Raw genomic sequence first — 139,373 nt, 5'->3', positions numbered from 1 at the left:
TAATTAATATTCCAGCTTTTATATTTACAGAAAGCATAGGACTTCATGGGATATTTACAGCATCTATGGTCTTGTGTATTATATAAAAGCATGCATATTTTTCCCTTTGCAATCAATTCTTTTGGCAAGCGTTTTTGTGGAAATTTCTGTATTACATCTACTGCTAGCAAAATCCTCTCTAAATGAGAGTGATTGATTTGCTAATTGTTTCAAATTTGCTCTAGGTACGGCGTTCTATCCTTTACAGAGCTGCATGAATCACTCCTGCTGCCCAAATGCGCACGCCTTCAAAAGAGACGAGGTGTGTTTAAGATCGAAGTTTAGCTCTCAAAGCCACACTTCATCTACCCCGACCATGTGCATCACTCTTTATGCAAGTGGTTGTGTTTGCTTTTCCACAAATAGCCACACTTCATCTACCCCGACCATGTGCATCACTCTTTATGCAAGTGGTTGTGTTTGCTTTTCCACAAATACGAGTGTATCTGTTTTCATTTTTCTGTGATTGCAGGACAGAGATGGCCAGGCAGCAATCATCACCCTGAAACCAATTCGAAAGGGAGAAGAGGTGATTCATTTTATTCATTACATTCAGTTTGCCATCAAAAGAAAACGCGCTTTTACTTATGGATGTTGAGCAGAAAATGTTGTGACTGTTATTTTCAGGTTACCGTTTCATACATAGACGAGGACCTTCCATTTGAAGACAGACAGGCATTGCTAGCAGATTATGGATTCAAATGCAGGTGCAACGCTTGCTTAGAGCAAGATCCCAACAAAAAGTAGAAGACACAACAAAATTAAGAATGCCTTATAGTCAGCTGGGCAGGAAATTATTCTGCGAAAAAAAAAAAAACCCTCAGCAAATTCTTATTGTTTTCTTCTCTTACAAAATTTGTGGTTTGGGTGCATCCACAAGATCGTGGATTGATCAACTAGGTCATGTTTGACCGGGTTAACTTTCAGAATTTTTCTTAAAAGAAAACATTATTTGGGCAAGGTTTCAAGAAATTGGAATGATTTGTAGAGTGAGCTGGGTTTAATAATACGCATGAAAATCATTTTCAAAACCGATACTAAAAGTTTCCTTGCTCACCAATCAATCCTCCATAGTAAGGAGGTGCTATGCCAAGAGATAAACAAAACCCTTCACAGCAAACATTATGGTATTAGACAATCTCCTCCTTCAGGCCCCGAACATCTACATGCTCATCTGCAAGTCCAGGGCAAATCACATAAATGTTAATCCAAGGATAATTCATAGTTGATCATATACACATTGTATTTTTTCACAAGAAAAAAATATGAATCATTATCTGGGTACTCTAGTTTTATGTTGTGCCAATGACACTAAGTGCTTATAGTCTACCACAAGAACAAGACCATCAAACCAACCTTTGAATAGGAATTTGGCGGGATTGGAGGAGTTCGGGGAAGTGGAAATGTTAAGCTTCTGGCCTCGTTGAAGCTCCCCCTTTAAGAATTCCTAGAAAAATATTTTCAACCACTTGAACATTCTCCTCCATTTCAATTTCAACTAGTTCATCAGTTGCATGAGCAGCCATGGTAGCTGATGGTACATGAAGCACTGAGCTGGATAACATAATATCCATGAGAGGAAGAGGAGGCAAGGGGGGCGCAATCCCTTGAACAAAGCTTTAGTGATGATAATTTGCTAGTTGATAGCAGTCAAGACCCGCCTCCGATGATGGTGGCGCATCGTGAAAACTGCCATGCAATGTGAATACCTATAAGAAAAATAATAATATTTACAACATAAATTATAATATTTTTTATATAAATATCTTGAATTATTGTATATTTTTAATAATATTACGTTGCGGGTTTATTTTTTATTTTTATAAAAAAATATCATAAAAATTTATAATATAAATAATAATATGTTTTCAATATTAATAGTAATATTTTTTAAAAAAATTTATTAATTATTTTATTAATAATATTAATTATAATAAAAATAATAATATTTAGAATCCTAAGACCTAGAAATCTTGGGTTTTGATGGAGTATCCATTATAATTGAGTCCTTCCGCAAGACCTACTGATCTTGGGTCTTGACGCCGAACCCATTCCTTTTAGATTCAGCGCTATGACCCATGCGCTAGGTATCCCTAAATGGGGCACGGACATGACTCACTCTTAGCGCCACGTATGTGCTAGGGTGTGCCCAGCCCCTAGGCAGGCATTCCAAGCGCCAAGCGTGTGCAATGGTGTGCCTAGCATTGGAGTAGTAGCCCAAGCGCCACGTGCGTGATTTATTTGCCATTACACAGACAGGTAGCCCAAGCACCACGTGTGCGCTATGAGTGTCTAGCCCCGAGACAGTTAGCTTAAGCGCCACGTGTGAGCAGCCCCAGGGAGCGCACCTCTAGCCTCGCGCTTGGAGCCTGCTGCTGCAGCCTCACACATGTCCCTATCTAACAGTGCAATCCACAGTGAAAGTACTCACAATCTAAATTACTTGCGCTGCAGTGCAGAACAGTACAATTTACAATGAATTCACTTATAATAAATATTATTTTACGCTACAGTGAAATATTGATTAATTTTAGTTATAGTTAATAAAATGGTATCCAAGCGCTTCAAAAATTATAAAAATAACTTTATCTACTTATAATTTTATTTATAATTTCCTTTCTTTTTTTAACTTGATTATCATATAATTTCTCGATATTAAGTTGGTGACGAAAAAAAATCTTATTCCCTCTCAACGCGGAGAAAGGGGACTAGTATGGTAATAATAATTAAAAAAGGTAAAGTTAAAACTTCCCTCCTTTTAACCATCCAATCAAATGCTGCCACGTACAACCTGACCCACCAAAGCCTTGAAAAAATTGCAACAACCACGTCACGTCAATCCAAACCACCGCGTCAGCGTCCCTATAAAATAAAATCCGCCACCACCATTGAACCTGATTTATAAAGAATAGCTTGACTCGCTCACTTCTAACTCCTCTCAACTCACCCGAGTCACACCGATTTTTAACCACCACCGCAAAGTCCCCTCTCCAGCACCACCAACTACCCTCACTCTCTCTCACTCCATCTACACACCCCCAAAATTCCCCTGAATCATCACCTTTGCCACCAAATTAGCAATCCGATAACCCCCGACCCGAACCCGAGTACGATGGATCCGAACCCTTCTAATGAGGAATTTGTTCACATCGAAAACCCTAGCGATAATGATAATCATTTAAGCGAAAGCATAGTTGACGTTGCTAATGAGCTTAGCGAAGATGATAATAAAAACGACGACGTGGTGGAGAGGAAGGAGCTCCCAGAGGAACTTTCTAGAAGCGTGATGGTCCTCACGTGCGAGTCGAAAGCTGAAGGTGGCACGTGTGTCGTGCATTTAGTTGGTACTGCTCATGTTTGTCAGGTGAAAATTGAAATTCTGTGTATTTCTCTTTTGTGTTTGGTTATTGAGAAAGTGAAGGAAAATTTGAGAAATTGGGAAAGTTTGGAACCTTTTGTCTTCTGTGTAGAATGGCCAACTTGTAAGTTTTTGGCTGAAATAAAGTAGGACTGGAAATGTGAATTATTTGATTTAATTTGTGTTTTTCTGTTTGGCTGCTGAGAAAGTGAAGGAAAACTGGAGTATGGAATAGTTTAGATCGATAAAGAGGAATAAAATTCTGTTCTTAAGCGAGTACTACTATCTTCTAACAAAATTAAAAAATGTAAAGTGTTTGGTTTTGATTTAATTCTGTTTGGTTGCTGAGAAAGTGAAGGGAAAATAAAGAGATTGTTGAAGTTGGAAACTATTTTTTGTGTGCGTGTTTGCTGGGTTTTGACTTTTGAATGCTTGAGAAAGAGAGATTCTTTGTTTGAGGAAGCCTAAAAAGGCTACTTTTGTAATTTCTGCAAGTTTAAATTTTGGTTTTTATTTTATTTTTCTTTTCTATTGACGAGAAAGTGAAGGAAAAAGCTTAAATTTTTAAATTGTGAAACCCTCTGTTGTTTAGGGATGCTTGACAAAAGGAAATTCTTTGCATAAGTGAGTATAAAATGGATAATTTTGTAAATGTTAGAAAAATCACGATAAAATTGAAAAATATTTAAACTGTTTATGTTTTTTGTTGGGTTGTGAATTGTAGGAATCATGCAGGGAAGTACAAGCTGTAATCAGTTACTTGAAACCGCAGGTGCTTTTTCCTTTTTTGTGAAACTTCGATAGCATATTGATTCCAAACATTCACGAAAAGGTCATTTTTTAGCAGGTTAGCTGCCTGTATTTGTTGATTACAGGTTGTATTTCTGGAATTATGTGCGAGTAGAGTGGCTATGCTTTCTCCTCAGAATTTAAAGGTCTCTCCCGGAGTTTCTTGCTTTCATTATTCCATTTATGTTCTTTACCCTTTAAGTTTTCATTTTGTGATGTGTTCATTTTTGGTTTTTCAGGTGCCAACAATGGGGGAAATGATAAAGAAGTGGAAGAAAAATCATAGCACCTTTGGAATTCTTTATAGCTGGTTTCTTGCCAAGGTAAGCATTTAAGATGAATTTCATATTCATGCTTTTTGTGGAGGACTAGAATACTCTACATCAAGATTGTTGTAAGTTATTTTTTGCATCAAGCTTATTTGGTCAACTTTTATTTTTCTTTTTGTGTAAGGTTGCTGATAAGCTCGAAGTTTTTCCTGGTTCTGAGTTCCGGGTAGCATTTGAAGAAGCAAGAAAGTACGAGGGCAAGGTAGTGCTTGGTGATCGTCCTGTACAGGTAAGATTCATTTGCTGTATAGTTTGTTGGAAGTGCTTTTGTTTCTTCTGAAATTGATATGCTGGATTATCTATTAAGTACGAGGGCAAGGGAGTTGGGTGGAATAAGGTTTTTTACTGCAAGAGAAATTCCTTCTGTGTTTATGAATATATTAGTATTCATATGATTCCATTCACATCTAGTTTTTTCATAAGAGAAATTTCGTGGTATACCCTCCTCCAGGCTGATTTTGAGATTGTGGGAAAAAAAATTGTAGTAACCTCCTTTAAGGTCAATTAGGAGGTTTAATTTTGGTTGCCTATTAGATACTTGGTTGCTACAGGTGCCCTAGTTTCTATATCATAAGATTTGCATTTTTTAGTCCAAAATCTAAATCTAGTGCCAATATCCCTATACCCAAGTGCTTATCTTTATTGCAATCATGTTTCAAGTATTTTATTACATGTGAAAAACTTGATGGCATAATCACTCTGAAGGCTGACTGTGAATTTGATACCATGGGATGCATGTTAGGTATTTTTGTGCTTGGAACTGGCTTTTCCCTGCTCTGGCTATCATTTCTAAGTGTTAATCTTGGGCCAAAAATTCCCCATCAAGACATGTTGCCATTCATCTAAAGTATCTATTTCTCTGACTTCTGGACTGAGACATCTATTGTGTTTAGTGGGCTTGCCAAATGTTTATTCTGGATGCTTCTTCAACTGTATATTCATGAATATGGACTGTGTAAAAACAATAAACTCACCATTTGATTTTGATCGACTATTGTCCACCTAAGCTTGTTGCCTCAGCCTCAGCTTTGGTCAGCAAAGCTTAGTAATAGGGGTCCGATCTCTGGAAACTGGAGAACCATAATTGGGTCTGTGAGCTCTTTAGGGCGCCCTCAATATATGTTTTCAAATACTGCTATACAATTTCAACCCGTCATAGCTTAATAAGCTTCTTTAATCTTCCTCACATCTCTTTTGATGCTACTCTGTTTTGTTCTTCTTACTGCTGTTACAAACTACTCTGACTTTGATGGCATCAACTGAAACAGATTACATTACGGAGGACATGGGGTAAAATGCCAGTTTGGCATAAAGTAAAATTTCTGTACTCGTTACTTTTTCATGCATTATTTTTACCAAGCTCTGAGGATCTTGAGAAAATGGTAAAATCCCTCAACCCCCTTTCCCTTTACTCATTATTCGAGATTACTAAATGTGGTTGACAGTCAATTTGTTTGCTTATTTCCAGCTAAAAGAAATGGATGATGTTGACATGCTGACTCTAGTCATTCAAGAAATGAGCAAGCAGTTCCCCACCCTTATGGAAACCCTTGTGCAAGAGCGAGATCAGTTAGTAGTCTTTTGCCTTCATTTGTTTCTGTAATTTGATGCTTTTTTTAGTTGGGAAGACATGATAGTTCCTGCCTTTGTTGCTGGTTTTCATAAAAAGGAAGGAGAAGAGTCTATTGGGAAACAGTTCTTTGTTTCTTTCTGCTTGATGTTGATTGCATCCGAGTTTATAAAGGGAATTGAGTTGCTAAAATATTTTTCAACTTCCTATGCCCGTGTCTCTTTGGAGTTGTGTGTTTATAGTTTGATTTCTGATGATCTGCTGGTTTAAGAAAATGTTTTGGAAAAACCTACCTTGAAGTCATGTTCCCTTTGTATCTATCAGTGAATAGCCGTGTGAAAGTTTAGGGGTATGAGCACTCTGCAAAAAAAACTTCCTATTTTGAATGAATTTATTGATATCACAAACTTTCAGGTACATGTCATCAACCCTTCTAAGAATTGCGAAAGAACATAATTCAGTCGTTGCAGTTGTTGGAAAGGGGCATTTGCAAGGGATTAAGAGGCATTGGGAGCAGCACATTGAGGTTTGTTTAGAACATATTTTGAGTTATGTTCTTGTTAGAAATACAGAATCCCAAACTTTCTAGTTAGTCCATTAACAAGTATGTGACTCATTATGCAGTTAGTTTTTATCAATGGAACCTTAAAAATAACCAGATTAGCATCCTCCTTGTCTGCCCATCTTTTAGATTTTCTTAAATCTTTACCAGCTCTACCTTCCTGTTGTTGCAGTTGAAGGATCTTATGGAACTTCCTTCAAAGAAATCAGCTGTTTCAGCTTGGAAGGTTCTTGCATCGCTAGGTGTTGCAGTTGTTGGTGTGGCCATTGTTTCAGGCATTTATCTTTCACGCAAGAAATAGCTAACAAGAGCTTCAATTTGCATCATGTATCATTTACGATACACAATTTCTTAGTCACAATTCACAAAGTATTCTTTCAAAGCTTGTTTGATTGGCCACATAACAAATAAGGACATAACAAATAGTCCTACTAGGGTTCCTGTATACATACGTGTAGCTGCTTGAAAGTTGCTTTTATACAGTCGTCTTATGGGAGTTCATCCTTGCTAAAATTTCTTAATGAATAACAAGCCAAGATGGCCTTGATTCAATAGCCGAACAATCCTACAGGCAAACAACAACGGCACAGAGGGCAAGAAGTACCTGTGACTAGCCACTTAACGATGCAATGAGAATGATACAGATGAGAGCATGTTGTGCAAGCAGCTTCAGATCCGATGAGAAGATGTTCCAAACAAACTGGACAGAATAAACCTTCCTCGGAACCCAGATTGTGGTCAACTTTAGTTTTCTGTAAGCATGGAATTGGCGGTTTGCAAGCTTGTAGCACGAGATCAAAAGGTTCCTTAAATGAATCCCAAGAGGTTGCTTTATCATCATCTACATGAATCCCAGTCGGAAGTTTAAACTTGATGATCCCTCCGCTCTCATCGTCGTCGGTTTCGCACGCCTCAGAGGCCACAGTGCACGCTGCACACTAACAAGTGATCGCTTTCAAGAGGCATTTTCGTAAGCATGGAAACATAACATATTATCTCAAGTAAGTCTTCTTTGTCTTCTAAAGATAATGGGATGCCTAAGTCGTCCAATATCAGTTCAGTGCTTCGGATTTCTTTGAAGAAAAACAATACATTGTCCATACATGGTGCCTGAAATTTGACTCTAGCCTTAGGTTCCACGCCATGTTTTGTTTCTTTGACACGAAAACTCTTTAGAGCATAGCCATTATTCCCCATAATTATTTTTCTTATTTTAAGGGAAGATAAGTGTGCCGTAGATGATTAAGAGTAGTTATATTGGGTAGTCCCAAGGGTTGAAGGAATTCTTGTACTTGTTGGATACAAATTCAAACGTGGAAATCTAATGCAAATTTACAATCCAACAATTCAGGAACTTTTTTTTTATTTTGGCCGGGCAGCTAGGTTAACTCGTGGATTATTATTAGGACGATTTAAATCAATTATTTTTATTAAATTAATATTGTTTATTTAAAAAATAAATAAAAATTCATTGACCCTTCATCAGGACCTAAGATCTGCTCAATCTTCAAAAACTGCCCAAAACAATTCAAAAATTTATAAAACACGCTTAGTATTGCATGATATATAAACTGTTGGCCTGGAGGACTGGAGATAATAGTGATTACAGGGAGTTTAAGGAAATCCTTGTCCCTTTTCTATTCGGATTGGACATGATAGCTTCAAAGAATAGCCTATTATAAAAAGAACTAAATGGAATGGGTTTTCACTGTAGATTTTGACAGAAATTACTGTAGATTATGATTAAGATTGTCAAAAATAATTTTTTGACACGACATGAAAAATATAATATAAGCTCAGATCATAAATTAATTATATATTAATAATTTTAGCTAAGAAATTAAATTATATTAAAATTTGATAAAGAGAGTCAACAATATTATAAGTAATGAGTGATTTAAATAAAACAAAAGAGACAGATAATATAAATCAATAAATTAATGACATGGAAAAATAAAAAGCATCATAACAAAACTTCTTAATGCAAGGGAATCACTGAATGGTAGGAAATATACATGAATATGGTGACAACTTGATTGTTCTCATCACAATAAGTTCTAATGTATCATTTTTGGGTTGCAAGCTAATAAGTCTAAACTAGTAATTAACTAACATAAATTCAATAATGAAATAAACCCCTAAACAATGTCTGATGTGCTAGAAAAAAAATTAAATTAAAAATAATTAGTCAAAATAAATAAATAAATAAATAAAATAGAATAAAAAAAAGTGTTCATGTTAAAATTCCTCAATATAACCCGAATCTCAAATTTTTGTATATTCTTGGCAGATTTGAGTCCTCATTTCAAACATGTCGTTCTCTTTCATCTGAATGAATTACTAGGCCTACAATATATGATTGAAAAGCTTCATATGTCTAGTTTTCAGCCCAACTTTAATCACAGAAAAATTCCACTAGTATATTTAGATATATCCTAAACAGTACATACAGGTTTAGTTTGACATATTTGACAAGATTCATCTACTGACTTTGACTCTCTGAAATATTATGTTTTCGAACTCCATTTGACCTGAAAATTTACCGCAATATATTTTCATGTGTCTAATATTTCCCTTTAAAATTTCAGCTTTATCCAATATACGGTTTGAAAGATATATTCAATCTTGTAAAACTAGTCAGTAGATATTTTAAGGCCAAATTTGGACCTGACCTGACCATATCACAAATTTAGTAAACTCGTAAAATCGAATCGAGTTTACCGATTTTTTACGATTTAAGTTCGATTTTACTAGTTTTCAAGTTTTAGTCTGATTTTACAGGTTAGATGCACGTTGTCTCGTAAAATCATATGATTTATATGATTTTACGAGTTAACTCATGATTTTAACAACAATGATTGCGACAGTGAAATTTACTTAGGTATAGTGTGTAGTTAAGAGGATCACAAAGGGTATTTTAGTATTTTCACGTTATTTTTTCTATTTTTTATTCGAAAAGATGCTAACACGTGTACCACACGCACCATTAAGGAGGCGCTTAAGACACCTCTCGATGGTCAAATTTAGCCATACGCCATCTAGATAGATGCTTAGACATGCTCACTTTCACATTGTGTGATGTGTCTAGAGATATCATGGTTGGATTCTCGTCGTGATTGGTTGTTTATGTTTTTTTCTTTCTGTCATGACAACTAAAGTGCACAATTATTCTCTGTTTGTTTGTTGTTTGACAACCATGTTTGATGTCAGACTTGGGTGCAGGATATCAGCTATGTTTGGTACTAGACCCAGGCATGGGTCTGGTATGGCTATAGACCTCAAGTTTGTTGGGTTTGGTATGGTTGCTACAGCTAGACCCAAGACTCTTTAGTCTTGCATTGCTGTTAGACTCAAGTCGTTTGAGTTTGATATAACTATCAGACTAGAATGTTTAAAACATTATATACTTTTTATAAAAAAAAATATTGACCCTCTGCAAATCACATCAATATACTAGTGGATTCTAGGTTTTGTTTTTCTCTACAACAAGAATTTTTTTTCACCCCAATTGATTAATTGAATCAGGAATTAAAAAAAAAAAGAATTGAAAGACAAAATCATTTACCGTTAAATAAGGAGGCTATTTGAAAGCGTATTAAAAGTTGAGAGCATATTAAAATAATAATTTTTTATTTTTTAAAATTATTTTAATATCATTATATTAAAATAAAAAAACATAAAAAATAATTAATTTTTTTAAATCAAACTTTGTTCAAACTCCTGTGCAAATGCAGCCCAAACAACAATTAAGAATTAAATGTATTGGGATCCTAACAAATCCAAGGATCATTAGTTTTGAACCTATTATCATTTTTGCTAGAGAATTAATACCTCAACGCTCAATATAATTAGATTCCAACATTTTACCAATCACCAATAAGAGGTTGAGAGATTATTGTAAAAGATGTGCGTCAAAATTAACCATTAATTAGGCTAGGGTATAATTTATTTGGCACTCGAGCCTGCATACCTCGAGAAACTAACAATTTGATCTTTTCGGTTGTTAAACTAATTCAATCAAACATTATTGTCATAAAAAATTCAAGATTCAAAGTGATTTGGTTCAGATTCTTAATTGAATTAGATAAGATATTAATTGAATGAAATCCAATCAACCAAACTTTGATCTAACCATAATCTAATCACAATTAACTCCTTAATACACAATTGACACAGTTCGACAACAGCATGGCACTGTTCCTTAATACAAGGAAAGAAAAGACATTAAAGACGACAAATCTTAGTCCTTGAATCAACCAACTGGCAGCTTAGTGCGACACATAGGGCAAGAAGTACTCTTGGATAGCCACTTGACAATGCAATGGCAATGAAACAGGTGAGAGCATCTAGTAGTAGCAGCTTCAGACCCATCAGGAAAATCTTGCAAGCAAATTGCACAGCATAACTCTTCATTCATGGAACCCGGAGTTTGTTGCTCAATCTTTACTTTCTTCAAGCATGGAATCGGTGGCTTGCAAGCTGGTAATACAGGATTTTCAGGGTTTTCGACAACATCCCACGAGACCGCCTTATCCTCATCAACATGAATTCCAGTCATGATATTGAACCTCGGGTGCAGAACGCAGACAAATATGTGGTCAATTTCACCGTGGAGTTTACGTGCTTGATCAGAGATGGCGAAGTGCAGAGTATCTTTCATGGCTGAAGATAAACTGATGTCTGTGTTGGTAAACATTTGCTTGTATCTATGATTTCTCAACACCAACTCCCACAGTCTCAACATGAATTGTTGTCTACTAACTTGTAAGCCAGCTTGCGATTCCTTGACAATAATGAACTCTACAGTAACCTTTTTGGCAAGAAACTGAGTTGAGTAGACAGAAGATGACGATGGCTCCATGCTTTCGCTTGAAATACTTGCTTGGAGCTGGAAGAAAACCGATTAGCAGAGAAAGTGTGAAATTGTTTCCCTAACGAAGTCTTTTTATAGAAAGGAAATGCAAGGGTTTCCATGTCTGTTCCGGATTCCGAATGGAAATTGGTACAAAGCTGTACAAAAAATAGCCGTTGGGCACATAAAAAAGGAAATGCAAGGGTTTCCATGTCTGTTCCGGAAACCGTCAGTTCTCTGACTCCAGGTTTCATATTTTTTACTTGATTAGACTTTTAATTCTAGAAAACCCTAAAGTTATCAGGTTCAATCAACCCAACAGCCTCACTTTTGATTATAAGCAAGGGTTTTTTAGACAAGAAAATGTATGTGGTGTTTCCAGGATTAGATGGCACTGATATCAGCCATTAATCAGGATAGGCCACAAACTGGATATAGCACCCGAGCCATTATGCCAAGAGGAACCGATAATCCCCCAGAATTGGTAATGGGTGCAGCATTTCACATAATTAGCCCACAATGACTTAACACATAATTAACAATGAAAACAAAATTAAACCTAAGACAAATGTACTTAAAATGGGATTAGAAGCTCAGTGGAAGGAGAAGTCGTTATTAAAGAAAGCTCACGGCAAGTACTCAAGTACCTGTCCACTGCCCTTCAACACATTTCAAGTGCTTAACCTCTTCATAGCAACAAATCCCTTTTGATAAAAAATCCATTAAAGCCAAAAAATTCAAAATTAAAAACATCGATCACGAAATGGATTTTAATTAGAAGGGCTTCAGTGTGTGTAACAATCAGATAATTGACTTAATAATCTCACTGAAATCCGCTAAGATAATTTTGTTATCATCATAAGCCCAATTGTCAAGGGAAAACTTTTTCTGAAGAACACCAAATTTATCCCACAAAAACAAACCCAAAAAAATCAAAACCAAGAGAAAACGAAGTGGGATACAAAAGGAATGAGAGAAAAAAGAAGGGTGCTCAGACAGCCAAGGGTTAGTAATCAAGTTCCGGGAGAAGAAGCCCAGATCAGAAACTCTAATCCACAAACAATTTGCTTCATCACAGCACTCTTTTCTTGAATACAAGCAGCCTCTTGTGTACCAAAACACCATATTGACTTAGAGTGGGACGTGGGCTTCGGAGTTTTGAACCTTAGCATATTGACTAATCAATAACCATACTTTTAAATTTTTTAAAAATTTTAAATTTTAAATTAATTTTTTTGCTATTTTTAAATTGTTTTAATATAATAATTTAAAAAATAAATTTTAATTAATAAATAAAATATTATTTTAATATATTTTCATATAAAAAACACTTTAAAAAATAATATTTATTATATTTTAAAATAGGTCTACAAGCTATTTTAGCTATAGTTATTAAACCCGGACCGGCCTGGCGGGTCGATCTAGAACCCGGTTGACTCGGTTGCTGTACTGGTCTGGGTTTGTCAAAAAACCAGCCTGTGCAACGACCCGCCCAAACCCGAGTGAGACCTGATATTTTTTTCTTTCAAATGTGATTTTTCTCCTATACTTTTTTTTTATATATATTTTTAATTGGTTATTAATATTTTTTAAAATTCACTATATAAATATTAGAAACGTGTTCTATTTTTTCAATTTAGGATTTGAAACCCTTTAGCATATATACTATATGTTTAGAAGAAAAAAATTATTTTTTCAATATGGGATTTGAAATCCTTTTGTATATATACTTTATTGTCACAAGAAAAAAGTTATGTTTTTTTAATGTGAGATTTGAAACTTTTTAGTATATATACTCTATGTTTTCAATAAAAAAGTTATTGTTTCAATATGGAATTTAAAGCCATTTCGTATATATATTCTATATTCACAAGAAAAAAGTTATGTTTTGCAATGTGGGATAAAAAACTTTTTAATTTAAATACTTCAACTTAAAAAGATAACATAATATATTTTCATTGAGGGATTTGAAACCCTTTAGTATATATACTCTATATTCACAAGAAAAAAAGTTATGTTTTTTCAACGTGGGATAAAAAGTTTTTTGGTTTAAATATTTCAATTTAAAAGCATAACATAGTATCTTTTCAATATGGAATAAAAAACTTTTTAAAATATTCTTTTAAATTTCATTATTTACAACATGTATAGTTTATAATCATATGAATTTTTTTTAATTTTTTTATATAAAATATTAAAAATTTAAATATATTTTTTTAAATTTTTTCGGATTGACCCATGAAATCCGGGAGTCAGCCCCTTGACTAGGTCAACTCTCGAGCCGGTTTTGATAATTATGATTTTAGCGATTGCATAACTACTTCTTTTGTTTGGATTAAAGGAAGGTACTTATTAGCCATATTTTTCTTTTATTTTCATTTAATTATTTTTTTCATTGCAGATAATAGATTTTTTAATTTTACATCATTACACTAATATGCTTTATTATATAGAACATCTATTTTGGGACTCACATTTTGTTATTGTCTTAAAAAATATAGATAAAAAGGATATATTTTTTATATATTCATTTTTAAAATGATATAAATCCAATCTAAAAATACTACAGAGAAAATTTTTTTTTATTTTTTTATATTTTATTTTTATTTCTCCAATCAAATATGATTTATGTTTTTTCTATATCTATCATTTCTATCATAAAACATTAATAAAATACAATAAATTCTAAAGATTCTAAATATTTTTTAAATCAAGTTTTAAGATAGATTGGTTATTCATATCTAAATTAATATATTAAAAAAATCAAAGACTATAAAATTTTGTAGCTTTATATTCGTAGTATAAGATTTGTGTTACTGGCCAAGACAATAATATTTAATTATTAACAATTAACAAAAAAAAACTAAAAAATAAGGTGTTTTTACTTACTTCTCCTCACAAAATACTATTAATTGTAATAATGTTTTTTTCATTTGTTTTTTTTACAGTCTACTTTTTTGTTTTCAATTTCAATTATATCCTTTAACATTATATTTACTGGGGGTTAGACTTTGTAATTTTTCTTAATTTATTTTCATGAAGTTATTTATTCTTATAACTTGAATCGTAAGTTTGACAGATTAACTTGATGGACTCAATTTTATTTTCTTTTCCTAATTGTTTTTCTTTGTAATTTCACCATAAAAACATTGTGTTGATTGAGAATTATGCTTCATGATTTATTTTAGTTTGTTTCCTATGATATTATCTTCATCTTATGACTCTGGTCACGAGTTTGATGGATTAACTCGGGTTAACTTGAGTCGGTTTTTGTGTTTTTTTAAATTTATTTTTTTATTTCATCTTTCAACATTGGATTAATTGAGAATTGAACTTCATAATTTATTTCAATTTTCTTTCTATTGAGTTATCTTGGTTTTCATGATTTATTTTAGTTTGTTTCCTATGATATTATGATTCTGGTCACGAGTTTGATGGATTAACTCGGGTTAACTTGAGTCGGTTTTTGTGTTTTTTTAATTTATTTTTTTATTTCATCTTTCAACATTGGATTAATTGAGAATTGAACTTCATAATTTATTTCAATTTTCTTTTTATTGAGTTATCTTGGTTTCATGATTTGAGATGCGGATTTGACAAGTTAACACGAGTTATTTTTTTCAATTTCATCTTTCAACGTTGAGTTTATTGGAAATTAGATTTTATAATTTATTTTGATTTGTTTTTTTTTATGAGATTGTCATAGTCTTATGGCTCAACATGACATATTAACCTGGGTTGACATGAATCAATCCAATATATTGTCGCTTTAATATTTATAAAAAAATATCATCTTGGATATTTATTTTGAGTCAAACTACGGTTTTATTAGTTGTTCGGGCTGTCTTTGAACTCGCCAAGTTGACCGAGTCAATCCTTACATAATTTATTTTTTTCTACTAGAAAAAAATATTAAAAAGTCTATATAAATTTTTTATGTTAAAAAACTTTTGATCCGACCTACGAGCAATGCAGTCTAGTACTCAAATGAACACTATTCAATGAAATAGTATTTTGACAAACTTGGCCCTTTCTCAAAAAACTATTAAGCTAGAATTTGGAGGTAGAATAGTCTTTTTACCATGATTCAATGTCATTTTTAATTTTTTATGGGGTAGATTAGTGTTTTTCAATTTTTTAGAGCAATTAAATTACTAAAATACTTTGAAAAAAAAAGGGGACAACTTCAACCCTAGAGCATTTACTTAATTTTTTCATTTTGTTTTATTTAAATTAAATTACTTAATCAACTTTGGGTTCAAAATTAGCAAAATTATCATCCAGGAGTATTTAAGAGTATTTGAGTTTTTTTCATGATGGTTTCTTTTGTCAATGTTAAGTTTTTCTCGGGGTATTCTTGTATTTTTAAAAATATTTAATATTTTTTTAAAGAAAACTTGTTTGGTGCGTGCCACGCATGTGTCATAGGTGGACACCCCTGCATCCTATATGCAGTGCTTATCAGGATGTTTGGTCACCAAATATTGTGTTTCCAGAAGGCATTCGAAAGGTTTCGATGCCCCATCCGCGATGGGGTGGTGAATGTGCCAAGTGCACCTCTAGTTTGGTGTTGGTAGCCATTTTTATTTTTATCATTATTCTCTCTATCCATCTTGAATTTAATGCCAACCTCTTCAAAATTTCAAACTAGCCCCTTCAACATTTTTCTTTAACTTCCGGTCTTTGTCATTTCGATTATTATTTTTTTTATGTCATTTTGATTACTATTTTTTATTTATTTTGAATAGTTTTTGTCCTTTGGATTACTATTTTTTTTATATGTCATTTTGATTAGTATTTTTTATTTATTTTGAATAATATATAAAAATATTATTCCTTTTTAATTTCACCCCATTTAATTTTTTTAATCTTTCAAAATTCATTCATATTCTTTTTGATTAATATTTGTTTTGATTGAGATCATTTTCTAAATTGTTTTATTTTTGTTTTTACAATTTCATCTCGCTTTAGTTTTTTTTCCTATCAAATTTGATCTTTATTCTTTAGATTATTTTTTTTTTACTCTGACAAGTTTCTAAAATTAATATTTTTTTCATGATTTTATTTTTCAACATTAAATTGGTTAAAAATTAAGTTTCTTGATTGCACCAGGATCTAGAATATCACGGGTTATGAGTTTTATAGATTAGACTAGGTTTATGAGGTTTGCGTCAGGTTTTCTTGGTTTTTATTTTCCTTTGTTTAAACTAATTTTTTTTTTATCATTCAGTATTTATTTAATTGGAGGTTGGGTTCCATTCTTTTTATTTATTTATTTATTTTATATAGAATTTTTTGTTGTTTTTGAAAATGACCCCAATTATCTTGAATATTTTTATTTGTCATTCTTTGTTGGGTACTTTTATCTAATTCTTTAAATTAATATTTTTTTTCAATTCTTTCCTTTAATATTTGGAATAATTTTTTAAAATAATTTATAAAATTATTATTTTTTCAATTTCACCCCCTTTAATTTTTTTTTAATATTTTAAATTTAGTCCTTATTTTTTGAATGCTATTTGTTTTATTTGAGATATTTTTTTTTAAAAAAATTTCATTATTCTCAAGTTTTTTTTCCTATCAAATTTGATCCCTGTTATTTTTATTACTATTTTTTAAACCTTAGATCAAGTTTAGAAGGTTCACTTGGATTTGCTTGATTTTTTTTAAAACTCATATTTTTTTAATTTTATTATTTAATATTTATATCATTAGCAATTAAGCTCTGTTTTTTTCTATGTCTTTTATATAACTTTTTTTTTTAATTTTCAAAAGAACCTAGGTTATTCTAGAGATTTTTTTCCCGGATTCTCCATTCTTTTTATATCCCAAGTTTTATTTTTAAAAAAATACTTGCATCATCTAAAATATTTCTTTTATTAATAAAAAAAATGTTTTGATCCGCGATCCATGATGCAACGCAGACCCACAAATCCAGTTAGTTGTATAGAGTCAGGAGAATGAGAGGTGCAGAGGAATGATTTGACTCCTCAATTTTTTCTAGGTTTCGAGTATGAAAAGGCGAGGCTGTGCGCCCCCAAACTGTAGACTTGATGCTTGAACAATCGACAAATTGACGACATCATGATGGGCTTTCACTATTAGCCAATCATTTTTTACTAGGAGCACATCTTTTGTCTCTCCTTTTCCCAGGAGAAATTGCTTCCAACAAGGTTAGAATAAAGAGTTTTTGCACTTCAAGTTACGTAACATCTGCAAGCCATTGTTACTTTGAAGTTAGAACTTGCATTCCATGAAATCTCAAGGCATTGCTAAGGTATCCAAATCAGCCTGGAAATCTCCTTAGGACTCGTAGTTGCCAAGTATTTGTGATGGCAAATGTTTGGTTTAGCTTCTAGATTTTGTTTATCACAAGGGAGTTCACACTATTCCTAATGAAATAACATGAAAGTAACAGTACAATATTTCACACCAAAAATAAAATCTTCGAGAATAAATTATGTATATCATCGAAATCTTTTAGGTAACGTTTGGTTATACGGGTATTATTTCTTGTATTTTGTTGTTTTTAAAAGACAAAAAATCACTTAAAATTGTTTTTAATACATATTTATTTTATATTTCTAACTTCTTTTTTTTCTCCAAACAAACACACTTTAAAGAATACTAATCAAACACAATCTATGAATGGTTTATTCTCTCTTCAATAAAATAAATAAATAAAAAAAAACAACACACTAAGCCTTAGCTATTAACCAAAGCACATTGCCTTCTAATCTCACCATTCGAGCCAGTTTTAACACGAATTCTGCCCATTTTCTCCATGGATTTGGAAAATTCAGAACGGAAATCTATTGAACCCTGTAGTATTTGGCGGATCATAGACAATGTATTAGAGTTTGTGGTCAAGGCAGCATCTGATTGAAATAGACCTCTTCTCTTTAGCAAGAGTTTATAGTAGCTGAGATCAAATGTCTTTCTGCTTCCAGGGTCCATCTCAACTATAGTAGTGTTATCGCTAATACTTTTGCACTTTCTAGCCTTCAAATTCGCAGCATATTCGCTATCTAGAGCTGGGTCTTCATCTCCAATCCCAGTGAAATTGTATAGCCGGTTCGAAAACGATTGACAATGAGCAATGCCAATGGTATGAGCACCTGGGAAAATCAATTTGATTAGATGATCCATGATTCAGCGCTGTAAGAATGCGTCACGCAGTGAAAATGTCAAATGGGACGTACCAGAAAGCAAGACCAGGTCTTTCAAATCAAGACCTTGGTTAGCAAACAGTGTTTGTAGAGTGGTGAAGTTGATCATGGGAGATGGGACGTTGGACAAGGCCTCTGAGGACCTGGAGATCAAACCGTCTCGCCGGCCAGTCGGAACTCTCCAGAATGGACCTCCCTGTCAACATTGGAAAGAAAATTTATTTTTGTTTCTCGAGTAATGAATAGTATTAGAGCATTGATATTTTTGTTTTGTTTTGGAGTTACATACTGTGGCTACTATACTGTCCCTAGCGACCAAGGTGAGGATATCAGCACAAGACACAATTCCAGGACATTCAGCTTCAACTAGGCGTTTCACTCTGTCGATGAAGTCAAAGCCTCTGAGTGTTAGATTTGGAGTTGCTGCCTTTTCAGGTTGTTCGCCGGAAGTTGAGTTCAACAGCACAGATGCATCGCAACCCTGACAAAAAAGTTTCCTCTCGTGTTATCTCACAATCTGAAAAATCAACACATGCAACATTCTGCAGTAAATATGCAAATACATACCCTGACAAAGCAATCATGGAAATGCATTCTGATTAAGGTTGCAGCCAATGATGGAGCGTTGTGGATGTGCTGGTTTACAAAGCCTTGCACAATCTTCTCAGCTTTCGGGCAGCTTGTATTATAAAAACCCATCTTTAGTTGAGCTTCGGTTGAGCCCATAAATGCTAAAAGACCAAAGATTAGCATCCCGAAATACCCAATCCTTCCCATCTTGATCGTTTCTAGTTTTTTTTCCTCTTTCAATCTTGCCCTTTAATACTGCAAATGTAGGATCCTAGTAGTCCATTCAATGAAGCAACATCAGATGTACACTCAATGCCTTCTTGGGAAAGACTTGTAGGCATCTGTGCTACAAGATGAGAAGCAAGATGATAAAAACAGCACGTCTAGCAAAACTATGATAAGTACAGTACATCTACCGAACAAACATGTGTCATCTCGTATTATTTAGGCATATTTTGATCTAAAGTAGGCCATTAAGGACATGATTAGTCAGGCTTGTCTCTCCTAGAGTAAGCAAAGCAAGGCTACTGTGACACCCCCCACACATCATCAAGGCCTTTTCCTTTTACTGCATTGATCTTTCGTTTTTTTATTGATTTGGCAGGTAGCATTTTTCTTGCAATGGCATGCTAAAGTATTAAGAGGCGAAAACAAGATTGACAGAAGGATAAATACAACTTGTTCACCTGCTCTATGGTGGCTGTGTTATCATAATTCTGAACTGCATTTTCCTTTTACCATGTACGGATAACTGCTGCCATCCATGATCCCAGTAGAATAATAAAGAATATACTTTGTCAAGAAAAGAATCTGACATCTGAAGAACTGGGAATATGTAAGCATGAATCCACATAAAAAGCAGCAGACAAAGTGACAGAAGATTATATTGGAAAGATTGATGACAACAGGATATCCAGAATGATCTAGATCTGATCTTCTCTGTTTCGTCTTCTACTAAGAGGATTCTTCAGGGGGTCAATATTGAAATCTAGGATCAAGAGAAAGTTTGGCACATGATTTCTCAGGCTGGAAGCAGTTGGCTTGATCTGTGTTAGCCTGCTCGGTATTGATCCTGTGCATGTATTGGGATTCTGTTCTGTATACTTGACATCCTGTGGACGCTTGGTCTGATCTAGCTCCTATTAATGGAATGATGAAATCAATCATATCTTTCATTTACATTTTGCAGCAGTTAAATACACAAAGAATAACAAATATTTGTTTTGAAATCCTAACTATAGAACAGTTCAAAACTACTTCCTAGCTTTAAGGGCTGTTGCAATCTGTGCAACTTATTTGAATAATTCAAAACAGAGAAACTACAGGGCTGTTACAATCTGTTGCAATCCATTGAGGGGTGATATGCCCCCTTAAGAAGGAGCTCGAGATAGAAGTCCAATCTTGGATTTGAGATCTAGAAAATGGATACGATGAAGAGGCTTGGTCAGTGCATCAGCAAGTTGATCTGCTGAGGATACATGGGCAACACGAAGGACACCATTTTGTACTTGGTCCCTGATAAAGTGATAATCGATGGCAACATGTTTCATTTTTGAGTGAAAAACAGGATTGGAGCAGAGTTGGGTAGCTCCAACATTGTCACAGTATAAGACTGGACAACACGGAAGTTGAACATCTAGATCAGACAGAAGATAGCAAAGCCAGTTGAGCTCAGTTGCTGCATTTGCTACTGACCTGTATTCCGCTTCAGTTGAAGATCTTGCAATAGTTTTCTGTTTCTTAGAACTCCATGAAATGGGATTGCGACCAAGATATATGACATAGGCACTGGTAGATGAGAAATCATCTTTGTCACCCGCCCAATCTGCGTCTGAATAGGCATGTAGATTTAATGGAGACCTGCGATGTATTTGGAGGCCATCATTAATAGTTCCACATAGATAACGTAAGAGGCGTTTAACAAAGCTCCAATGATCAGTTGTTGGAGTGTGCATGTACTGAGAGAGCTTGTTAACCGCAAATGCAAGATCTGGTCTGGTAATCAAGAGATATTGAAGGCTGCCGACAATTGTTCTGTACTCAGAGGGATCAGGCAAGGCAGTGCCTGATTTTAACAAAGGTGGACTAGTTGGAAGAGGAGTGAACAAAGGTTTGGCATCTGCCATATGAGTGCGAGCTAGAATATCCAAAATATAACGCCTTTGAGATAACAAAATTCCATGTTGATTGTGAACTACCTCAACGCCTAAAAAACACGATAACTGTCCAAGATCTTTAATGGAAAACTGATGAGCAAGAACAACCACAAAGGAGTCGATCATGGTAGTATGGTCACCAGTAATTATTAAGTCATCCACATAAACCAGGATATACATTTTCTTTCCAGCAGTATTGAGAACAAATAATCATGTATCCGTAGGAGAATTTCTAAAACCTGAGTGAAGAAGGAAAGTGCGAAGTTCATGATACCATGCTCTAGGTGCTTGTTTGAGGCCATAGATTGCCTTTCGAAGTTTGCAGACATAGGATGGATGATCTTGATCAACAAAACCTTGTGGTTGTTGCATGTGTACAGTCTCAGAGAGATGGCCTTGAAGGAAAACGTTGTTGACATCAAGTTGGCGTAAAGTCCAACCCCGAGATACAGCAAGGCTGAGGACCACACGCACTGTTGTTGGTTTTACTACAGGGCTGAATGTGTCAAGATAGTCAACACCAGGTCTTTGGTGAAATCCCTTTGCGACTAAACATGCTTTGAACCTGTCAATAGAACCATCAGTGTTACGTTTAATCCGAAATATCCACTTACATCCAACTATATTCTGTGTAGAATCAGGTGGAACAAGTTCCCACGTTCCATTTCTGACTAAGGCATCACATTCATCAGACATAGCTTGACGCCACCTGGGATCAAGAAGGGCTTTAGTCACGGTGGTTGGTTCAAAATCACTGGAGGTGGAGAGTCGGGTATGAAGATTCAGCTTAGTGATGGGTTTATGAATGTTGTTTTTAGCTCGGGTGGTCATGGAATGAGTGGGAAGGGTCGGAGTTTCAGGTGGGGAGTGGAGGGTTGAGGTTGTACCTGTTGAGGATGTTATGGAAGGGGAGGTTGTATGGGTGGCAATGGTGGTCAGAAGCTGAATGGGGTTGGATGGTGGAGCTGTACTTTGAGGTTGCTGAGTATTGAAGACTTCAGATGGCATAGTGAGTGGTGGTTGTGAAGTGGGTGAAATAACTTTAATTGGTGCAGGAATCCAAGTGGTGATGGGATTGGAAAGTGAAGTAGAGGACGAACCTGATAGTGAAGAGAAGGGAAACTGTGACTCAATAAATTTGACATGTCTTGAGACGTAGATTCTGGAGGTGGAAGGATCAAGGCAGTAGTATGCACTTTGAGTAAGAGAATACCCAAGGAAAACACATGGCTTGGACCGTGATTCAAGTTTGTGTGAGGTGTAAGGGCGGAGCCAAGGGTAGCATAGGCAGCCGAAGATGCGTAACTTGGAGTAGTTTGGGGCTGTGAGAAATATTTTGTGGTAGGGTGAGGACAAGTTTAAAGTAGGAGTGGGCAATCTATTAATGAGATAGACAGCTGTGGCAAAGGCATAAGTCCAGTAGGCATGGGCTAAAGAGGCATGTGTGAGTAGGGCTAGACCAGTTTCAACTATGTGAAGATGTCGTCTTTCAGAGTAACCATTATGTTCAGGCGTGTGAGGGGGGGTTGTGAGATGAGAGATACCATTGGTGGAAAGAAAATTAGCTAGAGAGATATACTCACCACCATTGTCAGAGTAGAGTGTTTTAATGGTGGAATTAAAGTGTTTTTCGACAATGGCTCTGAATCGAATGAAAACGTCTTTGACATCTGATTTGTTTTTGAGTGGGTAAAACCAGATATATTTAGTGAAATGATCAATAAATATAGCATAATATTTAAAGCCATTTTGAGAGAAAATTGGCGAGGTCCACACATTAGAGAAGATAATTTCAAGCGGTTTGGTGGAGACAATTATAGAGTTGGAGAAAGGAAGCTTGTGGCTTTTATTGCAAAGACACGCATTACATGAGTAATTGGAAGATAAGGAGGAAGACAAGCTTAAATGATTGCTAGAGACAACATGTCTTAGAATTGAAAAGGCTGGATGGCCTAGGCGATGATGCCAGTCGAAGGACGTAGGCTTTATTGTTGAGAAAGCAATGAAAGGAGAGGAAGAGGGCCATTCATAGACACCATCTTTAGTTTGCCCCTGTAGCAGGTTGTCCCGGTATGAAGTTCCTTAACAAGAAAAGTGGATTGTAAGAATTCTATGGAAACATTGTTAGAAGTGCAGAATTGTGAAATAGAGATGAGGTTCTTTTCCATAGAGGGAACACAAAGAACATTGTGTAATTGAAATGTATGGAGAGGAGTTGTGAGAGAGGTGGAACCAGTGTGAGTGATGGGAAGAGTGGATCCATCTCCGATCATGATGTCATCAGTACCGCTATATGGAGCATGCAGGGAGAGGTTGCTTAGATCTGAGGTGACATGGTGTGAAGCACCACTGTCTAAAAGCCAGGATGGTGTGGTGGAGGGATGGGTGGCAAGGTGAGCTTGTGGTTGCCAGGGTGTTCCTTGTTGAGGAGTGCTGGAAGAGGGTAAAGGATGAACTGGTACAAGGCGAAAGGAAAGGCACCGATTGGCAGTGTGACCCTGAATCCTGCAAATTTGGCAGTGACCAAGGTATGGTTTGTGAGGAGTGTTGCTACCCAATTTTTGACCCATGTTTTAATAATTTTTTAGAAAAAATCCAAAAATAGTGAAAAGCATTGAAAACCCAAAAAAATACATTTTTAATACATTTGCATCGTTTTTAGCATTGGCAGCGTCGTCTAAAAAGAATTTAAATTTTCAAAGGTCTTTCGAACGCGTTCAATTTTTAACGCGTTAATTTTAAAATCATTGATTTTCCTCATTGAGTTGACGTTGATATTTGCTCGCTTTCAAAAATACAAAAAAATAAGAAAAATCAAAATTTACAAAAAAAAAAGAGGAAAAGAGAAGGAAAGGAAAAGTTGAGGGACTAATTTGAAAACCTAGCAAAACTTTTCCTATAAATACCATGCTAAAACTGAATTTTCAGAGGGGGTATTTTTGACAAAAAAAAAAAAGGAAGAGCAAACCCTAAAAAACCTAACCCTACAAAACTTGTTCTTCTTCTTCTCCAAGAGCAGCCGCCGCCCCCCACCCGGTGGTTTCCATTTTTCCTCTTCCCTCTCTGTCTTTTCCCTCCTGCTCAGCCGTCCCAGCTCTCCCTCTCGGCCAGCACCCTCTCTTTTGCCAAAGACAAACCGAACTGACCCCCATTTTGGCTCCGGCTATCTTCCCTTTGGTTACTCTCACTCTCGGCCAAACAGACTGCCCCCCCCCCCCTGCACATTTCTTCTCCTCTCCTTTGGCCAAAAACATAACTAGCCGATTCTCCTCATCTCCCCTCTTCCAACTGCACACAAGGCTCTCCCTCACACAGCCTTCATTTCCTCTCTTCACCTTCAGCCAGCCATTTCCCTCTCTTCACAGCTCCTGAACCGAACCCCCCCTTCACCTAAGCCTTCTCCTCAGCGGCGTCTTCTTCTCCTCCGATCTCCAGCAACGCCGGCTCCACAAGGTCACACAGCAGCAGGGCTCGTTCAGCCTTCCACTGCAGCGGAGACACTGCAGAACCGCATGCAGACCGGACAGAAACCCCAAAAGCCAGCAGCCCCACTATCTTTCCTTCTCCCTCCGGTGGCGCCTGCAGGTCCAGCTCCATCTCCTCCACCAAGAGCAGCGGCAGCAGCACTCAGCAACAAGGCCAACCACCGCTGCTAACAACAGGAGCAAACACCACCGACGCGCCACCAGCCTCGACAGCTTCTCCTCCAACAGCAGCAACCCACAGGCCAGCGAACCCAGCTCACCGCCTCCAGCAGCGCCGTCCTTCCCTCTCTCGGCCGACCCAGCCGTTCCTCAGCTCCGCCACTAGATCTGCCACCGGCAGAAGGAGCAGCCACCAGAATCGGAAGGAACCGACCCTAGAGAAGCAGATCTTGAAAAAAAAACAGAACAAAAAAACGAAAAATAAAAGGCTAAAATAAACTGGAAACTTGCTTGTGATTTGGGTGTTTTTACAGGTCAAGGTGTTACTGCCGGCGTTGCAGAAGAGAAGCGGAGAAGAGGCCAGTTTCGGCCTGCTGTTTTCCCGGCCGCGCGTGGACCCACGCGCCGCCAGTGGCGGTGCGCGTTGGAACACGCGCCGCCAGCTGCTCCTGCCTCCAATTCCTGTGCAGAAGGGTCCCCCTGTAATTTCTGGAGTTTTAGGGACTGTTTTGTAATTTTTAGATTATGTTATTGTAATATTTTTGTTTAGTTTGTTTAGAAATTGTATTTTGTATTGTGGATGGAAAAAAAAGAAAAAAGAAAAGAAAAGAAAGAAAATAATAATAGAAAAAGAAATGTGTGTATTTGTGTTTTTTTTTATGTATGTTATTGAATAAAAAAAAATGAATTTAATATTTTTAATTTATAGGCACAAATATCTAAAGGACAGATAAAAATCATGTTGTATTTCCCATAAAAATGTAGAACATGTATCTACATATATTTGGGAACCAATAACTGATTTATCAAAGCCTTAGAATTGGGCTAAAATTTTATTTTTAAAAACACATCAAGTCCACGAAGCAGCTTACCTCAGGTAGGGTGCGTTAGGGGTGCTAATACCTTCCCTAACCACAACTAGTCCCTTTCCTGTGAATCTCTGACAAGACCAGTACATCAGGTTTCCTAGTAGCCCTCAATAAATTACTAGGTGGCGACTCCGACGAATCAATCAAATCAAACAACAAACGAAAAATCGCCAGCCGACGCCGCGCGCTGATTTTTTTTTGACGTGCGACAGAATGGCGACTCCACTGGGGAAGGTACTGTTTCTGACAATATTGGACTAAGCTTTGTGTATTTGATGTGTTTAAGTTTTTGTATTTTTGTCTTGTTTTATTTTTTCCATGCATTTTTAGAATTGTTTCATGCATCACTTGTATTTATTTTTGAAAGCACACACAAGCTTCAGGTTAGGAGGGGGACTAGCAGCTTACCTTACGACTTTTAGTCAAGGTTTAAGTTTGTGTAAACCCCAACTCTTCGTTGAGTGCTTAGACTGGTAATAGTTGGACACGTGCCATCTCATTGCCTACAAGCCCCTATATTGCCTTCAAGAGGGGTGATCACTGGGACAACAAGAGATCCTTTTTAGAGACCAAGTAGTAAACCTACCTTTTGTCTCACTTAAAAAGATTAGAACCTGCCTTTAGAAAGTGTGCTCCGTATATATTGTTTTGCATCAGGGCAAACCCTTCTTGAAGCATCTTGAACTCAAGACTTTTGGGTGACCCAATGGCCGTCACTCAGAAAATTTTCATTGTAGAGTTTGGGGCAAGAATCAAGATTCTTGTTTCATCATACAAGAGTTACGACCATATGTCACCCCTCGAAGGGCGAGTTCATCATATAGTTTTACATGTTCATACATATATCATGCATGTACCGGGTTGAAAGATAGGTTTCCCCCACACAAGTTGTGCTACACGTGAATGAAGAAAGATGATAGAAATGAAGAAAGTTGTCGGGGAGAGGCTCATTGTCAAAAGAAAGTTGAGAGTATCAGAGGTGAAGTAGCTAGAATCAGATCTGCTTGAACAAGTGTAGAGCATCAAAGGGAAATGGAATATCTACACAGTCTTCTGTGGGAACACTACTTGTCCATGTCCCATTGAAGTTACACCTCCTCTTTTCAGTCCTGAATAATTGCAACAATGCCTTTAGTCATCAGCTAATGACAACCTTTGTTCTTGTTCAGTTGCACTGATAATTATTCATCGCCTCCATATCTGCTAATGGAACCAAATAACTACTAGCTTCTGTACATGGTGCATTAGCCTTCTTTGAAGTTACCCCAACTGTGAGCTCAATTCCAGTTCAGCAGCACAAGAAAAAAAAAAACCAAAAAAAAAAAAAACCAAGATTAGACACTGAACTTCTACGTTGCAGAGCTCTCTCTGTGGAGATTTGTTTTTGGATCTGCCAGTGGGGAATGCAAGAGGGGGTGTAGTAGTTTCATATGCTTTGAAACTTTCTCCCACCAGTGGCACCAACAAAACATTGTAGCGGGCAGAAGAGTCAGACCTGGTCTGAAAATATTAGCAGTCGTCAAGCTTCAATGTGGCAGAGCTCCCTCTACAAAAATCTGTTTATGGCTCTGCAAGTTGGGAATGCAAGAGGTGATTTATTAGTTGCATATGCTATAAAAATCTCTCATCAGTTTCAGCCCAAAGACACTGTGGCAGGTTGAAGAGTCAAACTTGATAAAAAAAAAAAAAAAAAAAAACATGAGTAGACATCAAATTTCTATGTGGCAGAGCTCTCTCTGTAGAGATTTGTTTGTGGATCTGTCAGTGGGGCATGCAAGAGGGGATGCAGTACTTCCACACGCTACAAAACTTTGTCTCATCAGTTTCAGCACCGAAACACTGTAGTAGGCCGAAGAGTCAGACCTAGTCTGAAAATATGAGCAGTCATCGAACTTTGACGTGGCAGAGCTCTCTCTATAAAAACCCGTTTGTGGCTCTGCAAGTGGGGAATTCAAGAGGGGATGTAGTAGTTTCAGACAATGTGAAAATTTATGCCACCAGTTTCAGCACTGAAACACTGTAGTAGGCAGAAAAGCCAGACCTGAGCTAGAAAACAGGGGCAAATATAGAACTTCACCGTGGCAGAGCTCTCTCTGCAGAAATCTGTTTGTAGCTCTGCAAGTGGGGAATCCAAGAAGGAATGAAGCAGTTTCAGATCATTTATAATTTTCTCCTACCAGTGTCAACATGAAAACACAGAAGTATAGAGAAGAGACATGCCTAGACTGAAAAAACATGAAGAAGACTGAAACTTCCACAGAGCAGAACTCCCTCTACAGGTCTCTGTTTGCTGCACCGTCAGGGAGGGATCGAAGAGGAGACAAAGGAGTTTAGATTCATCAGGCTCTCTTCCAGTTTTGACAATGTGTGATTCCACACGTTGGTAATGGCGATGCCGCATGTTTCTAGGCACGACCAAGATTACCAAGCTGTTGAAAGGTTTCCGACAACCAACCACAACAACATTGGAATATTGACATGAAGTTGTGAGGATTGCCAAAAGAATTAAGCGAGCCATGAAGAAGTGAAAGATTGAAGGTTCTGCCATGAATTCCAGAACAATGAAGAGAGATGAATAAGAAGATAACTCTGAAGGTGGAAAACCTTATTCATGTGGTTTAGCCAGGTCTCACTGTAGCATCAACTGCTTAAATGTTTTTGCCAAGATTGACATAAAGAATTAAGCGAGCCATGAAGAAGTGAAAGATTGAAGGTTCTGCCATGAATTCCAGAACAATGAAGAGAGATGAATAAGAAGATAACTCTGAAGGTGGAAAACCTTATTCATGTGGTTTAGCCAGGTCTCACTGTAGCATCAACTGCTTAAATGTTTTTGCCAAGATTGACATAAAGAATTAAGCGAGCCATGAAGAAGTGAAAGATTGAAGGTTCTGCCATGAATTCCAGAACAATGAAGAGAGATGAATAAGAAGATAACTCTGAAGGTGGAAAACCTTATTCATGTGGTTTAGCCAGGTCTCACTGTAGCATCAACTGCTTAAATGTTTTTGCCAAGATTGACATCCCACTGCCACTCAAGTTGGCCTACCACCACCTGTCAGGTTCCAGACTTTTTGCCTGACTCCGACAAATCCCATGCAACCACCATTTTCTAGGTGGTATAATCCAGACAAGAGATGGGATGTCATGGTGGGGTCCTCGGCCATTTCAGTTGAACAAATACAAGAGTTTCAAGAATCGAACTCAGTTTGTGAAAGATGATGTCATCGATCATTTTGTCACCAGATCATCCTCAGAATGACGAGTGATCAGAATTGCTAGGCAAAACACAGATATTGCCAAAGAAGCTGATCTAAGAAGGGGTTAAACTGTCAATCATTTTTGTTTTGGATTTTTGCCCTTCTGCATTTTGTTTTGGGGTCACATCTCACCCTTCAACGAAACATGTCTTCTCTTTGTCTTCTTGTTGTTTTGAAATCAAGCGATGTTTCTTTCAAAGGCTATTTTGAAAAAATATTTTGATCAAACTCCAACATGCAAAGTTTAATCCGGAACATTAAAAGTATTTTGATTGCAAAAATGACTCGATGCCTGAAAATGACATGAGGTGACCAAACAATTTTGAACTCATACCTCTTGAAACTGAGCCACGCACCATATAGCTAAGTTTAGTAGTATGCATAATGACATGTAGTGGATTCAGTAGTTATGGACTCGTGAATCATGATTCTTACAAGTCCAAATCATTACACTGGACGAGGTCAAAATTTATCGGTTCTAACCGACCTTGCTTGAAATGAGAAAAGGCCATTTTTGATATCCCTTCACTTTCTAAAGATTATATCCCTTGTAGTCCCATTTTAAGCCTGGTAAGATATTTTCTTTCAAAAAGAAACCCTGACTAGGATCACACCCCACACTTGGGGCAATGAGAGATATGTCATTGGGAAGGATGAAGACACTGATAGAATCAATGATAAAAGAAAGGCTTAGAATAAAAGCCCAATGATTGAGAAAGGGAGAACAAGAAAAGCCATAGATTGAGGGACATCCAAGAAAACTTTGAGGAAGGTTATGAAAAAGCAAAAAAAAGTGGAAATGAAGGAGAATGCCTATCAATTCTAAGAGGGGCAAAAGAGGTTTCAATGGAAGAAAGACACAACAAATGCCAAAAGTCAACACCAAAAAAATCAAGTTTCATGTCTTTTGGTGTGTCTAGGATAAAGCCTTTAGTGTCTTTAAAATTTTTTAGATTCATTATTCATCAGAGATAAAGTTAGATTAGCATTATGACCTATGTTAAGAGAATTCTGAATTTGATATTAACAAGGTTATATGTCACTTTCTCTACAATGACAATAAGAAAAAAGTTGATGAATAGTTGATATTGATCCTAGGTCTTTGAAACCCTTAAACACCTTTTGAGCCTGTGAATTCCCTTTCTTTCATAGCCATGAACCATAGCCTGCATTACGTGCTTTTGAAAGCCCTTTTCGATCAAGTAAGCAATCTGAACCGATAAATGGCGCTCTCAAAACTTGAAAAGTTTTTCCATAAGGGTCGTGACTTCATGAATTAAGCTACTTGTTATTATGCATGCTAATAAAATTATTGCTAAAAAAAAGAAAACAATCTTTCTTGATGAATCCTCAAGTTTCGACTTTGAGCCTTTTGTTTTCCTTAAAATTAACAGAAGGTCACCTCATCGCAGACCATTAAAAGATATACCCAAGATCAAAGATTAAAACTGATACAAAGAACCATGAAAAAAGTCATTTTAATCTTACAATGGGTCATTTCTGTTTTCAAAATACAAGACAATCAAAGGATTGTATATTTCGAATAACGTGTGTTGGATCTTTGACCGAAGAAACTTGATTTTCAGAAACTGACATCTCTCTGATTTCATTTCAACAACTAGACATTGAATAGACATGATCTTTGAAGTATGAGAGTTGATTCCAGAATAGAAAGATTGTCAAACAAGAAGAATATCGATCGAGTTTGCAAAATCCTACAAGAATGACATCACTTCTTGACACTCCTTGAAAAGTTGACCACCTGGGGGCAATACAGTGGACCCTGAGAAGGAAAACAAAAGGCATTCAGACCAGATGGGGGCAATTAAAGATGATCAAATGATGAATCAATCCACTGAGGACAATGGTGTTTAAAGAAAGCTAATCAGCAGAAGAAGCATTCAGATCATTACCGGGGGCAATGTTGTTCAAAGACAGTCAGTGATTTAGTGAACTTCAGCAGCAATTGATGAGCAATGCTGCACTTGAAGAGCATTTTATTATCGTTAACTTGGGTTACCCTCTAAACATGGCCATGACTCCTGACAGATGTTATCAAGTGAGTGCATTTGAATGAACATCTAACATATGCACACCACCAAGACTGACCGTGGGACCATTTGTTTTGAAGCTCAAATGTGCACTTCACCGCATGAATATGGGTGATGAACATCATTGATGATGCCAACACATTTCCTTTCATGATCTGATTTGACAAGCTGAGAGGAATCCATGGAGAAGAAACATTGAGCTTACAACGATGAGCCTTTTACTGCGAGGTATGAGATCCATGTTTAGATGACCTGACAGTTCCATGAAGACTGATGATAACATATACTTGAAGAGTATTGTTTCAACTGGGGGCAAGTTCATGACTGATTAACAATCTTGATGGGTGTTGGCATGATGCACACAACCAATCGGAGGATAATTCTCAGAAGAATCCAAAGGAGATAAAATCCTTCATGATGAATCAAGCAACACTGCACTTGGGGGCAGAGTCAAGCTTGATAAACAGCGAGAGCAGTAATCGTCGTGGACAACCTATGGTTGGCACTGCACTTACAGCTGAGTGGATGGCTAGCACATGAATGAGCCAATGCATCGAAAGAACAAAGAAAGCTTGGGAATGCAAACAAAGGCACCCTGTGATGATGGAACATTGAAGAGGGGGGACCTATATTTCAAATCAGGAAAAATCCTCAATATAGTTTAGCAAGATTGGGGACCAAAAAAAAAAAAAGAGGAAAAATGGAGAATCATTGAGTTGATAATAACAGAGAATCATGGTTGTGACCTTGGAACGGGAAGAAGATGAGATAAACCTTACTGTTAGGAAAATCTCAAAGAAATGAAAAGATCAACCTTGCAATCACGAAGCATTGAGATTTCAAACCCTGCGATCAGGAATTATCAAGAAGCACCAAGTTTTTCGGCCCTTCTTGATCATCCTTTCAGGACTTCGCTAGGTAAGTCCCATTTTTCACACTTGTCACATCATTTTTCTTGGGTTAGTCACCCATACAATGAGACCATCATTTTTCTTGGGTTTGTCACCCATACAATGAGACCATCATTTTTCTTGGGTTAGTCACCCATACAATGAGACCATCATTTTTCTTGGGTTCGTCACCCATACAATGAGACCATCATTTTTCTTGGGTTCGTCACCCATACAATGAGACCATCATTTTTTTTTGGGTTCGTCACCCATACAATGAGACCATCATTTTTCTTGGGTTAGTCACCCATACAATGAGACCATCATTTTTCTTGGGTTCGTCACCCATACAATGAGACCATCATTTTTCTTGGGTTTGTCACCCATACAATGAGACCATCATTTTTCTTGGGTTTGTCACCCATACAATGAGACCATCATTTTTTTACCTGGGTAGGTTACCCATTATAATGAGGCCATTCTTCCCCCTGGGTAGGTCACCCATTACAATGAGACCACTTTTTGCACAGTTTTTTAGTTTTGATTGAATGAGGTCGCCAGATGGGATCTCATGTAGCTTTGGTTAAAGGGAATCGCCAGATGGGATTTCAGGTTGACCGAGCTACCACACAGTTTTTAGTTCCACTTCAATGAGGTCGCCAGATGGGATCTCATGTAGCTTTGGTTAAAGGGAATCGCCAGATGGGATTTCAGGTTGACCGAGCTACACATATTTTTTTAGTTTTGGTTTAATGAGGTCGCCAGATGGGATCTCATGATAGTTTTGATTTAATGAGGTCGCCAGATGGGATCTCATGTTGGTTCTGGTTAAAGGGGATCGCCAGATAGGATCTCAGGTTAGCCCAACCACACACAGGATTTTTGGTTCTGGTTAAAGGGGATCGCCGGACGGGATCTCAGGTTAGCCCAACCACGCAGATTTTGGTTTTGGTTCAAGGAGGTCGCCAGATGGGATCTCAGGTTAACGAAAAAAAAAAAAAAAAAAAAAGAGAGAGAAAGAAAGAAAGAAAGAAGAGGAAGAAAGGAAAAAAAAAAAGAAGAAGAAACATTTAGAGTTTTTCTTTACAAAGCTTACTATGCGAAACATTGAGGAGTTTTGCTTCGTAAGCATTGTAAAGAGGGGGCATCTGTTGCTACCCAATTTTTGACCCATGTTTTAATAATTTTTTAGAAAAAATCCAAAAATAGTGAAAAGCATTGAAAACCCAAAAAAATACATTTTTAATACATTTGCATCGTTTTTAGCATTGGCAGCGTCGTCTAAAAAGAATTTAAATTTTCAAAGGTCTTTCGAACGCGTTCAATTTTTAACGCGTTAATTTTAAAATCATTGATTTTCCTCATTGAGTTGACGTTGATATTTGCTCGCTTTCAAAAATACAAAAAAATAAGAAAAATCAAAATTTACAAAAAAAAAAGAGGAAAAGAGAAGGAAAGGAAAAGTTGAGGGACTAATTTGAAAACCTAGCAAAACTTTTCCTATAAATACCATGCTAAAACTGAATTTTCAGAGGGGGTATTTTTGACAAAAAAAAAAAGGAAGAGCAAACCCTAAAAAACCTAACCCTACAAAACTTGTTCTTCTTCTTCTCCAAGAGCAGCCGCCGCCCCCCACCCGGTGGTTTCCATTTTTCCTCTTCCCTCTCTGTCTTTTCCCTCCTGCTCAGCCGTCCCAGCTCTCCCTCTCGGCCAGCACCCTCTCTTTTGCCAAAGACAAACCGAACTGACCCCCATTTTGGCTCCGGCTATCTTCCCTTTGGTTACTCTCACTCTCGGCCAAACAGACTGCCCCCCCCCTGCACATTTCTTCTCCTCTCCTTTGGCCAAAAACATAACTAGCCGATTCTCCTCATCTCCCCTCTTCCAGCTGCACACAAGGCTCTCCCTCACACAGCCTTCATTTCCTCTCTTCACCTTCAGCCAGCCATTTCCCTCTCTTCACAGCTCCTGAACCGAACCCCCCCTTCACCTAAGCCTTCTCCTCAGCGGCGTCTTCTTCTCCTCCGATCTCCAGCAACGCCGGCTCCACAAGGTCACACAGCAGCAGGGCTCGTTCAGCCTTCCACTGCAGCGGAGACACTGCAGAACCGCATGCAGACCGGACAGAAACCCCAAAAGCCAGCAGCCCCACTATCTTTCCTTCTCCCTCCGGTGGCGCCTGCAGGTCCAGCTCCATCTCCTCCACCAAGAGCAGCGGCAGCAGCACTCAGCAACAAGGCCAACCACCGCTGCTAACAACAGGAGCAAACACCACCGACGCGCCACCAGCCTCGACAGCTTCTCCTCCAACAGCAGCAACCCACAGGCCAGCGAACCCAGCTCACCGCCTCCAGCAGCGCCGTCCTTCCCTCTCTCGGCCGACCCAGCCGTTCCTCAGCTCCGCCACTAGATCTGCCACCGGCAGAAGGAGCAGCCACCAGAATCGGAAGGAACCGACCCTAGAGAAGCAGATCTTGAAAAAAAAACAGAACAAAAAAACGAAAAATAAAAGGCTAAAATAAACTGGAAACTTGCTTGTGATTTGGGTGTTTTTACAGGTCAAGGTGTTACTGCCGGCGTTGCAGAAGAGAAGCGGAGAAGAGGCCAGTTTCGGCCTGCTGTTTTCCCGGCCGCGCGTGGACCCACGCGCCGCCAGTGGCGGTGCGCGTTGGAACACGCGCCGCCAGCTGCTCCTGCCTCCAATTCCTGTGCAGAAGGGTCCCCCTGTAATTTCTGGAGTTTTAGGGACTGTTTTGTAATTTTTAGATTATGTTATTGTAATATTTTTGTTTAGTTTGTTTAGAAATTGTATTTTGTATTGTGGATGGAAAAAAAGAAAAAAGAAAAGAAAAGAAAGAAAATAATAATAGAAAAAGAAATGTGTGTATTTGTGTTTTTTTTTATGTATGTTATTGAATAAAAAAAAATGAATTTAATATTTTTAATTTATAGGCACAAATATCTAAAGGACAGATAAAAATCATGTTGTATTTCCCATAAAAATGTAGAACATGTATCTACATATATTTGGGAACCAATAACTGATTTATCAAAGCCTTAGAATTGGGCTAAAATTTTATTTTTAAAAACACATCAAGTCCACGAAGCAGCTTACCTCAGGTAGGGTGCGTTAGGGGTGCTAATACCTTCCCTAACCACAACTAGTCCCTTTCCTGTGAATCTCTGACAAGACCAGTACATCAGGTTTCCTAGTAGCCCTCAATAAATTACTAGGTGGCGACTCCGACGAATCAATCAAATCAAACAACAAACGAAAAATCGCCAGCCGACGCCGCGCGCTGATTTTTTTTTGACGTGCGACAAGGAGGACGAGAGGCCGGTGATGAAATGGGTCTTGTAATGGGTACAATAGGTGAGCGGTTGGAAAAGTTGTAGGATGGGCGCCAATAGTTTGTAGGATTGCTACGAGGTGGAGAAGGACGCCAATTTTTGGTGTTGGTTCGATATGTGGGATTGGCAGTAGCTGGAAAATGGTGTGGCTCAGATGGGAGATGTTGAAAGGAGGCCTCAAAATTGAGAAGTTTTTCGTGAAGTTCGTCAAATGTGATGGAGGTATCTCTGGCCTGGACAGCACAAACTAATTCCTTGTAATCATCACCGAGACCATCAAGTATTTTGTCCGTGATTTCTTCTGCATCAAGGGAGGCGCCAAGAAGAGCAAGATCATCTGCTCGTGTTTTGATAGTTTGCATAAATTCGGTGATGCTAAGGGAGCCTTTGGTGGTGTTTTTGAGTTGGTTTTTGATTTGTTTAATGCGACCACGAGAGGGTTTAGCATAGGTATTTGCTAGAATTGTCCAGGCTTGGCTAGAGGTGGTGGCTTGAGCAATGAAAGGTATAATGGTGGGTGAAATGGAGCCAATAACAACGTTGAGAATCAGTTGATCCTGGCGGATCCATAGAGTGTAATTGGGATTGGAAATGGTGGTATTGGCTTGAGTCAAGGTAGCAGGCGGGCATGGTTTGGAGCCATCAATATAGCCAAGAAGATCATAGCCAATGAATAAGGTTTGGAACTGAAGTTTCCAAGAGAGGTAATTGGTAGAGTTGAGTTTGAGAGGGGCTTGAGCAGCAACATTGATGCTAATGAGAGTATGGTGTGATTCATTGGTGTTGAGAATGGTTGCAGGATTAGATTCTGTAGCCATGAGTGGTAATGAACAGGGGAAGGAGAAAAAAAAAGGAGATAAAAATAAAATAAAGTGGATCGGTTTAGTGCTTTGATACCATAATGGAATGATGAAATCCATCATATCTTTCATTTACATTTTGCAGCAGTTAAATACACATACAGGATAACAAACATTTGTTTTGAAATCCTAACAATAGAGCAGTTCAAAACTACTTCCTAACTTCAAGGGCTATTGCAATCTGTGCAACTTATTTGAATAATTCAAAACAAAGAAACTACAGGGCTGTTACAATCTGTTGCAATCCATTGAAGTGTGATACCTATTGTGTATATATATATAATTCCACTGTGATTAAGATTATGATGTTCACAAACAAGAAACTTTTTTTTTTCTTTTTTTTTTTAAATGTGGATGTTCAGATGATTTTATATATATCTCGAACAATCTCTTAAAATTTAAAGACTATATAACCATCCAATTATCCTGCTGGTGATATCTGAAAAACAACTCAATCACCATCAGTTAAACTACACTCCAGCTAAGACAAGAAACTTCATATCACTCTCTTTCGAAGATGGAAAGTGTCATAACTTTAACTTCTAACTACAAAGAGTTCATGCCCACAAACCTTTCTTTCAAACTGTTAATTGAGACGTGGTTAAACCTGTTTTTTATAAGATTTTTAATTTTTTTTGTTTTAAAATATATTTTTGAGTGAACGAACACATTAAAAAACAATCAAAACTTCCCGAAATGCATTTAAACCTTCTTACAAGTGCACTGACGATACATGGCATGGAAAGGAATAGTTCATTGTTTCCCATCGACCTACCATCCATTAATTCTTCTGTACTATGGCGTCTCAACGCCAAAAAGCACTGAGTTAGAGGCAATTATCACTGAGTTGGAGGCAATTATCACTGAGTTAGAGGCCCATAGTTGAACCTAAAGGAGAGTTGCGAGACCATCTTTGTTCCCCCTCTGTGGATAGTGCTATCTCCTTGAAAAAGGACGAAATGGAAGAAGGTTAGGTTGGTGCAGCCATTGAATGGAGTATCTGCTACAGCTAGTGAAGTTAATATCACTTATTACCTTATTTTTCAAACCATTAAATTGTGTCTAGTCATATTGCTCTGGATTCGCATGCATCAAAATTGCTTTTGTCAGGAATGTTTGTTTTTAATGTTTTAAAAGAGTTTTTAAAAAATAAAAAAATATTTTAATATATTTTAAAAAACAATTATCGTTACCTCCCACAGCACTAAGAGCACCATCTTTTGATGAATTGATTTTAAACTATACAGGATATAATTACTATATATTTTTTACAAACAGTCAAAAAAGTTGAATAGCATCAAATTCGAGAAATTAAAGAAAAAGTATTTGCATGATTCCTGCATCATAGGGCAAGTCTAGTATTTGTTAGGCTATCGATATCGTTGCTTTATCATCATCATTCCTCTATTTGATAGCTGGACCTTCATGCATATTCATGCTAATTTAGACTATATATGCCAAAAACCAAATCACAATGTTGTCGGTGCTTACTGTAACAAAAACCCAAGAGAGTGTTTTACTGTTCATTTAAATAGTAAAATGAGTGTTTTACTGTTCATTTAAATAGTAAAATGATGGTCATGGTGTTTGCACTCCCGAAGAAGGGTTATTATGATTTTTTTCCCCAGGATTCATTGTTCATTATGAAATTCATGAGAGAGCTATTTAAAAAAAAAAAACATTTTCATAGTATAATTATTTGATTACTCTTAAAAGTAAAATATTATTTAACTGAAATTTAGAGTTTTTTTTTAAATTTTAATTTTTAAACTACGATAAAATAATTATTGCTATTCAAATCTAAATTTTTTATTTATAAAAAAAAAAGTTACTGGAAGCGTGCGTTATCAGCTAGTAACCCAATGCATTGTTTTCAAGCTGTGCGTTTAAGGCAACTAAAAATGACATTTCTTGATGTTTTTTATTCATCATAGTGTTTTATTAATTAATTATCGTTAATTCAGGTCGTTCTAGAATATTATTTTTTATTATTTCTTTAAATAAATATATCACTTAATATATTACCAGTATATTAAAAGTGTTTACGTATGCATCTTAATATCTTTGGATTTTTTTTAAAGGTTAAAGGAAAAAAATAGAAGTGCGGCCAAGAATCTAGTAGTATACTATATAATATAATTAAGTGATATATTTGCCTTAAATAATATAATTGCCTTGAAAAGGGCGCTGACTCATGTTTAGAACCTTGACCGACAAGTAATGCTGGCTCAAGGCTAGTAGCTGTATTAGGTTTTGAAGAATTTGGCTCAACAATCTGTTCATCACAATTGTATTTTATCACTTTTTTAGTCTCATCCGTGCATTTAATGATTAGGTGAGTTTTCAGCACTATGTTCTTGAGTTGTTTCTAGGTGATTGGAGACCCCACATGAGGTGGTTTCTTCTTCTTTTTTTTTCTTGCTGGAGAAACAAGGGCATCAAATTCAAAGGACACAGTCTTCGTGACATTATTTGACTAGAAATGAAACACACATATGAACAAAAGATTCTTAGCTATTCACCACTGCACACTGCTTTCTAATCTCTCCAACTGTGCCAGTCTTAACGTTGATTCTGCCCATTTTCTCCATGGATTCTGCGAATTCAGCAAAGAAATTCTCAAGTGAACCTTGGAGCAGCTGGTTGACCAATGACAATGTAGTGGAGTTTGTGGTTAAGGCAGAATCAGACTGGAAGAGACCTCGTCTCTTGAGTAAGAGCCTGTAGTAGCTAAGATCAAATGTCCTGAAACTTCCAGGGTCCATTTCTACTATAGTGGTATTGTCATTAAGACTTCTGCACTTCCTTGCCTTGAGATTGGCAGCGTATTCGCTATCTAGCGCTGGGTCCTGAGTACCCAGCACTCCAGTGAAATTGTAAAGGCGATTCGAGAACGATGAACAATGTGCTACCCCGATTGTGTGAGCACCTGATAGCACGACCAGGTCTTTCAAGTCCAGTCCCTGGTTAGCAAAAAGTCTTTGTAGACTGGTGAAGTTGCTAGTTGGAGGTGGGATGTTGTTCGAGGCCTCTGAGGTTCTTGAAACTGTCCCGTCTCTTCGGCCTGTAGGGACTTTCCAGAATGGACCACCCTGTTGAAGTTCAAACAAGAGGGTTTTAGCGTTTCTTTTCTCCAAATAATGATAGAAAAAGATCAAGTGAATTCAAGATGGATCGTGTTCGAGTCCTTACAGTGGCTACAATAGCATCCCTTGCAACCAAAGCAACAACATCAGCACAGGAGACTACACCAGGGCATGCTGCTTCTAACAGGCTCTTAACTCTGTCAATGAAATCAAAGCCTCTCAGTGTTAGATTTGGAGTTGCCAACTTTTCAGTTTGGTTACCGCTTGAAGTTGTGTTCAGAAGCACAGATGCATCGCAACCCTGAAAAACAAACGAAAACACAGAGCTCCAAAATCTCAAAGACTTGTAAGATGAAAATGTAGAGATTCTGAAAAGGACTGAAGACACATACCCTAACAAAACAATCATGGAAATGCATTCTTAGGATGGTTGCTGCCACTAATGGAGCATTATGGATATGCCTGTTAACATAGTCCTGCACAATCTTCTCAGCATTCGGGCAGCTCCCAGAGTAAAAACCCATCTGCAATTGTCCTTCAGTTGAGCCCATAAATACCAAAAGACAGAAGAACATTACCACAAAATAACCAAACCCCCTCATGTCTCTAGCTTGGTAGGAGTTTCCTACTCTCTCTGCTTCTCTATGGAATCCACCTATAGAGTATATGTAACCTTGAAGGTGGGAGGCTATGCCACTTCAAGATTTAGTTTATAGTATCTTTGAAGGTACTTAAAATTCAAACAAGAAGCAAGATTTATATAGGGCTAGGCCTCCATTCTAGCGTGAGCCTTAATTACTTCACCTAAAAAGGAGTAAAAAACGCAAGGGCCACCGAGCTTAATACATGAATAGTGCTTTAACATCAGTTAATGTAAAGTAAGGTGAATAAATATATGATGATTAGGTGTCCTTGTCCCCAAATTGATGCAAGAATCAAACATCAGGTCTCTTGCTTTATACGTAATTTTGGAGGACTCATTGCTCTTCACAGCCAAGGGGAACGAATCCCTTGGTTTCTTGCCAAAGGGAAGAACTACAAGAAGAGAATCCCATGCTCCTTCGGAGAAATTATTGTTTAGCAATTTCTTCAAGCTTGACTGAATATAAAACCAAATTGATGACTATAGCGATGTTGGAAATATAAATATTAAACCCCTACGGGTTAGATTTATGTTGATTTAAGACTAGTTAGATTTATAATTAAATTAGATAAAAATCAGAGAAATTCGAGTTTTGAATTGCATCATGGACAAGCCTATCTAAATTTAATAACTTCGTTTAATAATTAACTTTTGTTAGAACGTGGCAGCTTAAACATTAAAAAATATGGGTGTGGTTTATGATACAACTAGCTTAATTGCATGGATATAGCAAGAAGGAATGTTTGTTTCGTATTATAATAGCGGTTGTGGTTTAAAGTGGTTTTAACTTAGAAATATATTAAAATGAAATTTTTTTTATTTTTAAAAAATTATTTTTGAGATCAGCACATCAAAACAATCTAAAAACATAAAAAAAATAATTTTTTGTTGAAATTTAAAAAAACATGGTTTCAATCACATTTCCAAACAGAGATCAATTGATTCACATGCTATATGATAACTAACATTCTCTTAATCTATCCCCTACTCCTCACATTTCTCATCAATAATTGAGAAGTAACCATAAAATAAAATTTGAGTTCAACTTCTATCTTTCCTTTTGATTTTGAATTTAAGTGTAAACTCTCTTACATGACATCAAATTAGCTAAAACTATAGTTATAAAACTCGGTCTAATACAAGATCCAATCTCCAATGCATGTGAAGTTTCTAAAAAAATCAATTTAGAATTAACTTGGTAGACTCGGTCGATATCTATTTTAATTTTTATTTTTATCAAATTGATGTTATTTTAATTCGAGTTAACTGATACAGATGGAGTGGCCTGTTTGGGTGTTTGGGTTCGATTGCTTTTCAAATTACTTTTCATGTCGAAATGCATTAAAATGATATTTTTTTATTTTTTAAAAATTATTTTTGAGACCAACACATTAAAACGATCCAAAATATATAAAAAATTAAATTTTTTGAATACATGAGTTGACTCGTGTTTCCAAACAAGCTCTTAGATTAAACTTTAAGTTGAGACGAGTTTGATAACTTTAGTTTTAACATGTAAAGATTAAATCTTTAGCTACTTATTACACAACTTCATGCCTCAAAGGTCAGAATCCCCTTTTATTTCAAAAGAATACACATGATTGCAAATTGTAAATTGCATAGGTCGCCATAATAGTAAGCTGTCGGCACCATTTCTTTTACTCTGAGCTTACTGTATATCGCATGTTTGTTTTTGCTGTAAAAGTAATGTTTTCAAAAAATTTAATTAATTAATTAATTAATTTTTAATAATGTTTTAGATTACTGAAGGTAAAAATAAAATTTAAAAAATAAAAAATTATTATTTTAATATATTTTCAAACCAGAATTATTTTAATATCATTACGTACGAAGTAGGGAACAGCTAGCGTAATTCATTTAAAAATCATTTTATTAAAAATGGCATCTTCACAGTAGCGTAAGAATGGCCTTAGAGGGCAACAGCTAGAAAGGAAAAAGGGCAATCAAATCAAACGTTAGCCAAAAAGCCACAAGCAAACCAGTGATAGGAAGCTTCATGTCCATCTAGCTTTCCTGTCAACATCACTGATAATTTTCTTCTTGCTTTATGTCATGGGCTGCTGGAGAAAGGAGACAGTAGACATATGAACCCGCAGATGCATCTAAGAGATTATAAACGGGTCCTTCTTGTGTCGCAAAATACATTAAATAATTCCTCTAATTTGAAAGATAATTAATTAATTATTTGATTAGGGTTGATCATGTTTAATACAATATTTCTCATCATTCTAGAAACAAAAAAGAATAGACTGAAAAAAACTTAGAACGAGTGAAGAAGATCAGATTACAAGTGGGTTTAAGAACACAGAGACTGATTAAATATGCTTGAAACTAAAGGGACGGTTTAGTTTATCTTGCAAAACTAGAAGGACTAATTTACAATGGTGGAAGCTATCACTGTAACTTTGTACTAGTACCCCTCGATTTCTACGACATTGGCATGTGCCCTAAGAGTTAGGTGGCACCTTGACATCTACCGAATTAGCTTGTGCCCCGAGAGTTAGGTCCCCTGATCCATTTACATCCATGTTCTTTCTGTAAGTTTGGTTTTGTCAATGGTGGGCACGCTGCTCTTCACCTTTTAGAGGATCTGTATCTATCTAGGCTGGGGAAAGCAAAGGATTGGTGTTTCATGTCTTGCAACATATGGAACTTGGATCACTTTGTGCCCACGTAGGATTACCACAGAAGACATCCTAGGCAAATCCTTGCACACAAAGACATGAATCCCTTATCTTACATCCAAAATAAAAATAATAATAAGGAGAAGAATCAAAAGAAGAAAAAGACATCATATCCTTGCAGCAAAGCACCACTGTAAAAAAACTCCACGCAATTACAAAGTTTGAGTGCTTTAGAAGGAAGAATGGCTTTTGTTGATTCTTCATTCAGAAGGCCTTCATTTTGTGTTTGCACACGTCTGTGCACATACTGATACAATATATATCATTGTTCCAAATATAATCATAGCTCACCAGGCTTGTACTGCTACTGTTAATTCCAGCACTCTAATGACCCACAAGCCCTTAGCTTCTTATGTTCTGATCAAATAACCAAACAGTAGGACTGGAAACTCTTTTCCATCCAGGAAAAGAAAAAAGGAAACTTTCAGCAGCACGAAAGAAGTGTGCCCTTGTAACTATTTTGAACCAAAATTGACCTGTGTTCCATACAGCATAGAATGGTACACAAAATCGCTAATGTACTGGGAACTATTGATAATTCTAGGAATTGTATAGATAAGAATAGTATTTGCTTGGCATGATTATATAGAAACGATCTGTAATAAGGCCGGATAATGTTGCAATCAAGTGGTCCTTGTTCTCATGATCAAACACAAGCACTACCATACATGCCTTTTCCTGGCAAAGTAGTTTATGGTACAAAAGAGTTATTTTCATAGCATAGGCAGACAACAAATAGCCAACAGAAATTTTGTACCTCATGGATGGAATTAGCTTATTTAAATCTATTCTTTATTCCTTGAACTGCCATTCCCTTCGGCACATGGGACAGTGTGCTTGTGATGTCTGTGAATTCACCCATTTCAAGATGCAATGAAGATGGAACGCATGGTTGCATGCACCCCAAACTGCAAAAATATGTTAACAATAAAGATCATTAGTTCCTATCCCATTACATCACACCAACTTAAAAATATTTAATCATTTCCACAGTTTTATGTTTCTTTGAGATTACAGAACTGCTAGAATTTGAGACCCTTTGGGAGGGGCAGGTACACAACCAACTGAACTAGCTAGCTGGCATGTAATCCTTTCCCCAGTTGATCAATGAAACTTTCATACAGGGAAAAAAAGTACACAGATAGAGAAGAATGCAAAATGCCAGCATCTGGTTAATCGTATAACATTTTGTAATCAAGTCAAATATATGTTTTTTTTTTGTTGCTAAATCCATATGACCATTCAAAGCGCAGTGAATGACAAACAAGAAAAGAATGCAGGAATTTCACTGAAGAAGATACTAAAAGCACTGAATTTTTTATGCTTGAACCACGGGGTATGGCAGGGCTAATTCAGGCCACCTAAACTTATTATCAGGCCTCCTATTGGAGCTCAAGTCCAGGGCTAGGGGATGACTATACAATCAAGCCAAGCCAGAGTCCATTACTACTGCCCAAGATACCCATTCATCAGGTTGTTGCTCCAAGTTTCAAGTCTGAGGGGTTGCCCTGAATTGGTTTCTGGAACATCCATTATCATTTGGCATCATCTCCAAAAATAACTGCCAAATACATGACCTTTTGCCTATCTCACATTCAACAGACAGATAGTCTACATTTGAGTAGTAAAATTTTACACGGAGTACCAGACTGACCAGTTATTTCTTGAAACTCAAGCTTGCTTGGAATAATAAATGAATAAGGACCTAGGAATAGTATGGAGAAAACATATTTGATAGTCGTATTGTTGCATAAAAGTTTCAATTTGTAAGAAGTGAAATGTGCTGAGGACCACACTAAGAGAATGAATATCACTGCACCTCAAAATTATAGCAACTCAAAAGGAAACAGGGAAAACAAGCTACAGTCCACAATTCCACAGGATAGAAATTCAAATGCATGCAGTTGACCGAAAATTAATAAGAAAATCAAATAAGAGGGTCTTAAACTACCTAGCATGTAACATGCAACACTAAAGGTTCAGCTTCAAGAACATTTTTCCTTTCTTTGATACTGCTAAAGCTATTGTAACATTGGAACAGAAGGGACAAGTAATGAGATGAATGCAGACTACAATAAGAAACTTTAACATTAGGCTGACAGAGAAACAATATTGATCCACTTATGCAAGAAATTACCATGAAAAATGCAAAAGATTAACAATGTTGGAAACCATGAGTTGCTAATATTGTTAACTTACTAAGTGGGCAATCATCCCCAGGGAGTTTACAATCAGGACAGCAACCATCAAAGGCCATCCTACATATCCCACATGTTTCATCCTGAGCATCCCAAGTCCATGAAGCAACAGCATGCCACCTATCAGTCAAAAAAGATAGAAATTGTGCCTTCTCACTAGATGAAAAACAGAAAAAAAAAAAAAAAACACGATGGCCAACATACATTGAACTAGTTTTGTATGAAGTAAAATAAGCTAAACCATGAATTCAAACCCAGCAGAAGTTTAGAATCCCTTAAAACCCATTTGAGAAAAACAAGAAAGCAAACAAAATAAAACTTTTAAGTTCACATAGCCTATATGATATAACTGATCATTATCAGCTTTAAAAGAAAAAAGATGGCAGGGAGATATAGAGGGCATACTCTGTTAGAAAATCCAGTGCATATTCGAGAAGACAACGAGTCAAGGAAAACTGTATCTTCAAAAATTTTAAAGCACTAAATTTGCCACAAACAATTCAACCACAAAGATAATCGCACAGAGCTTTTTTATCACCGCCCATGTACCATGGGACATGAGCTAGGAAAACCACAGTGGAATTGATTAATTATATGCAAAACCACAACCCAATCTAAAGACCTCATTATCAAAAGCCAGCAGAAAAAATCAGGGTAGGAAGTTATTCGTATGCAATAAATATTTTTATCCATCCCAAATGCTAAAAAATAACAGCAGATAAAACTTCACTTCACCAAAGATTTCTAAAATTGATTCCCAAGATATACAGAGTATTTCAGTATAATCCGCGATGAATTCACACAATTAGAAACCAATATTTCAGTGCCGTTTACTGCTACCAAATCCTATAATTTTGGATTTTGAGCCGCAGAGCTACAATAAGAATATAATAAGGGAATGCCATTTCTCAAGGCCATCAAATTTGTCTATAAATCTTAACACATAGTTCACTAAAACCCCAATAGCACCAATCCACAAAGTTGTCATTCTAAAAAAACCCCATTAAAAAGTAAAGAACTCCAACTTCAAGATCTTAATCAACATATTGACAACCAAAAAAGAAGAAAAGGATACGTAGCAGCTTCACTTTCATTGTCTTTCTCCTGCAAAACCAAATTTTATGACATGAACATTAACAAATCCGAAGAAGCAGAAAATCACACACATATGAAATGATAATATATTTCAAGAAAAACAACACATTCATGAATCATGATATATATGATCACAAGCTACTAAACCCATGTCCCAAAACATCAAAGGATGTGAATTTAAGCTAAACCCAGTTGAAAAAACATTGAACTTGACTGACCCAAAAAAGGTAACTGGTTACCAAACTAGTTATATACAAGTTATTGCTACATGGATTCATACAAAGAACAAAACTTTAAACATTTTTGTTACAAAATTTGAATCTAAATCAACATGGAACCAAAAAGAAAAAGAAAAATGACCTTTCTTGGATTGCTGAAAGTGGAATTGAGTGATAAAGGGGAGATTTTGAAGATACTAAAGCACGCTATTTTGGTTCAAATTTGCAGGGAAAGTGAGAGGGAGCGCTGAAACTCTGGAGAGAGTGACAATGTGCTTATAAGTTTGTTTTTAAATCTGCCAACGGCCCAAATCGTTGGGCTTTCTTTACCACAATTCTTTTCAGTTTTAAGTATGGCCTTATTATTTCATCAAGAAAAAAAAAAGAGAGCGGAAGTATTAATGGAATGAAATTAATCTTTTTCTATATGGTTTTAAATAGTTTTTCCCAGAATGAGAGGGGGTAATGGTGTGAGAAATTGGAATTGTTATTCAATAATTTAATAAGTTTATAGAATTAATATTAAAAAAATAAAAACTAACACGTCTATATCTATTAATTGTCCTTTAAATCTGTTAAAATAAAATAAATGATGTGAAAATCCATAAAAATATGATAACTATAAGTAAATTGAAACTTCTTAATCATAATTAAGGTTGGAGATTAATAATTTAGATTTAAGGTGAATGATTTAAAATCAATCAGGTTTGTACAATTCAAATATTTATCAATTTAATATGCAATCCATTGAATTCTTTACCTATAATTAATTAATATTTATTTGTGTTCATATAAGGAAAATAATAGAATATAATTTTTTTTTTGCAACCCTCGTAAAACTAAATAGCTAGCGAATTATCTAGCTATATTATAGGCTTAAGAGCTCTAGAATTCTCCTTTAAAAATATTATCTTGTTGTGTCCCACTTACATAAAATGTCCTAGACAAGCTCCACCACCTTATTATAGCTATGAAGAAAGAAAAATGTGCAAGTGTGAGGTGTGTCTAATGCAAGTGAGGAAAGAAACACTAAAAGCATGAACATGTTTCAACCTCTGTTTTTAAAAAAGTTTAATTTTTTTTTTGTTAAAATTTAATATAGTTTGTATATTTTGGATCGTTTTGATGTGCTGATATCAAAAATAATTTTTTAAAAATAAAAAAAAATCAATAACATGTATTTTAATATAAAAAGTTATTTAAAAAATACCAGTAATTACACTGTCAACCACTGCCTTGGCAGTGCAAGTGGTTGTATGTGCCGTGACTGTGTAGTATCGAGTGGAGTGAGTGTGTCAAGAGTGAGAAAAAAAAGACTAGAATTTTGTGAGTGTGATTGAAAAGAAAAGGGAGTATTAGTATGAATGTGAAACACTTTTACGGGTGTTGTATATGGGTCGCAAATCCTGTCCAAATTTCAAAAGGGTGTAAGAGCTTTGGTCCAAAATTTATGCCCTAACATTAACTATAAGGCACAGAACGTCTGTTTTACTCCAACATTAATTGCAATACTTTCAACTCCCAGTATTCGATCGAACAAACACACGGTAACATATATAGTATAAGAGAGAACAAAGGAATTGATTGTTGAAGAACAAATGAATTCATTAATTAATGATCAACCTTCGTATAAATTTGAATATACCCCGTACAAGTTTCCTAAAATACTTTCCTTTACCTATCAGAAGCATGCAGCAGCTGCAACCCTTTATATATATATATATATATATATATATATATATATATATATATATATATTAAGAGTAAGTATATTGGATTCATTTCGAGAGAAGGAAATCATTCCTTGTTCTATTTACATGAAATAGAGTTATTAATCACAAGTTTTAGAAATTTTGGAGATTTTTGAATCCTTGAGTTGTTTTTAGTTATTCGTTAAAGCTTTAGTTTAATCCATTTTAGATTTTTTTGGGATAATCTTAATCCCTTTTAGATTATTAGAACTTTTCTCTCAATCTGGTTATAAAATATCACCCTAGAATTAGTGAAGTTCCAAAAGATTTTTACTTGTTTCTTTAATCAAAGACTTGGTTTGATACCCCACTTCCTTATACTTAGCTTGTTTAATTTTTACTTGAGAATATGTTTTTGTAGTGGAAAATCCAATGAATCAATATTTTTTTTTTCCAACAAAATGATGCCGTAGCCTATCTTTGATTCAAGATAGAAGTGCAAGTTTTTACTTTTTCTTATTTCTAGGGTTTACGGATAAAGGAAAAGTCGTCAAAATTAAAGCCAAAAGAGAGAAGCAGCCGACAACAAAATAAGCATGCAATGCGTTATTAATTAGTGGCCAACTTTGGCAATATTGCTCCTTGATTCAATTATTTTACTTTATTCTCTTTTAATTCTAAGTATATATATATATTTGCTAACGAGATTCTATAATTTCTGGCATTAAATTAAACTGCGAATCTCCAAATCTTTAGCGAAACCTATTTGAGAAAAGGGAAAAAATGTATGCCTTGAAGACAACACATGGGGCTCGCTATTAACTACAAGGAAGAATGAAGAACACCTGTTTCAACCCAACATTTCCTACTATCCGATCAAACAAACATCAACACAGTAGCATATATAATATAAGAGAAAGCAAAGGAATCCATTGTAAGAAGAAATAATGATTTTCTTATTAATTAATAATAATATTCGTACAAATGTGAATAACCTGTGCAAGTTTCCTAAAATATTACAATCATAATCGTAAACCTATCTAGATATATATGTACAGTTCCCGTTTTCCAGCCCCGATGGAACAAAAAAGCAAAATAAACAAAGTTACGGTTTCATGCAAGCACCAGAACGTCATGCTCAGTACCAGTGGAGGTTTCTCGCCAACAACTCTCGTTTCAGCACTTTCAAATGCGCTATCTGATTTCGATCCAAAGCACCATGTCGGGGCACTGCCATGCCGATCTTATCAGCCAATAGAATCAAGGATAATGATTTTGGAGGATGGTTGAAAACGTGCAATTCAAATGATTCTGATATTATTATCTTCGTTAATGCGTCAGCAGCAAAGTTGCCTTCCCTGTGAGTATGCTGAAGGAAGCAATTCCATTCCCGACTAACATAGCTTTGACATTCCAATATCACCGCCTCAATCTGATTCTTGGGTTGACGGGTTAGTTGATTGCGAATTCTGTTGACCACGCTCTCCGAATCAGATTCCACGATAACCCTCTTGAGCCCTTTATCCCAAGCCAACTTTAATGCTTCTCGGACAGCCAGCAACTCAGCTTCAAAGGCAGATCCAGATTTGATTCTGGAAGAGAAACCGAACAGCCATATTCCATTTTCATCTCTGCAGACCCCAGCAACTGACGATTTTGAACAGTTATATTTATAACTTGCGTCAGTGTTGAGTTTGACAAACCCTAGAGGGGGTTTTTTCCAGTGAATGCCGGCGTTTGTGGTGGGAAAGAAGTGAGGAGGTGGAGGACAGTAGAGAGGTGGAGGACAGTAGAGAGGAGGAGGACGCACCAAGATAGCGTTTGGAGGGGGAAAAGGGATGAATGAAAATGGCGGCGGTGGGGGAAGAAAGAAGGGGTTCATACTCACGAACAAGATTGAAACAAGATGGGAGAAAGTCACAGATTTACAAGGAAAAACTTAAGGCGAAGAAAGAAAATCAGAGTGGAGAAGTTGTAGTTCAAAACTGTAAAGGATTGGAGTAAATGTATATATATATATATAAAGATTTCAGTTAATCCTTAACCTGTATGGATTACGATTAGGGTTGTATTTAAGAAAGCAAGGCGGTGTTTTTTTTTTTCAATGCATAATTATAGAAAATCAAAGTGAAGTTTCCATAATATATAATTTGCAAGAACTTCAAAATTCTTGATGGCATATGCAAGCATGGCCATCTCACAAAGAATCTCACACGTTCACCTATCCCATGATTTTGCTTCAAATGGAATAGGCCTATATTTGGCTGTGTTATACATTCAACTCGCGTAATTTGCCTCCCACAGTACTCACCATTTTATTTTCTAAAAAACTTCTTTTATCCTTCTTGATGTGGGACAAATAATAAAATCCAGGTCGAGATGAAATGTGGACAATTCAAATAAGTTTTCTAACAAAAATAAACATAATTTTTAATCAACTATTATATCATGCTGTTCACAAGCTCATTTTACAGGCCTGGTTCCTGTGAAGTTAGCACTTGGCATGCTAGTGCTACCCGAGGTTGGGACGATCGATGCATAAATAAAATGAGGATTCTGCTGTTTCATATTTTATTTTATTTTACTAATTATTTTTGGATTTTTTTAATTAAATTTTATCTTGCTTATATTTCGATAACTAAGTTGGTTTTAGCTCATATTTAAAAAAATCTTGTATATTATTTTTAATCAGATTAAAAAGTTAAAAAATTATTGATATTCAGAAATTTATCAAACCAGATTTCCTCTACAATGCCTAGAAACTCATCAAATTGTCAAGGAAATGGAAGAAGGTGGCTGATATAAGGTAAAAAAAAAAAAAAAAAAAAAAAAAAAAAATCACATTTCCTCAAACTGGCGCAAACAGTTGTAACGTAACATCTGCAACAGAGAAGGGCTATTTTACGGGGAAATTGTGAGAGCTACTCAAAGTGGTTTCAGAGGAGTTCGCACTGCTGAACAACAGGCCTTCACATTTCCTAGCTAGCAATGGAGAGCTTATCAAACATATAATTGCTTTGATAAATTAGTATTGATGCCTACAGCTAACAGTACCTCTGTTTGTTATCTTCAGATCTCAATCATAAAAAACCAGGCCATCAATGACCAGTCTGCAGCTTGTGAAGAGCAGAGTAAGATTTCTAAAACATTCAAACAAGTGGACATGATTAGATTATATCTGAAACTAATACCAAAAATCATGCGTGGTTTGTTCGTATTTTCATTTTTTATTGTTTTAGAAAATCATAATTTCTTGAAAAAATAACAAACAATAATCCTTTCTAAAATAACATAATATTTTTTTAAAAATAATGTAATAATATTTGCTGAAATCTTGGTAATGTTTTAAGATATTGATCATATAACACGTACACAATATTTTGTCAATTAGCATGTTTCGTTTTGGTGGAATTTGTTGAATTTAAATTTCTTTATTACATTTTATCTTTTTTTGTTTGTGTAAATTGTAACTTTACTCATAAAGTAATCCACAATCATTGTGAAAAAGCATAAAATTTGTTGACAAATAATATTATATATATAAATCAAATTTTTATCGATATATTTTTACTAAAAAAATATTGGATCAAAGAAGATTTACAAGAATAAATTTTTAGAAAAATAAACACGCTCTAATAAAGACACACTGCTAGACCCGACACATTAGACTTGATAGCGTGTCAAGCCCTGAGAATGTTGAGTTTGGTGCTAGCCAGATTCAGATTTGAATGGGCTTGACAGTGTACTAAATCCCGAGAACACTGAGTCTAGTATTAAATCCATTGTAAGAAAAAATAATGATTTTTTTATTAATTGATCAACAATATTCGTATAAATATGAATTACCTATGCAAGTTTCCTAAAATATTACAACAACTTAAAATCATAATCCTATACATGAATTAATCTCTTAAATTTATAACCCGTTAAATCCAAAAGCAAATCAAACAAAATATCATAAGGTAAAATATCATACTTATATTTAATTAATGAATTTAATTTAACTATAAAAGAAAATTTCTTTCTAAAAAAGTTAAATCTAACAAAGAATGACAATTAAAAAAAATCCAAAATAACTTGAGTTATTTTTAAAAATAGTAAAAAAATCCTTAAAAAAAATAAAAAAATTAATGGAACTCAATCTCTAATTAAGTCAAATGCTAAAGGACAAAACTGGAAAATCATGAGCTTAAGAAAATAGAAAAAAAAAACAAATGAACCTGAACAAATTTTCTAAGCCTAGATTAATCTTCTAAATTTGCAACATGTTAAATCCAAGACTTGTGCTAAATCAAGAAGTATTTTAGACCCATAGAAAAAGAAACATGACAGTGTCTATCCACAATTACATCGATATCTCAACCATGTTAGTTTGTAAGGTTTAGGGTGACTTTTAGTTACCAACTAATTAAAGTTTCTTTATTACCTCCATAGAGACCACATTCTTGCAGCTCTTACTGTTTATGATCAAACTACAGTCTTTGTCTTTAATGGTGCATGTAGAACGGAAGATATTGTTAGGCCTCAAATCCTTATCTGAATCACCCTTGAGAGTTAACAAACTCTTTCTGATCACAAGGGTTGTACTGCCATCTCCATGTAGAATACCCTTATCGTTGTCTGAATCATTTTCGTTGTAAGTAAAATTTATGGGCTCCTCCTCTACTGGCAGATTCTTTCTCAAATGACTCTCTAGTTTGCTACATTCACTAATACGAGAACACAATGTCCCACCTCACTACATTTGAAACAACGAAGTCTAAAGCCAGAACCTTGCCCTGTTGCCCATTGATTTTGTTGATTCATCCTAGTCTGGTTGGTGGTCTATCTTGGATCACTATTGCGTTCTTTGTTATTCTGTTCTCCCTTAAAATTTCTACTAACAGTCCTATCAACTTACTTCTTCTCCACCGTTAGAGCTCTTTGGTATGCTTATGAAACTGTTCATAAAGCTTGAAGATGCAGTACATCCTAAATAGATTGACGTAGACCACTAAGATATCTTGCCACTAGTTGCTCCTCTATTTCTGCCAAATTATTCCTAGAAACTAGTTGGTAGAACTCATCAGTGTATAGTCGTTGATAGATTTACCTCTTTGTTTCATTGTGTGGAGCCTCTGCTATAGAGTTTGGGAGTAGCCAAAGGGAATAAATTCTCTCATGTTTTTCTTCTTCTTATCGTAATCATTGATTCTAGCTTTTCCTTGTCTCTCTCGTTTTTTCTTTATCTCCTTCCACCAAGAATATGCCCTATCCTTTAATTTGAATGAAATCAATTTAAATCACATATGTTCAGGCACTTTCTTGTACTAAAAATCCTTTCAATCTTGTTCAACCAATATATGAATTATTTTGCCAATAAAGTTAATGAAAACTCAGAAGTTTTGACATGAAATCCAAAATGCCAAGATTTGTTCTATTCTCGTTCAAAGGGTTGTCTCCTCTAAATTCCCCTCTGATTTTTGGTACTGGCTAGGGACCTTTGGTCACTCTCCTATTCCAACTCGTGCCACTTATGATCTCATAGGTCCCTCTCCTCTAGCCTATGGGTTAATTATGTGATCTGCTTTAACATGTCTTAGATGACGAGCTCCTAGACATTCCTCTCTCAAAGGGGGCTCCTCATCCCCTTCTTGGCCACACCTTGCTCCACGACCTTTTCCCATGTTTTGTTAACGCATATAATAGCAAACAAATTCTCTTCCACAGGATTACAATACATAGCACGTAATAAATCTAGGATTGTTTGGGTTTGATACCAACTAATGTAGGTGAAAGTTAAATACAATAATTAAACAAAGAACACAACATATTTTATTGGGCAAAATGAGCTTCGAATGTGAGCCTCAAATTCGTAAGTTTATTTTCTCTAAAATAATGATAATCAAATTTGTTTTCTTATGAGATTTACAAAGCCATAAATAGGCCAAAAAATCTACCTCAACTAGGAAACAAAAACAAATATTATAAATTACAAAGTAAAGAAACATAAAATCCGAAATAAGAAGGAAATCTAAAAATAAAAAGGAAAATCATATAAACTACCAAAACCAAGGGGTCTCAGTGAAATTTTTGATATCTAAAGATCTAATGGTATGTGTAGTGATGCAATAGCTACTATAGGGAAAATTGCTTTTAAAAACTCCTGTAAAAATATGAGCATGATCTAACAGTGAAATGAAAGGTTATGGTCCTTTTGAGTCGCTATTCTGGTTTGGTGCGACTAGACCTTTTCTTGGGATTTGATCTATCTCACTTATCCATAAATATATCTTCTAAGTCATCCACATAATCTATCTAGGGTAGATTCTTATCTGATTATGACAGACTCAGACTTGACTTGACTGTTCAGAACCATTTATTTTCGCAAGCTCAACTACATTAGTGTATCTATGAGAAATATCTTTTTCTGTTTTGATATTAAAGGCAGCTGTAAGATGGTAGCAGAGAGAATTTTTTGTCTATAAATATGGCCCATTAAGGACAACAGAACAAATTTCAACTAGTACTTTTTTATGATCATCAGTTTGTTAATATGATAGTTAACATCTCTCAGCTCCTTTCAGGACCACCATTTAAAATCAACAAATAGTTTCAATCTGTTATTGGTTTGAGGCATGACTGAAAGACATGAAAAATACAACTAGAAGTTAAATTCTGTGTTTGTATGAGATAGGCATATATATTTGCCTGCTTGTTCTGTTTCAAGAGTACATGTTGCATGAATTCTTGCCTGTGGACCATATACAAAATGCTTCCAGGGAGAATTTAACCATACAAATAGTATTTCTCACTCTCTTAACATGAGTTTTAGAGCTATTTATACTCCTCATTTTTATGAACTTGAAACATCCAACGCTAATTATTGTCATTCTTTTAATATCACTTCACATAAAAAGCTATTATAAGTCACTAGCAGGCTTCATTTCAGCTGGAACAAGATGAAGGTCATTATTGTTGCTGGGGCACGGGAATTTCTCTTAGAAATTGGCTTACAAGATCCTGTTCTTGATATCAAAAGAAGGATTCAACAACTCGTGGGTGTGCCTGTGGCTGCACAAATTCTTGCTGTATCAGGTTGGGAGTTGGTTGATGGACTAGACATGGAAGACTATCCCATTGTCATTGATGGCACAAGAATTGAACTCACCATCAAACCAATGATGCCAGCATTTAGCAGCTACTGTGGTATGATTCAAATCATAGTGAAATTTTCAGCAAGACAGATTAATATAGAGGTTGACAGAACAGATACGGTGCGTAGCCTGAAGGAAAAAATCCACATTTTTGATGGCACGCCAATCAAAAGGATGTCTCTTTTCTTTTCTGGGGTGGAGCTTGATGAAGATTTTCGCAACCTCAGCGAGTATGGAATACATGAATTCTCTGAGATCGTTGTGTTCCTCAAAACCATGACTCGAATAAGGGATGATCCTCCCTCAAGAAAGCTAAGTATAGTGGTGCAAACTTCATCTTGTTTGCTCAATGCAGCATGCATTCCTTTGGAAATGAAAGACTCAAGCACTGTCAATGATATGAGGCAACTTCTTTTGAGCAGAAAAATCCTCCCTCAAGACGATTATTTGTTTATACACAAGCAAAGGATCATGCGTGACAGTTGCAGCCTCAGGTGGCATGGTGTTGATAATGGTGATTCCCTTTATGTGTTCAAGGGAACAGTAAGTCGTAGTGGATACTGAGTTGCTTGAAGTTCTGCACTTATGGCTGCAAAACTAAGTCCAAGTAGAGATTTCCTAGCTTCTTTTTTCTAATAAGTTTATTACAACCTGAGGACTGTCCCTTGCAATTGTCCCTTTATTAACATAAATCCTGACCATTAATAAGCATGGTGTAAATGCGATGATTTATATTAAAATTAATGTCATGATTTGCTTGTGCTTTGATAACAATTGGATCATAGCCAATTAAGGAGATTTAATATCAGCCCTGAGTAAAATAACAGCAAATTTTATGATATTCACGGAATAATTACTTCCAATAGAGAGATAAATACCAAATTTGATTTTCTTTTTCATCATGTATCTATATATTTTTAAAATGATACTATTCATACTTTATTATAAAATTTTCCACAAAATAACACAAAGGGGAGGGCAGGTTGTTGATTCTCATCCCAAGAAACGTAGCGTGATGGTAAAAGTCTTGAGATCTGCACAACAGGTCTCAAGTTCGAATCAGGGCGTGCACTTCTTGTAAGAGCTTGGGACAGCCGGGGTTTTACTCGCTCACCTAAACCCACAAAGTATGTTTTTCGGGAAATGAAGTTTTCTCGAATAAAAAAAAAAGTTGATTCTCAAGAACGTATCAACAAATAAAATAAAAGTACTGTAAATTTGAGATTGCTATCGGAAATGAAACCCAAAGTGAAATTTTATTGCTTTATTGATAGAAATGGATAGCTATCATCTCTAATACAACATGTTTTGGAAAGGAAAAAAAAAGCTTATGATCCTATTAAGAACGTTTTGCTATCATTAGTTCATATAATAGTTTATCCTTCAAACTCTTATGCCATACTATTAAGTATTTTCTTCCATCTACTTGACCAAAAACATAAAGACTGTAAATTCCTTCTCCTTTTCGCACCGAATCAAAAACTATGCCCGTTCTAAGTAAGAATGAGGCTAGGAATGAGAAGAAGGTTCATCCGTATCCAGCGGATCAAAGAAGAGGTAGATATGAGATCCATCTCGAACCCCACAATCAACTAAAGATGCCCCGTCTCCTTCTTCATTTATCAAATGATTTTGTTTGTTATCGAGAAACAGGATCAAACGATCTTGAGGCAGCTTTTGCTGGGCTTCAATCTCTTTCTTAAGGTCAGCAACCGTGGCATCATCGCCCACTTGAATGTAGAAAAGGGTTCCTGTCAAAATCTCCACCGCCACCCTCATTTTAAAAGCCAAATCTTTTAGCTCATCTCTGACAACTACTTAATCTCATCCGAGAGGAGAGGATCGGGCAACCTTGTATGACATGAAAGGTGTTCACGTTTGCTGCATTGTGCAAGTTAGTTTGTACTTGTAGCATGCTTATGCTATGAGTTTGAATGAAATATCACATGCCTACAAGCATGGGATTCTGCATATTGAATTGGGCATGCTACAAAGTGCAAGTTCAGTAAGTTTTATCACAAGGAAAATCTCGTGAAATCTATAATGGGATTTCTTATTAACTATGTATAGAAAACTAGAAATGATAAAACTTACCATTGTAATCTATAAAAAGATGATATTCAAGATACGTCTAACTGGTCACGCTCTAAATTTATTTCATACAGGTTACTAGTTCGAATCTCACAAACTTCAGGACCATTAAAAACTTATATAGTCATTAACTTTAGGGCCCATAAAATTAGTCGAGATACGCATAAGTTAGCCCAGACATTCACATTAATTAAAAAAAAATGATAGTCTTTAGTTTAAATCTTATTTAATTACTGTTTTATCCAGCAATTTATAACTATGTTGTGATAGGTGAGAGGCATGATGGCAGGTCATGAAAGCTGAACAAGGAAATGTTACTACATTAATGCAGGTAAATAGGAGACATCGTATGATAATTAACAAAACCAAGCATTCAATGGCAGTTGGTACCCCATCCATGTCTAGCGGTCTCTTAAGAGCTCTCAGCTCTGAGCCCTCGAGCTTCTCCAACGTCAAGATCGATGATAAGGATAGTTGGATTTGTTCAAGGGAACAGTAAGTAACATTTGGAGACTGGGTTGCTGGAAGTTCTAGGTCATTTTGTATTAGCTCTTCGGGTTTTTATTTTGAACTTTTTATTTTTAAATTTAATTTTTTAATATGAGATTTTTTAGTACAGGCTTTATTATTGTAGGCCCAAGATTTATTTTTATTGGTACTTTAGGTTTTTTTATTTTATTTTTAATTTTATTTTTTAAATGTAATATATTTTTGAATTTTATCATTTAATATTGAATTTATATCAAATCAGTTTTGTATTTTTTTATTATATAATAAAATAAAAAAATTATTTAAATAATATGAGTTGCGGGTTGATGAGGGTAGACATAGCCTGTTTTTTTTTTGTTTCTTTATTATTATTTTTAAATCTATTTAATCGACAAGATCATATTAGAGTAATTTTTATGTAATTTAATTTAACACCCTAGCTAATCATAAAATTAAATCAGAAATTTTAATCCCAAAAAGTATTTGACGGTTTAAATATGGAGACCAATATTAACTTAAAAATCTTACTACTTCCTGAAGGTTAGGAGGACTATTAGCAGCTTATCGTTCAAGAAAGGCTTTCATTTTCAATCTTCAATAGGCACATTTGTACGTGGTGAACAAGTATGAATCAAGGGGGAAATTATTAAAGATCGAGCATATGTTTTCATTTATTTGATTTTCTTTCTATAAATATTCTTTCCTCTGTCATCATGAAATAATATTGTAAATGTCACGACTTATATTGTTAAATCATTAATAATAGTCAGGCATGAATATGATTAAAGACATTTAGAATATAGCTGAAGTTATTTGATTGTTAGGAATGGAATTACAAGAATAGACAAATGAAAGGGGGAAACAGAATGATCCTGGAGAGATTTGTGTTTGCAGTTATGAAAAAACAAGACAACATGAAGCATTGCACCGTCCACGTTTGATCATAGTATCGAACCAGATTTGAAGATGGACTTGAGAAATAACATGGGTCATTGACCATCACATTAGCTTTCAGGTCATCGGATCAATCTAAATCAATTATTTTTATTAGAACGGTATCGTTTTGTTATTTGTTTTTATTAGTGTTGATTTAACCAGATTTGGATAAAATTTGACATGGTTAATTTAGTTACTAAAACCCCGGTCAAATCAATTGGGTTTTACTAGATCAATATCTTGTATGGTTCAACTAGAAACTCGACTCGGGTCAGACTCCAGGTCTTAAGTTTCCAGGTTAACTCGCCGAGTCAAGCTAGGTTTAATTAACAAGTATACGTTCCATGTATAAAAAGAATATCAAATTTTAATTTATGTGAAATAATAATAAGAATAACAACAACAATAATAATTCATTTCTCTAATGATATATTAGTAATGTGTAGCTGCTCTTCATGTCTATTCTAAGTATTTTCTTTCGTCCACTTAACCTCAAACATACAACAGTATGGCAAAGTTTAAACCTCTTTTCAACGTGGAATTTCGAAAAGAATGCTATGACTACTTCAAGAAAGGATCATGCCAGGAGAACAAGTGATGAGGAGACTCATCGTGAAGTGGATCGAAGAAAAGGTAGATGTGAGATCCATCTTGAATCCCACAATCAACTAGAGACGTTCCATCTCCAATCCTGATAAATTATCAGATGGCTTTGATGGTTATCGAGAAACCTGATCAATCGATCTTGAGGCAGCTCTTGCTGTGCCTCAATCTCTCGCTTGAGATCAGCAACTGTGACATTTTATCCAGTTGAATGTAGAAGAGGATACCTGTCAAAATCTCCACCACCAATCTCATTGTATTAAGCATAAGGTTTTTGTTCATCCCTGATCAGTCCCATTCAAGAGAGAAAAAAGAAGAGAGAAAGACCTGGACAGCTATGTATTGCTTGAAATCTGTTCACCTAGACAGCCATGTTTCGATTTTGAACTTTGACTGTATATCACATGCCTGTATATATGTAAGCAAGCAAAAACAAAAACAAAAGAAATCAAATTTTAGGACATCGAAATCATATAGGAGATTCGGCATGTAGACAAGATATTAATTAGTCAAGCAAGTAAATTTTATGATAGGGGAAATCTAGTATAATCCAAAATGTAATTTAGTATTAATGATCATGAGTGGAACCAGTAATTTTCACCCATGTGGTGTTTCAACCGATGATACTCCATCGTAAAATACAAAAAGGGATGATATGAGTTTGAGTCTTACCTTGTTACATTAAGACCATAAGATCAGAAAACAAAAAAATAAAAATAAAACGCAGATTCATTATGCATTTTCTTAAGCAATTGATTTTAGACATATTACTTGTGTGGTAGCATGATATCCATTTACAAAATTTGAACATGGAAATATCACATCAATAATATAATAAAGAGAGAGCAGGTATGTATAGAGTTGTATATCTATTTGTATTTAAAAATGAATCTCTTGCATCTTTACACCAATCTTAAATTTCAGGGGATTGAATCAGCAAACTGCCAGCTAACTAGCCTCTTAACATATGTTATAAGGACACGAGTTAGCCAAACCCTTAATTTTAATAGAAAATCAAATTCTGTAACTGGTCCACCAGCTATGTTCCTCACTCCATATTGTTTGTTATCCAATACTGAAATTTTTTAGCTACTAGCACTCCAATCCATTTTTGTATCACTCAAACCTATTTGTCGCTAATATAAGCACAATATAAGCATCCAGATCCTTACGTTTTTGAGGCTCATAAATCATCAGAACGAATATCTTGATGCCGACTCAACTTTAGATTCAATCAAAAGACATCATCTTGAAACAGGTGCTGATAAACCCTGAATTTTCATCATGCAAGAATACTTTGTTGGTACAATAATGCCAGTCTTCGTGCATAGATCCACCACTGCTGGTGCATGTCCGTAAAAATCTCGCCCTTCATTCACAAGAACAGGAGGATCTTGAGGCCGCCGCCGCCGCCACACAATCTTTGGAGGCACTAAATCATCAACTTCTGCCTTCTTCCAGAAGTGCTTCCCATGCCAGCTCTCAAACTTAAATACCCCACAAAGCCGAGCCTTGTGTCCAGATGGCCCAACATGAACTTCAGAACAATGCTTGCAAACTTTGGATGGATAAACCAACAACAACCTTTGCACACCTGATCTAAGCTTCTCCCATGCATCGAGAATTTCTTTGGCTATATACATCAAATGGCTAGGTGAGAAAGGCTCACCTCCATCAATATGACCAATCCCCCCGTCCAAATCCAACATGCCAGGGTGGAGATTCTCATCATCTATATTGGCACCTGCCTGCCTGCATAACTCCACAACTGCAGGAACACGATCAAAATCAAACCTTTGGTCATGTTCGATAACATCTTGGAACATGTTATCTAAGCGAAATGTCTCTACTGGCACCAGTATATCATTTAAACCCCCAGGGATCCATTCATGAACCCGCTTCCTACCACAACGCTTGTAACCATAACAAGTCTGAATCAAATGACCCTTCTCACCAATATATACTTCAGGACAGAACCTACAAAACACAATTTTTTTCAATCATAATAGCAAACCAATCAAACAAGAACATTTGGTGATTGAAAAAGACAACACTATCATTCTTTTTACCTTAAACACACTAAAACCCAAAATGTGCATCAAATCTTGGCAACTTACTTGCAAGCGAGGACCGGAAAAACTTCCATAAGAGTGGAAACACCTTGAATAAGAAGCTTTCTTTTTTCAAGAACCTCTCGGGCAACCGGGACCATTCCTTTTACCGGATAATCCTTGGCACGATTTTGAATCCTCTTTAATATCATAGGCCTTAGCTTCTTAAAGTCGACTCTTGAACTATAAAATCTCGAATGCATAAAATAGGTTTTACTGAATTCTTCTACAAGATTCTCCCATAGTTTCTTTCTCAAAGCCATTTCTAACCTGCTTCAGGAAAGGAAAAAATGGAAAAAAAACATTTCATCAAACATTTGGTGAGCATAAACTAGAACCCAAATAATCATACAGACATAACGGAAACACTCCAGATCACAAATCAATCCAAATAACCCAACAGATAAAAAAAACCCGAAAAATCACTGAAAAAGGAGAGAACTTTGATAGATAAATAAATAAATAGCAAAACCCAGATGGACTTTTTGAATCGAATTTAGCCTTTTGTAATTGAAATTGTAAGAGAATTTAACAAGACATATTGAAAGATGGGTTTGTGGGAACGCACTCTGAAGCAACAAAGGCAATGCTATGGTGATTACACCATGTGTCCTGCTAGTTCAAAAATCTGAAACGGCGTGTCATGCATTCTTAGCCCAGTTGTTTGAGGCCTATAGCCATTGAGGCTATAGCTTCTTGTTTTTCGTTTTGTTGGGGGTGTGCTAAAGCCCCTAAAGGATTTCTCAAAAAAGTAACATTTTCTCATTTAAAAGAAAAAACACAAAAAAAGGAATATTAAGTATGGGAAAATTATGTTTTTATAAATAATAAAAAAAGAGTGAAAGACTGAAAGATATGTTATATTTTGAAATTTTATAATTATTTAATCAATAGAATGCCAATAGAGACTTTTCTATTTGGAATCATTATCATAAAAATGTGATTTCTAAATCATTACCATAATAAGCAAAAATCATTTTAGTTGAACTACCTGGTTAAAAATTTATTAATTTTTTTTAAAAATTAAAATAATATTATTTTAATTTTTTAAAAAATAAAAAATTAGGTTAACTAGCGCAATCTCTAATAGGGTTTAATAACAATTCTTTCTACTACTTACACTAGTTAAGAAATAGTATATGTATGCTTGTCTTTTAAACCTTGATGTGATATATACAAGTATATATTATAATTCTCAGGGCAAGCTCTCTTTTCTTGATTTTTTTTCTTTTGGCAGCATATGAATCTTTGTGTTCCATTTTTTATTGAGAATTGTGGTGGTGGTGATTAATAGCATGATTTTTTAGTAAATTTATGTGAAAACTCAACTATTTAAATGGTTTCTGTTAGAATTAAGATTGGATTTATGTCAAAATAGAATTTCTTTATATGTTTTTGCAAGGAAGAATTAACTGATCATGTATATATGAGTATCTTAATATAAAATGTATTTTTAGAAATATTAATATAATCATGTGCGTTGCATTTTCATAAGCTTGATGATAATGGCTTAATTATGGCTCCGGCTCCGGCTCCACAATCTGAACCGTAGAAAAAACCGACAACGACTAAAAGATAAAACGACAACAAACGCGAGGTTAAAGTCTTTAAAATGAAGACGTACGTACGGTATCAAGACAAGAAAGCCCCCCTGTAGTGTTTCCTTTTATATGGATACCGACCAAACTAAGTTTGTGTGGTCAACAAGTCTTGTCTCTCTCCTTTATATAATCACCAAACAAAGAAGAAGCTCAATGTTTGTTTCTCCTGATGGGGTCTTGTTTTTGTTGTTGTTAGGGGTAGATTTTGGTCGGTTTTTGAAGAGAAATGTATGGTTTTTATTGTCTTTGGTAGATTTTTGTGCATGGTGTTGATTTATGATTTTCTTTCTTTCTTTCTTTCCTTTTACGGATGATGAATATGATTTTTTGTTTGATAAGGGTTTGAGGGAAAGGAAAGAGAGAGAAAACTAAGGTTTGAGCTGATGAATATGTGTGTTTTAAGAGGCTGAGTGAGTTATTACATGCGATCCGTTTTGCTGTTGAATCTACATTTTGGTTTTAAGAGTCTGGGTTTTGGTTTTTTTTTCTGATTATGTTGTGTGTTTAATGGGATTTCATCCTTATATATAGAAATGATGAGTTGACAAGTTTGAAGTTTTTAGGTGATAGTTGGGTGAGGGAACGAGGGATGTTTAAATTACCAGTTCATGCTAACAGCGCTTCTTCATTGGATGACATAGATCCCTTCGCTGTGGCAAATGCTGATGACTCTGATGCTGGGGCAAAGGAGTCTGTTCATGTGCGTGTACAGCAGCGAAATGGAAGGAAAAGCCTGACTACTGTTCAAGGGTTGAAGAAGGAATATAGCTACAGCAAGATACTAAAGGACCTCAAGAAAGAGTTCTGCTGCAATGGAACTGTTGTCCAGGACCCTGAGCTGGGCCAGGTTTGTGTTTATCCGTGTGGTGTCAAGAATTTCCTTGAGAGGTATTATCATAAATTTGTGCATTGTCTGCTGTTACAAACAAGAGTAGTTGGTTAGGTGCAGTCTTGAGCTGTTCTTTCGGTTCTTAAAATGTTTGAAAAATGACTTGAAAAATTCAATCTTTGAATATCTTCTTTGAAAACGAAGCTCTTGTAAAGCTAGCTCGCTAGATATTGTGGATGAGTATTAGACTCTCCTCTACTCCTTTCTTGCTTATAACTTCCATTCTTTTCCAAATCTTTCACTATTCCCCATATTAATCTATCTACTAGAGCATTCAGTGAGTATCTATGCAAGGATGTATGCTACTGTTAGTGGGTTCCTCTTGTGCTTGCTCAATAGCATTGCATAATCCTGGTTTTGATATTGATAAATGTCTTCTGGCAGAAATAATACAGCCTGAACACTGCTTTTGTGCATGGCTGCAGGTCATTGAACTTCAGGGTAATCAAAGGAAGAACGTTTCCACCTTCCTCATTCAGGTAATAAACACACCCTGACCTTGTCTTTTACAAAGTACTTGGTATATTTGGGAGCCATGAATGAAACATTTTCTTTCGCTCTCTGCGAACAGTCTGGCATTGCGAAGAAGGAAAACATCAAGATTCATGGTTTCTAAGTAGCAGCAAGCTAATTGCTATACCTAGTCTACACGTCTCGCACAGTTGCAAGTTCATTATCATATAGAACTTGGCCCTTTTATCCTGTGTTCTTTCCAACTTTTTTTCAGCATGTTCTGTACCCTGCATTTTAAAAAATGGTGGATTCACTGCTTGGTGTGTGGTGTGGATGCGACATGTTTGAAAAGGTTGCTCGCAGCGTGGCTTTTACATGTATGGCCACTGGATCCCTTATCAGAAAAATAGCCTGCTTGCCTTCATCAGATGTTGGTGCTACTAGCAATAAACCATGATCTATCTGGGATAATATGCAAATCAGTCCTTCTAAAACATCCCATATCAAAAAAACTTAAAAATTATATGAACCCTTCTTCCATATCTATAAATCCATGCTTCCATAGCCAAGAAGCAGCAACCTTTTATTTTCTTCTCAGATTTCACCTTGGCATCTCTAATATTTCTTCAACCGCAACTTCTTCATGGTGAGCAGGGCACGACTGTATCTGGACTGGCTCGAGTTGAACTAGGGATGTGAAAGGGGTTTGCTGAGGATTAAAAAAGGTGGACTGGCTTGAATGGAGTGTGTTAGGTATTATTGTATTATGATAATTTTTGTAGTTGTGGTTTAAAAAAATTGTTTTATAAAAATATTTTTGATCAAAGTTGGTTTGGTATTTATATATATTTGGTTAAAATTGTGGTTGAAATTGAAATTGAATAAAAAGTAATTTAATATGTTTGGTTAAGAGTGTATTTTAAAGTTTTTAATTTAAGTATTGTAGATTACAATCAAATTCTGCAAATGCTACGTAATTATGCAATCTTTTTTTAATTTATGTATTGTTATTGAATAATATTAAACACTAATTTTTCAAATAAAACATAATTAAAACTAAAAAATTTGATTTTTTTTACTACAGAATTGCAGTGTTCATTTTTATATGTAGAATGAATTAATTCACTCTGTATTATAGACAGCATATAAGAAGAGAAGGAGCTTGGAACCGCTTTCAATTAACCTGGATTTTAAACACAAAATATGGCATTTTGCTAGGTCACACAAACAATAAACTATATTTTATATTTTTATCAAATAATTTTTTTCTCTAATTTACTTTAAAAATAGAAATAATCACGCAAACAAACACCCTGTTCGAATTAATGCTTTTCTTTCTGTCAAGGTGCTGTGAAAGTTACATCAAGAGAACTGGTTTGGGCACAACAAGCTTTATTGGTTCATATGGGAGCATGAATAAAAATGTTCCACCCTATACAAAGGCGAGGGTGGAGTCAACTCGGTGATTTGTTCATCAAAACCTAATTTACGTTGATTTATATTTTAAAATGATATTATTTTTATTTTTTAAATTATAACTTGTGAGTTAACCCGTTCCGTTTGATTCCAGAACCATGAACCCTCGAGTTAAGTCCTGTAACTACAAAGTTATAGGTATATAAAGATCTTAAAACCTATTGTATACTGGCTTGTCTTCTTCCTGAACTTGTCGTTGTTGGGATCACTGCTGTGACATAACTTGTCTTTGGGGCTTCATTAAATTTTCTACCAAACATTTTCCAATCATTCAATTGCTTGTCTACACTCGAGTCATGACCTAGTCCCACCTGGTCTGCTCCTGCTCTCAAACAAAGATATTAACACAAGTGAGCAGTAGCAAGCTTATCCAGTTATACCTAACAATCCAACAAGCCCACCAAACAGAGGATGTATATGCTTAATTGAAAAATGTTCGTGTTGAAAATTTTAATACTTCGATGCTGTACTTTCAACTGCAATTTCAAACGCATTTATACGTAGGTTTTCTCTGGAGCAAATCTTCTTAGATGGTTGGTGTTGAGTAATAAACACTCAAGTCATTGTCCCTAGTATTTGTATTAGCCTAAAAACGTACGAACACCTTTTAGACTTTTGTCCAAAGCTCAAGTAGCTTATAAATTAAAAGATTCTGCTGCTAATCTTTGACATTTCTCACTGTGTTCTTTAAGTTAGTTCCCGTCCATGCCAACGATTTTCCACTTCAATTTCGGATCCCCATTTCTCCGCTGCCATGTTTTTCTCTTGCATAAACAATGCTTGTTTAGTAATGCGCAACATAATATTATTATTATTATTATTTCGAGGAAAAAATAATTTGAAAAACTGGGTTGAACCACAGTTCAAAACACATCCTAGATCTTTACGCTTGTTTCAAACCAAATTCTGTTTAAGTAGAATACCCTATTTAATTTGAATGATTGCTGGAAAAAAAACCGTGAATCTTAGTTTTAGGCATGCTTTTGTAAGTGAAAATGACAACCTCAGATGGTCAAAAAAAACATGCAGAGTGACACCTAGTGGAAATATCTGATTACGTTTTTGATGAAAACCCAGTAGACTCCAAGAAGTTCAAGATACGCAACACTGATTTAGAAAACCCAGGCTTGACCAATGATTTCGAAGCCATGGGTTTAAGTTAATGGCTGGTCTGTTTATCGTGGAATTTAAGAAAAAACCAAGGCAAGGGCACCATAAGAAAATATTTTCAAACTATTTGTTATTTGAAAATCATTTAAGTTATTTATTTATGAAAATAATTTAATATATTTCTTCAGGTACCAACCGCCGGTTAAATGTTCAACTACCTATCAAAGTTGGACTAGGAACACATACTTCCCTTCAACTACCATTCTCCCACACCACCGCCCATTCTTCTCCATCAATTGATGACCACCTTTTGAGGTGAGGAATCTTTATGGCCTCCCTCTATTAATACTCCACTTATCAAATCCCTTAAATTTCACACTCAGTCAGCTTCCATAGACTCAAGATTAGAAATTTCTGTTCATCATAAGTTTCTTTCAACTTAATTATGGCTGACTTGGATCACTCCTCTAGCGATGACAACTCTGTTGATTCTAGAGGTATTTAGTTTTAAAAAATCTTGCCTTGTTGACTGTTGGTTTTACCTTTTTTTTTTTTCCTCAACTTGCTTGGATCATCTTTCTTCTGTTTTCTATGTTGATTTTAGAGGTACTCTTTTGAAAGTAATGGTTTTTTTTATATATAATCATGGGCCTATTAGTATTTGAGAATCGGGCTCTTTTATGCTGCATTAATCTCTTCTTTGATGGCTAAGTTCTGCTTAAATTGTGTTTTGCTTTCTGGGTTTTTTTGGTTGTCACTACAAGATTGAAAATTTCCAGTCCTTCTGCTTTATCCGGCATTTTTTATTTGAAGCCACCAATTGAAAACAAAAGATTGATTTTTCTTGTGTGTTGCAGAGGAAACCAGCCAAGATTCTAAGCTTGAATTCTCAGAAGATGAGGAAACTCTTATCACCAGGATGTACAATCTGGTTGGTGAGAGGTAGGCTTAAACTCTACTCCCCCTTGTCCTCTATTTACTACTGTTTTAGCTTTGATTGAGAAAGCCCTGATCTTTTTAGGTGGCCCTTAATTGCTGGGAGGATTCCAGGAAGAACAGCAGAAGAAATTGAGAAGTACTGGACTTCAAGATACTCTACAAGTCAGTAAATCAGGGTTGTCCAAGATGATTGCCCTATCTGATGTACTAGAGTAGCAAAATTTTGGGTGGTTTTGTAGCGTTCTTCTAAGAGCCTGCAATATGGGTGGGTTTAGGTTGTGATCAAGATATTTGTACAATGGTTTCTTCTTCATTGTGGTAATGGTGAGTTAATTAATGCTTAAATTATATAATGAAGTCTGCTTATGGTAAAAATGGTGGGAAATTCTTACATCTATTAGATCAGACACGACACTGTACATAATTTCTGTGGTGGTGAAACGGAACATTCAATCTATGAGCTTGAGATTGTCTGCAGAACGATATTGCATCGAGAATTTCCAACCTCTCATATGTTATCTATGCCAGGATCCATGAGATGGGATTGGCCATAAAGGTGTATTATGAGATCTTAAACTCTTAAATTTAGCCAACATTTTTGTCTTGGAACATCAATTTTGGTGCCACTTTAAACTCAGGGGATCTACTGCAACACAAAATATGAAAATGGAACGTGTTCTTGGTTAGAATGATATTAAAAACATTAGAATGATATTAAAAACAAAAAAAGCAGGCTCTGGCTCTGGCACAGGCACAGGGCAGAGCTGTAAGCCATTGATCCAAGAAGCAGATTTTATTATTCAATAAATGGTGTACTTGCTTTCATAGTTATTAGACTCCGCCCGGGGTTGACCTGGCCAAGGGGTCGGGTTCCGGGTTTCAGGGGTCAACCCGGATTAACCTGGAAAAATTAAAAAAAATAAAGTTTTAATATTTCATATGAAAAAATTCATGTAAATATAGATTATACATATTATAAAGTTTAAAAAAAGATTTTAAAAAGTTTTTTATCTCGCATTAAAAAGATATTAAAGTATTTAAACTAAAAAAGTTTTTTATCCCACACTGAAAAAACATAACTTTTTCCTTGGAAACATAGAGTATATATACTAATAGGTTTCAAATCCCACATTGAAAAAACATAACTTTTTTCATGGGAACATGGAGTATATATATGAAAGGGCTTCAAACCCCACATTGAAAAGATATTATGTTATCCTTTTAAGTTGAAGTATTTAAACCAAAAGGTTTTTTATCTCACGTTGAAAAGACATGGTTTTTTTCATGGGAACATAGTGTATATATATGAAAGGGCTTCAAACCCCACATTAAAAAGATACTATGTTATCATTTTAAGTTGAAGTATTTAAACCAAAAAGTTTTTTATCCCACATTGAAAAAACATGGTTTTTTTCATGAGAACATAGTGTATATATATGAAAGGGGTTCAAATCCCACATTGAAAAAATACTATATTATCCTTTTAAGTTGAAGTATTTAAACCAAAAGGTTTTTTATCCCACATTGAAAAAACATGACTTTTTTTTTGGAAACATAGAGTATATATATTAATGTGTTTTAAATCCTACATTTGAAAAAAAAAATCCGGGTCTCGTCCGGGTTCGCCAGGGTTTGGCCGGGCTGTTGCCACAGCCAGTCTTTTGTTAAACCCGGACCGGTCCAGCCACCAGGTTGACCGGGTTCCAGGTCAACCCGCCGGGCCGGACCGAGTTTAATATCTGTGCTTGCTTTTGTGGAATTTTGGAGCTCAATGTTTCCTGTCGATTGTCATATTCATTATTAAAATTTGGCTTTATTATGCCTTGCAAAGAAATGTAGATCAATAATAGCCTGAGAAATTACTTTATATTATATTAAGCTAGTGGCTACTCTATAGTCGATTCTTGCTCATGCCTATAATAGAGGGGATTCAAAAAAAAAGTTGAAAACTGGTTTTCATCGTAATATTCTATAGTTTAAGATCCAATTAAGGCTCCAATAATTTAAAATAATGAAATATTGATTAGTTTGTGATTTGTATTGTGATGTGCAGTTTTTTCCACTTCAAATATATAAAAATATTAAAAAAAAAACTAATTTATTTATTTTTAACAGTAACACATCTAAATTATTAAAAAACATCAATTTAATATTTTTTTTAAACCAAACATATTTTTAAAATATATTTAAATGCAATTACAATCACATATTAGATAATTAAGAATCCATGTATATGAAAAGCTGATTATTGGACCAAGGAAAGCCCAATATATATCAAGTTGAAAATTATGTTCCAAGGAAAACATTTCTACAGTAAAATTTAACTTTAACATTTTAAAAGAGATGAAAAAAATAGTACAATAAAAAAAAATCCAATCCAGTGGTTTCAGCTACGATCAAACATTTGTTCAATGGCTTCTCCAATTCAGTAATATTAAATTTTTTTATTTATATCTTGAGTTAAAATCTTATATTTCCAAGCTGAATCAATATTAAATTAAATTTAGTTTTGAGTTGATTCTAACTGTGCTCTCTCTTCTTTATGAACTAATTTGTGCTCCTAGTAAAATTCTATGATCTCAATAAAACCTTACAAACCCTCTTCAAGTGAGTGATTAAGGGTGGAAAGATGGAGGGTGGTGTTTGTATCACAGAAGCAAAATTTGAAGGTCTAAGTTGTTGCCATGTCTGGCCTGCGAATGCAGCCCTAAAAGCCCAGCAATGTAGGAAGGGAGTTTGGGCTATAATATTGGACTCTAGATCGAGGCATGAATTGGGCTCGAATCAAGAGGCCCAAGAAGAATACTTCTTAATTTCTAAGTATGGTTTTAGGTTGGAACAACCTGGCCAGTTTGCATGCAACCTCAAGAGAGTGTTGGGGATTTCTCAACAAATAAATAAATAAATAAATTCAAAATTTTCTGAAATGTAAATAATTTTTAAAATGAGAGGAATCTCAATAAGTAATATAATTTTTTTTACTTGAAAGCTAATACATATTTTTTATCAGATAGGCATATCCTGGATCAAATCAAAAATTAGTTTTTAAATAGAAAAAAGTGTGAGTATTGTCTAGATCACTAAAAACTATTCTAGATCACTCAGATCACTAAAAACCTGTTTCTAAATGTGGTAAAGTTTATTTTTTAGTGTGTTTGTAGTGTGGTAGCAGTTGCTTTTCAAATAACTTTTCTTGCTGAAATGCATGTCAATGATTTTTTTTAAAAAAAAATTATTTTTGATATCAGCACATTACAACGATCTAAAACATATAAAACATATTAAATTATAGTAAAAAAATTAAATTTTTTTGGAACACGATTTGTACCGCGTTCCCAAATAATTTTTTAAAGTATTTTTTGTTTGAAAATACATTGAAATAATATTTTTTTAAAAAAATTATTTTTAATATCAACTCATCAAAACAATTTAAAAAAATTAATTTTAAACTATGAATAAAAAATTTTAATTTTTTTAAAAATACTATTGAGATGCAATGCTCGAAATCTCACCAACTATTAGCCAGAACCTTCCTGCCTTTCTCATCTTCAATCAATCTGTCAGCGGTGTGCAATGGACAATTTCATCCATTTCCCCCATGCCTACGTGACTTGGTGTCCCCATCCCCCCCCATCACGTATAAATTCAAATATATAGATATGGATTGCGTATTCATGGCAGCCATAATGCTAGGGCTTTTACGGCTTTGAAATATTATTCTAAAATGAATGCAATGAAATAATTTAAAAATATATATAAAAAATAAGTTATATCAGTATATTAAAATAATTTAAATATTTAAAATAAAAAATAAAAAATAAAAAATAAAAAATAAAAAATTAATTTTTTAAATGATTTTGCAATGCTAGGTGGAAAAGAGAATTTACAAGCAAGAAATGGCAAATATAAGAAGAATATATTGATGTGCTAACGTGTTTAAAAATGTAATAATGATTATTTTTTAAAAGATTTTTTATAATTTAAAAAAAAATTATTTTTGATACAAACATATAAAAAAATAATCTAAAAATATTTAAAAAAATTCAATTCAATTCAATTAATAAAAAATAATAATCAAACATATAGAATTCATGATTTTTGCATCTCGTGGAGCAGAGGGAGGGAGAAGGGTAAAGATAGGGTTATCTTAAGGTGTCCTCGGGACTCCCAATTCCAGACTTGTGGAAAAAGTTTCTCTATCGTCACCTCCATGCATGCCCACATCCCACCATTGAAGGAATAGACCTAAACGTTCGAGGTCATTAGGCTTGTAAAATCCCAATGGATAAAGATTTGAAATTAATTTAATTCTTGAAAATAATTATATATTATTAAGAAAAAAATATTCAGTACATGGAAAGTTGAGAGTTGTTCTCTCTCTTGTATAAAAGTAGAACTTATAAATAATTTTTATAGTAGATCTCATATTTTTACTTTTCTGATTTGAAAATGTACATGCTAAGCAATTATACTTTTTAAGAAAAATAAAATATTATAAATGATATTAACATTAAATAATGATACGTGATGTGAAACTCAATGTTATGAATACATTTATAAATAAAATAAATAAGATAAAGTTGTTAAACATGTGAAATAATAAAAATAAAAATAATTTTAAATTTAATAATTGTATCGAGCTCAAAGTTTACTAGATTGTTTTATTCATCCAGTAAAAAAAAATTCAGTTAATTGTAACTTACCAAGATTTGGAAGGTCTTTAAATTAAGTGCAGAAGATGTTGTTTTAACTAATTTTCTAATTTGTTTCATATTTTCATTACTTTTTCTACTTAATTTTATACTCTTTTATAAATAATTGATCTAACTTTTTCTTCATTAGATTATTAAATAATAGATTTTCTTAGAAAATCAAAATTTTGAATAAAATTATTGACTTTTGATTTAATATTTTAAATTATAAACCGATTTAGATTTTGATCTGTTTGTTTTTGTGTTTCAAAAGCGTTTTTGAAAAAATTTATTTTTTTTTATTTTTTTTCTTTGCTTTAAATTAATATGTATTTATTGTTTTTAGATTATTTTGATGCGCTGATATAACAAAATTGATTTTTTTAAAATTTTAAAAAAATTTATTTTGATACATTTCTGAATGAAAAATACTTTGAAAAGCAACCGCAACCATACTCCTAATATACCTTGTTTTAAATAAAATACTTGACTCAATGTCAATTCAATGATTGGGATTTTAAACCAAGTAAACTATGATTTCATCTAATAATTGGTTGAGAAATCATCCCAATTAAATCTTGAATTCAACCGAAGTTAGGATCTATAGGTAGAAGTAGAGAGAAAACACATTGTTTGAAGAACTACTACACAAATTATAGCATTTCTCTAATAAATAATTATAATTTGGTATTTAAGAAATATTATTAAATAAAAAGTTAAGTTGAAACAAGCAACAATAATCCATACACAATAGATAGTTATTCTCTTAAAGACAAATGAAGGATTTTCATAAAATATAGGGGCGGCTGTCTAACTTGAAAATAAAAGATAATTAAATTATTAAAATTATTGAGAGCTATTGTGATTTTATTAAAATAAATGAAAGGGCACTATTAGAGGATGAATCATCACCATACCATGTCACTGAAGAGAAGGATGGCATGGTTACCTGAATTCTGTTACTCTGTTATTTATTATTTATTGCTTCTGTAATGAGCTGTACATAAAAGGTAGTGTTGACATTGCATAGGATAAGTTAGAATATTCTTTGCTTGTTATATATAATTGGACGAGTTGCATCATTCAATATACACGAGGAATTTCTCTTTGCAATTCTGTTTTTTCTCTATTTCACATTCTTTTGTTTCATGGTATCAAAGCAGCCAATCAATGGCCAACGCTCATAAAGAAAATGATTCTCAGTCTTTCAACAATACAAACCTAAAAAACAAACACCTCAATTTCTCTAACCCTTTCAATCCATTCCGAATTGAGAATGGTGACAACCTAGCTGCTGCTCTTATTTTTGAACTCTTGACTGCTGATAATTATGTCAATTGGTCTCGTATGATTTCTCAAGCTCTTTTCGCGAAGAACAAACTTGCATTTGTTAATGGTACATTGTCTAAACCTACTGATATCTCAGATCCTTTTTTTGAAGCTTGGGAGAGATGCAACGACTTGGTTGTTTCGTGGCTATAGAATTCTGTAAATCCTTTTATCAAATCTAGTCTTGCTTTAGTTGAGGATCCAAAAGTATTGTGGCTGGAACTTAGGGAACGTTTTACCCACCAAAATGGCCCTCAAATTTTTCAACTCAAACATGATTTAGCTAGCTTATCTCAAAACCAAGACAATATCAGTACCTATTTTGGTCATCTTAAAGCATTGTAGGATGAACTTGCTATCTATGATCCCCTTCCCGATTGTGTATGTGGGAAATTAAAAATCCTTCATAATCAATATGACCAAGACTGTGTCATTCAATTCCTTATGGGTTTGTCTGATTCATACTCAAACATCAGAGATCAGATAATGCTACTTGATCCTCTCTCTCATCTCTTAGCCGTGTGCTTTTCATGATCCAACAACAAGAACGACAACATTTGGTGATTCCTTCTATCAAATCCCCTGACCTTATGGCAATCCCTGACCTTATGGCAATGATGGCCAAACCAATGTTTAACTTTAGCAAAAATTTCTCCAAGTCTGCTTCCTAGAAAACTAATCGCCCATACTGCTCTTATTGCAAGCATCCTGGTCATTCTCTTGAAAACTGTTTTAAGTTTGGAAATGTTGATCCATTATAATGCACTCATTGTAATATGACCAGCCACATTGCTGAGAAATGTTATAAACTGCATAGCTACCCCCCCAGTCACAAACTCCATGGGAAAACTAAAGGCATTGCAACAATTATTACTCAATTCTGAGCACTCTCGGATGTTGATCACGAAGAGAATTCAACTGAATCAATGATGCTTACCATAAGTCAATGCCAATAATTACTTTCTCTTTTGCATTTCAAGGAGACTAGTTCAGCCATAGCTTCACTATCTGTTACACAACCATCTTCTTCCTCTCCCACTCCTTACATCAGCAACTCTCATATTTCTGGTATGGCTACTTGCTTCAGCACAAGCACACATTAATCTCATCCCACACACATCTCACCTTGGATTATTGACACTGGGGCGATGGATCATATGATCTGTTCTACCTTCCTTTTTACATATATCACAGCCACCGTTTTCTATCAAGTTAAACTTTCAAATGGCCAAGATGTTCATGTTACCCACATTGGTGTCGTAAGATTATCTGAGCATCTTGTATTAACTCATGTTTAGTGTGTGCCTTCTTTTAACTTCAATTTGCTTTTACCAAACAACTTACTCAACATCATTCTTGTGTCTCATATTTTTATCCAATGCTTGTTTTTTTAGGAGTTAGCATCATGGACAACAATTGGGATGGGTGAAGTTAGAACCAGTCTATACCACCTTCTCAGGTCTTGCGTGTCACCCTCTGATTTGGTTGATGCACTGTCTCACCTTCATCCCTCAATTTCATTTCCTTCTGCTTCCGCTACTCACACTACTTCATTGTGTGATTTATGACATTATCGTTTAGGATACATTTTCCTTTCCAGATTAGCTTTAATCACTGATCTCATTATCACACACAATCGAACATTTCATAATCCAATACCATGTTCAATTTGTCCTTTGGCAAAACAGCGGCTTATTTCTTTTCCAACTGCTGCACATTTTGCTTTAAATAATTTTGATCTTGTCCACTGTGATATATGGGGTCCCAACTCAGTTGCTATAGTGGATGGATCACGTTTCTTTCTTACAATTATTGATGACCACTCTCGGGCAACATGGGTTTATATGCTTAGAAATAAATCTGATACTAGGTCTTGTTTTATAGCTTTTTACAGTTGAATTGAAACTCAATTTCAAACCAAAATCAAAACCATTAGAAGTGACAATGGAGCCGAGTTCCGTATGACATATTTTTTTCAAGCTAAAGGCATTATCCACCAAAGGAGTTGTGTCAACACACCCCAACAAAATGGAAGAGTCGAGAGAAAACATCAACACGTAATGAATATTGTCCGAGCCTTAATGTTTCAATCCCACCTTCCACCCCAATATTGGACTGACTGTGTTCTCACAACAACCTACCTTATTAATCGTACTCCTACCCCTCTTTTTCATAACCAAACACCTTATGAATCTCTTTTTTAAACCCTTCCCCAATACAAACACTTGAGAGTTTTTGGTTGCCTTGCATATGCCTCTACCTTGTCACATGGGCATAAGAAGTTTGATCCTAGAGGACGAGCATGTGTGTTTTTAGGCTATCATTTTGGAGTTAAAGCATATAAATTACTTGATCTACAAACTGATCAATTTTTTTATCCCGAGATGTTCATTTTCATGAATCTATTTTTCCTTTCCATCCTCCCTTTTCGCTTTCTGTTTCACCTTCCAACTCTATTACACATCCTTTGCCTTCTTTACTGCTTCATTCTATCTCTATTCCTACTCCACCACCATCTCATCCTTCTCTCCCCTCCTTTACTCCCTTACCTGCTCTTCCCGATAACCAATCTCCATCTTAAAAAAATTTAGCTCCAAGTTCTCCCCCTCCTACACCTTCCCTACCATAGCCTTTTATTTCTCCCCCTCCATTATCTCCTGCTACATTACCTTCTCCTCCTTCTTCAGTTTCTCCTTTTCGTAGGTTAACTAGAACCAGGCGTGCTCCTGAATACTTGCAGGATTACCATTGTCATCAGACTACTCTAACTCCTCATATCCCGTCGTTGAACCAACTGCTATGTTCCTCTTCAGGTACAGCTTCACCTCTTCATAATACTATTTGTTACCAGCATTTTTCTCCTACTTATCAAGCCTTTTCAACCACTATTTCCACTAATATTGAACCAAAAACATATTCACCAATGAAAACTTGAATTCCACCGAAGTTAGGATCCATAGGTAGAAGTAAAGAGAAAACACATTGTTTGAAGAACTAATGCACCAACTATAGCATTTCTCTAATAAATAATTATGTTATTTCAATGAAAATTAAAGAGATTATCATGGTAAAAAAACAAAAAAATAACGCAGCAGACATTGTTGACCAATATTCAAATTTTAATTATTTTTAAACTATATTTTTTAAAAATTTAAATTTTTTATTTAAAATTAATTTTTTTTATGTTTTTAGATTATTTGATGTCAAAAATAATTTTAAAAATATAAATAAAAAATATTATTTTATATATTTTTAAACGAAAAGTAATGAGAAAATTAAAAAAATTAATTTATATAGATACAGAAACCCTGAGACAGTTTAATGATCAGACATCTATCAGAAATACATTAAAAATTCGAAACAAGAAAAAAAGAAATCGGTTACACATGACTGAAAATGGTGGCATCGTATGAAAAAGAAAAGAGAAGAAAAAAAAGACAGTAGTGATAGCATATGGTGGCAAGGTGTAGTTGCAAAAATGGCCAAATCACCATACGTGCCTTGCAAATGCAGCTCCCAAGGGACAAGTTGCACCCATTTTCTGTCGATATAACAACAGTGCAGAAGAGAGATAGATGAAGAGATAAGATTAAATGGGAAAAACTGATACAAAGATAATAAATTTCTTGATTTTTGTTTTTGTCTTTGTTTTTTCCCTTATCTTCAATGGAATAGTTTTTCTTTTTACTTCCTTTTCACGCAAGGATGCGAACCCTCTTCAGTTATAAATTGAGGAGGTTGGAGAAGCCCTTTGCAGTTGTTCTTACACACATAATACAAAGAAAATAAATTATTCTTTTTTTTTTAGGAAAAAGAGTTCTACCATGGCTGCATCTTACTCAGTGCCTTCATCAATGGTGAGCCTTGACACCACCTTTTTCTTCATTTCTCCTCCTGAAGTTGTATGCATAATATTTGTATTGTTCTTTATCATTTGTCTTTGGATATGTTGTAATTTGAGCTAAGTTAGTGTCTCATTTCATGTGCAAGCACTCGAGTACTTCGTAGATGATGCTTATATGCATACATTTCTCTTGCATGTTCTTGCTGGACATCTTACAAGATCTTTAGAGTGTCTCGAATCCATTTTAGATGGACTATGTGCACCACACGGCAGCGAGAGGACACCCTCTGGAGAGGAGGAAAAATCGTCCTTTCATTTCATAAAAAACTTAAAAAAGCCAACTATATAACTCAAGACCAAATGATGTCCTATCTTGGTGGCATTTTTTGATTAATGGCTGTAGATGATCATTTGCCTCTACTTTGGGATACTTGATTGGCTTGGCAAGACTAAATAATCTTAGTTGTGTGTGCATTTTCATGTGTCACAATGAGTGAGTATTTTGCAACTTGTAAGCAGATAATGGAGGAAGAAAGGAGATTTGAAGCAGAAGTCGCAGAGGTGCAAGCATGGTGGAACTCAGAGAGGTTCAAGCTAACCCGCAGACCATACACAGCAAGAGATGTTGTGGCTTTACGAGGAAACTTGAAGCAAGGCTATGGCTCGAATGAGATGGCTAAGAAGCTGTGGAGAACTCTCAAGACTCACCAAGCCAATGGCACTGCCTCTAGGACTTTTGGTTCACTAGACCCTGTCCAGGTAGCCATGATGGCTAAGCACTTGGACAGCATTTATGTTTCTGGTTGGCAGTGCTCCTCAACACATACCAGCACCAATGAACCAGGTCCTGACCTTGCTGATTACCCCTATGACACAGTCCCTAACAAAGTAGAACATCTGTTCTTTGCGCAACAATATCATGACAGGAAGCAGAGAGAGGCAAGAATGAGCATGAGCCGCGAGGAGAGGGCTAGGACCCCATATGTTGATTACTTAAAGCCAATCATAGCTGATGGTGATACTGGTTTTGGTGCCACTACAGCAACTGTTAAGCTTTGCAAGCTCTTTGTGGAGCGTGGCGCTGCTGGTGTCCATATTGAGGACCAGTCCTCTGTAACCAAAAAATGTGGTCATATGGCTGGTAAGGTGCTTGTTGCTATTAGTGAGCACATTAATAGGCTTGTAGCGGCAAGGCTGCAATTTGATGTCATGGGGGTGGAGACGGTGCTGGTAGCTAGGACTGATGCAGAAGCAGCAAGTTTGATCCAAAGCAATGTGGACGCTAGAGATCACCAGTTCATTTTGGGTGCGACTAATCCAAATCTTAGAGGGAAAAATTTGGCCAATCTTTTGGCAGAAGCAATGGCCGCTGGTAAAACTGGAGCTGAACTTCAAGCCATTGAGGACAACTGGCTTGCAATGGCACAGCTTAAGACATTCTCTGAGTGCGTTATGGACACAATCAAGAGTATGAATATTGGAGAGTACGAGAAGAGGAGGAGATTGAATGAATGGACGAACCATTCTAGCTATGACAAGTGTTTGTCCATTGAACAAGGCCGAGAGATTGCTGAAAGATTGGGTCTTAACAATCTTTTCTGGGACTGGGACTTGCCTCGGACCAGAGAAGGGTTCTATAGGTTTAGAGGGTCTGTGGATGCGGCTATTGTTCGTGGCAGGGCTTTTGCTCCTCACGCTGATCTTATTTGGATGGAGACTGCGGGCCCAGATTTGGCTGAGTGCACCAAGTTTGCAGAAGGTCTGAAATCAATGCACCCTGAGATCATGCTGGCCTATAATCTTTCCCCGTCTTTCAATTGGGATGCATCCGGCATGACCGATGAACAAATGAGGGATTTCATTCCTAGGATTGCTAAGTTGGGGTTTTGCTGGCAGTTCATAACAGTGGCAGGTTTCCATGCTGATGCGCTGGTCACCGACACTTTTGCAAGAGATTATGCTAAGAGGGGAATGCTGGCCTACGTAGAGAGGATTCAGAGGGAGGAAAGGAAAAATGGAGTTGACACCCTTGCGCATCAGAAATGGTCTGGTGCAAATTACTACGATCGGTATCTGAAGACTGTCCAAGGAGGCATTTCTTCCACTGCTGCCATGGGAAAAGGCAAGTCCCACATATTGTTTGTACACTAAAGAAGGAATTGAAGTAGCAACAGCTTGACAATCTTGATATCCTAATTCTGTTTTGCAGGAGTGACTGAGGAGCAATTCAAAGAGACATGGAACAGGCCAGGAGCTCTTGAAATGGGCGGTGCCGGATCTGAAGCGGTTGCTAAGTCAAGGATGTAAGAGCAGAGCTGCTTTTGAGTATGGTTTAAGGATCACTTAGAACTGACCAGTTCCTACACTGTGGAATTGGAAGTGAATAATTTCTGGCAATTACGCCATTCTTGGCTTCTTCTTTTTACCAGCCACATTGTGCTCGTCATCACTTGTTCTAGCTCTGTCTAAAGCCATTGTCAGAACAGGAACTTGTTTATGGTTACTGTAATTCAGTTTCCTTCATATGTTTGCAATACTATATGATGTTTGTGCTCTACGGTACTTGCATTTCTTAGCAGCATGCCTTTATCTTAGAATTTCATATTGAAACCTACTTTAAATCCAAAAAGAAAAGTATATAATTCGATTTCACCTAAGAGACTCTCACAACTTTGAACTAAGAAAATATATTGATTGTCTTAATTAATATAAATCCTTGGAACTTGACATTATATATATGTATGTGTGGAGTATTTCTCTTCATATACATAAGAAAGCAATGACTCCTTTTTTTTTTTTCAAGAAGAAGACTGTTTTTTTTTAATGTGTTTTTGTTTTGTTTTTCAACAAAATGTGAGAGAAGATGAAATGTTAGATAAGTGGAAGAACATTATTATTATTATTATTAAATAATCTAAGATGAAAATGATAGTTGGTTCTCATGTAAGGTATCAACAAAAAAAAATTGTCATTCCCTCCATAGGGCACAACCAATTCTAGTCATGGTTCAGTGGTAAGAGTTTGTAACTAAGAAGTTTGTTCCCTCTGTGATCTCAGGTTCAAGCCCTGTGCTTGCTAATATTGATGGTCACTGAAGACTTACATCGTTGTTAATTTCAGGACCCGTAGGATTAATCGATGTGCGTGCAAAACTCGGACACCCACATTAATAATAATAAAAAAATCTAGTCATGGCCCATGGTATTGTAAGAGATTAGGTTGCTATTTTTCTTTCCGTGGGCAATGTCAACACCTTATCTTGCTATTTCTTTCTTTTTAATATTTTTTTTCTCAACAAAAAGGAAATTAAAGCTGTTTTTGGGAATAGATTGTGTTGTTTTTCTTGAACTACTATATAAAAGAAAAATAAACAGAGAAATTAATGTTTTATATGATGTGAAAAATAGAGAGAAAGGATTCCCATTAATGAAAGCTTTTATACACTCAATATATGAGTTTTCACACCAAAAACAAACCAAATTCACCCAAGATAGGAAAGAAACAAATGAATTCTCAAAAAGGGAAAAAAGAAGGGGGCAAGAAATATTGACACACACGAAAATGTGAACTCTTTCCAATCAATTATAGCTACCAACGCTATAATTATTGGGTTTTTTTTCAATATTATATACCCAACAAAAATAAAAATAAAATTATTTGAGAGTCTTTAAAATTAAACAAATCTATAATTATTTAAAAATTTATTACATAAAGATTTGATCTTTTTCGACTTTAAATGATTCTTTAAATATTGAGTTGTCACATATTATAAGTCATCAGTCTTTAATAGTAATCCACGTGAACTATCAATAAAAAATATTTTAAATCCCTATTTAAGAAAGAGGGATTGTTATGCCTAAAGTGTTAGTTCTCTATTCTATGACATACATAGTTTTTCTGTTTAACAAACAATATTTTCTAAATAAGAAGCATAACTAGATTTATAGGAAAATCTGAAAAATCCTATAAATTGAAAAAATATTCTCCTGAATAATATTCATATATTAATTTAGGATAATTTTAGTAATTAACTTAATCAAGTCTTTACTTGATTTTTCTAGGTCTAGAAATATAATCTCTGTATTAAATATATTCTAGTCTTTAATTTCTAAAATATATTTTAGTCAAGTCATATTTAATTAAATCATCATAGTTTAATTTCTGACTAATGGTTTTTAATGTGTGTTATCTATTAGGTTCCTAACATGTTGACCCAAATATAAATTATAATTCTAATTAAATAAATTAAACAATTTATTTAATCATCAATTCAATAATTGATTAATTTATATTTGAAGATCAGGTGCATTGTCTAGCAACGTGTCATGATCCCCTAAATATTATAAAAGTTTTTAGTGGTTTTACTTACTCGTTCCTCAGTGTAATTAATATCATTTCATCAATAATGTTCCGATTTAACATTAAAGTATAGAGTATGTCTGCACATGTTAAATCATGTTTATTCTCTACATAATAATCATTAATTGTTTGAATAAGATTTGAAATTTTTTTACATCCAAACACCTTGGGTGTGGCGTTGTTGCTAGACCCAAGGCCTATGAGGCTAGCAAGCTTGTCAGACCTAAAGCTCATTAGTGCATACCCAAGTTTTTTAAAGTGTGGCAATCACGCAAGACCCAAGATACATGGGTCTAGCAAGCTTACCAGGCCCAAGGCTTGTGGGTGCAGACCCAAGTTTCTTGGGTCTGGCAAGCATGCCAAACCTATCGTGATTGGGTCGGGCAAGTATGTCAAACCTATGTTTTTTGAGTCTAGCAACCTAACATGTTTAAATTTTTTTAAAAAAAAACATAACTGCCCTAATCAATATCAGATGCAAAATTCATCCACAATCCCCTGAATCTAGCAAAATCCAAAAGAAATAATTAAAATAAAAAACTCAACAAAGTCATAGAGTACTTATACCAACCTAGTGTAGTGATAGAGTACTTATACATGACCAAAACAAAGAGAAACAACAAAGAAATCACTGTTAGCCCGTGCAAAATCAACCAAAATCCCATCCAACTGAACCAACTAACTATCCCCGATACCGATAAACACTGCTCCAATCCACAGTAAAAACACTCATAATTTATATTACATAGCTGGGCTCTTTTAGTTTTGTTATAATAATTTACACTAGAGTTTTAATAAAATCTGATTTTTTTTATCTAAATTTTTTTTATGTTTTTGGATTGTTTTGATGTCAAAAATTATTTTTTAAAAATAAAAAATATTATTTAATATATTTTTAAATAAAATAACATTGAAAAACAATCATTAAAATACTCGCATGTATAAAAAAAAAAACGTTTTTGCTAGGAAACCACAGAATTTGTCCGATTTTTGCAATGCTATCCTAGACCACAACACGTCAGGAAGGACCCACTCCATTTTCTTGAAGATAAGTATTCTTCGTCTTTAAGAAAATAAAGAAAGAAAGATAAGGATGCCAATCATCAATGACTATGTCCACGATATTGGCTTCTCACCAACCGCTTTTTCCTCATGTCACGGATGACGTCGGACTAAATTCTCAATATTTTAGAGCTAATATTTATTTTTAGAATAAAGTCCTTCCTTCCCTTAAATCAAAGTTTATATTCTTCTTAAAAAGCGACAAATTGATGCTTATATAAATTAATAATCAACTAGATTACATCATTATGCTAAGAAATTTTAAGAATTGTTGTAAGTTTATTGCTATTTTTTTCTTTTTTTCATTTTAAAATAAAGATATTTTCAAATCAAATTGAGATTTTATTTTATTTTATTTTGCATAGTTTTAAGGATATGTTTTTATATTAATTTGATGCGTTTAAAATATTAAATAAATGACAATGCTCAAATGAATTGAATATTACTATTTTAATTACTTTAATAATAATACTTTGGTTTGTTCATGCGCACGTTATACGGGTTTGTTATTTTTTAAATATATTAAAATAATTTTAATTTATATTTTTTAAATATTAACTTATTAAAATCATAAGAAAATATTAATATAATATTTAAAATACTACCAATTTCCACATAAATTAGGCACCACTAGTTTTTTTCTTTAAAAAGATTCTCTGTGTCGGTAGGATGAGATGAGCGCGTGCAAACACACACGCCAGAAAAGAGTGCTTCACCTCTCTTTTTCTCCAGGGTATTCTCGTAACATCCTCTATAATTTCTACTATAAAGCAGAACCTCGAGCCCCGAGTTCCTCACAATTCCGATAATAGCAATCAGCCAATACAAAAAAATCCCTGAAAAATCTCTTTCAATTCTCAATCACTCGATGTAAGTTTCGTTCCTAAATTTCTCTTGAATATTGGTTGATTGCTTAATCTTTGGTGTGATTGGTTGATTGTATCGTGTTTTCGATTTGATTAGAAATCGTTTTCTTTTTCTTGATTTTGATCGATTTTCGAAGGACCTGTCTTTTCTTTAGAATTTATATAAATATTTGGGATTTGTTTCTTTATGGACATGATGATTGCTTTCAATTTGGTTAAAAACAAGATGACAGATAATTTTGTAGGTTATATCTTGTTCCTTGATTGAAAAAAATTTAATTATTATTTGGAAAGGCATGATTTTTTAATGGTTCTTATGATTTTGTGGGTTTGGCATAGGCTTCCGTTTTGATTGATTTCTATTTTGAGGGTAGCTGAATTGATTGATATGGGAAAGATTTTGTTAAAGAGTCTGAATTTGTGTGGTGGATGTGTTTATCTTTTTGATAATATTATAGGATCCATTGACGCATGATGAATTTGTGGGGCTATGAAAAATGGTTTTTTTTATTTCCTGTAATTAAAGTTGGCTGATCTTTTCTTTGTGTTTGTTATATGTGACCAGATGCAGATTTTTGTGAAAACTCTCACTGGCAAGACCATCACCCTCGAGGTGGAAAGCTCTGACACAATCGACAATGTAAAAGCTAAGATCCAGGACAAGGAAGGGATTCCCCCAGATCAGCAAAGGTTGATCTTTGCTGGGAAGCAACTAGAGGATGGACGCACACTCGCTGACTACAACATCCAGAAGGAGTCCACCCTCCACTTGGTGCTTCGACTTAGAGGTGGTATGCAGATCTTTGTGAAGACTTTGACTGGGAAGACCATCACCTTGGAGGTGGAGAGCTCCGACACCATTGATAATGTCAAGGCCAAAATCCAGGATAAGGAGGGCATCCCTCCAGACCAACAGAGGCTCATCTTTGCTGGCAAGCAGCTCGAGGATGGACGTACTCTAGCTGACTACAACATCCAGAAGGAATCCACCCTTCACTTGGTGCTCCGCCTTCGTGGTGGTATGCAAATTTTTGTGAAGACTTTGACTGGGAAGACCATCACCTTGGAGGTGGAGAGCTCCGACACCATTGATAATGTCAAGGCTAAAATCCAAGATAAAGAGGGCATCCCTCCAGACCAACAGAGGCTCATCTTTGCTGGCAAGCAACTCGAGGATGGGCGCACTCTCGCTGATTACAACATCCAGAAGGAGTCCACCCTTCATTTGGTGCTTCGCCTCCGTGGTGGTATGCAGATCTTTGTCAAAACCCTCACTGGGAAGACTATAACCCTGGAAGTTGAGAGCTCGGACACCATTGACAATGTGAAGGCCAAAATCCAAGATAAGGAGGGGATCCCACCTGACCAGCAAAGGTTGATCTTCGCTGGAAAGCAGCTTGAAGATGGAAGGACCTTAGCTGATTACAACATTCAGAAGGAATCCACTCTTCACTTGGTGCTGCGCCTTCGTGGAGGAATGCAAATCTTTGTCAAGACCCTGACTGGAAAAACCATCACCCTGGAGGTTGAGAGTTCAGACACCATTGATAATGTGAAGGCTAAAATCCAGGACAAGGAGGGGATTCCACCAGACCAGCAGAGACTGATCTTTGCTGGGAAGCAGCTTGAAGATGGAAGGACCCTGGCAGATTACAACATACAGAAGGAGTCCACTCTACACCTTGTGCTTCGCCTCCGCGGTGGTTTCTAAGCTGGTGATGAATCTGTGAAGTTTCTGAATTACTATGTACGTTTGCTGTTTTGCTATTGTTTTCCATGTCTGGTTTAAAGAAGTGGGAAACTTGTCTTTGATTCTCTGCAATAAATTTCATCTTTTGAACAAAGATATACCTGATTGTCTTTGAATCTCACCAAAAAATCTACACTAGTAGTTTGTACCGGCTAATTTTTAGGCCCCTTCAAATATTTCTCGATTGCTGCTCAGTGAAGAACCTTTTTTAAAAATTCTACAAATTTACACGTATCCAAATTAGATTGCTTGAATGTGCTTCTGGGAAAACTCTTAGTTGTGCTTAAAGTTTCACTGGATGAAAGTCGAAACCATGATATCTACTTTGCCATTGCCTTAGGTGAAGTTTTAACATTACTTTCTGTAGTTCATGCAAACAGTTGGATTTCTTGGCTGTGCTTTCTACAATTTCAAGTTGATTTTTAATGCTACAGAATAAAACATCTGCTTTAAAAAAAAATATTAAATGATAAATTAAAAAACAAAAACAAAAAATTGAGGTGCTAATAAAAGAAAGCGATATAAATGTAAATATTTTATTTTGATTGTGTATTTTTGTTCTATGTGGAGATTTACTTTATTACTAAATATGTATGATTTTTGTTTATATTACAAGTAACTGGGAAGAATTTAAAGATAAATTATAATGATTTTTTGAAGGTATTAAGAAATTATCCAAATCATCATTAAAGAAATTAATCACTATGTAAAAAATAACTAAATTAAACAATAACGTTTGTGATATTGATTAAAAATTAAACTAAGGAAACTAATAAAAAACAAAATAAAGGCTAGAAGTTATTAGGATTGGAAGGCTACGCCGGTGCCCCTAGCTTAAGGAAAAAGCACAAGCGTGCCGCTTGGAAGTTTTTATTCCGCGTATAACTAGAAGTCTCAATTTTTGTTTAGAATGTAATCTCTTTAAAAATGTATTAAAATAAAATTATATAAAAATAATTTTTTTTATTTTTTAAAATTATTTTTAATATTAGCATATTAAAATAATTTAAAAATATATAAAATAATTTTATTTTAAACAAAAAAAATTAAAATTTTTTAAATTACATTCTCAAACACATTCTAAATATCTCAACCTTCAAGGTTTATTAGATTCTTTAAATTCTTTAAAATTTTTCTCAGTATGAAAATATTCATACATATGTTCTCTTTACCCTTTCTCTCCATTCTTTAAAAATTTCTCTAAATATATATGTTGACATAGGTTCCTCTCATCTTCTCACGTTTCTATCGATCTTCTAGAAAAATTTTAAAATATAAAGGATTATTTTTTTCGAGTTCCTCTCAATTTTTTATAAAAAATTTTAAGTATATGATCTCTCATTGAGTTTCTCCCTAGCCTATTAATTAGAAACTTTGTGTCAATATCCTCGTTAAACCTTAAAATTTTTTATAAATACAGACTCTTTCATGGATTTCTCCACCTGCTAGAAAACTTCTCTGTATGGGTTGCTCCATGATTCTCCCTCTATATGCATAGAAATTCCTTTTCAATCATCGTATATGCCTCTAAATACGAGTTTTTTGATATATGACTCTAGGGTTTCCACCTTTCTTCTCATACGAATAAGATTCAACAAACTCGTTGTACCATATATTTTTACAAAGTATTTATATATAAAATATAATAAAGACTTTGGAGCTATCCATAAACCTAAATTTAATGGTTCTAAACCCCCTCAAGTTTAAAAAACCCATGGTCCCTCTTGGACTTAACTTTGAATAAGAACTTAAAATAACGAGTTCAAGAAAAAAAGCTCAGCTCTCATAGGTTTAACCTAGAAAAAAAATCTAATTTTTTTATAGATTCAATTATATTTTCAATCTTATTCTCTCTCTGTATCTTTAGATATATACATGATTGTAATGTAAAAAAACATCTCAACCTTAATCATGTTTATTGTAATGCTTAGCCATTATTAATAGCACTTGATTGGTTACATCTTTCCAATTAATTTGGGGGATAATAACAATATGTCCCTCCTAGACTCTAAAACAAGTAGTCAACTGTAGACAGGCCAGATGGAGGAGACCACGGCACTTGAGTGACAACCATGTACCCTTCATACTCAAATGCAACATCTCTTCCATCAATCTTGCAGGATCTTGGTTTCTCAGAAGCAAAGACCCTCATTTCTCCGCTTCCCTTGATGCCAATCTGGACTGAGCTATTGGAATCATTAGTATAGGCCAATGACTGGATAGCACCACCGGTGTTGAGCATGTTCACTAAACCTATAGGAGCAAATTGGGCTGGTTTTCCAGCCAAGGTGGTGACCGGGGACACTGTGATGAGCTCAAAATTGAATGGTTCTAGTGCTATTTCAATGTTCTCGTGTGCCTTGGAGAGAACCAACTTCTTAGACTTGGACAAGTACATGGCAAAGATTTGCACTCCTTCAATGGAAATTGGGTTCTTGCCACTATTCCATTCTATGTCTCTGGGGTTGGTCTTAGCGGTCACCGAGTGAGAAAATTGGGCTGCACATTTGTTGCGTCTAGTCTCCCGGCACCATCCTCCTCCTTGGCAGTTAAATGTTCCAATAACTCCAGTAAACTGTTGCAAAGAAAGCATAAAACAAAGAAAATCATTTTTGGTGTAGGACAAGATGAGCATGTGTTAATATTGTATCAAAATTGCTTACCTTGTTGAGGTTCCAAATCTTGAGCATGGTGTTGCCATCATGCAGAGGATCCTCAAAGAGGCAATCCCTGGTGGGAAGCGCATAGTAGTTGCACCGGAGAATTGAGCCGTCTGGCAGCACTAGCCTCCTGAGCAGTGGGAAATTGTGCTTCCCAACAGAGTCACTAACGTAAATCGGGCCACCGGAAATCGCCCTTGAAGCAGCGTGGAATTCAGCACAAGGATGAGTAGACTGGAACATATCCCAATCTGGGTGAATGAAGTTGCCCATCCACAAACTGTTGTAAGCACAGTGCACCATGTGACACCCTTGGAGCCAAAATGTGCCGTTTGGATCACCAGATGGATCGGTGCACCAGAAGTCATCACCTGTTGACACAATATGAACATCTTATACTATGAATTTAGCATGATTTACTGTATATATATAAAGGAACTATAGCCTAACATTGATCTTTATCTCTAAGAAGCACCCAAAGTTGCAGAAAGTCGACATGTTTCGAAGCAGGAGGCAATGGGAAAAGAAACAAAATTGATGCGTAAAAGACCCCATCATCACGCAAGCATTGAATCAATGCTAGATAATGACTTGGTGATGGATATGGGGTTGCAATTGCCCGTTCTCTATAATTAAAATATCAAAAATTAATCAGAATTAATCCCTTGAAGATCACGAAATCTTAGATGCCACCACCAACTACCTTGCCAGAAAGACAACCACACGTATAAAACTCAATCTGATAAGTTAATATGACTAATCTATAATTTAAAACCTAATCTCAGTTGATTTTTAGTTTTAATTGGTTTTGATATTCATCCAGCGATTTGATAAGAGAAAATTACAGTGATCATTCAATAATTTAATTATTTTTATCCTTGTTTCTCGGGTTTTGAAAAATTATAATTTACATTATAAATTTTGTTGCAAAGTAAGAATTTACATCCTCTTAGTTTATTTTATAACTATAAAAAAAAATATAAACTATAATTTTATATAAAAACAACTAAATTATAAAATAATCAGAGTAATTTTTTCATTTGATAATTTTACCTGATCAAATTCAATCTAATTTTAGTCGGGTTAAATTATTTTTATGATAAACTCAAGTTGACTCGACAATTAAATAATCTAGATTTTTTTTATATCTAGTAATTGTTTGTCTTACTTTTTAAAAATATTTTAAAAAAAATTAAAATTTTTATTTTTTAATTTATTTTACTTTAAATTATTTTTTTTAATATTTTTATATCGTTTTGATATTTTAATGTTAAAAATAATTTTTTAAAATATAAAATATATATTATTTAATATATTTTTAAATTAAAAAATACTTTAAAAAATAATAATTTCAAACACTTGCTAGATGCGAGAACCATGATGCCAGCAATACACGACCCACACATCTCAGTAGAGCATCCCCTAGCATCTGTCCATGTATTTTATTAAAATAACTTTTTTCTTTTCGCAAATGAGAAGTTCTATCTTCCGTTCCAATTAAAATATAAACTAGAAAAAATTAAATAATTAAGCACACTGCCTACGTGTCCATAATAAATAATTTAAGAGACATACCGACACGACCAAGAGAGATGGCCTCTGTTCCAAGGAACATGAAGTCGTTGCAGTGTTCCATGCTAGCTATGACACCATTCCCTTTGAAGTGCTTCCTCACCGAAGCAGTCAATGCCTTGTAATATGCCTTAGCCAGGTCAACTCTTCCGCCATGGTCTTCACACAACATTTCCAGCAACTGCGCAGCATGGCAGATTAATTATGTATATAACTAATTAAAAACCATCTAATTAAGCCCCGTAATTAACAAATAAATGCAAGATCTTGGACTGCATGATCCTTTTCTTATCCTGTTGATTTCTTGATTAAGGGGGAAATCAGAGTGAAAGAAAACGAGATGGTTGACTTTTTGTTGAGACAAAAACGACCGTATTTATTAAAAAACAATTACTTGGTGCTATAAAATTGCCGACCAAAGATGTCCAAAGTCAAAGCATGGAAACAATCAACACGACTGAGATATGTTTGGTCGAAAGTTCAACAAAAAAAAATATAGCGAACCTAGCTAGCACGGAACTTTGTATTGTATTGGAATTAAAATAATATAAATTATATTTTAAAATTTAACTTAATAATTTAAGATTTTGATTTAAATTAATTTTTTAATATAATATCAAAATCTTAATAACCAAGCGATGGTCACAAGTTTGAATCTTATTATTTTTGTTTATTTGATAAAAAAAATTAATCATAAAGTAATGTGAGTTTATGCAAGTTTCAAGTCCAAAAAGCTTTAGAGAATAATATAAATTATATCTTGAACTTTACATAATTACTTAAACTATTGGGTTGAGATAATTTTTGACAAATCTCACATGATTAGTGAGGTGACAATAAAAATTTAAAATCTAGGGCTTCATTTCAGCAGAATTTTTAGATAAATAGGATAAAATATTGACTTGATTTTACTTAGTTGATCCAATTGAATTTTTTGTGACGACCTGTCAAACTTGATTAGGTGAATTTTTTTTATAAAAAATAAAAAATTGTTGTTTTAATAAAATTAATTGGTCTAAATTAATTTGGCAACTTATAAATTAACCAAATAATCCAGTAATTCAAGTCTTTTTTTAGTTTATCCCTGAGTTGATCTAAAAAAAAACACTCTTGACTGATTATTAGTATTGGGATTTCTATTTTGTTTGAAATAATTCACGAAGGAATTTAGTCCTCCCTTTAATATATATAGTAGCTGGCTAGGTTAATAGAAAACTTACATGAATAACGTCCACCTTGACGCCGTCAATCCCAACTTTCGCCAAGTGTGAATGAATTCCGTCGTACATCTGATCTACAATCTCAGGCAGCACAAGCCCCACGCCATTGTTCACAATCTTATCGACGGCCAGATCTTCCATTGTCATCTCCAATCCCGGTGATAATTTTGGCTTAACAACTTGTGTTGGTGGCAAACCAGGGACATTAGGCCTTAGCCCACCCCAGTATCCACAGAGCGCATGCCACACGTAGACATAGTCCACGGTGTTAAACTCTTCCTTTAGGTCCTTAATAAAAGCCCCCATGCCTTTATTATCGGCACCGGCAGCCAAGCTCTTATGACTCTCGTAGTCCCTGAATTTGTAATTCTCTTGGAACCTCACTAGCCTGCATGGCATTTGTTCACCTGCACCAACAGCAGCATTCATGCCTTCTTCTGTGATGGGGTCCTCATCATGACTAATGGATTGCCAACCATCATCAATCAGCACAAGTCCAGGCGGGCACCCACCGTCAACAAGACCCTTAACACCATCCCAGACACCTTGAGGATGCACGTTAAGATAGAATGCATCCCAAGTACACCAGCCAAACTTATCCACGATACCTGGAGGAGTTTTCTCCTCCAAAAGCTTGAAAGTACCCAGATGCACCCTAACCGCCTCCATGGCTTCCTTCACCAAATTGTATGGATCATCACCTGCATGCAAATAAACAACACTCCGGAATCCGGCACCACAAACCTTTGTGGACCCACTTTCCACACAAACGTCAACGTTGTCGTCGTCGCCCGGCTGGAGAGAAGCCCGGAAAGGCCCCTCAAGAAGAGGAAGAAGGAGAACGTAGGGTCTTCCTGAATCATCAGACTTATCAAGCATGACAATTTGAGTCTCGTGCTCAAGGTCTCTGCCGTTGGAGCCAACCCAGTGGGTTGTCCACCAGACCTTGAACCTGAATATGCTCATGAACTTTATGCTCTTCAATTTCCCAATATGGACAACGTGCCTGTTTTTTGATTCTTTCGAATCGAACCCCACAAAGGATCCGGCGTTGTCGCATATTGTTTTTTCAGTGAGTGTAGCAGGCGAGGGACTGAGGGTTATATTATCAGGGACATCAGAGAGAAAAATGTGGCCATTGACCACAAAGTTTGATCCCTCAAGAGAGATCAAAGACGGGTTATTTCCATCAACCAGTCCTGAAGCACCAGAACCAGATTTTCTTACGCTCGGAACCATTGTTGATCAAGAACGGACTGCCTTCAAAGAAAGAGAGCAATACAGAGAGTAAGGAGTAGGGTAGTACAGTTTGTGGTGAGAAGCAGAGAGCCAAGTGTGGTTATATATATTGAAGACTGTGAGACTGAAAAGCAAAATGGAATTGAAAAGGAAGAAGAAAAGAATGGAGAAAGGAGATTCTACGTGATCTTTAAAGGAAGTAGTTAGCTTGTTTGCTTTGTGCTTGGTTGAATTTGAGCTTGCTTGATTTCTGTTATGCTCAACTCAAATGGTAATTGCCTTATTTATAGGCAAGCTCTTGAATTAAAAAAAAATAAAATTGAGTGAGGAAGGTGAAGTGGTGTTTCCTATTAGGTGACTGGACCAACGAGATTAGTGATTCCCATAAATTTATATAAGAATTCTTTATTTAAGATTATCAAGTAATCTTTAAAAAATACATCTGTAGATCTTTTTTCTTATCCTACTCGCGGTACAATTATTCCATCTATCCAAGATTAATATAAAAATATATATATTACTTTCAACCATATTTATAAAACCGATAATTTATAAAAACCAGATTGATTTAGCTGGTTGATTCAAGTTTTGGTTAACCAGAACCTGAATTGATCGAGGTTGAAAAGAAAAAAAAACTTAGCTTATCAAAGACTTGTATTGTCCAGGTCGAACCGAGCATAATTAATCCAAACCTAACTCTCTCATTTTGTTAATTTTTAAAATTATTTTGAATTTATTTATTTATTTATTTTTATCCTATGTATGATTTTACAACTATGCTTTGAGCAACCACTTCTCGACATCATCAATGAACCGATTTCACACTAATAAACCAATCATGTGACAAATACAGAGCTTCTTTTAACCTAGTTTGAAAAAAGAAAAAAGAAAAGAGAAAAAAAAGAGAATATTTTCCTTTTTCCGGGAGGAATCATTTTTCTTCCTTTTTTTTCTCTGATAATATTCCTCCACCTTATGAACCTTCTTGCTATGAAGAGATCACAAATATATATATATATATATTCTTCTCTTCTCTTTTCTGTTTTGTCCCTTGCGGAGCTTGGATTGGTATATATTCTAGCTTTTTGAATGATCCATGCATGCAGCCAATTAATTAACCGATAATTACTTTATTAATGTAATTTTTTACATTAATTATAGAAAAAAAAACAAGAGAGTTGAATTCATGAATTTAGCCAAGTAAGAGAAATCATAGGTATCGTTAATAATTTAATTTACTTTAGATTAACTATGATTAATTAAGAGATGATAAAAATGGAATTTTATTAAAGTGTTTTATGGGCGTTGTCTCTTGTAAGAACAGCTCGTTAGCGCTCGTCGATGGTGGAAACTTGCTTAAAGTACTAGGCATAGAAATTGTTTTTCGAGTTTTTTTTATTACTTATATTATTATTTGTTATTTTATTAATATACGAATGCTAATTTTAGTTGTATTTTATTAACTATTTAAGTAATATTTTCCTATAAACATTTAGTTATGAAATTAATATAAATATAAATTTATAGTTTGCTTTTCAAAAGAGATTAAATAGATTGATGGTTTAGAATTTTATTAATTAGTGCATGGTTGTAATTTTAAAATTTAAGAAATTCTAATTTATTTCTCGATGTTCTTAAGGCTTAAAAAACCTTTTAACTTTCTGCCTGCTCTTTGTCACTCTAGAGCTAACACATGCTCACTGTTTACCCGTTTAGTGTGAGGATAATTAGTTTTTAAAATATTTTTTATTTAAAAATATATTAAAATAATATTTTTTTTATTTTTAAAAATTATTTTTAATATTAATATACATCAAAATAATTCAAAAATATAAAAATATAATTACAAAAAATCAAAATTTATCCAACTCTTGTTTATAACGCAATACTAAACAAGAGTTTACTAACAACTTGATGTTGTATTAGAACTGCATTTGAAAAATACATTTCACTTATAAAAATATTAAATTGATTTTTTTAATTTTTTATTATTCTAATGTATTAATAATAAAAATATTTAAAAAATTATCTTAATATATTTTTAAATAAAAAAACACAATATTAACAATTACACCACACAAATTCGATGCAGGGCCAGTGATGTCAAGGAACCCACTATCCACCAAGGGAATATTCTTATTAAAAGCGTGTGGACCTCTAACAAAATGCCGTCTCTCTTCAACTTGAGCCTCCTCTTAATTATACCATGCCATGTTGTTGTGTCCCAACAACGCTTCTATTTCTTCTTTCTTTCTTTCTTTCTTTTTCTAACATTTTCCCTCGGTTTCTGGGTAGCTAAAGGAGAGAACTTTTCAAGGTTGTTCTTACCAAAGTAGAGTTTAGGGTTTGAAGTTCCGACTCTTGAGGTGGATCGAGCACCGACCAATGCCATGTGGGCGTCTCCGAGGCCATTGGGCACCGACCCTTGAAGACCAAATGCTTTTTTCCAATAATAATAACAAAAGATGAGGTGAAATGTGGAGACATGTGAGGCGGCCACGAGTGTTGCTTCTCGGACAGGGCATTCAACGTTGTTAACTACCAAATACTAGTTCAACTACCGTTTTTCTATCACGCTAGTAACCGATCTAATTAATGCAGAGCTCCCTTCTATCAAACTCAAATGGGCTTTTCTGAGGTTGAATTTACTTATGCTAAAGTTGACTTGACTTGATAATCCACTAAGCTTGAAATTTAAAGTTTCATTTAAAATTTATAATTTTATCCTCTATCCATATTATTATACGGCTAAATCTTATGACTAGAATAATCTCACATTCAATATAAAAAATAAATCTCATAGGGCTCGAATAAGTTTGCTGTAACATTATTATTATTTTATTAACATAAATATAAATATTTATAGATATTCGAGTCAGCTTACAAGTATCTCGATTAAGCTCTAAAATTAATAATTATATAAACTTTTAATAATCCTAAAATTTAAAAACTCAAACTAATAACCTCTAGAAAACAAATCTATAACAGCAACAGTTCATCCCTTCCCTGAAAATTGACCTTGTTGTAACATTATTAATCAAAAGCAAAGTGACATCGATTGTTTTACCAATGCTATTCCTATAAATAATTAATTTGGTTTACAATTAACCTTTTATTGGTTTCCGAAACAGGAAATTACATCATTGGTTATATTTATTAATATACCGTATTTTCTTACAATTATTTATTGTTCGTGAATAGGAAAATAAACCAGATTGTCATATGATCAGGCTGGTAATATGTACTCGCATGTTGCAAAGTAAAGAGCTGTGAAAAACGATACAAGAACTGAAGTTCCTGATGCAACCACAAGATCAAGGTGCGTGCACTTCCAAAGTGACCCTATTTACCATCATTGTTCCCACCATACTCGGTTGAATTTCCATTCCAGAAGGAATTTCTATCGTTGAATCGGCCATCATCACCATCATGTTTCAGTGTGTGAATGTTGCTCCCAGCGCGTGATGTTGTCGCTGGCCTGCCTTGGCTGTCATTTCTGCCAGTTGCTGAAGCGTTCTGATTTGGGGAGTAACTGGAGTGAGGTCGGTCTGTTCTTGCTTTGTTATTCTGAGGTGTTGAATTTGGACCTGCAATGTTGAAGCCAAGGGTTAGAGAGCACGTTCCGCAGAAGCACTTTGTGATCAGTTCCATTAATTCACAAACACGAGTACATATAAGAAGATATTTAACTGTAAAGTTAGAAGACAATATGTTCTTTAAACTGAGCATCTTGCCACTAGTTTTCCAGCAATCACCACTTGCTTCAACAGAAATTATTTCCAAGGATTTCATGAACAGGGGAAATGAATAGAGAGATTTATCTGTAAAAGCTAATTGCAGAGATCGACTACATTTTCAAACGTTGCATATTCTGAAGAGCTTATCACTTTTATTTCCAAAATAAAACAAGAGCCCAAAGAAGAAAGCTTCCACTTCTCTTTCAGGAAGGCATCAACCCCCACTCGACCCACATGCCTCTCCATCACTCATAAGTGATATGAAAAAGTTCATTCCACAGAAATAATACTGAAAAAATGAAGAGCCAGTGAATCGATTGTGAACAGAGGACAACTACCAAATTCAGACCACAAAACCATACCCACCATATATTTATATTTAGGAATATGTTTTAACAGTTGCAGAAAATATGCAATTGTAAAGGTTCCAAGTTCCATAAGTGAAAGATAAAAAAAAACAATTTTGTAAGATTGTAGGCATAATGACAATGAAAAAATAGCCTTCAAAGAGGCCATTTGCATTTCAGATGTTAGGCCCAAAGAAATATAATTGAATCATAGCAGGGTATGGAAACTCACTATATTCCCATATGCCAGATTGAGCTTGTCCAGAACTTGATGAGCTTGCACTACCACCAAAGTAGGAGAGAGGATTGACATAAGATAGAACCCTTTTGACATATGCAAAATATCCCCCATCATTTGCATTTGCTGAACCACTGCTAGTTGTAGTAGTTGCTCTGTCTGAGGAAGAACCTCCTCTGTGGTAACTTGTGGCTCGCTGATGAGGAACCACCATCAATGCTTGTCTATTAAGCAGAGCCAACTCTGATAATGATTTACTCAAATCTGAAACAGGTTAAATTAAAAACAAATTTATAATGGACATGAAAATGAACTAAATTAATAGCATTTTTCTGTAAAAATGTTAGTATTAAGAGATATTCTATACATAAATTGAAAAAAAAAATTATATATATATATATGCAATACAGATAAAAGGAAGAATATTCAGTACGCTTCTTAATGAAATGAATTCTAGAACAAGAAATGAAACAGCAAAAGAAAAATATCATCTCTATCCAACCAAAGCATCATGCCACTTGTCAAAGTGCATCTGATGTGCATACCTTGATCACTGAATGTCTTGCGAGGATAAGGAATGGCAAGATCATATGCACCAATACCACCAGCTTGGTTTCTGTCCACATAGTCTTTGACCATTCTCAAAGTGCTTGTCACAGAAAACTTCTCCTGTAAGCTAACACCATCTGGCAGTCGGATATTTAAATGAACATCACTCAATACAGTAACTGTTTTTTTATCATCCAATGTCCCAGGCCCCAAACCATCTGTAGATTCAGCCTTTTTATCTCCTCCTGCTTCTTTTATCTCAGTAGTAGCACCTGAATGATTACCAATAATCTTTTCTTGGGCAAGAAGACCATCTTCAGCACCAGAAAATATATGATCAGCTATGGTATGGTCTGATTTGGTTATTGTACTGGGTAATTTATTGTCTTCATCAGGGGGACATGAGGACCGCTCATCCCCAGTAGTCTGCGACTTCTGAACATTAAAAGATTTTGTAGATGTCTTGTCATCCAAATTGGTTATTGTTTCCTGTTCATGCAAGTGACAAACCACCCAAGTATGTAATACCATTATTAAACCATAAAAGAACCTCATGAGAGCTGCAGCATAATTACCTCAGCTGTAGGTTGTTCATGACTCGCCTTTTCTTCTATCAACTCAGAAGCAGCCTGTGTTTCAAGCTCTGAAGGTTGGGCATGGCTGTCCACCAAAGGCAGTGAGACAACCGTACCTGAAGAACTTCCTTGCCCGGTGGAACCAATATCAGACGACCCAGAAGAAGGTGGTTCAGATCTCTTCAAAGCAAGTGCTGCAGTCAGGACAGTTGCTGTTGTTTCCTGCACTTCATCATTAGAAATTTCAAGTTGAAAGGAGGAAAGACACAAGTCACAAAATCAGAGTAGGGTACTAGAGCATGAAGTCCCTCAATAGCTGGAGTAGAAAATAAACAGAACAGTAACCACGAAGAATATCCCATTCTTGTGATCTCAAGTGATAATCTACTACTAGTAAGATCAAGGTTTAAACAATTAGCAAATGCTCAAAGTGGAATCACAAGTATGATAGTTGCCTCAGAAGTAAATAGCAACACTAGGAGTTTTGAGATTTATGCACGTAACTAATAAGATAAACCAGCATTTACATACCTGGATATGAAGGCTCAACCTTGCCTTCTCTAAACCAGAAGCCAAAACTTCAGCACTAACAAACCCTTCTGCGTAATGACACAGAAATATAAATTAGTCATATTTCTACAATATCATTACACATCAGATTAAATGCGCGCCAAAACCGAAGATTTCAAATAAAACACCATACCACTCTGCCAAAGTTGAACCCCATTGTAGCCAATGGCAGTTATACAAGGAGCAGATTTCTGTGGGTCTTTGATTTCAAGTTGATGCAAGGATACCATCTTCCTTTTAAAATGTGACCTTTTTCTGAAAGCTTAACGTGTAAAAAGTTTGTACAAAAGGATACATATTGCAGACAAATTCATGGCATCAGTGCTTCCTTCTTTGATATGCAATAAAATGCAGTGCTTTGAGAGCATCTCCACCACCTAAATGCAGCACAACAAGGTCAGAACCATAACAAGCTATATCATATAGAATTCAGAAAACGAATCCCAGATTAGAAAAAACAAAGAAGACCCTACTTTAGAATCAGCCCAAGTGGATTTTTCCAATTCAGCGGACTCCACATTTTCACCTGCAAATCAAAACAAACACTCCACTGCGTATTAAAACAATTAATCAAGAAATATATTACATGACACCACTATACTATACGCAATCCCCGGTTCAATATGGTACCTTTGGAAACTATCTGATCACACCCAATTCTAAAATCTAGTTCTAAAATTTGAACTCAACACCAATCAATCCAATCACATCATCACTTCCTTCCCTTCCGAGTAATGCAAACTCTAGTTCTAAAACCGAATAATCTTTTAAAACAAGTATCAACAACTCAATGAGCCATTAGTTGGTCTCACAAAACCAACGGTCGAGATTATTCCGGGAAAGATTTTCAGTAAAATTAGCATAATTCCGTAAAAACAGTGCACTAAAAGAAAAGGGAGAGTACCTGAAATGTAAACAACAAAAAGTTTCTTCTGTTTTTTGGATTCAAGAATTGCTTCGGGTATTGAACCTTTATAGGTAACTGCAGATATTGAACTCTCCATCTGTTTATAACAAAAAAAAAAAAAGAACCTTAAATTTCAATCAACAAATTATGAACAGAATTGATTCAAACAGTTAAAATATAATATAAATCATTAATTAATTAATAAAGCACTAAGATCAAGTAATTTAATTAATTAGTTTCACCTAGGGCTTGAAACCAGAATATGAGAGTGGCACTGATGATCCGGATTGGAAGGAAGAGTGTAGAGAGAGTCGATGGTTTTGTGTGTTTATTTTTTTTGTTTTATTTCGGTCAAACGTCAAGATATAACCCCAAATTATTGCAATAGTATCAATTTTACATTCAAAATATCTTTTGTATCAATTTTACCCCCAAACTCTTTTGATTTCTTAGATAATGTCTGGTTAATGTTCCGAGATAGAAAAGATGGAGGCGGTGGAGATAAAGGAGATATGTCTCTCTATATTTTTTATTTTAAAAGTATAAAAATTCACTTTAAAGTCAGTATAGATATAAACATGTTTTTATCTATATCTCTTCAACTAAACATGTTTTTGGTTTTTTATATATGTTTTTTTATCCCGAAATATTAATTAATTAAGCGTGATGTAATTATGACTTTTATAAATATTTATCAAAAATTGTTAAATTATCTATAAAATGGTGTCTTTTGTTACAAAATAAAAGTATAAGTTGGATGAAAATATGGATGGCATGCATCAGAAATGGAAGGAAGTTCTTAATCTGAAATTTTTGCAAGTCTAAGTGTAAAATTGATTTTTAAAATTATTTGATAGTAAAATTGAGATTCTTTATATAGTTGGATGGTATTTAAACCATCCATTGAAGTAAGAGTTAACTTTTTAGATATTATTTACTTCTTGTTTCATAAAAAATAGAGATGTCTGAAATATGAAGAACACATACCCTACTATTTATATTTTAAAATGATATAAATTCATTATAAAACTATCACATATTTATCTTTTCTCTTGTTGGCATGCAAATATGAAAGTTATAATCAAAAAATATCTTTACAAGTTATCCTTCATAATTTTTAAAATATGATTGATTTGGCTCAAGGCTTGAGTCTTCAGGTTATTCTGATTTTTAATTTTTAATTTTTTTATAAAATAAAATAATATATTTTTAATATTTACTAGATCATTAGATAAACTTAAATTTACTATGAACAGGGTAAATAAATTCCCTTATCAGCCAGACATGAAAACACACAATCTCCACAATTACAAATCAAAAACATCTTCTTTACCACAGAAAAACTACTCTCTGTATCCTCTTTTTCATCTTCTCCTCCATTACTTTAATTTACTTACCGGGCGGTCCCCTACAAACACACACAGAGGACTTGTTCAGCAAATATCCCAGGCCCATCCAGTTCAGGCTCTCTATTCACCAGTCCATCGTCAGTTGTCAAAAACCCTCTATTCTTTGAAGTTTTTCTGCAGCTTCATCAGGTTTTAGAAGGCAGTAAAAGACAATTGTTTGAAGACAGCCTTAGACGATATTCTATGTCCATAGGCTGCACAATAAAGCTAACAACTATTGGCTGTTTCTATCTGAAAGTTCAACTGTATGTGTGATTTACAAGCAGTTTCGCATATAACAAATTCATAAAGCTCACATAGTATTTTCCCACGGTTAAAAAGAAAAGGAGAAAACAGCTAAGCTTCTTGTCCACCGTAAAAAACAATACATTCAGCTCAGACCACTCTCATGCCGTCAACACTAGGAGGAAAGAATGCAGAAAGCAATTGATTCAGCTCAAAACAATCCTCCTGCTGCGCATGAATAGGTCTAGTCCAAGTGCCTAAAAATACCTTTGACACAGTTTTAGTGAATAATAAACACCACTTGTTAATGAGCAAAAAACTATCCTTAGAAAACTAGAGCAATATATCCAGTTATGTACTGCACCACCAATTCCATGGTCAATTAATCACTTCGAAAAATCAGCAGTCTGGTGCAACTACTAGCAAGCAAAAATGTCAATAAAGCATCAGGGGCACTAATAGGTTATGGTACAATCCAAACCTACATGTCCGAACTCATTATATGAACAATTAAAGAATATATAGAGTGACCAGGAAATCTGCATGCAATGACAAGTTGCAGCAATTCCCACGCAAGAAACTAAGTTCTTTGCTTTGGGTCTCTAGAGCAGCAGATGCTACCTTCAGAAGTGATTTTAGTGCCTTACAACATCGCACATTTTTTACTGGAACTCAGCTTCGCACTGCACATTTAACACTGCAAAGCTTCCAACATTCATATGCCAACTCCCGAGCATATGCTCAGGGTGTCTCCGTGTGTAATTAAGTGTTCTTATTAGATTGTCGACATATCACCATAAAAAAAAATAAAACACACCATACCTTGTCAACTTGAGGTGGATATTCTCCCTTCAGCTTGGGATCTACACATAATTTAACTATGTCTTCTCTCAGTCTTAGGGTAGCTGGCAAAATAAAATTTATGTTGATCTCCTCAATCATTTAAAAAAAACGCTAAACAGAAGAGATATGATAATATTGCAACAACCAGGACAGAGAACTCATCCACGTAACAAGACTATTCTGCCCACATGGTCTGGTATGATCAACAGGAGAGCCACTCCAGAACTGTTAACATCATTCATGCTGATCATCTAGTGATTGCATACCTGCACAACAGGTATACAAGCCACAAATCAGATGGATCGCTCCATGACCACTAACAATAATTTAGAATTAGTTAAGAAGAAACATTTAAAACTCATTCAGAGGGAAAAGAAATGATTCTGATGCAACATATTTATCCTCGTAAATTAACAATTATCTCAGCATTATGAGGCAAAAACAGTGTACGGTCACAGATTTAAAAACATCTTAATATGATAGATTGAGAACAGAAGGATTACTCTCCATGTAAAACTGGGAGGAACTGGAGCTACAGCTCAACTTGTTAGTATCCTCTTAGAAAAATGCCAGCCTTGTTTGATATCCCTCTTCAATGGAGATCTTTGCCAAAATGAGGTTGAGCATCAGAAATAGCCCATAAACCATATTGTTTGCAATTAAGATGTAATGACAGCCTTTGAAACACCCGTCTTTGGTCAATGAAAAGATGCAAAACTGTCCTTTGCTTCCACAAAGAATATGACACGATCAGGAATGAATAAAAATACAGCTTGAAGTAATATAAAGCCCAATTGGATGAAAAGGCAAAGGGTCTTGTATGTTCTACAAGTAATGCTTCGTATACTAACAAAAATCTTACAAAAATTCTACAAATGCAAGGGACTGCATCATTGTAATGTGTTATGATTAATCTTGCATGTAATGAGGAAAAGAAGGTGACAGCAATCAAGAAAAAGAAGAATAAATATATATATAAAAAAGAGAAATATTATGTGTAAGATAATGCATCACTGTGAAGAGATTCTTACATTAGGTGTTACTGTTTTGTGATGAGTTGTACAGAATGAGATACCCACATGTGAGCTCATAAGCCAGGAATGATGCAGGATATATCTATCAGTGTCTTGTGAGTTGGAACTCCTGCAGATTTTCTTGCTAATTTATGGAATCATCCAATAAGTATAATACACCACGATATTACTTCATCTTGACTTGAAAGCACAAGAATTCTGAAAGGTGCATAGCTTATTAAATTCCAACACAACCAAAACATCTTTCCATATGGTGATTCTATTCCATTTTTTATGGTCTAATCTAATCTCCCCCTGTTTGACAGCATGGCTTGCCGAGTAAATTTTATCTTTCTGAGCATGACCTTGACTTTCCTTTTCCTGCGCCCCTCTTCTTCATCTTTTCCTTCTTTTCCTTCCCACCCTCTATAAACACTTGAATGGCTTTTTCTCTTCTGTCATCTGATAGTAAAGCAAACTTCGCAAATTTCTTCGGTCTCACAAATCCAAGCTTCTCATTTATCTCCTTAAATGCAGGAACAAGACCACGCCTTATGAAGCATCCTTCTATTAGTTGCATTGAGTTTGATTCTGGGAGAGATGGCGCATTTTTTAACTCAAGGTCCAGGCAGAAAGGAGAGTCCTTCAACCACATTTTGAGGGAGTGGGCCTTGGCTATGAGGAGCCCACTCCGAGTTTTACAAGGAAGAAACGGGGAACCCATCTCCCAAAGGCATGCTTTCAATGTGCTGTCAAGGGACACCATGTTGTATTCAGCTGTCCCTGTTATCAGAGCAACTGATTTTGGAGATTCTGGACATCCCTGCAAGGATGCATCCTGCCACATCCAAAGTATTATGTTTAGACTCACATTGTAAAACCAAAAGGTCCTTTTTCTTTTTCATTATCATCCTCGTGGTTCATGACATTAAGCATTCATATAGGAGGCATGGATACTTGCCATATGTTAGATTTATTAGCATGCCAGCACATAGATACACACAAATACTTTTTACCTGAAAAACTAGAGGGATACATACAAGCATGCATGTGTACTCATAAAAATATTAATGTATTTGCATGTGCATCTCACTATGTATGCCTAAAGATCGATGGCAGCTAGTTTATCCCATGTATGCATGGGAGAGGGAATTTCAGACTGGCAATTCACTTCTTCGACTCATGTAAGAAAAGGCCAATCAAAATCATATGACTCACATGAAATGATCAGTCATAATTTAATGAGAGATCTTGCCTGCATGTGGTCAAGCCATAAAGTAAGACCAACAAGAGCTGCACCGCCTGACAACTTTCTAAAATCAGCTCCCCAGTCCTTGTCAGCAACCCTGAATTACAAAGACCACAAGATATAAATTTATCCAGGTGCAGCACAATAATTTTAAGAGAAAATGCTATAAGATATTTCTGTATAGTTCGACAAGATAAAGCCATTAAAGTTGATAAAATATTTCAAATCCATCAGCTTTCACCTGAATACATCATGGCGATATATTTTCCTCTTGATGGCCAACAGAAAAACCCATGAAGCAGTGGCTCGAAGTTCAAATGCCCACAACAAATCCTCTAATGCATTGACAAAGTTAAAGGCTGCATTGTCTCCCAAGGTTTCTAGCATCTCAAGGCACTGGTCCAGTGCTGAAACTAATGGTTCAGGTTTTTCTGTTAGAAGCCTGCAAGAGAAAAATCACTTAGTGCTACTGATATGAGAAAATAGAGAAATGGTATGAATAAAATTAATCTTGTACATGGTAGCCATAGTAACAGTTGTAGCTAATCACTACCTGATTGGAAGATCAAATCCAGTATATCGGAGAGCATTTAAGAGGAGAATGGCCTCACTCGTGTGCTGGGACAAACTTGCAGCCCTAATAAAGCATGTCCATATTCTGTGATCTGGTTCCAGGCCCTCTTCCTTCACTTGTTTCAGTTTCTGAATTCCAGCATTGTAATCTCCATTTCTGAGATAAGCATCAATAACAGAACTATATGGTAGCGTACTGAGATTTGCATCTGTTTCTTTCAAATTAGAGAGCACCTTTTCAGCCTCCTGAGGCTGCCCAGAGCTGCCATAGGAAACCATAAGCAAATGCATTGTGGCAATAGTGGGTTCCACTCCTGCATCTTTCATCATGCTAAATAGCCTTTGAGCTTTAGAATGACTTCCAGAATTTCTATATATTTTCATCATTATATGATAAAAAGAGCGATCTAATTTACATCCTGTTGACTGTAACTCCTCAAAAAGTTCCTCTGCTTGCTCCACCAACTGCTGCTTGCCAAATGATGCAACTAAGCTTTTGTAGGTATCCAATTTAGGCTCCAATCCCACCGTTCTCATTTCATCCATCAGTACCAAACCTTCCTTTGGTCTACGATCTCGGCAGTACATCACAATTAATATATTGTAAGTGTCTTCATCTGGCTCCAGCCCATCTTCCTTGATCCTCTGGTAAATTTGAGTTGTCTTTCTAAAATCATCAATTGCTACATACATCTTGAGCACAGAATTCCATATAGAAAGATCAGGCTTGAATCCTGCTTCTTCCATCTCAGAAAGCATGGCTTCAACATCCCTTACCTGTTTTCCCCTGCATAACAGCTGAGCCATTACCCTGTAAAGATGCATGCTGGGAAAATAACCTGCAGCCTTCATTCCATGGTATATTTTCTTCACTTCAAATATGTTCCCAGCCCTTGCAAATGCATCAAGCATCAAAAGAATAGAACTTTTGCTTATTTTAAAACCTATATCTTGCAACTCCTGGACTACCACATAAAGTTCTTCCAATCTTCCATCAACAATCAGAGCTTGCAAGAGACCATTAATGGAATCTACAGTTGGAGAAGGGCCATCTTTCATCATCGTATTAAAAACAGCCCTGGCTCGCTCATAACAGCCACTTGCAGCATAAGCTTCTATTAAAGCATTCCAGACTTTACGGTTCACAGTAATGCAACTTTGTCTCATATTCCCGGCTACACTCTCTGCTTTCTGCCATAGCTTCAATCTTCCATATGCCTCGATCACATCGACATAAACAGATATATTATTCAAAACTGTGCCATCTGTTTCTGTGAGATCAATTAGATGATGGGCTGTTTCCGGGAACCCCATTTTACAATACAAAAGCATCATGCTTTGGTACAGACATTCAGATGCTTTGATACCGCAGAACCTCATGTCAGAAAAAACCTGAGAAGCTTCAGTAAAAAGTTCATTTTCTAAACAGCATTGAATCAAAGCTTCAAACATGGTAAAACTCCCAGTAAAACCAAGTTCTCTACTATTACTGTATTCCTTTAAAGCAGTATCTAACTGCTGAGCCTTGCAAAGCATAACAACCAAAGCTTCAGTAATCATTTGACTGGACCTGGGAGTATGTTCTTTCAATAATTCAAGCAAGTCAAGTGCCACAGAGTGCCTCCCAGATGAACTATATGAACTCAAAATAGACAACAAATTCTCACGGTCGATTTCATAGCGATCACTGATTGCCCGTCGCAGCATTTTTGCAGCTTCATCATAGCAATCACCCTTGACGAGAATATAAGAAATAGCTTGCGGGTTCATGCCACATACTTCTTCCATATCTCTGACAACTCTTCCAATATCTTCCACTTTGTTTGCATTCCCAAGAGTTCGGAGCATCAACTCATAAAGGGAATGTTCCGGCATAATACCATCATGAATCATTTCCTTGTAAAAAGTCATTGCCCTCTTCGGCTCATTAAATCTTAGATGGATGTCCAGCATAACCGAGTATGCTAGTTGGTCAGGTCTAGTTCCAGACCTGAGCATGCAATCAAAAGTCTCTTCAGCCTCCACTGGTTTCCCGGCCTTGGCATACCCACAAATCAAAGCACTATACGTCCTTAAGGTAGGTTTAACTCCTGTGTTCAACATCTCTGACATCATACCAGCAGCCTCCTCTATTTTGTTTGTCTTCCCAAGCGAATCAATTAAAACAGTATATGTAATCACATCAGGATTCCGGCCTGATGACTTCATGTCCCTGTAAAGCTGTAATGCTAGATCATTCTGACCTTGCTTACCATACATGTGGATCATAGTGTTGTACGTCATCTCATCTTTGCCAAACCCTATTTTCACCATTTCCTCACATATATCTTTCACTTTCTCCACATTCCCTTCTCTTGCGAAAGCGTACAGCAATGAATTATAACTCACGGCATCTGGAAAAAACCCTCTCGACTCCAGGTCATTAAAAAGCTGCTCTGCTTTGCCAGACAGTCCGCATCTTCCATAAACTGAAATCATGGCATTATAAGTCCACAGATCAGGTTCGCAATGATGTGCCACCATATCATCAAAAACATTAACAGCCTCCTCCAAATTCGATGCCCGTGAACAAGCACTGATAAGAGTATTATAAGTAATTATATCTGGTCGAAGACCCGATCTTCTCACTTCAGTTAATAGCTCAATAGCCAAATTAGGCGTCATTTCACCTGCTTTCAATCGAGCATTTATCAATGTATTGAAACTAACAAGGTCTGGCTCACACCCTCTTTCACGCATCAAATCAAACAGTTCTTGGACCTTATTAAACTTACCACTCCGTGCATATACACCCATCATGGCATTATAAACTTGCACAGTATTCTCAACTGAAGGTTCTGCCCTAGTAAATACTTCCACAGCCAATGGCTCTTGATTGGCCTTTCCCAAAACAGCCAAAATAGTGGATAGCATCCGCGCATTGGGGGAATACCAATGGCGCAAATTCAACCACTCATAGACCTCAAATGCCCGGTGCCAACTTTCCTGGCCCACAGACTTAACCACAAAGCAAAAATCAGTTGGTGTCATCTGCACTTTCCTATCATCGAGAACATCAGCCACAAACTGGTCTTGTTTCAATGCTAATATCCTGTCAGTAAAATATTTCACCCTCTCCCTCCAATCTTTAGCCTTCCTAAGTGCTAATTTATTCATTTTCTTAACTCTAGTCCTACTTTGCCTCCACCCCAACTTTTCTTCTTCATTCCCATCATCATCAACATCAACATCATCATTCAATTCAAGAGAGCCCACACCCAAGATTCCATCTTTAGACATTTCAGCCAATTGGTTATGTGAGGAATGGTTCAAGTTTCCATCTTTAGACATTTCAGTTGATTGGGTTTGAGAGGAAGGGTAGTAAGTTTCGTTCAGTTTAAGTTGAGGCCATCTGACTGATGGTGAAGCTCTGCTATAGCTAAACTTTTGTGGGGCATCACTACTACTATCATTATTGTTGCTGTTAAGTTCAGTAGTGGCAGTAGAGGGTGAAGAATGATGTAAAGAGCAAGAAAGAGGTGTGCTTTTGCATACCTTTGAAGCTGGTGATGATATAAGAGCCAGGACTCCTCTGCACTCCATGCTTCCACTCATTACAGTCTCCCGATATTTTGTGGTGTTTCAGAGGGGATAGGAAATGGAGGGTTTAGGGGTTTGGACCGTTTTGTTCGTTTTTGTTTTGTTTGTTTTGGTCCTTCTGGAAATGGAGGGTTCACATATTCATGGAATCTATCTTGGAGAATTACAAACTATATTCTAGTTCTTGTAGATTCTCAAATGTTCAATTTCGAATACTATAGTTTGAAATATCTTCATATAGACCTTAGAATCTCGGAAATTCCAGTATGACACTTTATTGTTAAATGGCTAATGGCAATGCAAAGCATAGTTGTTAGATCAAAATTAATTCAAAAAAGGCTTAGCTCGCAAGATTATTGAGCCAACCTGGAAGTTATTAGGTCAATCATTTTAATCAAAACATCATCATTTTATTCTATGTTTTAAAAATAAATTCTTTGTTGTTTACTTAATTGTGTCTAAAGATGAGTAATGTTAATTAAATCACTAAAAACTTGATTAAATCAACTTAAATTTCATTTAATATCTTTTCAGGTTCAAATTAAAACTTGACTCTGTTCTATTAGTTGACGTGATAAACTTGCAATTTAAAACCTCATCATCGAAATCATTTTTTAATCTAGACTATATTTGACATTAATCTAACCAAACTTAATTAATTAAATATTAACCTAACTAGTCAAAACCAAGAAATTATTTAAAAATTAAATAAAACCACATCATTTTAATAAAATAAAAAATTGACATAAATTGACGCTATAACCAGGAAGTAACCTGACAGCTCAAGGACCGGCCCTTTACCAACCTGACAACCATGCTAGTAATAATGAATATTCTTTCATAATAAAAAATGCAAGCACAAAGGACATCAAGGCTAGTTGCTCCGACCACATTCTTGTCCTCAATTATTCTTCTCGTGTGTCTAGTATTATAGTTGGGATGTTTTTAAAAGTTTTTTTAAAAAAATATATATTAAAATAATTTTTTTATTTTTTTATTTTTAAAATCATCATATAAAGATCATAAAAAAGACTCTAGAAAAATGATCAATTTATTTATTTTTAAATAAAAACAACTTTTAGAATGCACCCATTTAGTGTCCTCTCTTGCTTGAATGCTTGTTACAAAGAACGCAAAAACAAAAAATGTCATCCGCGCAGCAAATTCGGCTCAAATAAAGAAGAAATAGAGCGTGTATAATTCAGGTGGCGCAAAGCAAATATGAAAGAAATGAAAAGGGCCGGATTCCAGCAGAACAATATTGACATAAAGTTTCAGTAAATTATGAACAACATTTGTTAATGATCACAAAAGGATCGTTTGAAAGCAAACAACAAGGCCTCTTTAGGGTCAATTTATGACTGGAAAAAAAAAATCAGCAGCCTGAAAAACCAGCAAGAAATAGACAGAAAATCAATGCCCCTAAAGAGGACAACCCAAACCTACACACCAGATCTCATATATTAAAAATTAAAAAAATATATATATAGAATTGTCCGCAGAAATCCACATGCAAATGAAACCAAACTGTGCAAGTTGCAGAAATTCCAACACGAGAAACTGACTTCTTTGGTTTAGGTCTCTGGAGCAGCAGGAGCAACTGACTTCAAAAGTGGTTGGAGAGCCTTGACAACAATGCTCATATTTGGCCGGAACTCAGATTCATACTGCACACATAATGCTGCCACGGCTGCCATCTGCAAAAGGGAAAACAACCATAACATGAGAAGCTAACAAACTGCATGCACATGGCCACGCCTGTTCACATGTTTGGGACAAAAATAATGATACCTTGGCAACTCCTTTAGGGGGGTATTCCCCCTTCAGCTTTGGATCTACACATTGTTTAACTTTGTCTTCACTCAGTCTTGGAGTAGCCTACAAAAACCAAGTTAAAAGTCAAACTATTCGAATCCGGAAGAAAAATGATTAAAATAGAAAGGTGCTAAATGGTAAAAGAATAGATATTACTTCCACAATTGAGGCAGAAAACTCACCCAAGTAACAAGACTCTGTTGCCCACGTGGCATGGTGTGATCAACAGGTTTCCTCCCAGTAAGAAGCTCTAGGAGAACTACTCCAAAACTGTAAACGTCGCTCTTCTGTGTCAATTGTCCAGTCATTGCATACCTGCAAAATAGTTATCAAGCCAAAAATCAGTTGCATCCTATAAGCAATTACAGTTATTTACAGATATTATATGAGATGAAGATACAATGAAATGGAAATTTCAGAATATGCAGATGCATATTTTAGAGAAAAGTTTTAGACATCCAGTAAACAGCACCCATCAAAAGAAAACATCTTATGCTACAGTGCGGTAGAAGGTCCACATTGCGTTCATAAACCATCACTGCAGATAACTTCAAATATCACATCTCAGCTATTATCCATAAAATTGGTAATGTCAAAAGGTAAAGTCAGAAGTTCAGAAGGAAAAATAACTTCCAACATCCACCAGGCAATACAATAGAGAAGTAACATAACTTGTCCAACTTCTCTGATCATTCAAAAACATTAAATCTAACCTATCTCGATAAACAAATGATGTTACTGAACGTTATCCATATAGTTAAAATTCTCCAAGCATGGAATGATTTGGCTGGCACATATTGGGATCACTCAACATCAAATTGTGCTTATAAACTGTACTTTATGAAAACACTTGTAGCAGTTTGAAATGAAGCATGCACAGAAATAGCTAAAAGTGGAATAAACATGCAACATAAAAGGAGAGTTACAGAACCCTTACTCAGGAGCATGATAACCAAAGGTTCCTAAAACTCGAGTTGAATGAAGGCGAGCAGCCATGTCAGGAGCCTGATTTGAAAGGTTAAAATCTGCAATCTTCGCTTTGAAGTCTTCAAAGAGGAGCACATTGCTTGATCTGATATCTCTGTGTATTATAGCTGGTTGTAGCTTCTCATGCAAGTATTCCAATCCCCTTGCTGCATCAACTGCAATTTTCACTCGCTGAATCCAGTCAAGCACTGGTCCTGGCTGTGCACCTTGAACTCCCTTTCTACCTGCCATTGCGAGGATATAGAAAGTTAAATCGATTATATTAGAATGTAAATGATGAACAGACAAGATGAGCTCATACCATGCAATATGTCATGTAGGGATCCCATTGTTGCAAACTCATATGCAAGCACTCGGAGATTTCCTTCTACACAGTACCCGAGTAACTCCACAACATTTTCATTCTTCAACCTTGAGACCATGGAAACCTGGGTAAAAAAATTCAGATGTCTTAAGAGAGCAAAAGGAACAAATTGCAGGGTGCAGAACAGAATAGAATCATATAAGAAACAGATAATTGGATACAAGTCCTTCCTTTCCCTTTAAAATGCAGCACACCTGAGTCAAAAATTCAAAATTTGTCTCCGGCTCGCTTGCAACATCAAGTTTTTTTACAGCCACAGCTTTTCCATTTTCTAAGCTTGCATAATAAACTCTTCCATAGGAACCTTCACCAATCAATGCTTTTGACCCGAAATTGTCAGTCTTCTCTTTCAGTTCTTCCAAAGACAATGCAGGCACTTCAATAGGTGGTGCTTCCTTCTGTAATTCAGCTTTGACAGGAGCTGCTACTTTTGAGCCTTTAGGATACCCTAAAGTTCCACAAAAGGAAAGCAAAATAGAAAGTTCAAAAAGAGCAACCACGCACAATCAAATAAACCCCAGAAATGACTGAGCAGGACTTGGAAGCAGACGTAATGAATAAAACTTCTTGTAGATGCATGTGTAACATGTAATTGGCACCAAATTCAAAATTCATGATTGCTCAAAGATAGCATATGTCAGAGCCTTAGAGAACAAAAAAAATCAAGCAAATAAAAACTTGCTCTAATGAAATTATAAAAAAATAGCACGATTAAGTACAGCATTCAATATGAAAACCGAAATCAATAATAAAAGTGATAATCTCTATCTGCTATGTGCCCCCATTAACATGTTAGAGAAAGCTGCTATCTAGAGAGAGAATAACCAAATTGTATTCTGAAAGAGACAGAATCTAAGCTGTAGGATCAAAACCATCATCTTTAAGTCTCTCAATTCTAAGAATCAAATTTACATGCTGTTACCCAAGATGTGAACACATGGTCTGCACAAAACTACAAAGACCAGAATGGCAAACAACACAAAATTTTCCATGCAATAATATAGTTTCCGTCTATATCATTGAACTTAACCATTCAAAAATGTTAATCCAACCACTGCACTCCCTGACAATAAGAAATAAGAAACCTTAAATAGACCAAACCCTCAACTTTCTTTAGAATCCCATCATAATTATCAAAATCAACATGTATGCAAATTCTTCTTTCCCTCCCCTTTGCTTCCCTTATCACCGGCAACTGTTAAACAGAAGATAATCTAAAGTTCAGAGTAATATACCATCTCCGTTGTTTCTCGGGCTTCTTAAGCGCTCGCTCTCATATGGTGGGTACGACTCCTCTACCTGACAGGTACAACAAAGCCACCGACGCATCTTGTCTCTTTTCCTTGGAAATAACTCGTCTCCACCCCCTTCACCACCACCTTGTGTTCTCTCCAATCGCACAAAGCGCCCAGGAGATGGCGCATGTGCCTATACATTCAACAACAACAACAATAACAGGAATCAAAAGGGAAAAAACAATAAAACTCCGGAAAAGATAAAAATTTCAAGAACGAAACAAGATTCACCTTAAAAATTAACCAAAAAATTCAAAATTAACCATTTTCTACCATTAATTTACGTTAATTCACACACAATATAATAACCAAAACATCAATTATACCATTATGATGAAAAAACCCATTAACGCCAATAATCAAATTAAAGACAGTATTTAAATTTTACTGCAACAAATCCCTATCTCAAACTTGAATTAATTAATTAATTAATCAAACCCTACCCCATAATTACGATGAATATAATCCTTGTCCATCAACAACAGAAAAAACTAACCCTAAAATTTGGGTAGAAAAAAAAAGAAAGTAGAGAGGGTGAAAAGGAAATGAATGGAGAACAGCGAAATAACACCTAATTTTATTATTAACTAAACAGAATTTTGACAGTGAAGCATAGAAATAAACAAACAAAAAAAGGGCACAGATCATGAGAGAAATTACAGAAACAGCCAACAAATTTAGAAGAAAAAAAAACATATAAAGAAATAAATAAATACCTGTATTCGTGTGTTTTTAAGGGTTTGGAAATTCGTTAGGTTTATATTCTTCGGAGAGAGACAGATAGAGAGATTTGCTGTTTGCTTATAAGAGAAGAGAGTGGCGGAGAGAGAGAAGGGGAGAGAGACAGATAGGCAAAGCGGAGAGGAAGAAAGCGAAGGAAGGCAGGGAATTTTTCTGCTTTTTTTTTTAGTTATTATATTAATAGTCTTTTTTTTATTTCAGTTATCATTTATGTCAGAGATTTAGTTAATTACAACTTAGTACATGTAGTTTGTAAAACGTTGTTGATTAGTCCTTGTAGTGTTAAGACTATTATATAGGTCCTTTGACCAAGAGTTGACCATATCAATTATCTGGTAGCTTTTAGAATTGACTTCTATTTTATGTGCGTGATAAGAGTTCAAAAAGGGAATGAAAATGATGAAAGGATTAGGTTGTGAGTTGATTAAGAGTATAGGGATTGAAAATAAATTAAAAAAGGAAAGGAATTGATGAAATGATGGGGTTATGAGTGGATTATTTAAGAGTATAGGGATTGGGAATATAGTTTTTGAGACAAGGAGGATTGATAATTAATTTATTAAACTAGAAGGAGTAGATTATGATGAACTCATATCTTTCCAAAAATAGTAAATTAGGATATGATTTTATTGAAAGAAAAATATAACTTTGATTTTCTAAAGAAAAAGATTGGTTGGTGAATGATGATGGCGTAGCCAAGGTGTTTTTCTTCTTCTTCGTTTTTTGTACGTTATGCGTTGGAGGCTTTTACTTTATTTTTATTTTTATTTTTATTTTTTTATGTTTTTTAAAAATAATTTGTATTTAAAAGTATATTAAAATAATTTTTTAACATTAGAAAATTAAAATCATCAAGAAATATTAAAAAAATAAATTTAATGTTTTTAAGCCAAATATATTTTATTTTGTAATATAAGTATTTGTATTCATAAAACCTTGTTAATTATATACCTATCTATCGGAATAAATGATAATCAACTCTACGTCAAATGAATTAAAGTTGATATTATTTTAATATTTGTTTGTTATTTTTAGAGATAATAACATGTAAAAGTACTTCTAAAGTGTCTGTCGTTACCTTAAATTAAGCGAGTTAATAATTAATTAAGTGAGTTAATAATTATGTTACTCACTAGTTCGAGTTTTTAAAGTGTCTGTCGTTACCTTAAATTAAAACCTAACGAATGAGAAAGAAAAATATAAAGTAATATTAATTGAGTTTACCTGACAGAGTTGATTGTTACATCAATATTCTTTTAACAAGATTAATTAAGGTATTTGATTGATTAATTTTTATAAACACTAATATTTAAATAAATAAATAAAAATAATACACGTATTCAAATAAAAAAAAAATCACAAGATACATTGTGTCGGCATACTTGTAAGATGTTAGAATTTATCTCATAATAACGCTGCGAATCTGACTTTTTTTTCTTCTATTTTTTTCCATAGTGTCTCATACACATTTTTCAAAAAAAAAAAAGGATAAATTGATCACTGGATTATAGATTTTATTAAATCAAATAAATTAGTTTCATTTTAGTTAGATAATAATAAATAGACAATAACAACCAATAAAATAAATTAAAAAAAAATTATAATAACCTTGAAAAAAAATTAAAATATAAACAACGAAGTAACTCAATTCTTAGCCTATTAAATATAAAAGGATGAAAATAAATAAAAAATTCAACCTGAGTTATGATGACAAACCTATAACCCTGATAATCAGGGTCTAGCTAATCAGGGTTATCCCACCAAACATACAACTTAGGTTGATGAGATTGAGATAACCCGATAGAAAAAAAAATCATAAATCCTATTTAAATAAAAAAAATATCAACTCATGTTAACTTTTCAAAGTCGTGATCCAGGTTATTAGATTACAAGCACCCATCTAAAAAAAGCGTGAAAATTTATTCTCAATCAATTAAATATTAAATGATAAAATTAAAAAAAATTCAATAATACAAGAGGATTAAAAAAGAATTAGTTAAAAAAATATGAATTAAAATTGAAACACAAAATAAGTTTATTTTTTATTAAAAGGTGAGATTGAAAATAAAAATTATTTCAACAAAATAACTCAAAAAAATATAAAGAATAAGGATTAAAATTAAAATAAAAAATATAAACAAGTTCTCTAGTGGAGAAGGCAAAACTATGAAAATACTATTCCAACATACATTTTTCAGTGTTCCTGTTTTAGCATTGGTTAATAACTTATTTAGATAAATAAATTTCTAGTACTCATGGTTGCAATCTTTTAATTATATCATGTAGTCTAAAACCTATCAAACCTGTAGTTATTAATGGTTATATCATGGAGTCAATTTGATGCAAAATCCAAGTTATAGATTAGTGAGTATATCCAAGAATATAAAAAAATATTAAAAAATTAAAATAATATTATTTTAATTTTTAAAAACATCAAATTGGTAAGTAGCTTTAATGATATAAAATTTCTTTTCATCACTATATAATTTTTATTTTTACATGATTATTAATTTTAAAATCTATAAAATTAATTGAGATACACACAAGTTAGCCTCGGATATCCACGGAATCTAAAATTACTTTTGAATGTTTCAATCGCAAGCTTTTTCTTTTTCTTATTTTCTTCAAGAGGGAGTACGGTTCTTCTCTTTCTCTGTTTTCTCGGTCCTTCTCTTTTCGACATGAGAAGCAAATTGAGCCGTTGTGCTTTCCTTAATGCACTATTTTCAAAAGTAGAAGGAATCATGTAGAAGTAATCATGTAAGCAATAAAGCTAACAAAAAAGCAATTTTCGAGCTTAATTTGAATGCCTTTCTTTCTAATCTTGGTTGATTACAACAAGTCAGACTTGCTATAGAATCAAGTTTGTAGAATTTTTTTAAAAAATTGAATTTGATACAGTGATCAAATCATAAATTATGTCCTTTTTATTAAATAGATCGTTTGGAGCTATCGGACTTCTCCTTCAATTTTAACTTGTCCATTTAATTCAAAAATATATATGATAAACTTTCCACACAGTCCAAATACAATGGATTTGTATTTTAGCCTTTGAGAATTTTTTTTAAGATTAATGTTGGTATCTGGAACAATTTACGCGTACCTCGACTAATTTCATGAATTCTAAAATTAATGACCATGTAAGCGTCCAATGACTTTAAAGTTTAAGGTTTGTAAGACTCAAACTGGTAGTCTCTGGAGAGGACCTGATCAGTTAAACTATACCTCTCAGAATTACGCTTTATTGGAAATATCATAACTAACATAACTAATTTTTTTTTAATTTCAATAGGTTGTGGTACTGGAAATATCATAACTAATTGAATTGTGTTATTCTTAACAATATTTCTCTATTTTTTTTCTTAATTATGCTACCTTACAAATTATTTTTGGTAGCTGTGCTATTTTAAAAAAAAAAAACTCCAAATTTTGCGAGAGTCTCATTTTGTAGGTTAGAATGTCAGCAACCAATATAGAAACTTGGGTTCCTTCACTTGTATTGTAAATTTGTTAGATTCTAATAAGTTAATGACATGCTATTTGCAAAATAAATAAATAAATAAATCATCGACAGGAATGGGAATTATTTGAACATTTTCTCCCTTTATTGCAAGACAATTAAGGGATGCGCCACCCAGGAATGGGAGTTTCTGCACAATAAGGAGATTTCATGCTCTTTTGCAGCACAAATGCTTATTCTTAGGAGAGCAGGTGACTTCCTCAAGTTTAGTATCCTCCATTGTTTAGATAAGTGTTTCGGATTTCAGCAATAGTTGTTTTTTAAAATTTATTTTGTTTGGATATATATTAAAATAATATTTTTATTTTATATTTTAAAATTTATTTTTGATATTATCACATTAAAACGATTTAAAATCATTAAAATAAATAATTTGAAGCAAGAAAAAACTCAAAAATTTTCAATAACACTTTTTGAATGGTTTTTTTAATAAAATCAGTATATTTATAAAAAAGATATTAAATAATTTAAAGCAATAAATAACTTAAAAGAGTTTTAAATTCAAGAAACAAATATGTTTTTTTCTTATGTTTTAAATTGATTAATACTTTGAAAGCTATATATCTTTATTTTAAGAGATGAAAAGTTCTGATCTTTTACTTAGATGGTTTAAGGGTATTTACACCTCCAAAACCTTATCGTTTCAGAGAAGTGAAGGATTAGAAAGTTCTCTACTTTCAACGATATTAATGGGAGACAATTATTTCTTATATCATTAATGAGATATCAAGTATAGTAAATCTCTTAAAAGACCTTGTATGTACCTATAAGTATAAGCATGATAGTTTATCATGTTTTTAAAACTTTTATTATAAAGAATTGTTTAAAATCAGACATATAGTTTTAAAACATAGTAATGTCCAAGCACTTTAAGTCTGACATGCTTGTCACACTCACATTATCTTAGGCTTGGTTGTCTGTCAAGTTCAAGTTTCTTGGGTCTAACATACTTGTCATACACATGGTATATTGGGCTTGATTGGTTGTCAAACTCGAGTATTTTAGATCTGACATGTTTATTAAAATTACATTATCTTCGGTGTGATTAATTATCAAGCCTCAATAGTTTTTTGGATCTAGAATATTTTACCATATTCATTTTATATAAAATAATTTTTATTTATAAAAATCTTAACAAAAAGTCAACTCAGGGGCACTTATTTTAATCTTAAATCCATTTGTTCTAAATGAAAGCCTTTTCATTTCAGGATAGAGAATTATATATCCTGAAACTTTTTATATGCTCGTTCTGTAGAAACCCTTGTTGTGGACAATAAATATCATTCAATGCACCGATGTAGAAAAAGACGAAGAAATAAATAAATAAATAAATTCTTAGCAAATATCCGAGTCATAAAACAGATGCATCAACTCAGAGGAAAGGAACGCTGGCAATGCGCTATTATTATAATTATAGTTATAAGTTATTATACATTATACATACATCTAAAAGAAATCAGTATTTTAACGTGGATTGTAAACAGTTTAATCTATAATAAACTATTATTTTACACTTAGAGAGGTAAAATCATATTTTCACATATTTATTGTGTAATATAATTATGTCCATACTCTTGAAAAAAAAACAACTAATGTCTATGGGGGTATATCTAAATTTTCACATTTTTTTATACAGTGTAATTTTTCTATTTATTGTGATTTTAAGTATTTTTTTTTGTTGAATTCGATCCTTTTTTTATTATTGTAATTCCTTTTATTTTGAGTTCTCTTCTTGATTAATTGTCTTGTGGCAATTTCATCCCTTATTATTTTATTTTATTGAATTTTTATATCATGTTTGATGTTTTTTTATCATGTTTTTAAAACCTGACTTTGAAGTTGACCATTGTCATGTCCTAGATAACGGGTTAGGTTGAAAAATCAAAGTTATCAGGCTTAATCATATTTTTTACTATGTAGAAAGTAAAAATGATATTATTCTAATAAAAAATAATGACAAAAAAAAATCAATAGGTGTTGACATGATTTTTCTTAGCTAATCACTTAATTTTTTATTCAGTTACAAAGTAAAAATGGTATTATTTTGATAAAAAAATTCAATTACGATCCTTTTTCTTTTGATTGGTCTTTCTTTCTTTTGGATTTTTTTTAAAAAATTTTAGTTTCATCTCTTTCCATTTAATTTTGTTTTATTTTTATATTAAATATAGTACTCATTCTCTTGATTTTTAAAATCATTTTCTTGTTTTTTTCCTTTCAATTTTATCCCTTAATATTTTATTTTATTTTTTTCCAGATTTAGTTCCATTTTTTTAATTGCTTATTTTTTATCATTTTCTTAGTTTGTTTTTTTCCTTCAATTTTGTCATTTAGCATTTTATTTTATTTTTTTATCCAATTTTGGTTATCATTCTTTTAATTACTCTTTTTTTAAAATCTTTTTTTTTAGATTAAGTCCTTTATTATTATTTTTCAATAGTTTTTATAATAGATTTAGTTCTCATTTGTTTTGATTACTATTTGTTTTCTTTTTTATTTTTAATAGTTAAGAATTTGTTTAGGATTTTTTTTGGTCTTCTGTATGGTCATTTCGGTCTTGTGATCAAAGTTGTTAGTTTCGGAGATTAACCAAATTTAATTTTAGTTTTTTTATTTTTTATCTTTTGACATTATACAGGTCTTAAACTTTCTATTTTTTTTTTCTTTCTCTGAGTTAGTCCAGATTATAGATTAATCAAGTTAATCTAGCTTTATTCATATTATTATCATATAAATATTTTTTTTATATTAGAAAAAATTGACCCGACATGGTAGAGGGGAAAAAAAAAACTCGACGATGAATTGAGCTTAAAACTCTGTTCTAGAATCTGACATATGGCCAAGTGTTTCAACAAGAAATGGAATCTACAGGCAACATGTTATTCCCCGTCTCCATTAATGAGTTAAACAAACAGTTGAAAGACCACAATTAAAAATCAGAAAGATGCTGTAAAAAAATGCTGATGGGGAAGAACTTGTTATTATGATTCTCAATTTAGGGTTTTTTTCCCTATCTAACTCTTCACGTATCTTTAACGAAAAACTTTGAGTTTCATGCGGAACATAGTTTTCTTGGATAGAATCTTAAAAAATTTAATTAAGAATTTAATTAAAAAATTTAATTAAGAATTTTTAAAATCTTAAAAACCTAATTAAAATGAACCTAAAATATAAAACCCAATGCATATTTGATTCAACGCTCTAGATGATGAACCTGGATTAATTCAAAATAATATTATTTCAAGAATATTTTTTTAATTATTAAAATGATATTATTTTTAAATATTTTTTTAAAAATCAAATTAAATTTATACAAGAGTTTTGACCATTAACTAAATTAATTATTAGTTAACTCCAATTCAATCAAGTCAACTCCTAGCCCAATTCGATTTAAAAATCTAGGCCAAGTCTTATTATGAATTGATGAATTTCTTATTTAACTTTTAGTATTACCGAGTGTTTTATAACAATGATATATAAAGCATAAATTAGCTACCAAATTAGCACACACTCATTACCCCTTGGATACAAATGAATGAACGTGAAAACTTGATATATCATAGTAACAAAGATATTTTTATGGGGAAAAAATAAATCTATTAGAAAAGGTGTTTGTTTTTGTATTTTAACTTATTTTTCAAAGTGATTGGTCGTTGGAACCATCAAAATATAATTCTGACTTAACTGTTATAAACAAAATAAATTTGTTGTAATTCTGACTTAACTATTATAAACAAAATAAATTTGTTGTATGATCGTGAAAACTAGGTCGAATTCAAAGAAAATTTCGTTTAATCTTCTTATAATATACTAAAATAAAAAAGAACGGGGGATTTGAATGAAAAATTCAAGAAACAATAATTATTAAAATAATAAATTAATATGTCGTTAAATCAGTTCAAGGATCTACACATTCGTTCCTATAAATCTCTTGATCATCGAAGTAAAATAAATATTCTTTCATGTCAAGCGAATAAATTTGATATCCTTTAAAGCTAAGAAAAATCAATGAGATTATGAGTATATTAATTAGAAAAAGCTCTCTAATCAATTTCTTACCATCAAGTGAATATAATATTGAAATCAATTTTCATTCACTCGACAGTAGTTTAGGAATAAAATCTGTGCATTTATTATACGCAAACGTTCAAAAGCTTGATAACTTAATTTAGTTTATTCTTCCCTAATAAATCAAGATGAGAGTTGCAGCAATCAAATTAATTATTTTTCTTCTTACTTTAGTTCTTAACAACAGTTACAGATTGAAAGAAATTAGAAAGCATACATGCAATTTCAAAACAATTCAACAAGCTTGAATAACAATCAATAACATAATTTTGAATAAGGAAAAATAAATACTTGAATCTGAATGAATTACAATGATAACATTACTTCTCACAATGTGCTAATGGAGATGGTGTATATCCCTCTTGAACCGAATTCAAGAGTTTACTTCGTAGTTCTTGGAAAATTGACAAAAGCAAAAAAAAAAAAAAGGAATGTTTTTCGGATCCTGTTTCAGTTGTGTTCTGCTTTATTTATCCCCTTCTTGGCTGCCAAATTTCTTCATGATTATTTGGATAATTAGAAGTCTTCATGATACTTAATTTGTTCCTTCTTTATGTGGTCCTTAAGGTTGGATAAATATCTCAGAGTTAGTGTTAAAAACTGACTTTACTGCTATAACATCTCTGTTGTAATTCCAACTTTGCTGCAATTTCGACTTTGTTTTTGACATGGTTTCTTGCAATATCCGACTATCCCAGCTGTATTCATTTATTCATGGCATGTTAGAGACTTGATTGACATCTTTTTTGGAACCTAAGATCCATCGTTTTTATGTCAGACTCTGAGCACCGTTTGTTTCTTGATAAGATTAAGAAACTCATCTCATCCTCTAGATTGCGTCCGAAGTTTAGCCTTCAAAACAATTTTATCTCACTTGGAGTCCTTCATCAAAGTTGTATTCTTGGATGTGTAGATAGATTTAAGCTTTTGAATCTCCTGATTTCGATATTTGAAACTCAAAATATTCTCATTTGAATATATAGTATGAAAGCAGAGAATCCTATTACAAATAGGATTCTGACTTGAGGTTGCAGGTCTGATTAGAGATCCAAATAAGATCGGGTTTTTGCCCATAATACCTTCTTGAAAAGCTTGACATTTGTACTTCAACTTAGATTGAGCCCACATTCTCATCCGGGAACTCTAACTTGATAAAAAATTTGTCATGAGAAGGTAGGTCTAGAACATAAAATACAGAATTCTTATCTTAAGCAATTAATTCACAAAGTCTCTTAGACATACTAAACTCATAAAAATAACTTTCAATAAACTCAAATAAGCTCAAAATACATTAAAAAACACGGTGTTAAAGGAGTAAAAACATATGTATATTTTGCACTTATCACAAAGTATTTTTTAAATTATTTTTTATTTGAAAAAAATATTAAATCAATATTTTTTAGGTATTTTTTAATAATTTTAATGTGTTAATATAAAAAAAAATAAACTATTATTGTAATAAATTTTGAATTAAAAATTACTTTAAAAAACAACTTACACTAAATTACATTACACACTAACTCTTTTCTTTCTTTCTTTTTTCAAACATAGTCTTATAATTTACATCAAAATTATAAACTTAGAAATGAGAATCTTAATTTATTTATCTTGCACCATAACAACTAATCATCAATTTGGGTCTTGAATTATGTTAAAAATCATGGATCTTCAATTTAAAATTTCCATACTATATAAAATTAAACCTATTTAATTTTCAAGATTATTATTTTCTTTCATATTGGCATTTAAGTAATTATGGAAAATGGGTTTTTATGTAATCCTACAAAAAATGGAGCACTACAAAATTTGATGTCATCATCTACTCAATTAATTCAACTCAATTATTTATTATTTCTTCATATTCATTGTAAAATTATCTTGTTTTATTACAAATAATATTTCTCATTTTATAAAATTATTACAAAAATTAAATTAAAAATATACTATATTTGGCATGGATCTTCCAATTTTGAACTCAAAAAAGCCCATAAAAAAAAAATTACTTTCCAAACTACTTGTCGTTGAAAACCCCTCGAGCACAAAAGCCCACTTTCCATAAACCCCACTCTCTCTTAAATCTCAATCACAAGACAAACTCTCAAAATTCCTCAGAAACTGAATTCTCTCCCTCTCGCTTTAAATCTTGAATGACCAAAGCTTTGTTCTTTTCTGGTTTGGAGAAAACAGAACTCAAGATGGCTGATGATACGTCGGTTGGGCCCGAAAGAGGAATCACAGAGATTGAAGAAGAACCTCTCCTTCAACAGCCACAAGAAGAAGAAGACCCAAAAGGATCATCTTTGTTGATTCTTTCACCTACACAAGCAGACCAAGAAGAAACCAATAATCAAGACCAACCAAGTCCAACTTCTTTCAAGAAGGTAAAGTTCTCCTCTTTAACTGAATCTGATACTAATTTTGGTGAGAAAGTAGAACTGAGCTTGGAAGGAAATGAAGTAAAGTTTGACTCTTTGATTGAAAAGAAGGTTGCTTATTCTGGGTCTTTTGAAAGTGGAGATTTTGATGATAAGATTGAGAGTTCTGGTGTGAAAGTGCTAGAAACTGAGACTTCTGTGGATGGTGTATTGAATAAAGGAGAGATTGAATGGAGTGTTGATGGTGTGAAAGAAGTGAAAGAGAAGGGGAAAGATTTTGTAGGAAGTGAATGCTTCGAGGCTGAGATGGGTTTAGGTTCCGATGACAATAAAGAGTTTGTGATGGTGAAAGAGATTGGAGGAGAAAGTTCATTGGAAGCAAAGAAGAAGCAATTATTGGAAGAACTTCAAGATGGTTCGATCTTTAAAAACAAAACCAATGTGGATAATAATGTTGATGGTTTAGACACTGGTGTGGGAATCTCGGGGAGACTCAAAGGATCTGATGAATCTGTCAAACGTTCTTTGAAGATTGAAGTGATTGATCATACAGTGTTGATTGAACCAGCTTCTGTAACCAAAACTGGTAATGGTGGTGGTAATGTTGCCGAGAGGAATGGAAAGAAGAGCGGTAAACATGAAACTGATGAAAAGAAGGTAAAAAGGCCGCGGAGAAGGGGAAAGATTGCAACGAAGGGTGGTTTGGAGACAAGCGAAGGGCAAAAGAAAGTGACCCAAATTGGTGAAGCTCAAAAGAGAACAATTGACGTTGGTGAAGCTCGAAATGGCTGTGAAACAGACGGGGACCAGATGAGGAGGAAGTACTCAAGGGAGAAAATGAAGGCCCTGAGGTTTGCAAACATTGTAGAACAGCGAAAATTGTGGAGAGATATATACACTGGATTTGGAGATGATGCTGTGGAGGGCTATAAAGACTTGGCAAGTTCGAAGCATCATAAGAACGTTTCCTTGAATTTCAATCCTTGGGAGCATTTTGGAAGGAAGGAACCTGACATTCCTGGTAAGGGTTCTTGCTTTTTTCTCCTCCTGTGTTAATAATATTTTAATACCAAAATGTTTGAATTATTTAGGCATATTGGTTGCATTTGTGATTTGTTAACATATTTGATTCATGCTTCATGTCATATTTGTTTTTTATTTTTTATTTTGAAGAGGCCTTAGCATCTCCTTGACCTATGTAATTGAATGTGCATACTGACATGTATCGGGTTATGGCATGCTATTTTGATGAAATAGGAATAATTTAATGCATTCTGTTAAAATTAATTCTTTCTGTTTCACATTTCATTTTAAACTTCACTGGATCATTTTCATTGCAAGAGTGATGGAGTCTACCCAACCCTTAGATGGTGGTCCATTTTTGGATGGGAAAGTGTCGGGCAAAAAAAAATAATCATAGTTAAACAGAAAAGCTTGTAAAAAGTGTAAATTTGTTATGCTTGGCCCGGAATAGGTCTACTTTGTCGTTTTGATAACTTCATCTAGGATATAAGATGGTGAGTGTTATCATGACCATAACTTTGTAGTTGGTTTGAGTCAACCTTAGTAGGTCTTGCAAACAGCGGAGCATTTATTTAGTGCAGATGAACCGTCAAGCACCTGATTTGAAGAACAGATGCAGTTCCATTTGGTTATGCAGATGATACTTTAACAAAATGCCTGATAATTTGGCTTTTAAACGGCTGCCTTTTGTGTGGCTTCTGTTACTGAAACCTGATTTTTACCCCCTTTTTTTGTTGGTCCCTATATCATTTTAACTCTATGGTTGCTTCAAACTTGTTCTCTTGTGTTTCCAGTTTGATTACTGAAATCAACAAATCTATTCTTGGTCACTTTTGTTTCTTTTTTTTCCTAATGATCTTGTCATCAAAACTCTTGGTGCTCATGTTTGTCTTTCATCTCTTGAATTCTGTTCCTTTTGTTGTTTGATTTGAATTATGGGACTCCAATTTACAGTTCTTTTTTTTTCTTCCTCACATTTTCTTTTCTCATTTTTTTGAAAACTATTGTGTTTTTTCTAATTTTCGTGTTCTCCTCGTCTCAACTAGTTTGGGATTGAGGCTTTGTACTTGTTTTTGTTCCCGCTCTCCCCCCTTTCTACCTTTCTGTTTTTTAGCTCCTTTATTTTAAAAATAAAACAGGTAAATTCATCATAAAGATGTCGAAATCCTTTGAAATTCTTTCTTTTCTCCATCCCTTCCCTTCTGAATCCAGCTCGTATTTTGTCAATTTGATTGGTTCATTTTCTGTTTGGGCAGGTATGGCTGCAGCAAGTGGAAGATGGAACCATTTGAATGTATTTGCACATTGAAGAATAGCATGAAGGAATCTTGCTAAAGTCCTTATGTGCATTATATCCACACATGTCTGTTGAACTGTTGCTCTGATTGCTGTGTTTATGCTGCTTGCATATAGTCATTGTACATAGAAATTCTTTCTGTTGGCTTACCGAGTTGTAGTTTTTGGGAGCCTAGTGTCGTCATCCAACATGGCCTATTGCATTCTTTTGTAATTGAAAACTAATAAAGAGATGCTAACCGCTACTACCTGTGTGAATGAGCAGAATGTTGTGCCTGTTACTGTTATTTCCACTTTATCATTTTCTCATTTCTCTCTGGCTGAAATACCTGTGTTATCTATTTATTTGTTTTGGGATCAAGATTTCCATTGTTATGAGTAATGTGAGGGGCTCTAAATTTTGAGATTAATCTCAGGGGAAGAATCTTCTGAAATTGTGGATGATGGATTAGAAAACATGGAAGTAGATGGGGTGCAAAATGCGGATCTCTTGGATCCTGCTTGCAGTTACAGTATTGAGGGTGAAGGTGCTGACACGGTTTTGGAAGAAGCGTATGGTGAAGAAGTTGATAGCGATGATGATTATGCTAGCATTCAGAGGCCTGCTTTTGCAGTAGAAGGAGAACCAGATTTTGATTCTGGACCTCCAGAGGATGGATTAGAATTCCTCAGGCGTGTCAGGTACTATTCTGTATTCTACTTTTCTTTTCCTTTACCAGTTATCGATGCTAGCATTAAAATCCAAAAAATGATTCCATTCTGTCAAATGGGAGGTTTGACTGCAACCCTAAAGTTCTAACATAGTTTATGATAGTGACATAAAATTGTAATCTTGTCATCAACTTCATATTTCTTTCTTCTTCTGGTTAGGTGGGAGGCTGCTCACATTCCAAAAGTTAAAGTAGCCAAGCTTGACAGGAGTAGAGTTAACAAAGAACAAACTGTTTACATGCCCCAGATTCCTAACATTGCCAAGTGTCCAGAGTATTTACTGCCATTGAAGCAGTGGGAGGATGCATTTCTTGTTGATTTTTCTGAGCTGCGACAGGTATAGTTCTGGTGTTAATCTGCTTTGTGTTTATGTGGTAATTTTATTGGCAAAAAAACTCTATTTGTCTGTTTTAGCTGAAAGGGGGAAAATAAAATTCTTCATTGATCTGTTCACCTCTCTTTGAAATAAACCTGTATCTATATTTCTTGAAGAATTGTCGAAAAGATTCTCTGAAGTTGTGTAAAATGTTGCTTGTTTTATCAATGCAGAGATATAAATTATTCGATCCTTTTGTCCCAAAGATCATTCCTTCAAAAGTGAAAGAGTGCCAACTTTTTGTCGAGGGAAGATTTGTGATTTTAGAGAAACTGTATAGCATTCATTTGCACGTACAATAGGAAAAAACCTGAGATTAGCTTGAAATTTTTTAACCCAGTGATGATATTTAAGGTCTTTAAGAATCTTGCCCGCTAGGTCATTAACATATAACAAGAAAAATAGAGAATGCGCAGCATTAATGTCAAAAACTAACTTCGTTTTCTTTTTTTTCTTTCTTTGAATTCCAGTTTCTGTCTCAAAATGACAGTTCCAGCACTATAATTTCCCAGAAGATGCAACCAGCAGTTATTGTTCTTGGGAATTCTTCCCCTCAGCATGCTGAAAGTATTGCTGTTGAGAGATCCAATATCCTTGGAACTGAAACTGATGAGGTCCAATCCTACAAACCTCTCGATACTTCCAGTGCGGAGAACGCCATTGATCACACATGCATGGCGAATGTTGAAGACTGTAGAAACTTAACATCTTCTCAGATTCCAACTCCTGAAGCTTCTTGCAGTGATGCTTCATGCAACTACCCTACCTTGTCTGTGATTTTAGCTATGGATTGTGTTGCTCGAGTTTCAATGCTGAGGAAACGCATAAAATTGGCAGAAACCATGGACACACTGTCAAAGAATGATTGTGTGTGGCTATTTGCCTTATGTGCAGCAGTTGATGCTCCACTAGATGCTGACACGTGCGCTGCTCTTCGGGGTCTGCTCCGAAAATGCGCAAGCTTGCGAGCTAGCAAATCTGAACATGATGATGAGGTTATCATGCTGAATATTCTCGCCACAATTTCAGGCAGGTATTTTGGACAGTCTGAAAGCTGAAGCTTCTCAGTTCAACTAAACCATGTCAACTTCAAGGAGTATATGCTTATATTTTTTAATCTGCTTTGGAAATGGCTTCTGTTTGTTCAGACGCAAAATTAGAGTTATTTTTAATTTGGGGTGGTTTAATTATGAAATTTTATTTCCTCTGATATAAACTCCAGCAATAAAAACCATGGTGTTACTAACTCTGATATAATCTCCAGCAATAAATTTTCTATGAATTCAGTTTTCACATGTTATAAATACTGTCATACTTTCGACATTTTATATGGTATTTTTTAAAAGTATTTTTTATTTAAAAATTTATTAAAATAATTTTTTTATTTTTTTTTAACATAACATATTAAAATCATTAAAAAACACTAAAAATAATAATTAATTTACCATCTTCTCATACTAAATACATTTTAAAACACAAGTAAAAACAATGCAAAATAACCTCTTCAAATTGAAATCAGTTTTTATGGACCAAAACATATTAATTAATTTTATCATTTCTGTTAAATTGAGATATTTCCATGTAATAATTTGAATTGAAATAAAGTGGTCATAATTATCATAATTTTTAAATCGGTTTATAAATACAAAATTGAATAGGTTCTTGGCCAAATCATGTATTTAACAATTATGCTTCCATGATTATGCCACCTCATCTTAGTAGGGCAAAATCTCCCGCCCATTTTGGCCACGCGCACTCTCTTCTCTCTGCTCTAAAATGGCTGATGTACCGACCCACCTATCTATAAACGGGGCAAAAAAAGAAAAGGCCCGACCCGGAAAAATGTCGAGTGAGGCGAAGGAAAGGGAAGGATTTAGCAGCAGCACAACCCCAGCTTCACTTACCAAAATCTTGATCCGTTCCCTGTCGCGTCTTAATTCAAGAACCCCGTCCAACACTATCCCTCTTTCTTCTTTGTCTCTTAATTCCGTATGTACAGTAACCTTTTCTTTTCCTCTTACAATATTTTTTTTCTTTCACGTGTAAATGCATGAATGGTGTTTTTGGTTAATGGGATTTTTTTTTTGTTTTAGACAATTTTTGTTTATCTGGGTGTGTGTTTTACAGGTTTGGTTACATGACTGGTGGCTGGTTAAGGTAGAAGGGAATGGCTTAGCTGTTTCTGGGTTTACTTCAAGAGAGTAAGTCAATGGATTTATTTAATTTTCGGCCATTTTGGTTTTCTTTATTGAAATTTTGTGATCATGTTACTGTAGAACATTACATGTTTTTATTCTTCTGGTTAATATTTTGGTATAAACTATTCAATCAAGATCATTATGTGAGGCCTATTCTGTGACTTGCAGCATGTTTTTAACATCCATGTCTATCCTTGCCATTAAATAGCTTATAGAAACTTAGCTCCATTTTCTTTCTATGATTAGCGAGCAAGGAAGTTACTGTGTGTTCATCTGGTTTTTGTTTTGGATTTGATGCCATAGAGGAGTAGGGACAAGATTATTTTGCTCAGCAGCAATTGTCAAAAGACATTATGCCACCATTCTTGAGGCGAAAGACGGCATCACTGTTACACTTAGTGGATTCATAAATCGAGATCGAGCTCATGAAAATGGGTTTTCATTTCAGGTATTTCATCATCTTTGTTCAGACTCTTACTCTGATTCTGTGATTGAAATGATATGGTGTTGTGTGCTATTTGATTTCAGAAATTTGTGATGCAGAAATATTGACCCTACTGTGTATATCTGTTTATTGTTGTTCCCACTTGCTTGTGTAAGTGTTTTCTCGTGAGAAACTGTTTTCTTTGATTGAGAACATCTATGTGCTCAGTATCGATGCAGTTTCGTAGATAGAGAGAGATGACCATGCCCTAGTTGCATTCAAGTTCATTTGTTGCTTTTCTAACTCAAAACCAAGACTGTCGCTTTGAGCAGATTTGTGACCGTTTCCAACTGGGCTTTCCATATTCCTGGGAAGAAATTGCTGCTAAATTGCGCGGTGAAGAGTCTGCTAATGGAGGGAGTCCTAGGGGAAAATCTGGATTGGTGGAGCTCAACACGTCTTCTGGCATCAGCACAAACACTGCTTCGGTGTCGTTTGATGATATCCCAGTTACAAGAATCCGTGATATTCTAATGCACCCTCTTGGAGATCCCAAAGATTGTGCACTTGAAGACATACTAGGATCATTCTGCAGCAACATCATGGAACACACTCCCATGTTAACTGATCCATTCTCAAATAGCAAGAGTCCAGTCACAGTGACAAGGAAAAAGAAGAGGACCAAGGCTGACCAGAAGCACAGAGATGGGGGTAAAATCACACTTACAGATGATACAGTAATGGGGGAGTGCATTACCCCAAGAAGAGGAGTTGTCACAAGAAGCATGTCTAGACTGAGGAATCTTGCAAAAAACAACCCAGGATAGATTTTGTTAAACTCTTCCATTGAGAGTACAGACGATGCTTTTCTTTCAACATCAGAGGCTGCTCCGAACCAGTCCGGAGGGATGAGTGCTAGGAAAGATAGTTGTGCTAACATATCTAGATGGATGAATGATGAGAAAATCTCCCATCAAAATTTACTGTCTCTTGCAAAGAATTCAGAAACAGCCGAGAAAGATAATTGTGCTATCATGTGTAGATTGGTGAATCCTAGAACAACGAAGGAAGAAAATCTGTCATCAAAGTCCACTGTCTCCTGCAAAGAATTCCAAGAACCCCAGAAAAGGCTCTTCCATCAAGCCGCTATCATCCAAGAGTGAAGACAATGCTTTTCTTTCAACATTAGAAGCCACTGATGTAGAACTGCTGGCAAAGATAGTCGAGCCGCCATCATCCAAGGAAGTCCCTGATGTTTCTATAGTCAAATATCCAGAAGGATTGACATGACCTTTATGGAAAGCCAGAATTCTGAAACAGAATCTAGTACTGCTGGGATGTTCATGCCTAATGGAGTTGTTCTTGCAGAAACTGATGATAACTCATTTGGCAGTCAATGTGTGATATTTACAGGTTTTTGGGGCTGCAAACTTTTCAATACGGGCATTACAAGCTAAGTTCTCATTCAGAATAGAACTCAACAAATTCCAGAGTTTGTTCATATGTCGGATGATAGAATGCCCATGACTTTCTTAATCCTTCCATTCTAACACAGGATATACCTTAAATTCGACCGCCATATGCAGGTCATTAACACAGGTACTCACCTTGCATTCGCCATTGGACCTGGGGTTTGTTTATGCTTGGAATAGTCCTGGAGACGAATGCAAACAGAGCTCTCCATTTCTAGGCAAGAGTACTCAAAGGGAAATGCGATTTCCTTCCAACCTGGAATTTAGTAGTAGAATTTATTTTTTAACATTCACGATGCATCCATATATGCACAGACAGTTTCTATTTTTTTCTTGGCTTGGTGTGCATAAAGGAAAATCATCCCCACGAAGAATGACCAACACAGTCAAGATTCAACAGCTGACATTCATCATAAAAAGGATCATAGAATCATCAGGGTTGGTGGCAATTTAATTTCTGTGCTAATTAATCGTTCACTTTCTGGTGCAGCATTACATCACTACAAGATTGGTTCAACTACATGATTTGATTCATTTGTAAGGACTTGGGTTCTTTCTCCTTTGTAGTAATTATGCAATGACAGATGAAAGAGAAACAACCACAGAATACTAAAAGAATAAGCTATTATCAAATGAAATTGAATAGATGGTCACTCATACAGAACCCCTTTATCTTACAGTGACTTACAAATCGTACTATTTGCTGCTTTGTTGCACTTCCCAATGATGTCGGAGTTAACAGTCACCCTTAGAAGTGCCAAAAAGATTATGTCTGGAGCTGACTATTCCTCTTTTTTTTTTTTTTTACAAATGCTATGATGTTGGCCTGTCTGGATTCTGGAGTTCAGTTGCACTTCCTTCTGATACTGCATTTACACGGGCACTCTTTTGCCCCGATATCGATCAAAAAACTGCCCATAAATGAAATACAAAATTAGATCAGCTTCTAATGGTGAAGTGTTCGTGAACAATGAATGTATAATAAATGAAATTGAGAATTCTATGGATCAATAAATTTTACTGATTCCAGCACCAGCCAGCAGAAGTTACAATTGTGCAAACCCCTTGTTTATGTTTGAAATGCCAAAAAGATTTGACTAACACGCCCCTCCCACAAAATCCTCTGTTAATTCTATAACTGCTCCAACCAATTTTTCTAATAAAATTTGTCCATTCTTTGAACCTCCCTACCTAATCATTTTTTTTTTCCGTAGGAAAGCCTTTAATAGAAGTGGCAGGCTAAAAATCTAATTCATTGCACTTGTCATTCAAGTCAGCATGTCAATACTTCCTAACATCAATCCAAGCAACCTTTCATCATGTTTCCTCAATTATCAAATTCCACCCCTTTCATCACGGTTCATCAATCATCAAATTCCACACATCTCCCTCCACTAGCTATGATCTGAACCAATGATTTACATGAATGCTATTTCAACCTTTTACAAATATAGTTGATGCCCAAGAGAAATTTTGCCAAGTACACTTATCCTTGGCCATTCCATGCAGACATAAATTCCAACCTTCTTTGCATATAAGATCAAGTCTCAATGCAAGTTATGTTACTAGCAAAGACATGCCAGAGCCAACAAAAACAATGAAAATTGTGCTAAATTCCACTCGTTAAGTATTTGCACAATAAAAAGTTTGCAACAATAAATAAATAGTCCACGTTCCATTTTAGACAAAAAGGGAAAACAATCAATAAATATCAAAAGTATATAAAATAGATGGTCAGAAACAAGCACGCAGCTAACCTAGCCACAAATGAAGGAAAGAGTAAAGGGTGTATCAGAAAAGCAAAGGGGTGACAAATGGACAAAAGTTGTTTAAGCGAATAATCATTCTTTTATGGAATCAATAATATAACCAATTCACCAGAAAACATGCCAAAAGAAAAAATTAGCAACAATGAAATACGTCAACTCCCTAGTGAGGTTGGCTGTTCTACCTTTAGAACTAACATGATTCGTTCCGCGTGATATTTTAGCATAGTAAAGGATAATCAGGATTTTCTATCACAATTTTTCAAACTTATTCGTTAGATGCACTAAATGACATCAATCAGTTCTGTATGTTCCTAATGTCCATTGCAAACAGGCATGATGTCCAAGCCAAGTACAGACATAGAACAGTTTAAAGACTAACTCATACGATAAGAACATATTATCTACAAGGATGGAAGTCTAAAAACAGTTTTTTTATTTCAGTTCCAAAGTAAACATACATATCTCACAAAAGGCTGTTGGAACACCCATCCAAGAATTGGTATCTTCTGAATGAAAACTGCCAGTGTTGGCCAGAAACCACTGTACAAAATTCCCATCAGCATCTTCAACGGGATGAAGCAAGCAGATTAACTATAAACCAATTAGATAAATATTCAACAGACCTGAAGAGAACAATGAAACCATATGCTTCCAAAATCATGCCAATAACTGGCCATCCTATGACCACAAAGAAGAAGCCAGCACCAAATGAAATAGTTCCCTGCATAACCAGCAAAGCAAACGTGGTGTAAAGTGAGCATGAAATACAGCAGCTGATGCAGGGTTCACGTATGCACACAGAAACAGATAGATTAACTACCTTAAAATTCTGGCGTTTCATGAAGAATTGCATGGTAGACTTTGGTCCAATAGTGAGACTGACTCCAGAGATGAAAAGGATCTGGTCAAGTACCGCAGAGAAAGAACCAGCGTTAAAATGATATCATAGCACAAGCAAAACAGAGCTGATGCTGAATACGTACATGCATGGCATGACACTTACATTTCCCATGGCAAGAAATCCCTTGTCAAAGAAGAAGACAATTCCCAAGAATGAAAAAAATATGCCAAATCCAGTCAAGCCTAACCCAATCTCTGTTTCATTTCACAAAAAATAAGAGGTATAAGACTTTAGATAGAACAAAAAGCATACCAAATTAACACAACAAAAAAACTAATCTTTTTTCTGTCATTCTTTTTCCTATGGACAAGTAATTCATGCTCGAAGTAACAAAAAAAATGCCATTATTCACAGGAACACAGAGTCTACATAAGGCAATAGCTATGAGCATAAGATGCATAGAGTAATCAACCGTATGAATTGTCATTGCAAAGCTTCAGCATTGCTTAAGACTTCTCAAACAGTTCAAGCTTGCCAAATTTTCATCAACCCACACAGACACTAATATATAACATAAATTTCCCACATAAGGTTCCTCAGGTCCAATGTTCATCATCAAGACTACCAAGACAATTCTAAAAACGGCAACCCTAACAAGTTACTACAAACCTAATACAATTTCTCAAACTCATTAGTAACAATAACACGCTAACGCAACGAATTAAACAGCTTTACCGCAGTACTAAACAGAATCATCTACGCTAATAATAGCTTACTCTCTAACTTTCAGCAAATTTCAAGTCAAAACAGGCACAAATTAGCTTTTAAAAATAATTAAAAAAACTCCAATAAAAAACGCCGCCATGCAAATAGCATGTATAAAGAAAGAAGATCAAATTTTACTCACTTTTACGGTCATTCAATTCAAAGGAAACCATCGTTAAAGCTGTTGGTGGATTCCTCACGTACTAATCACTTTAACTGGAAAAAAAAACAAGAAGCAAAATCAGATCCAATTAAGATCAAATTATGCAGAGTTAGCTTCAAATTAGGGATTTGATTGAAAAAAATGAATCACACGAGATCTGCATGCGCTAGAATCGTAAATTTTGTGTTACCCGGTAAATCAGGTACAGAGGAAGAGACAGAACACGAAAGAGATCTTCTAGACTGATCTATCTGCAATAGAAAGAGAAATCATATCGAAACGATTATCCATTTCACCGATTAAAAGAAGATAAAACAGTGTGAGAGAGAGAATGAATCGAAAGAAGCTGTGTTTGGATGCTGATAAAACAAAGAACGGCCTAAGTTTCTCTTTCTGATTTTCCTCCTGTTTTTCTCGACAACCAAACAGAAACTAAACAGAGAGAGGGGGGGGTGACCTGAGATTTGGGAGAAGCGAAGAGGAGGAGCAGGAAAGGAAATGAAACGGGAGAGAGAGAGAGAGAGCGTCTCAGTCAGTTAATTATTCTCTTCTTATATAATATAGACAAAAGAAGATTATTTTTGTTAAATTTTGTTTTCTTATGAAAATATTTTTCAAGAATATTATCCATTTATATTTATTTTATTAGTTAGCTGCCCTGGCTAAGTATTTGATTATTCGACTATTCGTTGGTGAGTGATGTCGTTTGGCCAATAAAAATCGGAGTTTTCCTCTTTCCTCTTTTTTTTTTTTTTAATTTTTAATTCCTTTCTTATTCAAGGTAACGAGTTCAGATTGGCCGGGACGAGTCACTCGTTATGATAACTTGTGATATAAGATAGGGTTTGGTATTATAGTAATAGAATTGTTTTTTAAATTATTTTTATTTGAAAATAAATTAAAATAATATATATTTTTTATTTTAAAAAAATAAATTTATATCAGCATTTTAAAATAATATAAAAAATTAACTCAAAAAAAAAAATCAAATTTTATAAAAAACGCAATCTAGCAGCATAACCAAACAGGTTATAAGGAATATTTTAAGTTTTTAACCTTTAAAATTTAATAATTCCAGTTCACCTCTTATACTTTCCAATGCGTTATAATCTAGTCCTTGAATTTGTATTTTATTGTAAAATGATTAACTCATATCATTGCACGTCATTTAGGTGAAGCTAAACATTGACACACCGTAACTGTAAGTTGAAATAGATTAACTAACGTTTAGAAACAGGGTGTAAATCATATTTTTTAAAAATTTTAAAAATAAATTTTTATTAAAAAATATTTTTTTTATGTGTTTTGGATTATTTTAATGCGTTGATTTCAAAAATAATTTTTAAAAAATAAAAAGATATCATTTTAATGCATTTCAATATGAAAAATACTTTAAAAAATAACCACAATCACACTTCTAAACAGTTAATTAATAATGTCCTAAAAGTATGGGAGAATAAATATTACCTTCTAGATATAATATGTCTTAATTTGTGAAACTCGATTTAATTAAGTTAATCTAGAAAATTTATGAATTATAATTTGATTTATATTAAATTTTAAATTGAATAAAAAACAAAAAAAACATTAGTATGTTAAAATTTAAAAAATAATTAAAATAACATTATTTTTATATTAAAAAAATAATTAATTCAAGTTAATCCAGTAATTCAAAGATTCAAACTCATTTTTAGTCCAATCTCTAGCAAGATCTAACAATTATGTTTTCGAGTTCTTAACTATCGAAGAGCTAAATCATGAAATTTTCACTTCAATCTATCTTTTGCTTGCTCTTTAAGCTTCTCGTCTTTTTCTTCCAAACCTTATACATACGATAATATCCTACAAAGTTCTTTAAAATAAGAAAAAGAAATTTAAAAATTTGGTTGCGGATTATCTTAACGGTTCATAATGGAAATTTTTTAGAATTATAGTGTTTGAGAATATAGTAACGACATGTTGTTTTTTTTAAAAATTTTTACTCAAAAATATATTAAAATAATTTTTTTATATCATTACATCAAAACAATCTAAAAAAAATTTAAAAATTAATTTTAAATAAAAAAATCAAAATTTTTAAAAACACTAATACAAACATGTTTCCAAACATTTCTGTAATTTCATATTAAGAAATTTTAAACAAAAACAACATAATGGTATTCAAAATGAGATAGTTTAAGCTAAAGATTGACATTGAATTCACAAATTAAAGAATCAAGTTGTAAATTGCTACTCATTTTTATTATATTGTAGACAGATGAGAAAAATATTTAATCAATATTAATGCAATTAAAACGACTTGCTTATTCTAATTTTTTCTATCTGGGATCAAGAAAAAAAACGCAATAATTATAATAGAATTTACTTCCTAGACTTTTGCTTACCAATCTGATCCCATCTTCGTGATGCAATGGAGAAAACCAAATCTGTTCGTATAGCATAAAATCAATGGGTAGCCATGGTGGTTGTTGGTTGTGGTGCCATGCCACCATCCATGAAAATGCTAGTGATGATCAGTGCCATTGTTGTAGCAGATGGTGCTGCTTTGCGTAAAAAAATTCGTGTATTTTGACGTTGATATTTACCTTCGAGTTCCTAACTGGACATGGTGATATAGAAACAAAAAAAAAATGATAATGGATTTGAATCCAACATCAAAAGAAAAATAGTAAAACAATCTGTTCTTACTTCAACAGAATGGTATGCAGAGACCATCATGAGAACCAAGAAAATGGTGTGTCTAGCAGATTCAAGAATTACCCGTGCTTGCAAGAAACACGAACGCTTGCGTGCAGCAACAACCGCAGACTCCATTTCTTGTAGCACGGATGCCCTCAGACCCAATGTTTTCAGCAAGCTTGGCAATAAATTCACGAGGATCTTCACCATGAGTACTGTCAACAGAAGTAGAGTAACTCGGAGCACTGCAAGCTTGCGAAGAAACTTGCAACCATAAGAAAGGCAAACACAAACAAAATCCCATGAACTAGCGAGCAGCAGAAATGTTTTGTGCAGGCCTGAGGGTACAGACCTGCTGCATCTGCAAGCTCTTAAAACAAAGTCAGTTGATGTCCGGCAGAAAGCTTCCCGTGTTGAAGGAGGCCTGAACCCCAGATGTCCTACATATTGACGACGCAACTGCTCATTCATACAGGAAAAGAGAAGTCCAGTGCATATTAAGAATCACCTAACGCAACAGAAATATTACAACCAGACATCTAGCATTAGTGATTCGATCAATTTTAGTCATTAGAATTATTTAAACTCGGAGATGGAGATTGCAGTGAGAGCATATATATAGAATTATTTAAACTCGGAGATAGAGATTTAAACCACAGATTAAAAAATGTAAAAGCAAAATGATGCCAGTGCCCGTTGAGCCCATGATGGTATTCCCTTTGTTTTAGTCCATAGCTGCTCTCTGCATATATTATCTAAACCCTCTACTTCAGTCATGAGGGTTCGGATTTTCTTGCTACTTTTTATGCCATCATGACCTTTAACTTTTAACCATACTTGTAGTATTCATCCGGAAAAGAAAATTATTGGATAATTATAGCAACCCATAAGTTATAAGTTGAGTTATTTTTATTAAAATGATATTTATTTTTATTATTATTATTAAATTAACATGGTTAGGTTTGGACTGAGTTTAATAATTATATTTTTAATATTTATTTGAAACTAGTTTATTGTTTTTTAATTTTATATTTAATATTTTTAAATTTTTCTTGGGGCAATTACTTTTAACATCTTATAATACAATTGAAATTATACTCGTTTATCAAGTTTTGAAAAATTATAATTTGCTTTCTAAATCAATATAAATTTTTAAATTGAACAAAAATACCAAACTATCATCTATATAATATATCAACAACTCAAATAAAAGACATATAAAGATATTTCTCTTCTCCAAATACAATTTCTCTTTTCAGCTATTAATCAATTTTTATTTTCTCGTGCTGTTTGAATATCTTCCTTTTCTTAAAAAACAATTAGTTATTGTTTTTTAAAAGCCCTGAAAAAACCCTAAATCTAGCTTTAGAAATAACCTTAATTTTTTCAATCATATTTACCATAAATCCACCTCTTATCCAGAACTTCTAGAGAAATTCATAAAATCTCTCTATAGTCGATCGAGATCAAAGAACCACCATCAATCTAATGACAATAATGATGATTATAATAGCGATAATGCTGGAGCTTCCAAGGAGAATGCCAAGGCCGAGGAGAAGATAATGAAGTAGAAGAAGCCTAAGAAACATAAGGTGACTCCAGCTAAAGTCGCCGTTAAAATTGATGCTTCCAAATCAAACTCCTTATCAATATTGAAAGACATAAAAAAAACTTGAGAGAGAGGGTTGAATTATGACTTTATAGAAAGTTCTATCACTTTAAAAACTCAATCCTCAATTACTTCAAAAATATTAAAATTCATAAACAATATTCAAGAATAAATCATCTCTTCAAATCCGACAACAATAATATTAACAACAATTAATCAATGTACAAGTATAATAAGATAAGGATAGAGAGGGAGACACTAATTCTTTTATAATGGTTCAGACTTCATATAATCATCTACTCTACTTTTTGAATCTTCATTCAAGTATTCACTAACAATCAATTGTTTTTTTAGTGGGTGAAACCACACCAATACACTAATATTTTTCGAAGATAAAGATTAAAAAACCTTACATAATATTTTTTTCAAGTTCAGGATTTAACCTTATCCTTTTACAAGTTCAAAATCAAACTCAATCTTTTGACGAGTTAAGAATTAAACCCATCGTAATCTTTTCCCGGACTTAAGATTGAAAACTCAATCCTTTTATGAGCCAAAGATAAAATCTATTACCTAATCTTTTTACAAAAACAAAAGATTATAAAACCTTTTACAATCTTTATCAAGGAAAAGATTAAAACCTCTCTTTGGCTCATTCCCAGAGAATTATCCAAGTGATTTCAAGTA

The 139,373-nt window shown here is 34.5% G+C and overlaps 18 protein-coding genes and 4 non-coding genes across 35 annotated transcripts in view; 9 read left to right on the top strand and 13 right to left on the bottom strand.

The window, feature by feature from the left end:
- LOC133670531 (histone-lysine N-methyltransferase ATXR2) overlaps nt 1-1,070 on the top strand; it is a 5,292-nt gene extending 4,222 nt beyond the window's left edge. For both annotated transcript variants that reach the window (XM_062091039.1, XM_062091040.1), the window contains 3 exons: nt 225-301; nt 512-568; nt 667-1,070. In XM_062091039.1, coding sequence (XP_061947023.1) covers nt 225-301; nt 512-568; nt 667-786 — 254 coding nt within the window. In that variant the 3' untranslated portion in view covers nt 787-1,070. The remainder of the gene's footprint in view (nt 1-224; nt 302-511; nt 569-666) is intronic.
- Nucleotides 1,071-2,927: 1,857 nt separating this feature from the next.
- LOC133671230 (uncharacterized) lies at nt 2,928-7,160 on the top strand. The gene is made up of 9 exons (XM_062091917.1): nt 2,928-3,403; nt 4,122-4,169; nt 4,273-4,332; nt 4,426-4,509; nt 4,640-4,744; nt 5,784-5,897; nt 5,984-6,084; nt 6,500-6,611; nt 6,820-7,160. Exons 1-9 carry the CDS (start codon nt 3,152-3,154, stop codon nt 6,946-6,948), a joined length of 1,005 nt encoding a protein of 334 aa, XP_061947901.1. The 5' UTR covers nt 2,928-3,151; the 3' UTR covers nt 6,949-7,160.
- A 4,700-nt stretch (nt 7,161-11,860) lies between these two features.
- Nucleotides 11,861-11,985, bottom strand: LOC133672221 (small nucleolar RNA snoR80). The gene has a single exon (XR_009834812.1). It is a non-coding gene; the product is annotated as a small nucleolar RNA snoR80 (small nucleolar RNA).
- Nucleotides 11,986-12,087: 102 nt separating this feature from the next.
- Nucleotides 12,088-12,197, bottom strand: LOC133672219 (small nucleolar RNA Z152/R70/R12). The gene has a single exon (XR_009834809.1). It is a non-coding gene; the product is annotated as a small nucleolar RNA Z152/R70/R12 (small nucleolar RNA).
- An 82-nt stretch (nt 12,198-12,279) lies between these two features.
- Nucleotides 12,280-12,365, bottom strand: LOC133672218 (small nucleolar RNA R11/Z151). Its single transcript, XR_009834808.1, has one exon. It is a non-coding gene; the product is annotated as a small nucleolar RNA R11/Z151 (small nucleolar RNA).
- Nucleotides 12,366-12,482: 117 nt separating this feature from the next.
- On the bottom strand, nt 12,483-12,584 carry LOC133672217 (small nucleolar RNA Z157/R69/R10). The gene has a single exon (XR_009834807.1). It is a non-coding gene; the product is annotated as a small nucleolar RNA Z157/R69/R10 (small nucleolar RNA).
- Nucleotides 12,585-18,132: 5,548 nt separating this feature from the next.
- LOC133671659 (peroxidase 3-like) lies at nt 18,133-19,466 on the bottom strand. Its single transcript, XM_062092473.1, has 4 exons — nt 19,236-19,466; nt 18,958-19,149; nt 18,702-18,864; nt 18,133-18,617 (listed from the first exon to the last, which is right to left on the bottom strand). The coding sequence occupies exons 1-4, from the start codon at nt 19,443-19,445 to the stop codon at nt 18,205-18,207; spliced, it is 978 nt and encodes a 325-aa protein (XP_061948457.1). The 5' UTR covers nt 19,446-19,466; the 3' UTR covers nt 18,133-18,204.
- Nucleotides 19,467-38,759: 19,293 nt separating this feature from the next.
- LOC133670888 (peroxidase 3-like) lies at nt 38,760-40,172 on the bottom strand. Its single transcript, XM_062091484.1, has 3 exons — nt 39,798-40,172; nt 39,512-39,706; nt 38,760-39,411 (listed from the first exon to the last, which is right to left on the bottom strand). Exons 1-3 carry the CDS (start codon nt 40,005-40,007, stop codon nt 38,830-38,832), a joined length of 987 nt encoding a protein of 328 aa, XP_061947468.1. The 5' UTR covers nt 40,008-40,172; the 3' UTR covers nt 38,760-38,829.
- A 3,128-nt stretch (nt 40,173-43,300) lies between these two features.
- On the bottom strand, nt 43,301-45,071 carry LOC133670994 (anaphase-promoting complex subunit 11). Its single transcript, XM_062091606.1, has 2 exons — nt 44,953-45,071; nt 43,301-43,661 (listed from the first exon to the last, which is right to left on the bottom strand). The coding sequence occupies exons 1-2, from the start codon at nt 45,008-45,010 to the stop codon at nt 43,546-43,548; spliced, it is 174 nt and encodes a 57-aa protein (XP_061947590.1). The 5' UTR covers nt 45,011-45,071; the 3' UTR covers nt 43,301-43,545.
- A 9,825-nt stretch (nt 45,072-54,896) lies between these two features.
- LOC133671276 (uncharacterized) lies at nt 54,897-55,655 on the top strand. Its single transcript, XM_062091997.1, has one exon. It carries the CDS (start codon nt 54,897-54,899, stop codon nt 55,653-55,655), a length of 759 nt encoding a protein of 252 aa, XP_061947981.1.
- Nucleotides 55,656-59,013: 3,358 nt separating this feature from the next.
- On the bottom strand, nt 59,014-62,080 carry LOC133671274 (APO protein 4, mitochondrial). Of its 4 annotated transcripts, XR_009834242.1 has the most exons (5): nt 61,890-62,080; nt 61,328-61,591; nt 60,383-61,187; nt 59,538-59,618; nt 59,014-59,437 (listed from the first exon to the last, which is right to left on the bottom strand). XR_009834242.1 is itself a non-coding variant. In XM_062091996.1 (3 exons), the coding sequence occupies exons 2-3, from the start codon at nt 61,582-61,584 to the stop codon at nt 60,455-60,457; spliced, it is 990 nt and encodes a 329-aa protein (XP_061947980.1). In that variant the 5' UTR covers nt 61,585-61,591; nt 61,890-62,080; the 3' UTR covers nt 60,063-60,454. The 4 variants fall into 4 exon arrangements, 1 of the variants encoding a protein (XP_061947980.1); XR_009834241.1 differs by having other exon boundaries at nt 59,014-59,618; nt 61,328-61,594; XR_009834240.1 differs by having other exon boundaries at nt 59,014-59,618.
- Nucleotides 62,081-63,037: 957 nt separating this feature from the next.
- On the top strand, nt 63,038-64,983 carry LOC133671277 (protein translation factor SUI1 homolog 2-like). The gene is made up of 2 exons (XM_062091998.1): nt 63,038-63,769; nt 64,237-64,983. Exons 1-2 carry the CDS (start codon nt 63,512-63,514, stop codon nt 64,306-64,308), a joined length of 330 nt encoding a protein of 109 aa, XP_061947982.1. The 5' UTR covers nt 63,038-63,511; the 3' UTR covers nt 64,309-64,983.
- A 2,097-nt stretch (nt 64,984-67,080) lies between these two features.
- LOC133671278 (transcription factor CPC-like) lies at nt 67,081-68,164 on the top strand. The gene is made up of 3 exons (XM_062091999.1): nt 67,081-67,347; nt 67,708-67,792; nt 67,872-68,164. The coding sequence occupies exons 1-3, from the start codon at nt 67,296-67,298 to the stop codon at nt 67,957-67,959; spliced, it is 225 nt and encodes a 74-aa protein (XP_061947983.1). The 5' UTR covers nt 67,081-67,295; the 3' UTR covers nt 67,960-68,164.
- Nucleotides 68,165-77,633: 9,469 nt separating this feature from the next.
- On the top strand, nt 77,634-80,090 carry LOC133671272 (isocitrate lyase). The gene is made up of 3 exons (XM_062091994.1): nt 77,634-77,666; nt 78,173-79,775; nt 79,863-80,090. The coding sequence occupies exons 1-3, from the start codon at nt 77,634-77,636 to the stop codon at nt 79,958-79,960; spliced, it is 1,734 nt and encodes a 577-aa protein (XP_061947978.1). The 3' UTR covers nt 79,961-80,090.
- Nucleotides 80,091-83,790: 3,700 nt separating this feature from the next.
- LOC133671273 (polyubiquitin) lies at nt 83,791-85,784 on the top strand. Its single transcript, XM_062091995.1, has 2 exons — nt 83,791-83,944; nt 84,506-85,784. Exon 2 carries the CDS (start codon nt 84,506-84,508, stop codon nt 85,649-85,651), a length of 1,146 nt encoding a protein of 381 aa, XP_061947979.1. The 5' UTR covers nt 83,791-83,944; the 3' UTR covers nt 85,652-85,784.
- Nucleotides 85,785-87,624: 1,840 nt separating this feature from the next.
- Nucleotides 87,625-92,656, bottom strand: LOC133671569 (probable galactinol--sucrose galactosyltransferase 5). Its single transcript, XM_062092347.1, has 4 exons — nt 91,143-92,656; nt 89,926-90,103; nt 88,354-88,721; nt 87,625-88,265 (listed from the first exon to the last, which is right to left on the bottom strand). The coding sequence occupies exons 1-4, from the start codon at nt 92,379-92,381 to the stop codon at nt 87,699-87,701; spliced, it is 2,352 nt and encodes a 783-aa protein (XP_061948331.1). The 5' UTR covers nt 92,382-92,656; the 3' UTR covers nt 87,625-87,698.
- A 2,860-nt stretch (nt 92,657-95,516) lies between these two features.
- On the bottom strand, nt 95,517-99,668 carry LOC133671577 (plant UBX domain-containing protein 11-like). Its single transcript, XM_062092362.1, has 10 exons — nt 99,547-99,668; nt 99,302-99,401; nt 98,871-98,923; nt 98,693-98,774; nt 98,531-98,596; nt 98,359-98,426; nt 97,828-98,049; nt 97,249-97,741; nt 96,698-96,967; nt 95,517-95,968 (listed from the first exon to the last, which is right to left on the bottom strand). Exons 2-10 carry the CDS (start codon nt 99,399-99,401, stop codon nt 95,724-95,726), a joined length of 1,599 nt encoding a protein of 532 aa, XP_061948346.1. The 5' UTR covers nt 99,547-99,668; the 3' UTR covers nt 95,517-95,723.
- Nucleotides 99,669-100,546: 878 nt separating this feature from the next.
- On the bottom strand, nt 100,547-108,322 carry LOC133671238 (pentatricopeptide repeat-containing protein At3g18110, chloroplastic-like). 9 transcript variants are annotated; one of them, XM_062091937.1, is made up of 6 exons: nt 104,597-108,319; nt 104,285-104,485; nt 104,050-104,140; nt 102,813-103,632; nt 101,761-102,503; nt 100,547-101,195 (listed from the first exon to the last, which is right to left on the bottom strand). In XM_062091937.1, exons 1-4 carry the CDS (start codon nt 108,208-108,210, stop codon nt 103,141-103,143), a joined length of 4,398 nt encoding a protein of 1,465 aa, XP_061947921.1. In that variant the 5' UTR covers nt 108,211-108,319; the 3' UTR covers nt 100,547-101,195; nt 101,761-102,503; nt 102,813-103,140. The 9 variants fall into 9 exon arrangements, with proteins under 9 accessions (XP_061947921.1, XP_061947918.1, XP_061947920.1 ...); XM_062091934.1 differs by having other exon boundaries at nt 100,547-102,047; nt 102,285-102,503; XM_062091936.1 differs by having other exon boundaries at nt 100,547-102,047; nt 102,285-102,384.
- A 1,118-nt stretch (nt 108,323-109,440) lies between these two features.
- LOC133671565 (PTI1-like tyrosine-protein kinase 3) lies at nt 109,441-113,565 on the bottom strand. Of its 2 annotated transcripts, none has more exons than XM_062092344.1 (8): nt 113,373-113,565; nt 112,597-112,789; nt 111,556-111,809; nt 111,299-111,425; nt 110,948-111,221; nt 110,193-110,325; nt 109,987-110,073; nt 109,441-109,892 (listed from the first exon to the last, which is right to left on the bottom strand). In XM_062092344.1, exons 2-8 carry the CDS (start codon nt 112,688-112,690, stop codon nt 109,770-109,772), a joined length of 1,092 nt encoding a protein of 363 aa, XP_061948328.1. In that variant the 5' UTR covers nt 112,691-112,789; nt 113,373-113,565; the 3' UTR covers nt 109,441-109,769. The 2 variants fall into 2 exon arrangements, with proteins under 2 accessions (XP_061948328.1, XP_061948327.1); XM_062092343.1 differs by lacking the exon at nt 113,373-113,565 and adding an exon at nt 113,100-113,255.
- A 9,466-nt stretch (nt 113,566-123,031) lies between these two features.
- LOC133671669 (uncharacterized) lies at nt 123,032-128,059 on the top strand. Its single transcript, XM_062092487.1, has 4 exons — nt 123,032-124,381; nt 126,096-126,360; nt 126,550-126,727; nt 127,237-128,059. Exons 1-4 carry the CDS (start codon nt 123,133-123,135, stop codon nt 127,822-127,824), a joined length of 2,280 nt encoding a protein of 759 aa, XP_061948471.1. The 5' UTR covers nt 123,032-123,132; the 3' UTR covers nt 127,825-128,059.
- A 399-nt stretch (nt 128,060-128,458) lies between these two features.
- LOC133670662 (protein EMBRYO DEFECTIVE 1674-like) lies at nt 128,459-131,414 on the top strand. Its single transcript, XM_062091217.1, has 4 exons — nt 128,459-128,755; nt 128,894-128,967; nt 129,268-129,412; nt 129,721-131,414. Exons 1-4 carry the CDS (start codon nt 128,543-128,545, stop codon nt 130,213-130,215), a joined length of 927 nt encoding a protein of 308 aa, XP_061947201.1. The 5' UTR covers nt 128,459-128,542; the 3' UTR covers nt 130,216-131,414.
- A 53-nt stretch (nt 131,415-131,467) lies between these two features.
- On the bottom strand, nt 131,468-134,962 carry LOC133670663 (vesicle transport protein GOT1-like). The gene is made up of 8 exons (XM_062091218.1): nt 134,856-134,962; nt 134,589-134,649; nt 134,378-134,451; nt 133,633-133,724; nt 133,450-133,530; nt 133,253-133,350; nt 133,088-133,169; nt 131,468-131,771 (listed from the first exon to the last, which is right to left on the bottom strand). Exons 3-8 carry the CDS (start codon nt 134,406-134,408, stop codon nt 131,733-131,735), a joined length of 423 nt encoding a protein of 140 aa, XP_061947202.1. The 5' UTR covers nt 134,409-134,451; nt 134,589-134,649; nt 134,856-134,962; the 3' UTR covers nt 131,468-131,732.
- Nucleotides 134,963-139,373: the final 4,411 nt, after the last annotated feature.

Source organism: Populus nigra, chromosome 13, assembly GCF_951802175.1.
Source record: "Populus nigra chromosome 13, ddPopNigr1.1, whole genome shotgun sequence".
In the NCBI taxonomy this organism is placed as follows: Eukaryota; Viridiplantae; Streptophyta; class Magnoliopsida; order Malpighiales; family Salicaceae; genus Populus; species Populus nigra.
This window is presented reverse-complemented; position numbering and strand designations above follow the sequence as displayed.

Coding starts and splice junctions, on each gene's coding strand:
- LOC133671230 (XM_062091917.1), top strand. CDS start 3,152: ATGGATCCGAACCCTTCTAATGAGGAATTTGTTCACATCGAAAACCCT. Junction 4,170..4,272: donor TCAGTTACTTGAAACCGCAG/GTGCTTTTTCCT, acceptor TGTTGATTACAG/GTTGTATTTCTGGAATTATG. Junction 6,612..6,819: donor ATTGGGAGCAGCACATTGAG/GTTTGTTTAGAA, acceptor CTGTTGTTGCAG/TTGAAGGATCTTATGGAACT.
- LOC133671659 (XM_062092473.1), bottom strand. CDS start 19,445: ATGGGAAGGATTGGGTATTTCGGGATGCTAATCTTTGGTCTTTTAGCA. Junction 19,150..19,235: donor TCCATGATTGCTTTGTCAGG/GTATGTATTTGC, acceptor CTTTTTTGTCAG/GGTTGCGATGCATCTGTGCT. Junction 18,618..18,701: donor AGACCTGGTCTTGCTTTCTG/GTACGTCCCATT, acceptor TGATTTTCCCAG/GTGCTCATACCATTGGCATT.
- LOC133670888 (XM_062091484.1), bottom strand. CDS start 40,007: ATGAGGGGGTTTGGTTATTTTGTGGTAATGTTCTTCTGTCTTTTGGTA. Junction 39,707..39,797: donor TCCATGATTGTTTTGTTAGG/GTATGTGTCTTC, acceptor TTTGTTTTTCAG/GGTTGCGATGCATCTGTGCT. Junction 39,412..39,511: donor GGGATGCTATTGTAGCCACT/GTAAGGACTCGA, acceptor GAACTTCAACAG/GGTGGTCCATTCTGGAAAGT.
- LOC133670994 (XM_062091606.1), bottom strand. CDS start 45,010: ATGGCCTTTGATGGTTGCTGTCCTGATTGTAAACTCCCTGGGGATGAT. Junction 43,662..44,952: donor TGGGGATGATTGCCCACTTA/GTAAGTTAACAA, acceptor ATATTTTTGCAG/TTTGGGGTGCATGCAACCAT.
- LOC133671276 (XM_062091997.1), top strand. CDS start 54,897: ATGAAGGTCATTATTGTTGCTGGGGCACGGGAATTTCTCTTAGAAATT.
- LOC133671274 (XM_062091996.1), bottom strand. CDS start 61,584: ATGGCTTTGAGAAAGAAACTATGGGAGAATCTTGTAGAAGAATTCAGT. Junction 61,188..61,327: donor TTTCCGGTCCTCGCTTGCAA/GTAAGTTGCCAA, acceptor TGTGTTTTGTAG/GTTCTGTCCTGAAGTATATA.
- LOC133671277 (XM_062091998.1), top strand. CDS start 63,512: ATGTTTAAATTACCAGTTCATGCTAACAGCGCTTCTTCATTGGATGAC. Junction 63,770..64,236: donor AGGACCCTGAGCTGGGCCAG/GTTTGTGTTTAT, acceptor GCATGGCTGCAG/GTCATTGAACTTCAGGGTAA.
- LOC133671278 (XM_062091999.1), top strand. CDS start 67,296: ATGGCTGACTTGGATCACTCCTCTAGCGATGACAACTCTGTTGATTCT. Junction 67,348..67,707: donor CAACTCTGTTGATTCTAGAG/GTATTTAGTTTT, acceptor TGTGTGTTGCAG/AGGAAACCAGCCAAGATTCT. Junction 67,793..67,871: donor TACAATCTGGTTGGTGAGAG/GTAGGCTTAAAC, acceptor TGATCTTTTTAG/GTGGCCCTTAATTGCTGGGA.
- LOC133671272 (XM_062091994.1), top strand. CDS start 77,634: ATGGCTGCATCTTACTCAGTGCCTTCATCAATG. Junction 77,667..78,172: donor ACTCAGTGCCTTCATCAATG/GTGAGCCTTGAC, acceptor ACTTGTAAGCAG/ATAATGGAGGAAGAAAGGAG. Junction 79,776..79,862: donor CACTGCTGCCATGGGAAAAG/GCAAGTCCCACA, acceptor TCTGTTTTGCAG/GAGTGACTGAGGAGCAATTC.
- LOC133671273 (XM_062091995.1), top strand. CDS start 84,506: ATGCAGATTTTTGTGAAAACTCTCACTGGCAAGACCATCACCCTCGAG.
- LOC133671569 (XM_062092347.1), bottom strand. CDS start 92,381: ATGGTTCCGAGCGTAAGAAAATCTGGTTCTGGTGCTTCAGGACTGGTT. Junction 90,104..91,142: donor TCAAGGTGGACGTTATTCAT/GTAAGTTTTCTA, acceptor CATGCTGCGCAG/TTGCTGGAAATGTTGTGTGA. Junction 88,722..89,925: donor CATCTCTCTTGGTCGTGTCG/GTATGTCTCTTA, acceptor TTGTGTCAACAG/GTGATGACTTCTGGTGCACC.
- LOC133671577 (XM_062092362.1), bottom strand. CDS start 99,401: ATGGAGAGTTCAATATCTGCAGTTACCTATAAAGGTTCAATACCCGAA. Junction 98,427..98,530: donor GGTTCAACTTTGGCAGAGTG/GTATGGTGTTTT, acceptor GTCATTACGCAG/AAGGGTTTGTTAGTGCTGAA. Junction 95,969..96,697: donor ATCTGGCATATGGGAATATA/GTGAGTTTCCAT, acceptor TCAACATTGCAG/GTCCAAATTCAACACCTCAG.
- LOC133671238 (XM_062091933.1), bottom strand. CDS start 108,210: ATGAGTGGAAGCATGGAGTGCAGAGGAGTCCTGGCTCTTATATCATCA. Junction 104,486..104,596: donor GGATTTGATCTTCCAATCAG/GTAGTGATTAGC, acceptor TTTCTCTTGCAG/GCTTCTAACAGAAAAACCTG. Junction 103,633..104,049: donor TATGGCTTGACCACATGCAG/GCAAGATCTCTC, acceptor TGGATGTGGCAG/GATGCATCCTTGCAGGGATG.
- LOC133671565 (XM_062092343.1), bottom strand. CDS start 113,132: ATGGACAAGGATTATATTCATCGTAATTATGGG. Junction 111,426..111,555: donor ATTTTGAATTTTTGACTCAG/GTGTGCTGCATT, acceptor TTTTTTACCCAG/GTTTCCATGGTCTCAAGGTT. Junction 110,074..110,192: donor AACAGAGTCTTGTTACTTGG/GTGAGTTTTCTG, acceptor TGGTTTTTGTAG/GCTACTCCAAGACTGAGTGA.
- LOC133671669 (XM_062092487.1), top strand. CDS start 123,133: ATGACCAAAGCTTTGTTCTTTTCTGGTTTGGAGAAAACAGAACTCAAG. Junction 124,382..126,095: donor GAAGGAACCTGACATTCCTG/GTAAGGGTTCTT, acceptor GATTAATCTCAG/GGGAAGAATCTTCTGAAATT. Junction 126,728..127,236: donor ATTTTTCTGAGCTGCGACAG/GTATAGTTCTGG, acceptor TTTGAATTCCAG/TTTCTGTCTCAAAATGACAG.
- LOC133670662 (XM_062091217.1), top strand. CDS start 128,543: ATGGCTGATGTACCGACCCACCTATCTATAAACGGGGCAAAAAAAGAA. Junction 128,756..128,893: donor CTTCTTTGTCTCTTAATTCC/GTATGTACAGTA, acceptor TGTGTTTTACAG/GTTTGGTTACATGACTGGTG. Junction 128,968..129,267: donor TCTGGGTTTACTTCAAGAGA/GTAAGTCAATGG, acceptor TTGATGCCATAG/AGGAGTAGGGACAAGATTAT.
- LOC133670663 (XM_062091218.1), bottom strand. CDS start 134,408: ATGGTTTCCTTTGAATTGAATGACCGTAAAA. Junction 133,170..133,252: donor GGTTTCATTGTTCTCTTCAG/GTCTGTTGAATA, acceptor AATTTTGTACAG/TGGTTTCTGGCCAACACTGG. Junction 131,772..133,087: donor AACAGCCTTTTGTGAGATAT/GTATGTTTACTT, acceptor ATTTATGGGCAG/TTTTTTGATCGATATCGGGG.